This window comes from Eptesicus fuscus, chromosome 1, assembly GCF_027574615.1.
Source record: "Eptesicus fuscus isolate TK198812 chromosome 1, DD_ASM_mEF_20220401, whole genome shotgun sequence".
Classification (NCBI taxonomy): domain Eukaryota; kingdom Metazoa; phylum Chordata; class Mammalia; order Chiroptera; family Vespertilionidae; genus Eptesicus; species Eptesicus fuscus.
This window is the reverse complement of record NC_072473.1, coordinates 70,208,144-70,352,322: the sequence shown is the minus strand read 5'-3', so window position 1 is coordinate 70,352,322 and position 144,179 is coordinate 70,208,144. Positions and strand designations below refer to the sequence as shown.

The 144,179-nt window shown below is 43.1% G+C and overlaps 2 protein-coding genes and 1 long non-coding RNA gene across 5 annotated transcripts; 2 read left to right on the top strand and 1 right to left on the bottom strand.

Moving 5' to 3' along the window:
• The first annotated feature begins 39,807 nt into the window (after window positions 1-39,807).
• NOX1 (NADPH oxidase 1) lies at window positions 39,808-66,204 on the top strand. Of its 3 annotated transcripts, XM_008156545.3 has the most exons (13): window positions 39,808-39,876; window positions 43,040-43,135; window positions 50,509-50,619; window positions 51,179-51,263; window positions 51,615-51,766; window positions 51,870-52,051; window positions 52,138-52,270; window positions 62,966-63,058; window positions 63,565-63,800; window positions 64,053-64,215; window positions 64,642-64,788; window positions 64,980-65,104; window positions 66,078-66,204. In XM_008156545.3, the coding sequence occupies exons 1-13, from the start codon at window positions 39,832-39,834 to the stop codon at window positions 66,202-66,204; spliced, it is 1,695 nt and encodes a 564-aa protein (XP_008154767.2). In that variant the 5' UTR covers window positions 39,808-39,831. The 3 variants fall into 3 exon arrangements, with proteins under 3 accessions (XP_008154767.2, XP_054572744.1, XP_054572751.1); XM_054716769.1 differs by lacking the exon at window positions 50,509-50,619 and having other exon boundaries at window positions 39,832-39,876; XM_054716776.1 differs by lacking the exon at window positions 64,642-64,788 and having other exon boundaries at window positions 39,832-39,876.
• A 7,967-nt stretch (window positions 66,205-74,171) lies between these two features.
• Window positions 74,172-104,384, bottom strand: CSTF2 (cleavage stimulation factor subunit 2). The gene is made up of 16 exons (XM_028132726.2): window positions 104,327-104,384; window positions 103,180-103,258; window positions 102,254-102,423; window positions 101,438-101,574; window positions 100,863-100,982; window positions 100,610-100,747; window positions 96,816-96,939; window positions 93,754-93,819; window positions 92,277-92,339; window positions 89,753-89,812; window positions 88,968-89,109; window positions 88,041-88,216; window positions 87,478-87,755; window positions 83,727-83,837; window positions 82,882-83,007; window positions 74,172-74,391 (listed from the first exon to the last, which is right to left on the bottom strand). The coding sequence occupies exons 1-15, from the start codon at window positions 104,382-104,384 to the stop codon at window positions 82,885-82,887; spliced, it is 1,845 nt and encodes a 614-aa protein (XP_027988527.2). The 3' UTR covers window positions 74,172-74,391; window positions 82,882-82,884.
• A 169-nt stretch (window positions 104,385-104,553) lies between these two features.
• On the top strand, window positions 104,554-134,280 carry LOC114228073 (uncharacterized). The gene is made up of 3 exons (XR_003614157.2): window positions 104,554-104,685; window positions 131,760-131,824; window positions 133,815-134,280. It is a non-coding gene; the product is annotated as an uncharacterized LOC114228073 (long non-coding RNA).
• The last annotated feature ends 9,899 nt before the right edge of the window (window positions 134,281-144,179 follow it).

Below are 144,179 nucleotides of genomic sequence, written 5' to 3'. Positions count from 1 at the left end.
CATGTACTGCATATAACTAACTACAAATGTAAGTCAAATTATGATAGGTGCCCTTAAAGAAAGGGGGCCTGTCATCTATTGAGTGCTTATTAGATACCAAGGTCCATGTTGGATTGTTTATATAATTTCACTTCATTATCACAGTGATTCTCAGAGGTAGATGCTAACTATCTCTATTTCTCATATGATGAAGCTGAATCTGAGAATGAACTGCCAAAGGTCACAAAACTATTAAGGGAAAGAACTTAAATCCTGGTCTTTCTGAGTCCAAAGTTCATATTCTTTACATTCTACCATGTTGCCTCCCATAGTCTGGACTGGGTAGGACTGAAGTCAGTGGGTATTATATACTCATCTTTGGCTTTTTTAATGGGACAGGCCAATTCACACATAACACAGAGGGGAATAAACAAATGGCCCCACCACTAATATTTACCCCCAAAAACCTTTGGCTTAGCGTGTTCTATGGTTCTCTGCTCTCCATGTGCTCATATTCTCGGCTTTGGGCTCCAGTTCCTCCTTGTTTACTTGACCTACTTGGCACTGCTACTGTTGTTTACCACCCTCTGCCTGCCACATTTGATGTGCACTGACCACCAGGGGGCAGACGATCAATGCAGGAGCTGCCCCCTGGTGGTCAATGCACTTCTACAGCCAACCTCCTGCAACCCCTCCCCCCCACCTCGGGCTGACTGGCTAACCTCCCGTGCCCCCCCACCAGCCAACTTCCTATGGCCTCTCCCCCTGGCCAGCCAACCTCTCGTGACCCCTCCCCCCCGGCCCTGCTGGCCAACCTCCCACAGCTGCTCCCCCACTTTGGCCCACCAGCCAACCTCCTGCAGCCCCTTCCCCTGGCTGCGCCCCCTCGATCAGTCTTGATTGGGGGGCTGGCTAGCCAACCTCCTAGGGTCTCTCCCCCAACACCAACCAGTCTCCCCAATAGGCCTTGATTGCCAGCCAGACCAAGGGAATCCACCTGTGCACAAATTGATGCACCAGGCCTCTAGTTATAAATAATGTTCCAGTTTATAGCATCAGACATATCTCATTTTGCATTTTTTTCCAGTATGTCTTTAGGACACATTTTAGGAAGTGAGATTGCTTTACTGTATGCATATGTAATTTTACTAGGTAGCAGCACATTGCTTTCCATAGGCACTATACTATTTTGCATTCCCACCAACATTATATGAGACCTCAGAACTCTTTACATCTCTCCACAGAGCCAGTGTGGATCAATTTGATAACTCTGGACTTCATAGCATGAGAGAATTTGCCTCCGTCACTACTCATCCCCCAAGTATATACCAGAGCTTGCAGCTTATTATCTTTCCTATTACGCTGTGTTAAAAACAAATAGGTTGCTTAGAAGTAATGAGGAATGAAGTAATGTGGCAAGCCTTGGCTTGTTATGAGCCTCGTCTCAAGCTGCCTGTGACTAAGGGAGGTTTCTGAAACATGTTTAACATCCCTGACTGCCTGATTGCAAAAGAGTCCACATTATTGACTATACCAACCATATGATCTTGCCTATCCCCCTGTAAACAGAAGGCATGGCCTAGTACACACAGGGCAGAAAGGAGCATTAGACATGCATCTTTGTATTTCCCTGAAGTAACTGTTTACTGTTTATTATTATTAACTTTGAAATAAACACATTGAAGGCTTCCAAAGACAAACACATCTTTGTTTTTTATCTCCTTTCAAAAAATTTTTATTTTTCAATACAGATTACATTCAATATTATTTTGTATTACTTTCTGTTAACACATCATTGTTTTTTAAAAAATCATTATTTTTCAATTATAGTTCACATACATTATTATACTAGTTTCAGGTGTACACCCCAGTAATTAGACATTACATAACTTAAGTGATCATCTCAATAAGTCTCACACCCATCTGACACCATACATAGTTATTAGAATATTATTGACTATCTTCCCTACGCTGTACTTTACATCCCCATGTCTATTCTGTAACAAACTATTTGTACTTAATCCCTTTACATTTTTTACCCATATCCCCTCCCATCTGACAACTGTGAAAATGCTTTCTGTATCAGGCAAGGCAAAGCTATGAACCAAGGCTGGCTGTGAGTCTGTTTTTGTTCTACTTGTTCATTTACTTTGTTTTTTAATTTAATTGTTCATAGGTATGTATTTATTGCCATTTTATTGTTCATATTTTTCTTTTTTCTTCTTTTTTAACTTTTATTTTTTAATATTTATTGTTGAAAGTATTACATATGGGGCAAAATGGTGGCGGAATAGACAGACGTGTCCCGAGCCTTGTCCCGGAGCAGATAGAAAGAACAGCTGAGAGTCACACGGGGAGTGTTTGTTGGTGAGTTGAGGGACAGCTATACTCCAGGAGACAGTGGGGGACAGCTGGACGGAGTTGCTGTTGGGTTCCCTCCCGGAATGACTGCTGGGTTCCCTCCCGGAATGACTGGCTAGGATGCAGAGACTGCACCATCTTGAAGGAGAAAGTGGATGTTATCGGAAGCCTGAAAATCTACAACTATATCACCCACTGAACAGCTGCGAACCCCAGAACACCGGTCCCCAATTGGCGCAAACATGCGGATTCAGAGGAGCTCTACATTCCACCATGGAAAGGTCATATTTCGCCTGGGATAAGGTGAGGTCTCTGGTCCCAGCAGGAGAGATAAATGCACGCACTGTGGGAGCTGGAGGACTGGGGGAAGTCTGTGCCTAGAAAAATCCGTGGCTGTTGGGGCTGGTGTGATCCGTGAATGTGGAAGGGGGTCCTCAGAGCTGCTCACAGAAGGGAACTCTAAAAAACAACCCATTTTATCTGACGCAAAAGGAAAACCTAAAAATTTTTAAAGTGTGCCCTTGCTTAGACCCAAGGGGGAAAAAAAAGACTGCACAGACTTGCACATAGCCCCAGAGTTCACACACTTACTCTGGCTCTTTTTTTTTTTCTTCTTTTTCCTCTTTAAATCCTTCCTTCTGATTACTAAGCCCAATACAGAAGATCATCCAGTTGGGGACACCCTGGGAGACTGCAGGGGAAAGTTGTTTTTCTGGAACCTGGGGATCAGAGCAGGGAATAACCATCAGAGAACCAGCTCTGGGGCCGCCCACTCCCACAAACCGGTATTGAGTGCCACAGGGAAAGCAGGATCTAAGCACTGGCAAGAGAGGACCTTTAGACCCAGAGGTCAATACAGAAACACTGCCACCCAGGGGTTGAATCACAAATTGACTCTTGTGTAAACACAAACAAAGGAATACAAGAAATTAAGACACACAGCCTGCTTAAAAATCAGGACTGGCTTACAACACTGAGGAGCAGTAGAACACAGGAAACTGAAATACTGTCCTGACTAGGAAACAGGCATGCCAAACAGAACAGTAGAGGAAGTGAATGACTTTCACTACTGCACATTTTTAACTTTTTTTTTTTTACTTTTTTAATCTTTTACTTAAGAAACTAATTTTTTTCTTTTTTCCTCACTTGATTTTACCTTTTTAATTATTACATTTTTATTTTCAATCAGTATTATTATTACTACTATTTACCTTTTTTTAAAAAGAAAGTGTCATTTTATTTTCCCTTTATTTTACTTTGGGATTAGTGTTCTACACTCTATTTTCATCTTTCCTTTACCATCATTTTACTCTATCTCAACTCTACCTTTATGCCATCACTCTCTTCCTAACTTTTCCCCTTTTGTTGTCCTGTTTCTCTTACCCTTTTCCTGCTTTAGATTTTCCCTATTTTTTCTTTATACACCCTGTTAAAATTTCACCCTACTTATATATTTAATTTCCAATTCCCTGCACCAAGACCATACACACCTTTCTCTTCTCTGTCTTCACTATCCAAAAATTGTTTTTCTCTCTGTCCTTTTGTTGTTGTTTGCTTGATTGTTGACTATATCTATTTTTTATGCTTGTTTGTGAGATTGTTTTGCTTAGTCTTTTTTTGTTTTGTTTTGTTTTTGTTCGTTTTTTGCTTCTGTTTTCCCTCACCTTGCTTGATATTAGTTGTTGCTTGTAGTTTGTATTCATTTCCAGATACTATGTTGCTGGCATTTGTTGGGATTAGTGGCTGTTCTATTGGAGTTTTCTCGCCATATATATAGTTTGTTCCCCTCTTCTTTCTTATTCTCTTTCCTTTCTCTCTTACTTTTTTTCCTGTTCCCAATTTCATTTTCACACTCATTTCTTTATTTTCTCTTCTTCTTTCTCTCCTATCCTCTAATTTGCCTTTCTCTGGTGGTCACCTTTATTTGGGGTTATTAATATCATGAATACATTTCTGTTCAGTGCCTTGTGCATTGTACCTGGTTGTGTTGTATTTTGTGCCTTTAAATCAATGCAGGAGAGAGAAAACTACATAACCAGACACCGAAGAAGAAAGACTATGGGGAGACAAAGAAACAGCCCGCATATGAAAGGAAAGCAGGCTTCACCAGAAAAGGAAGTAAATAAAATAGAGGCAAGCAACGTGTCAGTGAAAAAATTCAGAGAAATGGTCATAAAGTGGCTGAAAAGAATAGAAGACAAATTCGACAATATGTGTAAGAACCAAGAGGAAATGAAGAAGAACCAAGAAGAAATGAAAAATGACATTGGTGCTGTAAAGAACTCAATAGAAAGCATCAAGAGTAGACTGGAAGAAGCAGAGGACCGCATAAGTGAGCTAGAAGACAAGATGGGAAAAAATACCCAAGTAGAGCAACTTCTAGGAAAAAAAATTTAAAAAGCAGGAGGAGAGCCTAAGGGGACTTTGGGAAAACATGAAACAAAACAACATCTGCATAATAGGGGTTCCAGAAGGAGAGGAACCTGAGCAAGGAATGGAAAACCTGTTTAAAGAAATAATGAGAGAAAAAAAAAAAAAGGAGAAAATGGCAGCAGAATAGAGACATGTTCTGAGCCTTGTACCGGAGCAGAAAGAAAGAACAGCTGAGGTTCACATGGGGAGTGTTAGTTAGCAAGCTAAGGGATAGCTAAACTCCAGGAGAAGGTGGGGGAGTGCTAGGCGGGACTACCCTAATCCAGGACATCCTTCAGGGCACACCAGCTGGCCCCCACTCCTGCACCAGGCCTCTATCCTATCTAATAAAAGAGTAATATGCAGATTGACCATCACTCCAACACATAATATGGCTTCCCCCATGTGGTCAAAGATCCTGCCCCCATGTGGACACAAGATGGCCAGCAGGGGAGGGCAGTTGGGAGGCACCTGGCCTGAAAGGGAGGGCCATTGGAGGTGATCAACCCTGCAGGGGAGGGCAGTTAGGGGTGACTGGGCCGGCAGAGGAGGGAAGTTGGGGGTAAACAGGCTGGCAGGGGAGCAGTTAGACATCAATCAGGCTGGCAGCAGAGTGGTTAGGGGGTGATCATGCTGGCAGACAGGCGAGCAGTTGGGAGCCAGCAGTCCTGGATTGTGAGAGGGATGTCCGACTGCCCGTTTAGGCCCGATCCCAGGGGTCCCAGATTGGAGAGGGTACAGGCTTGGCTGAGGGACACCCCCCCTCCATGCACGATTTCATGCACCGGGCCTCTAGTATTGTATAACTTTAATGAAAATATAAAGAAAATGCATGCCCATTATAAAAACTTAGAAAATTTGGAAAAGCAAAAAAAATTGTTTTAAATCACAAAGAAACTTACTCCTTATTAATATCCATATTTAATATTTTGCTGTATTTCCTTTCAGGCTTTTTACATGACCAATATTTTTCTGTTACTTTAAAAAATATGGAAGGTACACTTCACAAATTTGTATGTCATCCAATTTTACATAGTTGTGATTATCCTGATATCTTGGCTTTTCTCTCTATTAATGTCAAAGCATATATATTTTCCTGTTATATTATTTTAAATAGCTGTGTAGTGTTCCACTGTGTAGATATACTATAATCAATTTGACTGTTTTCTACTATTGAGCATTTAGATTGTTTTATTTTTTGCCAGTATAGCTAATTCTTCAATGAACATCTTTATTCATAATTTTTCTGTACTTTAAATTATTTCCCTAGTATATGTTCTGTAGAGTGGTACTGAATTGTATGTTCCTAAAATTCATATATTGAGACATTATCCCCTAATGTGGCTGTTTTTGAACTAGGACATATAAGGTTAAGTGAGGTAATAAGGATAAGGCCATATTTCCATAGGGCTAATCTATATATATATACAAGTCTAAGCGACCATTATGACTGAACAACTGGAATGACCGGAACGACCATTCGCTATGATGTGCACTGACCACCAGGGGGCAGACGGTCAATGCAGAAGCTGCCCCCGGCCCACAGGCCCTGATCGCCAGATAGGGCCTGCGGGTCAACCTCCTGGTCTCTCCCCCCAGCCAGCAGGCCCCCATTGCTTGATCGGGGCTGGGCCACAGGCTGGGATGGGGAACTAGAGGTGGGTGTCAATGGATGCAGCCCCTTTCCCAGGGGGACTGAGGCCCGGCTCCTTCCTCGGGGATGGTGGCCAACCTCCTAGTCCCTCCCCTCAGCCAGCAGGCCCTGATCGCCTGATGGGGGCTGGACCCCAGGCTAGGATGGGGAACTGGGGGTGGGTGGCGGCAATCAACCTCCTGTGGCACCCAGGCAGGGGGCTGCAACCTCTTGCCAGCTACCTGGGGGTGGGAGTGACGGTGATGGAGGTGTGGTGAGAATGCAGGTTGTCCACTGAGCTCACTCTCACTCCCCCTGCTACCCTCCACTGGAATGCCAGGGCTTGTGCACTGGGGAAGCCCCTGTGCTCAGGTGATGGGTGCCCAAGAGGAGCCCCTCCCACACCCATGTGGCCTCTTCTGGGTGAGCCAGGCTGCAGCTGCTGGGACCGCATGGGCCAGTTGGGCTTCCCATGGGTTCGCACAGGAGCTGGTCTGTGAGGCCAGACAGGAGAGAGTGTGCTGTCTGCCTGGCTTCCATGCAGTGCTTCTGGGTGGCCCAGAGGCCTATGCTGCACCCCAGCCAGTGGCATCTGGTGGCACTCACTGCATCTCTGTATGGGGACTTGGGCACCGTGACTCAGGTGGATGGGGGCGCGTGGGGGCCCAGTGTCCCAGGTGCTGCCCAGGGCCCAGAGGTCAGCTGGGAATTGCCCTTCCATACCAGACACTCGTGCTTCAATTGCCAGCCAGGCCTAGGGATTGCACAAATTTCATGCACCGGGCCTCTAGTGTCCTTATAAGCAGAGGAGGAAACAAAGGAGGTCTTTCCTCTCTCTCTCTGTCTCCCTTCCTCTGTTTTCCACCCTGTGCACACAGAGGAAAGACCATGTGAGGACAAAGCAGAAGGAAGCTTCTCTGCAAGCCAGGAAGAGAACTCTCACCAGAAACCAATCCTAATGGCACCTTAATCTTGGATTTCTAGCTCCAGAACTGTGAGAAAATAAATTTATGTTGTTTAAGCTACTCAGTCTGTGGTATTTGGTTATGGCAGTACTAACACACATACTTACATTATATCTGAAAGCACCCATGGATGGAAATGTGGACATAAGAAACACCCAAACCTATAAGAATTTTTATGAGTTTATTTGAGCCAAATTGATGATAATTACTGGGAAGCAAAATCTCAACAGAATGAGAAAATGCTCCAGAAAAATGCCAGTTTTGCACCTTATTTTATACACTAGAGGCCCGGTGCACAAAATTTGTGCACGGGGGTGGGGGAAGTCCCTCAGCCCAGCCTGCACCTTCTCCAATCCAGGATCCCTCTCACAATCTGGAACCACTGGCTCCTAACCGCTCATCTGCCTGTCTGCTTGATGACCCTAACTGTTCCCCTGCCGGCCTGATCCCCCTAACTGCTCTCCCCTGCTGGCCTGATCCCCCTAACTGCTCTCCTCTCCTGGCCTGATCCCCCTAACTGCTCTCCCCTCCTGGCCTGATCCTCCTAACTGCCTAACTGCTCTCCCCTCCTGGCCTGATCCCCCTAACTGCCTATCTGCTCTCCCCTCCTGGCCTGATCCCCCTAACTGCCTATCTGCTCTCTCCTCCTGGCCTAATTGCCCTAACTGCCTGTCTGTGCTCCCCTCCTGGCCTGATCCCCCTAACTGCCTATCTGCTCTCCTTTCCTCTCTGCACCCTTGTGGACCGCAGGCACAGGTGTGCTGAGAGCTCTCCTCTGCAGCCCCACCCCCATCCTGATTGGTCATTATGTGGTGGCGTCCTGACCAATTTGCATATTCCCCTATTATTAGCATAGATTAGAATCAGAGAAGATATAAGGTGGTTACATTGGTGGTAGGTTAGGGAGGCAAAAGAAAGCAAAGCAGGGAAAACTCTGGGATTGGATAAAGAGTAAAATGTAGAGGCACATACTTCTTTTACATTGGTGAGTATAGGATAGTTATAAATTAACTTTTATAACACATAGATGGTATGTGGGGAACAAGATAACAATGTGGTCTTTGCTCTGGTGGGAGATTGTATCCTGAGGGGTCTGAAAAATGGAGATTACTCTGCCATTCCAAAGGCATGTTATTGTAGATGCAAAAAGACGGTAGACAGGCTCACTTAAGGTAAAGATAGACTTTTGTCAAGGAAGATACCAGACTAGGACATGACAACCCACCATGACTCACTTTCAGTTAGGAAGTTTTAATTTCAGACCATCCTATGTGGTTACTTTAGGTCTCTGAATTTGTTAGGCCCACCATACAGGCTACCCATGAGCTCGTCAGGTTTAGTATGTGGCCCTTTTTTTGTCCACAAAAACTAGACTTCTGGTCTATAGCGTATGCAGATATCAAATTATAATGTTGTCTACCTGAAACTTATATAACATTATTAATCAACTAGAGGCCCGGTGCATGAAATTCATGCACAGGGTGTGTGAGTCCCTCAGCCCAGCCTAAACCCTCTCCAATCTGGGACCCCTCAAGGGATGCCCGACTGCCCGTTTAGGCCTGATCCTACCAGAATGGGGTCTAAATAGGCAGTCAGATATCCCTCTCACAATCCAGGACTCCTGGCTCCCAACTGCTTGACTGACTGCCTTCCTGATTGCCCCTAACTGCTTCTGCCTGCCAGCCTGATCAGCCCCTAACCACTCCCCTGACAGCCTGATTGATGCCTAACTGCTCCCCTGCCAGCCCGATTGCCCCTAACTGCCCTCCCCTGCCGGCCTGGTCCCCCCAACTGCCCTCCCTTGCTGACCTGGTCACCTCTAACTGCCCTCCCCTGCCAGCCTCATCTCCCCTAACTGCTCTCCCCTGCTGGTCTGGTTCCCCCCCCCAAACTGCCCTCCCCTGCAGGCTTGGGTACCCCAAAACTGCACTCCCCTGCAGGCCTGGTCACTCCTAACTGCCCTTCCCTGCAGGCCTGATTCCCCCCAACTGCCCTCCCCTGTAGGATAGTCCCCCCCAACTCCTCTCCCCTGCAGGCCTGGGTCCCCCCCAACTGACCTTCCCTGCAGGCCTGGTCACCCCAAACTTCCCTCTCCTGCAGGCCTCGTCCCCCCCCAACAGCCCTTTCCTGCAAGCCTGGTCCCCCCCAACTGCTCTCCCCTGCAGGCCTGGGTCTCCCCCCAAATGCCCTTCCCTGCAGGCCCAGTCACCTCCAACTTCCCTCCTCTGCCAGCCTGGTCACCCCTAACTGCCCTCCCCTGCAGGCCATCTTGTGGCAGCCATCTTGTGTCCACATGGGGGCAGCCATCTTTGGCCACATGGGGGCAGCCATCTTGTGTGTTGGAGTGACAGTCAATTTGCATATTACTCTTTTATTAGATAGGATGTTACCTCAATTAAAATTAATAAATAAAGCCTTTATGTAAAAACTTAAGGCCCAGTGCATAAAATTCATGCATGGGGAGGGGGGTGTTCCTCAGCCCAGCCTGCACCCTCTCCAATCTGGGACATCCCTCTCACAATCCAGGACTGCTAGCTCCCAACTGCTCACCTGCCTGCCTTCCTGATTGCCCCTAACTGCTTCTGCCTTCCAGCCTGATCACCCCCTAATCACTCCCCTGCCAGCCTGATTGATGCCTAACTGCTCCCCTGCCAGCCTGTTTGCCCCTAACTGCCCTCCCCTTCAGGCCTGGTCATTCCCAACTGCTCTCCCCTGCAGGCCTGGGTCCCTCCCAATTGCCCTCCCCTGCTGGCCTGATCACCCACAACTGCCCTCCCTTGCAGGCCTGGTCCCTCCCAACTGCCCTTCCCTGCTGGCCATCTTGTGGTGGCCATCTTGTGTCCACATGGATGCAGGATCTTTGACCACATGGGGGCAGCCATCTTGTGTGTTGGAGTGATGGTCAATCTGAATATTAGTCTCTTATTAGATAGGATAGAGGCCTGGTGCACGGGTGGGGGCCAGCTGGTTTGCCCTGAGAGATGTCCCGGATCAGGGTGGGGGTTCCCTTGGGGCATGGGGCGGCCTGGGTGAGGGGCCTGTGGTGGTTTGCAGGCCGGCCATGCCCGCCCCCCTGGCAACCCAAGCAGAGGCCCTGGTATCTAGGGTTTATTTATCTTCTACAATTGAAACTTTGTAGCCCCCCAAAAAAAAAGAAAAGAAAAGGAACTTTGTAGCCTGGAGCGGAGCAAGCCTTCTGCTTGCTCTGTGGCGGCAGCCATTTCTTTTGGGATTTATGTATCTTCTATAATTGAAACTTTGTAGTCTTAAGCAGAAGCCTGGGCCGGCCAGGGTGTGCGGAAAGCTTGGCTTCCTCCATCGTCGGGGGCAACCCTAGCCTTCTGCTCTTTCCAGCTCCGTGGCTGCCACCATTTCTGTTTGGATTTATGTATCTTCTATCATTGATACTTTGTAGCCTTGAGTGGAGGCCTAGGCCGGCAAGGGCAGGCAGAAAGCTTGGCTTCCTCCATTGCCGGGGGAACCCAAGCCTCCCTCCTGTTCTCTGCGGCCGTAGCCATCTTGGTTGGGTTTATTTGCATATTTGCTCCTGATTGGCTTATGGGCGTGGCTTGTGGGTATAGTGGAGTGATGGTTAATTTGCATATTACTCTTTTATTAAATAGGATGTCAATGTCCTTGGGGAAGAGTTACATAAAAGGCTATTGTCAGTTGTTCATGCACTAGTGTGACAATTTTATATGCTGCTTTCTTCTTTACAATGGAGTGAAATACTGGCACCTGTAGGTGGAACTCATTGCAGCTAACAAGGGATTGCAGGGCTTCTGGAAGTCACAAAGGCCTAGCTGTACTGAGTTAATGAATGCCAAAACAAGATGTAATAATTGTTTAGATTTGTAGCTCGAGTTGTATAAATTGCTTATCAATATGAATAAACATTGTCTGTCCTCCTCCTCTTCAAAATATATCATAAATCCACACTTTCTTCCTATCTCCACTGCTTGGACTCTAGAACAAGTCTGATTATGCCCCCTGTGCCCGTAATCTATTCTTTGCACCACTACCGGAGTATATTTATACAAATTGGAAATCAGATTTTGTCTCTTCCCTGCTCAATACTGCTATCATATTTAAAATAAAATTCAAACTTCTTATCAATTTATATTGTACTAGAGGCCCAGTGCATGAAATTCGTGCACTGGGGGTAGGGGGTGTGTCCCTCAGCCTGACCTGTGTCCTCTTGCAGTCCGGGACTCCTTGGGGGATGTCTCCCTGCCAGCTTAGGCCCATTCCCCATGGGAATTAGGCCTAAGCCGGCAGTTGGACATCCCTCTCGCAATCCAGGACCCCTTGCTCCTTACTGCCCACCTGCTCGCTGCTCTTTACTGCTCAGCTCACTGCTCCTTAGTGCTGCTTGTCTTCTGGCTGAGCGGTGCTCCCCCTGTGGGAGCACATTGACCACCAGTGGGCAGCTCCTGCATTGAGCATCTGCCCCCTGGTGGTCAATATGCATCATTAGCAACCACTCGTTCTGGCCATTCTGCCGTTAACAGTCACTTAGGCTTTTATTATATAGACTAGAAGCCCGGTGCACGAAATTCATGCACGGAGGTGGATTGTCCCTCAGCCCAGCCTGTACCCTCTCCAATCTGGGACTCCTGGAGGGATGTCCAACTGCCCATTTAGGCCCGATCCCACCGGGACAATATAAAATAGTGCACATATCCTCTCTAATAAAAGGGTAATATGCAAATTAACCATCACTCCGCTACATAAGCCACGCCCACCAGGATCAGGCCTAAACGGGCAGTTGGTCATCCCTCTCACAATTCAGGACTGCTGGCTCCCAACTGCTTGCCTGCCTGCCTTCCTGATTGCCCCTAACTGCTTCTGCCTGCCAGCCTGATCACCCCCTAACCACTCCGCTGCCAGCCTGGTTGATGCTTAACTGCTCCCCTGCCAGCCTGTTTGCCCCCAACTTCCCTCCTCTGCCAGCCTGGTCACCCCTAACTGCCCTCTCCTGCAGGGTTGATCACCTCCAACTGCCCTCCCTTGCAGGCCTGGTCCCTCTCAACTGCCCTCCCTTGCAGGCCGGGTGCCTCCCAACTGCCCTCTCCTGCTGGCCATCTTGTAGTGGCCATCTTGTGTCCACATGGGGGCAGGATCTTTGACCACATGGGGGCAGACATATTGTGTGTTGGATAAGGTGACCAGATCGTCCCGCTTTTGGCGGGACAGTCCCGATTTTTCAAAAAATAGGGACTTTTTTAAAACGCCGTGGGACGCGGGACAAATTGTTAAAAATCGGGACTGTCCCGCCAAAAGTGGGACAATCTGGTCGCCTTAGTGTTGGAGTGATAGTCAATCTGCATATTACTCTTTTATTAGATAGGATAGAGGCCTGGTGCATGGGTGGGGGCCAGCTGGTTTGCCCTGAAGGGTGTCCCAGATCAGGGTGGGGTTCCCTTGGGGTGTGGGGCGGCCTGAGCAAGGGGCCTGTGGAGGTTTGTAGGCCAGCCACACCCGCTGGCAACACAAGCAGAGGCCCTGGTATCTGGAATTTATTTACCTTCTACAATTGAAACTTTGTAGCCTGGAGTGGAGCCAAGCCTGCTGCTCCCTCCGAGGCTGGCAGCCATTTCTATGGCAGTTAATTCACCTTCTACAATTGAAACTTTGTAGCCTTAAGTGGAGGCCTGGCCGGCTAGGGTGTGCGGAAAGCTTTGCTTCCCCTGTTGCCGCTGGCAACCCTGGCCTGCTCTCTCAAGCTCCGTTCTGCCCCCATTTCTGTTTGAATTTGTTTACCTTCTATAATTGAAACTTTGTAGCTTGAGTGGAGGCTTAGGCCTGCAATGGCTATGGAAAGCTTGGCTTGCTCTGTTACCTGGGAAACCTTGCTCTCTGTGGCTGTAGCCATCTTGGCTGGGGTTAATTTGCATACTCGCCCTGATTGGCTAGTGGGCGTGGCTTATGTAGCGGAGTGATGGTTAATTTGCATATTATCCTTTTATTAGAGAGGATATGTGCACTATTTTATATTGTCTACAATTTACTTCAAAACTTTTCAGTATTGCTATGTAATATACCTTATTTAATCTGTAAGATGTATATTTTTTCACTTTTTATCACCCTTGAAATTGGGGTGAATTTTATCATTAAGGTATGTCATAGTTTGAAAGCAATTTTCTTTTTCTTCGTGCATAAGAGAATGACAGGTCTCACAACCTATGACATCTTGGTTTCATAGAAGCAATGATTTAATGAAATGGTGTATCTGCCTACAAAATGATCTTTTGAAATACTGGTCTAGGGTGTGGGCAGTGGAGGTAGGCAAAAGGGGTGAATTTAGTATATATTTTGTTGTTTTCTTTTTTATTGAATTTATTTGGGTGACACTGGTTAACAAAATTATACGGGTTTCAGGTGTACAATTCCCCAACACATTATCTGTGCACTGTATTGTGTGTTCACCACCCCATGTCAAGTCTCCTTCCATCACCATTTATTCCCCCTATACCCTCCCCCATCACCACACTTCAGTATATATTTTGAAGTGGAGAAGAACCAGGCAATGTTTATTCATATTGATAAACAATTTTACAATTCATTGTAAATTAGTTTTAATCCACACTCTGGGAGTGGTTAGTCAACATTTAAATCATCCTAATCAAGAACATGCACTCAGGAGTGGTTAGTTACTATTTGAAAGACCCTACTCAGGTTTCCATACTCCAACCCCTGGATGTTCACATTTTCCAAAATGAACCTGTGCTAAAGCAGGAGTTCTTAAACTTTCTTTGTGGCATGTGCCTCTTTTGTCAGCTGATGAACTCATTAATCATGTTTTTTTTAAATCAATTTATGTACATTTATGGCTTTATACAATAATAGCAAAGATCGTTTTTGTGTCTGTCAGTACATCAGCATCATCAAGCACTTCTCAGAAAGCATTGGAACTGGAACATGGATCTTCACTGTTACTAAACTCAAGTAGCTGTGCTAGGCTGTGCACCAACGTCAAGGAGGAGGCACTGATTCACACCCGGCATCATAAACCACACTGCGTTTTTACTGAATTATTACTCCCAAACTAAAATCACAAAAGAAACTTCTCATTTAAATGTCAGTTATAAATTAAAACTTCTTAAGAGATGAACATAAAAATTTCAGCATTGGGGATAGGTAACACATATCTAGTGGTTGAAAGTCTAAATTGTATACCTTTGGAGAACTGTTTCCATGTTAAGTGGCCTTCTTGGAATGTTCTATTGACTTGCATATTTTAATTCACTTTAAAAGCCTTTGTGTAAGTTAAGAATTTCTTTGGCCTTTAGCAACCTAAACTATAATTCTGATCAATGTTTTAATATTTTCCAATTACCTGTAACTGACAGACCAAGTTAATTGGCTTTGTGTCCCACTTAAAGCACTGGCATTTTCAAGTCATGTGGATGCCTGAAGTCAGCACAATAAAAGTAACAGGTGAACAAAAATGTTCCTCTTGCCTGCTTGAGAAGGCTCTGATTTCTACATACTTATCCCAAAAACACATTTGCTTTGTTTTGTCTGTGAATTGCATCTCTGTTACCTTGGTTTTTCCTACATGTTTAATAAGAATCCAATGTCCCTGATAGATTTCCTACAGAAGGCCAGCTCTATGGTAAGATTACCACTGTAACTTGTACTATTTTGAAAATTCATTAAACAACCACCTTTCTAACCATCTTCATAGTTGGTCACTCCAAAATATGTCTGGTTTTAGAAACCTTAATTCCCCTTAGTAGTGCCTCCTTCATATAGAACAGAGTACTCATGTTTCTGTTACCACAACTAACACTTCTCCTCCCATGCCATTACACATGAACCTCAGAGACAAATATAGCTAACATTACTATTAACATCTCACTGCTTCATAGCGTGACTTGTAAAAATATATTTCTTCCTCCCAAGTCTGTGTAAATATCTTTTTTTTTCCCTTCAAATGTTTCTTTGTGTTGAATTCTAACATGAATCCTGGCTACAATGAACTCAGGTGAAAGGCACCTTGTCTAATTTGAAAACATTATGTGACCTCTATAATTCTTTTCCTATATGAATCCTGACTTTCTGGAGTAATTAGTGTATCAGTGATTGCACATGATTGCTTTGTGAATTGTGCAAATATCACCTATGCAGCTTGTTTGATTTATTTTTTTCTGGTTTGTACTGTTATTAAATGCATATTGTATTACAGAGTCATGTTTTTAGTGCATAAAGTAAAACACAAAGGATAATAATTAAAACCAATTGTGTTGAAATGCTGTTAGCAGAATAATAGAGATATAATTTTGACATTAATATGTGTGCTTCTTTATTAACCCAGCAAATAACAAGATCTAGCAGCAGGCCTAATAATCACCATAATTTTGAAATAGTGATGAATATAAATGGTCTTTTGAAATATTGGCAACAGTTGAAATGTGAAGTGAAAATATCTTCAATATGTGTTGGTGACAAAATCACAGGTACTTCTAGTAAGACTATGGTGTGTTGACATTCAGTTAGAAATTGATAAAAATATAGGCATAATTTTCTCCCAACAAAGTCCACAGGCTTCCCTGAATTCTCTCTGCAGGACCCAAGTTTAGGAAACCTTACACCATAGACTCCATTAATTAGCATGAGACATAAGAAATAATATTTCATTGGTGAAATGAATTGTGTTCAAAATATGTGGAGTGGCTAGAGATATTGTCTAGATGCCTCTACCCTTGCATGAATAGAATATAAAAATCTGGCAAGCCAGCCCAATAGCTCAGCACTCTTGGGAATGGCATTATAGGCCTCAGACTCTGTGTGGTTCTGTATCCTTAAAGTGGTAGCCAGACTGCTAGATGGTCCCTAGTGATGCGTTCCTTGTGTAGTCCCTTCTCACATTGAATAGGAATGGCCTGTGGAACCAATAGGCTACTATATTATGGAAATGACTGTGTGTGACTCCCAAGACTATGTCTGAAAAATCATTGCAGCTTTTGTTTTGCTCTATCTTGGATCATTGCTGTGATCTTGTTATGAGAACATTCAAGCAGCCCTATCGAGAGGTCTAGGTGGTGGGGAACTGTGATCTCCCTCCAGCAACTAGCACAGTCTTGCTAGATATATGAGCAAACCGCCTTGAAAGTAGATCCCCAGCCCATTCAAACCTTCAGATGGCTGCAGCCCTAGCCAACCACCCAACTAAGCTGCTCCCAGATTTCTGACACACAGAAACTATGTGAAGTAATAAATGTTTGTTTTGAGGCACTAAATTTTGGGATAATCTGTAACACAGCAATAGATATACCACTTAATAGAATATTTTCCTGCTCCACTCAGAAAATAGGCTGATCCTGTTACCATATAATTAAGTCATCTGTTTCAGGTAAATCTTTTATGCAAGGAACTTCCTGGAGTTCCTAAAGTTCAGAGAATATGTACCCAGTTTACAAGATGGGGCTATATGGCTGCTTTGGTCCCTGATGGCTAATAACTGTATGAGCCATATAATTCTTCCTGACAGTTACCTTCACTGTCAAGTTTTATCTAGTAAGGAGGTGGTGGGAGAGGTGACCTATAGCTCTCACCTTCCTTTAATTTTCAGAGGCTCCCTAAGTCTACAAAAAACAATGGGTTTAGGTCTATTTGAAACACATTTGCAAAAGCCTACAGGGACTTAGATAATCAGACTTTTATCTACCTTTCTGAACTAATTTCTTAGTACCTACTCTCACTTCTCTCCAGCAATACTGTCTGTATTTGTTTGCTAGAGGTACTGTAACCAAGTACCAAACACAGAATGGCTTAACCAATAGAAATTTGTTGTCTTATGCTTCTGGAGGCTAGAAGTGGAAATCAAGATGTTGGCAGGATTTGTTCCTTCTGAGAACTGTGAAGAAGAATATATTTCATGCCTATTCCCTGACTTCTGGGGTGTGCTGGCAATTTGGGGTGTTGCTTGGCTTACAGAAAGAAGCATTGCCCTGATCCCTGCCTTCATCTTTGCATGGTTGTTCTCCCCATGTGTGTATCTGTGTTACATTTCCCACTTTTATAAGGACATTGGTCATATTGGATTAGAAGTTCACCCTACTCCAGTCTGACTTTACTTAACCAATTACATACAAATAAGGTCATATTCTGGGGTACTGGGGGTTATGCCTTATGGACTCTGAGAAAGAAGATACCTACTAAGAAGGGCTCCTGTTAACTAGGCTCAAATTAAAAAATCAAAAGCAGAGCCTAACAACCATTTCTACACTGGGGGCCTCTCACACAACTGCACATCAGGGAAAAGCCTACACTCTGCACTAAAATGCCTGTCTGCACTGTGTTTCTGCTATCTGACCCAGCCCTTATGAATGAATTTCTGGAATCCTATTTCTTTATCCAATCAGAGCTGTGCAGCTATATCCCCATCACATCATCACCAGCCAATCAGAGCAGCTCATTTCTGACCAATCTGGACAGTGCCTTTTGGACCAATCAAATTGCAAGTATTTGAAGTCCATACATTGAATGATGATGAACCAATCAAGGACCAGGGGCAGGAGCTTCTGTCTATATAAGCCAGCTCCCCTCTGGCTCTGGAAGTGCATGTTCTCTTTCCAACAAAGACTGGAGACTTCATTTCCCCAGCTGAGCTGAAATATCCAAGGTGTCTCCCTGGAACAGAGTGGAGCAGACCAGTGCAGCACAAAGTAGATTGGCATGGAGCAGAGCAGAGCTGTCTAGCCAGAGAGGGGCCTGGCCTCTGGGCCATCTGGCCCCAGAGCTGGCTCACAGTTGAGCTGTTTTCACAGCTGTACTGTATCACAATTGAACTGTTTTGCACTGAATAAAGATTCCTCTGTCACTGCATCCCAAATTGGGGATTCTTATTGCCATTGAATTGGCACCAATGATTATAGTTTGACAGCCTTCAATGTATGAATTTTTGAGGAGACACAATCCACCACATAACACTGAACTTCTTCTGTTTCTCTAGAACACTGAGCTCATTTCCACCTCATGTCGTTTATACTAGTCCTTCCATCTAATACCTCAAGGAAGCATGACTGTTCTCTTCCCAGCATATAAATGTCATCTCATATGTCACTTTCTCAAAGAGATCTTCCCTGATTTCCCTATCTAAAATAGTCCCTCCACCACATACACATCATTCTCTGCTCCATTACCTGTTTCAATTTTCTTCATAGCTCTCATCACTACTTGAAATAGATTTCTTTTTAACCTGTTTTTATTAGCCCTTCTCACCAGAATATAAGTTCTACAAGGACAGGGAACTTGTCCATTTTATTTATTGCTGCACCATCATCTCCTAACACAGTGCCTATTAGTACATCCTATATAATAAAAGCCTAATATGCTAAATGTCCAGTCGACCGGTCAGCCGTTCAACCAGTCAAAGTGTAATATGCTAAAGAACCAAGATGGCGGCATAGGTAAACACTTATACTTGCTGCCTCTCACAATCACATCAAAATTAGAACTAAAAGGTAGAACAACTACCATCCAGAACTGCGGGAAAGCTGGCTGAGTGGAAGTTCCACAACTACAGAGGTGAAGAAAGCACATTGAGACTGGTAGGAGGTGCGGAGGCGCAGAAAGTGCTGGCACCTGGATGTGCTGCTCTTTTAATTGAGAGGGAGATAAAAGCTCCCCCTTGTTCTGAACTCCAGTTCCAGGTGAGACTCTGGGGACCCAGACACACATGGGAGGAAATTGGACTGTCTGGCATCGGGACAGGAATGCAAGGGCAGCTTCCTCTCAGAGGTGCTTGCAGTGATCATTGTTCCTGCATGGGGGTGTGGGATGCGGAGACCCGGGGACCTCTCTAGTACAGGGCCATTGCTGTTTGCTCCGCCCTGGTGATTTCCAGAGACCCCGCCCCACCCAATTTACAACCCTACCCAAGCTGTGTGCACCAGCTTTTGCATATGAATGGCCTGTCCTTCTTCCACCTAAAACCTGTCAAAGGGGCAGCAGCTGTGTCAGAGAGCCCCAGAGCTTCCAAAAGAAGGCCCAAGGCCCAGCAGCAGCCTGCCTTGCTTCACAGCTGGGCCTCGTCTGGGCACCTCTAAACTCCATACAAAGAGGAGAATCTGCAGATCCCTCTGTAGGTCCTGCTGAGTGGCCCCAGACAGTGGCTGACTTTGCACCTCCTTGGAGATCTAAGAGCCAGTGTACCCAGTGGTCAATGTGAGACCATACTGGATTATAAATCCTCACATCCGTAAGAGACACACTCAAGGGGCAGACTCAGTAAGCCCCACTGAAGCAAGTCCTGCCCCATAAGGGTGTCTCCTACACAACAGATCTTCCAGTATAGACACAGCTGGTCCTCACAGCCAATTGACCTGGAGGTCAATTCCTCCCAGTGATACCAATAGCAATCAGGGGTTAACTGCAACAAGACTGTGCACACGGCCCACAAAGCAGTGCACCAAGAGCGTCCACCTCAGGTGACTGGGAAGACGGAACCACTGGGCCCTATAGGACATCTACCACACAAGGCCACTCTATCAACTCAAGGAGACTTAGCAGCTACCCAGTACATAGAAACAAACACAGGGAAGTAGCCAAAATGTGGAGACAAAGAAACAAGTCACAACTGAAAGAAATGGATGAAAGCAAAATATTGGATATAGAGTTCAAAACCATGGTTATAAGGTTACTCAAGAATCTTCTAGAAACCTCCGAGGAATTTAGTGAGACCCTCAAGGAGATGGAAAAGGACCAGTCAGAAATTAAGCATACACTGACTGAAATAAAGAATAATGTACAGAGATTCAACAGCAGACTAGAGGATTCCGAGAATCAAGTCAAAGATTTGAAATGCGAAGATACAAAAAACACCCAACCAGAAAAGCAAAAAGCAAAAAGAATCCAAAAATATGAAGATAGTGTAAGGAGCCTCTGGGACAACTTCAAGCGTACCAACATCCGAATTATGGGGGTGCCAGAAGAAGAGAGAGAGCAAGATATTGAAAACCTATTTGAAGAAATAATGACAGAAAACTTCCCCTACCTGGTGAAAGAAATAGACTTACAAGTCCAGGAAGTGCAGAGAACCCCAAACAATAGGAATCCAAAGAGGACCACACCAAGACACATCATAATTAAAATGCCAAGGTCAAAAGACAAAGAGAGAATCTTAAAAGCAGCAAGAGAAAAATAGTTAGTTACCTACAAGGGAGTACCCATATGACTATCAGCTGATTTCTCAACAGAAACTATGCAGGTCAGAAGGGAGTGGCAAGAAATATTCAAAGTGATGAATAGCAAGAACCTACAACCAAGATTACTCTACCCAGCAAAGCTATCATTTAGAATTGAAGGTCAGATAAAGAGCTTCACAGATAAGAAAAAGTTAAAGGAGTTCATCACTACCAAACCAGTATTATATGAAATGCTGAAGGGTATTCTTTAAGAAGAGGAAGAAGAAGAAAAAGGGCCGGGCGCCTTGCCATCTTGCAAGGAAAGGAGGATTTTAGTGGAAACCTGACTTTCTGCGACAACTGCAAACACTGAACTGCTGGGAGCACCAGACCACCGGTCCCCTATCAGCGCAAACATTCGGATTCAAAGAAACTCTTCACTGCACCACGGAAAGAGAGAGAAATCTATATAACCAGACATCCGGAGAAGAGAGACCATGAGGAGACAAAGAAACAGCCCCCACAGGAAAGAGAAGCAGACATCACCAGAAAAGGAAGTAAATGATTTAGAGGCAAACAACCTATCAGAGAAAGAATTCAGAGAAATGGTCATAAAGTGGCTGAAAAGGATGGAAGACAAATTCGACAATATGAGTAAGAACCAAGAAGAAATGAAGAAGAACCAAGAAGAAATGAAAAATGACATCGCTGCTGTAAAGAACTCAATAGAAAGCATCAAGAGTAGACTAGATGAAGCAGAGGACCGCATAAGTGAGCTAGAAGACAAGATGGAAAAAAATACCCAATTACAACAGCTTCTAGAAACAAAAATTAGAAAGATTGAGGAGAGCGTAAGGGAACTTCGGGACAATACAAAACAAAACAACATCAGGATAATAGGGGTGCCAGAAGGAAAGGAAACTGAGCAAGGAATAGAAAACCTGTTTGAAGAAATAATAACAGAAAACTTCCCTGATATAGGGAAGAAAAAACCCACACAAATCCAAGAAGCTCACAGAGTTCCAAGCAAAATGAACCCCAAAAGACCGACGCCAAGGCACATTATAGTTAAGTTGGCAAACACCAACGACAAAGTAAGAATCTTACAAGCGGCCAGAGAGAGACAGACAGTTACATACAAAGGAACCCCCATCAGACTAGCAACTGATTTCTCAACAGAAACTCATCAGGCCAGAAGGGAATGGAATGAAATATACCAAGTCATGAAAAGGAAGGGTCTAAATCCAAGAATACTGTACCCAGCAAGGCTATCAATCAAAATTGAAGGTGAAATCAGGAGCTTCACAGACAAAAAAGGACTAAGGGAGTTTATCACCACCAAACCAGCAATGAAAGAAATGCTAAAGGGTCTGCTGTAAAAAAAAAAAAAAAAAAGAAAGAAATAGGAAGCAAAGAAGGTACACAGGGTTATAGAATAAAAATGGCGTCAAATAAGTACCTATCAATAATAACTTTAAATGTAAATGGATTGAATGCCCCAATCAAAAGACACAGGGTAACAGACTGGATAAGAAAACAAAACCCAGATATCTGCTGTCTACAGGAAACCCACCTCAAAAAAAAGGATGCATACAGACTGAGAGTAAAGGGATGGAAAAAGGTTTTCCAGGCAAATGGAAATGAAAAAAAAGCGGGGGTTGCAATACTTATATCTGACAAATTAGATCTCAAAGTGAAGGACATAACAAGAGATAATGAAGGCCACTTCATAATACTAAAGGGAGAAATCCAACAAGAAGAAATAACTCTGGTAAACATATATGCACCCAATACAGGAGCACCAAGATACATTAAAAAACTCCTGGAAGATATCAAAGGAGAGATTGACAGTAATACAATCATAGTAGGAGACTTCAATACCCCACTATCACCATTGGACAAATCCTCTAAACAAAAAATCAGCAAAGAAACATCAATCCTAAATGACTCACTAGAACAGATGGAATTAATCGACATCTTCAGAACATTTCACCCCAAAGCCACAGAATATACATTCTTCTCAAGTGCACATGGGTCATTTTCAAAGATAGACCATATGTTAGGACATAGACAAAGTCTCTCCAAATTCAAGAAGATAGAAATCATATCAAGTATCTTCTCAGATCACAGTGGCATAAAACTGGAAATCAACTACAATAAAAACAACCCAAAGAAATCAAACACTTGGAGACTAAACAGCATGCTATTAAACCATGACTGGGTTACCAAAGACATCAAGGAAGAAATAAAAAACATCATGGCAACAAACGACAATGAAAACACAACAATCCAAAATCTATGGGACACAGCGAAAGCAGTCCTGAGAGGGAAGTTCATAGCTCTACAAGCCTACTGCAAAAAACAAGAAACAATGGTAATAAATTACCTAACCCAACAACTCAAAGAGTTAGAGAGAGAGCAACAAGATAAACCCAGTGTAAGCAGAAGGAAAGAAATAATAAAGATCAGAGCGGAGATAAACGACATAGAGACCAAAGAAACAATACAAAAGATCAACAAAACCAAGAGCTGGTTCTTTGAAAGGATAAACAAGATTGATGGACCTCTAGCCAGGCTCACCAAGAAGCAGAGAGAGAGGACCCAAATAAACAAAATCAGAAATGAAAGAGGTGAAATAACAACAGATCCCGATGAAATGCAAAGGATTGTTACAAAATACTACGAACAACTCTTTTCCAACAAACTGGACAACCTAGAGGAAATCGACATATTCCTAGAAAAATACAACCTTCCAAAACTCAATCAGGAAGATTCTAAACAGCTCAACATGCCAGTAACTATGGAAGAAATTGAATCAGTCATCAAAAAGCTTCCGGCAAACAAAAGCCCGGGGCCAGATGGCCTCACAGGAGAGTTTTATCAAACTTTCAAGGAAGAACTAAAACCTATCCTCCTCAGACTATTCCAAAAAATTCAAGAGGAAGGAACACTTCCAGGCTCCTTCTATGAAGCCAGCATCACCCTAATACCAAAACCAGATAAAGACAACTCAATGAAAGAGAATTACAGGCCAATATCCCTCATGAACATAGATGCCAAAATCCTCAACAAAATTCTAGCAAATCGGCTCCAGCAGTACATCAGAAAGATCATACACCATGACCAAGTAGGATTTATCCTAGGGATGCAAGGATGGTACAATATCCGCAAATCAATAAACGTGATACATCACATAAACAAATTGAGAGATAAAAATCACATAGTCATATCAATAGATGCAGAAAAAGCATTTGACAAAATCCAACACCCTTTCTTGATAAAAACTCTCAACAAGGTGGGAATAGAAGGCTCATACCTCAACATAATAAAAGCTATTTATGACAAACCCACAGCAAACATCATACTCAATGGGCAAAAACTAAAACCATTTCCCCTAAGAACAGGAACAAGACAGGGATGCCCACTCTCACCACTCCTGTTTGACATAGTGCTGGAAGTATTAGCTATCGCAATTAGGCAAGAAGAAGAAATAAGAGGCATCCAAATTGGAAAAGAAGAAGTGAAGCTGTCCTTATTTGCAGATGACATGATATTGTACATAAAAAACCCAAAAGATTCCATCAAAAAACTAATAGACTTAATAAATGAATTCGGCAATGTAGCGGGATACAAAATTAACGCCAAGAAATCTATGGCTTTTCTATACACCAATAATGAACTTACAGAAAGAGAGACTAAAAAAGCAATCCCATTTACCATCGCACCAAAAAAATTAAGATACCTAGGAATAAACTTAACTAAGGAGGTAAAAGACCTATACGCAGAAAACTACAGGACACTGAACAAAGAGATAGAGGATGACGTAAATAGATGGAAGAACATACCATGTTCCTGGATTGGTAGAATCAACATCATTAAAATGTCCATACTACCCAAAGCAATCTACAGATTCAATGCACTCCCCATCAAAATACCAACAGCATATTTCACAGACCTAGAAAGAACTCTCCAAAAATTCATCTGGAATAAAAAAAGACCCCGACTAGCCTCAGCAATCCTCAGAAAGAAGAATAAAGTAGGTGGGATCTCAATACCAGATTTCAAGCTGTATTACAAAGCCACTGTTCTCAAAACAGCCTGGTACTGGCACAAGAACAGACATATTGATCAATGGAACAGAATAGAGAACCCAGATATCGACCCAAACCACTATGCTCAATTAATATTTGACAAAGGAGGCATGAACATACAATGGAGTCAAGACAGTCTCTTCAATAAATGGTGTTGGGAAAACTGGACAGATACATGCAAAAAAATGAAACTAGATCACCAACTTACACCATACACAAAAATAAACTCAAAATGGATACAGGACTTAAACATAAGACGGGAAACCATAAAAATACTAGAGGAATCCACAGGCAACAAAATCTCAGACATATGCCACAAGAACTTCTTCACTGACACTGCCCCTAGGGCAATGGAAGCCAAAGTCCCTAAACAAATGGGACTACATCAAAATAAAAAGCTTTTTTACAGCAAAAGAAACAATCAACAAAACAACAAGAAAGCCCACTGCATGGGAAAACATATTTGCAAATGCTATCACTGATAAAGGTTTAATCTCCAACATCTACAGGCAGCTTATGCAACTTAATAAGAGGAAGATAAATGATCCAATAAAAAAATGGGCAACAGACCTAAACAGAATATTTTCAAAAGAAGACAGAAGGAAGGCCAAGAGACACATGAAAACATGTTCAAAGTCACTTATTATCCGAGAGATGCAAATCAAAACAACAATGAGGTATCATCTCACACCTGTCAGAATGGCTATCATCAACAAATCAACAAACAACAAGTGTTGGCGAGGATGCGGAGAAAAAGGAACCCTCGTGCACTGCTGGTGGGAATGCAGACTGGTGCAGCCACTGTGGAGAACAGTATGGAGTTTCCTCAAAAAACTGAAAATGGAACTCCCATTTGACCCAGTAATCCCACTCCTGGGAATATATCCGAAGAAACTAGAAACACCAATCAGAAAGGATATATGCACCACTATGTTCATAGCAGCGCAATTTACAATAGCTAAGATTTGGAAACAGCCTAGGTGCCCATCAGCAGATGACTGGATCGGAAAACTGTGGTACATCTACACAATGGAATACTATGCTGCCATAAAAAAGAAGAAATTCTCATCATTTGAAGCAACCTGGATGGAATTGGAGAACATTATGCTAAGTGAAATAAGCCAGTCAATGAAAGAACAATACCACATGATCTCACTCATTTAGGGATAGTAAAGAACATTATAAAGTGGTGAACAAAAAGATAGATACAGAGACAGTAAAGCATCAAACAGACTTTCAAATTACAGGGGGAAAGTTTGGGAAAGGTGGGGGAGTTATGAAATCAAACGAAGGACTTGTATGCATGCATATAAGCATAAACAATGGACGCAAAACTCTGGGGGGGAGGGCATGTGTGGGTGTGGGGTGGGGGGTAATAGTAAGATATGTACACATATAATACCTCAATAAAAATAAAAAAATAAAAAGAAAACTGGAAAAAAAAATAAGTTGAACCACTACATGACACCATATAGAAAAATTAATTCAAAATGGGTCATATACCTAAATGTAAACAATAATTGTAAAATATAAGTGTAAGATGTAAATGTAAAATATATATGTTAAATGTAAAAACTAAAGTTATAAAATTTTTAACATAGAACTAAAAAAAAAAAAAAGAAGAAGAAAAAGGTAAAGATAAAAAATTATGAACAACAAAATGACAACAAATACATATCTATCAACAAGTGATTCTAAAAATCAAATGAATAGAAAACCTGATGAACAGAGCAAACTGGTGAATGTAATAGAATCAGGGGCATGGAAAGGGAGCAGACTGACAATTCTCGGGAGGAAGAGGTTGTGGGGGGATGCGGGATGAGATTGAACAAAGAGCTTACACCTATGGGAGAGGTCAGGGGGTCAGGGAGTGTGAAGGCCTGGAGTGGGGAGGGAACTGGGTAGAGAGGAGCTATGGGTGGAAAAAAGAGGAACATCTGTAATAATCTATACTAATAAAAGTGTACTATGAAAATTGGTCATGATACCCTCACAGTAACAACCAAACAGCAGGTTGCGTGGGGCGACAAGGCTGGCAGGAGGGTTAGCAAGGGACGACCAAATGACTGACCAGCAGGCTGCTTGGGGCGACCAGGCCGGCAGGGGGGCCAGTGAGGGGCAACCAGGCTGGCAGAGGGGGGCAGTGGGGGCAACCAGGCCGGCAGGGGGGGCAGTTGGGGGCAACTAGGCCAGCAGGGAGAGGCAGTTGGGGGTGACCAGGCTGGCAGGGGGGACAGTAATGGGTGACCAGGCTGGCAGGGGGGGCAGTGAGGGGCGACCAGGCTGGCGGGGAGGGGCAGTTGGGGGCAACCAGGCTGACAGGAGGGGCAGTTAGGGCAGTCAAAGATGGTCTACCACCTGATCAGGCTGGCAGGCAGAGGTGGTTAAGGGTTATCAGGCTAGCAGTGGGGGGGGGGGGCATAAGGAGCAATCAGGCAGGCAAGCAGGTGAGCAGTTAGGAACCAGCGGTCCTGGATTGTGAGAGGGATGTCCAACTGCCAGCTTCGGCTCAAAACTGGCAGTTGGACATCCCCCAAGCAGTCCCGGATTGGAGAGGGTGCAGGCTGGGCTGAGGGGACCTCCTCCCCCCGTGCATGAATTTCGTGCACCGGGCCTCTAGTCTGAACAATAAATATAAAAATTTTAAAAAAGCGTAATATGCTAATGATATTCTAAGGCCGCTCAACCACTCACTGTGACATGCACTGACCACCAGGGGGCAGACAGTCAACTGGTCACTATGATGTACACTGACCACCAGGGGGCAGATGCTCCAACCAGTAGGTTAGCTTGCTGTTGGGGTCCAGCCTATTGGGACTGAGGGAGATGGGCCGGACACACCCTGGAGCCCTCCCACAGTCCCTCCTGCAGTCCCTCCCCAGCTCCCTCTTGCGGTCTCTCCCGTGTCTCTCCCTGGCCCCAATTGTACACCAGTGGGGTCCCTTGGCCTGTCCTGTGCCCTCTCGCAATCTGGGACCCCTTGGGGATGTCAGAGAGCTGGTTTCGGCCCAATCCCACAGCGGGAGTGCTGCTCAGTCAGAAGCCGGGCTCACAGCTGATGAGCACAGCTGCAGTGGCGGCAGCGCTAAGGATGTCTGACTGTTGGCTCTCTGACATCCTCCAAGGGCTCCCAAACTGCTGATGGGACCCCCCCCCACCCCCGAGTGCACTAATTTTGTGCACCCAGGCCTCTAATATTTAATAAATGTTAGTTAAATGAGCATTAAATGATCAAATGTTCACTTTGTTGATTCTCTAATTTAGTCTCTGGAAAACCTAGTAGAATCAAATTTTCCCTGAGAAAATGGAAGTTATCATAAACTCAAGATATTAATTTCCCTCCTTTGAAATGAACTAATCCTCTTTAAGAGACCAATTATAATTTTAAAATTATATTTTTAAGGTATCCTCTTAAGACAGAGGGATCATGGGAAGGCTTCAGTAACTTTCTTAGATTTATTTAAATTGCTTACAAAGACATTGGCTTATTTAAAGAAAGGGGTTGGCCTTTGTTATTTCAAGATGGCGGGCAGTAACCACATGGCCAGAGGGGCAGGCAAGATGGCGGCTATCTCACAAGCTGCAAATGTTGCTCCTCCTCTAGCTTAATTAAGAATGCAGGCGGCAATTACTTTACATTCTTAAAAATGGCTATTGGCGGGAACTTGCCTCCCAGAATGCTGGGGGAAGGGCGACTACACCTTCCTGCATTAACAAGGGCATAGCCAGTCTTTATCTGGGCTACTTTATTTTTATATTTTTCAACAATTTTGAGTTTCAAATCCAATTACAATTGTTTTAAGGCATTTACTTTGGATAAATTTTGTCTTGAAGACCTTAAGGTTAAATTTTTAATACTTTCTATTAGCATTTTAAAAATTACTTTATGGCCTTTTGGTCAAATCCGCCATTTTTCTTAGGAAAAAAGGTTCTGGGTTTTTCATTTTTGTAGCCTTTTCATGGTTAGAAAAAAGACTTAAACTTTCAGAGCTTCAATTTTTCAGGTAGCAAATCAAATACTTAGCATTTCTCAAATCAGTAATACTTTTACATTTTTAAGGATACATTTCAAATAAAATATAAGGCATATTCAATTAATTAACTTATATCATCTAGACTTCATACTAGGCATACTCAGATCAACATTTCATTATTTTAAATTTCAATACATTTAGATCATTTGAACTTAAAAGTTTTAAATTTCCAGCCAATAGGCTTGGCACAGCCACTAAATTTTTTAAAGAATTTTTCCTGCTGAGGAAGTCAAGAAACAAACCCATAGCTATTCACATGTAAACTTGCTTTCTACTTCCTGGTGGTTACCTGCCTCTGGGCGGGAAATTTCAAGAGAGCCTTGGGAAGCCTGCCTATATCTCTTTCCCCGGTTCATCTCCGCCATTTTTAAGGCCAAAACAGTCTCGGGTTTTTATTCTGTACACAGCAAAAGGTCAAGTTCAGCTCAAAACTATGCACACTCGTTTTTAAACTGGCCTTTTCCCCTTACATGTGCACAGAAATCCCGGATGCATTTATGAATTTGTAAAAGCTTTAAGTCATTAGCTGGAAAATAAATAAAGATGGCGAAGATGAGGCCTTTCAAAGTGGCTTTCTTGGGGAGTGGCGTCCATATTGGATCGCCACGTGTCTCCCTTCCCCCACCTCCTTCTTAGGGGGAAGATTCAGTAATGGTCTGGCATCTTTTTTTATTTTATTTATTTTTCAATTTTTATTTCTTTATTTATTATTAAGGAAAGAAAAAGATTGGCAGTTGCTGATCTTCCGGGGAGAGTTTATCATCTAAGGGGGTCTTTTTAAACCTTTAGGGATTTTCTCTGGGCCAAAAGTCTCATAATAATCCTGAAGGGCGTCGCCCACTCTTTTCCATCGCTTTGAATCGATGGTGCCCTCTAGTGGAAACCAGGGACATGTTTCATGAATAAAAGAGAAGAAATGTCTAAGATCCTTTCTTTTTACCCTTACTCCTCGCGTCCTGAGGGACTCCTTGAGCCCACCGAGGAATTCCTCGTGAGAACTGAGAGAGGTGCCCATGTTGATGTGGGAGCTTCTCAATTTTTTGCCTCCTCCACGTAAGCCTCTGGGACGTATAAACCCCGTGCCAGGTCAGCCCTGAGTTTCCATTGCCTAGGACAGTTGTCTCGTCAACAATCTCTGTTTGCCCAAAGGCCCCTGCTCACATATCATAGGTCGGGATGTATAAGCCCCATGCCAGGTTAGCGACCACTAAGATAAAGTGAGCTCAGGGTTTGCGAGAGACGTGACGAGGAACCGACCAGAGACAAATTACTCCTCAGGGTGATTCAGAGTTCTCACTCAGCCAGATCGCAGTACCCTTAACACTTCCCAGATCGGCGAGACGAGTGCTTATTAGCGGACTGGAGGTTGAATCGAGAAGCTCAAAGTGTAGGAAATCCGTCAAAGGGCACAAAAACTCATTCTCACAAGGAATTCACTCTTAAATCTTGTCTGAAAAAATCATCTGCAAAACTCAACTGCAATCAGATCATACTCACGGACAGGCAGCTCCGCGGCGATCAAGGGACAGAGTCTTCACTCGCGGCGTTCCGCGGCGACTCAAGAGGCGAGTCTTCACTCACGGGAGTTCCGTGGCGACTCAAGAGGCGAGTCTTCACTCACGGGAGTTCCGCGGCGACTCAAGAGGCGAGTCTTCACTCACGGGAGTTCCGCGGCGACTCAAGAGGCGAGTCTTCACTCACGGGAGTTCCGCGGCGTCTCAAGAGGCGAGTCTTCACTCACGGGCGTTCCGCGGCGACTCAAGAGGCGAGTCTTCACTCACGGGAGTTCCGCGGCGACTCAAGAGGCGAGTCTTCACTCACGGGAGTTCCGCGGCGACTCAAGAGGCGAGTCTTCACTCACGGGAGTTCCGCGGCGACTCAAGAGGCGAGTCTTCACTCACGGGAGTTCCGCGGCGACTCAAGAGGCGAGTCTTCACTCACGGGAGTTCCGTGGCGACTCAAGGGTGTCCGGCCGGACCGATGTGCAGATGTTCCCCGGAGAGCCGACTCTCGTGCCCCACGTTGGGCGCCATTATTTCCCCGACCTGCGGGGTCTTCTAACGGGGGTACCGAGGCGGCGCACCTAAGAGAATGAGAAACAGACAAGGGATGCAAAGAATGGAGGCAAGACAAAGGGGATTCTGATCAAGCCTCAAAACTTTATTTTTACAGCGTTCCTTATATGTGATTTCTAGAAGGGTGTGATTTCTATGCCTAGGAGGGGTGGGGGCTGACTTAGATAATCGGCTAAAGTCGTAACTATAGATAAAGGGTGTGGCGGTTGAAGGGCGGCTACAGAAGAAATGCTTTGTCCTCAGGCAAGAGGAAGTGGGCCTAGTTACAGTAACTTACTGAAGGTCAGAGTTAATCCTTTGACCGACTCTTGGCTCCTGACAATATTGCTTCTCTCCCACAGAGTTACCTGTTTTCCCTCTGCTTGTACTACCAGGAAACCACCCAACGATAGCAAACAACCAGAGATCAGAGTGAAGAGAGGTCAGTTCCAAGACAGAGGCACATTTTAATGTTTCCTCAAAGATGGTCTACCACCTGCTCTCTCTCCAACCTGGCTAGTTCTCTTCAGGTACAGTAAGCACACATTAATGTGTGTGGCTGGACTAGTATAAAAACCTTGAGTTAGAGCAATGACTATACTTTGTTATTCAAGGTGTTTTTTAAAAATAAGTGTCCACTTTGAGTTCTAATCTACTTGAAAGTAGAGAGGTGAGCTTATTGACCTTCCACCTGCCTCCCAGCTTGCAGCTGTAGAACAGGTGCAAAGATGAAGTAATATATAAACAATCTTTTGGGGTTTTTTGGTTATTGTTTGTTTTCATATTTCCTTAACCATCAAAAGAGAATTCAAAGCAGAACTTTTAATGTGTATTCACCTAAACTCAGGCTTTTTCCTGTAATAGAAAAGAAGGGATTGTTTGTGGTTTATGAACTGAGAAGATTCAAACAAGGGGGGAAGGGAAGTTTAGTTTTGAAACTATTTTTTGAGGTCAGCTGAATAGTAACCTTAATTCCATCTGAAACCTTAATTCCCCTATGCCATGTAAGGTGACATATTCACAGGTTCCAGGAATTAGAATGTGGTCATCTTTGGGGGCCATTATACTGCCTACCACGCCAATAGTTGACAAATGTTTATTGAGCATCTACTATGCATAGAGAGCTTCATGCTCTGCCTTAGGGAGCCACCTGGGTGAAAGAGGACTTAGTCAGAAAGGGTAAATAAAAATGAAAGGTTTCACAGGCTGCAGGAGAGATAAGAAGATAAGAGGAAATACTGCTATGAAAATTAGAAGAGGGTGTGGTGTGATTGTTGAGGTGTTCAGAGAAGGCTTCCTGGAAGAGTCTGAATTTGCTTAATCAGTCATAAAGAAAGAACAAAACTTAAACATTGTTTTAACAATATTCAAACATTGAACTGAATTCAGGGAGTTAAACAAGTCTTATATACAGTTAAATTAATTAAACAAGGAGGCCATTAGATTGAGGTGGCTTTAAAGCATTGGTGGCCCATGTAAGCAAATCGAAACCTATGTCTGTTAACATCTCAAGGTTAAAAAAACAGAAGCCTAAGGATACCCAATCACAAACAGCCAATTAGGCTTGAAGCTATAATCCATCAAATAATTTCTTGTTTTTGCTGCTGTACCTTCTCTATATAAGTAATTCCCCTAGCAGCTAGCTAGTGTCCCTGGAGTGCCTCTAACCACTTGTGGTTTGGTGCTGCTCAATTCAAATAGATTTTTGCTCAAATAAACTATATGTTTAATATGCCTCAATTTAACTTTTAACAATACCCATTTTGAGTGTGTTAGGTCGGATCAAATAATCGAATCAATATCCCCTCCCCTGGGAAACTGACCTTTAGATAATTTTGCAACCAACATTCCCTTTCACTTAGACCACATTCCATTTGCTAAGACCAGTGACTTCCGCTCCAGACTTGCTCGGGATCTGGATCCACCCAGAGAATTCCCTGCGGAAAAAGCCTGCCTAGAGTCCTTTAAAACCTCTGACTCCCTGGTCCCTCGGGGCTGGAGCCATTTTGTAGTTCAGCCCATCTGGTTTCCAGATGACCTAATAAATTTATAATTCTTTACACCTTTTTTTGGCCATGTGCTTACCTGCTTTGGCAACCCTAACATTGTGTAGCTTTTCAATGTAACAGTTGTAAAATTGAAAACTGGAATGGTGAGCCGAGGGTTTTTTTCCTGGGGTTGTGTCTCGCAATGCCGAAGAATGAGCTCCGTGGACCCGAAGAGTTAAGCAAAAGTGTGGGAAATTTATTACAAGCAGATTCAGATTCCCCTCACGGAGAGGGGGATCCCAATAATAGGCTGCCCCCCTTAAAGCTTTGTAGTCCAGGGGTATATATTTGCTACAAGCCTGCCTCTATATCTATCCGTGTCGTCACCGGATTGATTCCTTGGATTGTTCTTGCCCAGCAGCGGACCTGAACTTTCCCTGTTTCTATGTATTCTTTCTCTGTTCCTATGCTGAACTTTCTGTTGCTGCAGGCCCTCCCTTATTTTCCCCTGCCTTCCACTTTGAGTCCAGAAACATTTTATTATTTCTGCTTGGTTGGTTCCTGCGGTTAGGCTGACTCAAACTGCCACACCTGTCCCTGCCTATGTTCCACCTGCCTTTGTTTTCCACTGGACCCCTGCCCTCTCTGCCTGTGTTTCAAGTTAACCCTCTTAAAACGACAGTACTCACTGCTATACCAGTGACATCTCTATAACACTTATCCACTTCAAAAGCACTGTTATAAGCTCATTTGATACACACCAAAGCCCTGTGAGAGAAGTAAGAAGGGCAGGGAACCACATGAACTTTGTCATCATTAAGTCCTCAGGCCCCTTTCCAGGTGCCTCATGTTCCTTCTTCCTGGTAGCCCAGGGACACAGCCAGTTTTCTCTCCTTCTGGTAGCTGTCTTCCTAAGCCTAGCTGCAGAATGAGACACTGTTTCTCCACCTCCCTGCTTCCTTGCTGCCATTTAAGTCCAGCAAATGGGTTCATTTAATTTAAGGTTTATCTGCTGACTACTTTGGACAAACAGAGGATAAAGCTGACAGATAAAGGAGTGGCAAAGGTTTCACAATCTTACAAAGTTTATATAATGAATGGCCTTTACCCTATAATTTCTGTTCCCTTTTTCAATGGTAAAAGTATTAATTGGGTTCAGGCCCTCAGTTTATATTTTCTTAGAGATTATTATCATCATAGCAGCAAGCAGCCATAGAGTGCATTATTCTAATTGCTTTACATAGTGTCTCATTTAATTTTCACAAAATTTAATTTTATGAATAAATAAAATGAGGCAGACATTAAACCCAGGTAAACTGGCTCTGGATTCTGGATTTCTAACCACTATACAATACTGCCTCACTGCCTTTTCCCTGCTACCATCCACAGTCTGCCTGTCAGTATAGGTTGATACTTGGACATTTTCTCCATGAGAACATTTAGCTCACTAAATTACAGATGAAGAAACTGAGGCCTGGAAAAGGTAGACTTTTCCAAGGCAGCACTGGTAATGAGTGGGGAGCTGGGAATTAAGAATGGCTACTTTGTAAAGTCTGATTCTGATCTAACATAGTGAAAAAAAACCTGATTTTAAATTATTCCACATGCACTAATCCCTCTTATCATTATGGAATATTTCATTTTTGGGTACTGTTCAAAGCAAGATTAATATCTTCAAGGGCTCTAAGCTCTTAAAGGGGAAGGATGTTCTACCAGCACCATCCTCTATGGTCACAAATTAAAAACAATTATAAACAGTAAAATAAACACAACAAAGTATTACTTTTCTTATTTTTCTTTTTGGAATTTTAATGATTAAATACTTCAAATAATTATTAGAAGCATTTATTTTCTGGGTGTCCTAAGCACATGTTTAAACTGTTAAGTAATTTAGCACTGACTGTTACATATTAATTCCTGGAAAAGGTGTATAAGACTTATCATTGTAAAGGTAATTTGGAGATAAATGATGACGAAGACAAGTGATCAGGAAGAAGACAAAACAAGCAAATCAGGGCATGGCTCTGTGATTGCAATTTACAGAAATCCACCTGCCATGCGCAGATTATCAGCTTACGGGAAATCTTTCCAAAAGACTATGGCCTATAGTATAATTGTGGAAGAGGTATTGATGACATTAAAATACTCCCTAGAAGTCTCCAGGAAGTAGTCAACCTTAAACTTACAGTTAATCTATAAACCTGGGAAATGCAAACATTAAAACAGGTCGTGTGAAACAAAGAGGGAGAGGAGGTATTATAATGTCTATAGCAGTGGTTCTCAATGTGGGGCACACACCCCACAGAGGGGCAATTTGATTTTTAAGGGGGCAATTCGAGAATGAGTTATTATTAAGATTGAATTTTTTGCACTTCTTATGGTTCTAGGGGCCTCATATACAGTATGAGGATGATAAGACAACTGTGTCACAATATACCGTATTTTCCGGCGTATAAGACAACTGGGTGCAAAGATTTTCCTGGGTTAAAAAGTCGTCTTATATGCCGGAAAATACGGTATATTGTGACACATTTATGCATTTCAGTTCTCTATTATATGTTTTGAAACTTTATTTGCTATTTTTTTCATATCACTTCATATTTTTTAAACAATTTTTTAAAACAATTTCTTAGTGATTTCTTCCTCAGTACTTCAACTGTCCTTTCATTCTGTTTTTTTTTTTTTTCTCTTTCATGGATGCCATGTTCTTTGGAAGCGTGTTTAGACCACGTTAATGGCCTTTTAGGCTTACTCCATGTGAATAGGAGTTCACTTTTTGAATAATAAGAATTATATGCCATTGGGGGTGGGGGATCAGGATTTTAAATATGCTTAGGTGGGGCATGGCTAAAAAAAAAAAAAAAAAAAAAAAAGGTTGGGAACCACTGGTCTAGAGCCAAAAGAAGGAAAACAATTCTTAGAGAATTTACAAAAAAAAAAGGAGATGGATGGTAAAAATTTAGTGTGTCCAGCATTGCCCAAGGAACAGGGGCCTCAGATTTGGGCCAGAAATATTTTAGTTGGATTAGCTGGTATAATCTTATTTTGAAAGGACCCAACCTATTCTGCTGCTGCAGCTTAATAATAATATTTCATTAAGATCATCCAACTATCTTAGCTCAGGTTTTATGATAATCAACTTATCAACTGACTTCCTTCTACTCTGGTATTGGGAATAGTACCCCTAACCACTGGCTCCATTCAGTATGGCATATATAATCCTTTAGGTAATACACAAATTATCATCTAGGTTATAAATCATTCTCTTGTGAATCCGGATCTCATGGTTGGAGGAGACTTCAAAAACATTTAATTAACTGTCCATCTGGTGCTGAAATTCCTCCTATAAAATAACTGGCAAGTGCTTGTTTATTTTTTCTTGACATGTCAGGTAACAGAAAACGCATTACTTCTTTGAACTCTTCACTTTTTTGAATACCATGTTAGAAAATTCTGCTCTATAAGAACAAAAATGGGTTACTTTAGTGTCTCCAGTCCTAAGTTGTCTCCTTGAGTCTGCATAAAAAAAACAAATTAAACCTTCTACCCCCTACCCACACCCCCCAAAAACATAGGTAAGCTCATGTCCCTTTTTTCTAGGCCAAATTCCCTAAATTCTTTAACACTTCCTAGTATAGGATGGTTTCAAATCATCCTGGTTACCCTCCAATGGACAGGCTTTAGTTTCTTTTTTAAGGTTTAGTCTGAGGCATGGTGAAGTATTTTTGTAAAAGTTGTAAAAGTAAGATATTTTCATTGCAAATGGTTAAGATAACTTTTTCCACTTCTCATTCCCCTCTGTCATATTTCTCCTCACGTCAAGTGATGCTGAAATGGCCATCAGCATTTCTAGATTAAAGTTAAAGGGAAGTTGTGTTAGTGGTGTATTCAGTTAGGGTGTAGGAGAATATGCATTATGTGATTTACTGAAACTTCCATGTATAGTTAACTGATTGTTAGCTGTCTTAGTGTAAGAATGGCTTCCAGGAAGATTCCAACCACTCACCCACTGTGCTAATTTCACTCAGAGTTGTGACATTAAGTTGCAGGTGTATTAGGAAGTTAATGAAAATGTTATGTCATTTTTATGAGTATTGTGATACTGAGAGATTTTTCAGCTTTTTAAAATATAAAATGTGATATGCAGTGAGCTGTACCCTTACAATGGGTAAATTTTATGGCATGTAAATTATACCTCAATAAAGCTATTAAAATGTTACGTGATTTCTTTTCTTACTTTAACTATATATTTATTTTTATGCCCAAAGTAAAGTAAGAGTATATAGCCAGGTTTGTACAAAAAGCTACACCAAACATGATTCTTAAGGGTAAAATGTTGAAAGAATCCCCTTTGAGACTGGGAATTAGACAAGTGGATCACTATTATTACCTTTGTTCAACATTGTATTAGAAGTTCTAGTGAGTACAGTAAGCCAATAAAAAGATATAAAAGGTATAAGAATCAGGAAAGAAGAAATAAAGTTGTCATTATACAAAAACTATGACTGTAGAAAATCTAAAAGACTAAATACAGAAATATTATTAGAATTAATTACTGAGTTTAACAACAGTGCTGAATAAAAAAATTGGTATGTAAAAACCAGTTGCACTTTTATTTAGTTTTTTTTGCACTTTTAAACAATAGCCACAATTAAAATAAAAAGATATAATTTATAATCATATAAAATTATAAAATATTAGCAGTAAATGTAATAAAGGAGGTGCAAGAGGAAGTTGAATCTAAAATTTTCATCAAAGTGCAAAAGTCAAGAATAGCCAAAGTACTCTTGAAGAACAAAGAGTTCTTATCAGATGTTAAGACATATCATAAAAACCATAGGAATTAAGGCTGTGGCATGGAGAGAACTAAATAGAGAGTTCCAGAACAGACCCACATATATATAGAGATTTGTTGTATAATAAAACTGACATTTTAGATCAGTGAAAGAAAGTATACTTTTAAAATATATATTTTTTTATTTCAGAGAGGAAGGGAGAGGGAGAGAGAGATAGAAACATCAATGATAAGCAAGAATCATTGATTGGCTGCCGCCTGCACATCCCCTACTGGGGATTGAGCCTACAACCTGGGCATGTGCCCTTGACTGGAATTGAACCCAGGACCCTTTAGTCCACAGGCCAATGCTCTATCCATTGAGCAAAACCAGTTAGGGCAAGAAAGTATACTTTTCAAAATTGGTGCTCAAACAATTCATTTTCCATATGGAAAAATAATAAATTGGACCCCACCTCACAACATACATGTAAAAAAAAAAGAACACCAGGTGGATTTGAAACATAAATGTGAAAGTCAAAAATATAAAACTTTTAGAAGAAAATATTAGAGAATATCTTAATGATCTCTATCCAGTGAAGGATTTCTAAAAGAAGGCAGAAAATGTATGTCATAAAGGAAAAGACTGGTAAATCAGAGTACATTAAAATTGAGAACTTCTATTTATCAGGAAACACTATTAAGAGAGTGAAAAGACAAGTCATAAATGTAACTAACCAAAGATTAATATCAGATTATAAATAGATATCTAAGAATCTATAAGCCATAGAAAAATAAATCAATAGGAATGTAGGCCAGAAACCAGAATAGGTGCTTCTCAAAAGAGAAACCTCAAATGGCCAATAGCTGAATTACAGGATGCTCAACATCATTAGCAACCAGGGAAATGAAAATTAAAATAAAAATAAAATAGTATTTTACACTCATTAGAATCCTAAAAACAAAAAAGTATGGAAAGTACCAAGTTTTGGCAAGCATGTGGAGGAAGTAGAATGTTCATCCATGGCTCGTTGGAGTATACATTTATGTGAGCACTTTGGGAAAGGGTTTGGCATTACACAGTAGAGTTGAACATATGCAAATCCCAGGACCCAGAAATTCCACTCTGGGGTATAAAACTTAGAGAAACTGTAGCACATGTACATCATTCCATCAACATTATTCCATCATCATATAAAAAAAATAGTAGAATGAATAAATAATGGAATATTATATAGCAGTGCAAATGAACTGAAACTAGATGTATCAACATGTGTTAATCTCAAAACACACCATGTTGAGTAAAAAAGCAAACCACGGGAGCATATATACATACAAACAGCTAAGTTCCATTTATGAAAAAATTCAAAAACAGGAAAAGTTAAATAATATATTGGTTAGGGATGCATTTAGTTAGTAAAACTATAAAAACACACACAGAAATCAATGATTACCACCAATTTGCGGATAGTGGTTACATCTGATGGGGGAGGGGAGAGAGCTAGCAGGGACATGTCATCAGGGAGGGTTCCTCAGAGGGTTTTAAGATACTGGAAACCAATGTTCTATTTTTTTAACTTAGGTGGTGAGTACACAGATATTCATTCCTTAAAATTATTCTTGATATTACATTAATATTTTATATATTTCTTTGTGTATATTTTATCATTTTAAAGTAGAAAAAATCAGTGCCTAGAACTGAACACACAACTCTAGCTAATCAATCATACTAAAAGACAATCAACTCTTTCATTTTGAGTACTTTGACTTTGTTTTGTGAACCCAGGTATACATTTATACTGCTAAATTTTCTATTATTTGATTTGGCCATTCTTTTCACTTGTCCTCCCAGCCATCCAAGCTCTCACCAGAACCAGATCATCTTCTTCAATAATGGTCATCTTCCAGATACTGACATTTCTGAGCCAGCCAGGCTTGAGGTCCAAATCACAGCTGGCAGATGTGACAACTCTTCTGAAAGCCCATCTTAAAGCAGATTCCTTAACATGCTCACAACCTGTTTATCCTGAGGTTATCTGTTTATAGCTCAGCCTAACAAAGGCAATGCCTCACATGAGGTTATGTTGATAAGATGATGAGAGCATATTCTCACTCAAGGAGAATACTATTTCCTGAAGGGATAAAACCCCAACCGGGAAAACCCCTGTAGTTCTCATAGGTAGGGCTGGTCTGGTACCCAAGCTGATAACATAGTTCCGTCCCGAGGAGGAAGGCTGAATGCACTTATTTATTCCTGGAAGCTCTGTGGGTAGGTGTGCATCTTTCATATCTTAAAGACTCACAGAACTTGAGCTGGGAAGAGGTCCCAACCCTGAAGAACCTTTCCAGAATCCAGGCTGCTGAATTTTTCCTGCTGCCTAGAGAGGTTCCAAACCACCTCTTGAGAATGGCAAACTGGTTGCTTAACCATTGGCTCTCAGTTTTGGTTCTGGTAAGTGATGTTTAACTGCCTATTAATTAATCTTAACAGAGTAAGTAGACATTCTGTTTGCTCATATTTGTAAAGCTATTTGAAAGAGAAAGATTACATGCCAATATTGGGCTCATTGAGGCCAGTTATCAGTTAGAATTCCAACTCTATGCTTTATCTACTCTTCTGTGTACAATATATTCACCACTTTAGAGAAGGGAAAAAAATCCAACTCTAGAAATTGATTGGTAAAGAGACAATAATGTGTTCTTAAGCCACAAGTACTTGAAATTTCAACCTGTTTTCATTTCCTGTCTTCTCTTTTTCTCTTCCATCTCACTTTTAACTAGAATGCCATGGAGCATTCTATTCTCTCCACCCTTCCTATAGTGCTTACATCAAAATTTCATAAGGCTCTGGCTGGGTAGCTCAATTGTTTAGAGTGCTGTCCCAATACACCAAGATTGTGGGTTCAATCTCTGGTCAGGGCACATATAAGAAGCAACCACTACATGAATAAATAAGTGAAATAAATAACAAATAAATAACAAATATTTCTCTCTCTCTCTCTCTCTCCTTTCTCTCTCTAAAAGCAATAAAAAAGATTTCATAAAATCATTGAACATTTGAGTTAGAGCTGATCTTAGAGGCTTATAGATAATCAGCACAGCACTGTCTATTAGAAATATAATGTGAGCCACATATGTGATTTTTTAAATTTTCTAACACTTACATTGAAAAAGGTAAAAAGAAAAAGGTGAATTTAATTTAATTTCTAGCAATATATTTGTTAAATCCAATATATCAAAAAGATTATCCTTTCAACATGTAACCAATATTGAAAATATTAATACAATAATTTATATTCTTGTATTTTTACTAAGTCTTTGAAATATGTTGTGTATTTTACACTTACAGCACATCTCAAACAGGACTGGTCGTATTTCAAGTGATTAGTAGCGGGGGTAGAGACTATGGCATTGCATAGTGCATATATATTATATCAGCTCCTTGATTTTACAAGGGAAAATGAGACCCAGAATTGACTGCAGAATCATTATGCAACCCCATTTCTCAGTGTTCAGGCCAGAACCTTCACACACACACACACACACACACACACACACACACACGCCTTTCCTGACTCATTCTTTCGTTTCTGAGTCACCTCTGAGCCTCCGATTCCCTGTGTCCTTTCTCACATACCTGGATCTTCATGTCATTGCTCCTTCTAGGGTTCTCTCTGTCCTCTTGTTTTTTCTTTGGGTCTCTCAGGACTGCCAGGTGCTCCAGGGGAAAAGGTGTGGAGAGCAATCACGTTCCCCTGGAGAGTTGTTTCTTTTCCATTCATAGCAGAGGAAATGATAGTCACCATGGGAAATGGAATTCTTTACTCTCAGATGTTACTGTATTTCATCATTCACCTTACCTACAATTTTTTTTTATTGGGCCTCTCTGTCCCTCTCAGATCCTGAAATATTTCTGCTCCCTCTAAATTAGTTTCTCTCCTCTATCTTCTGAATCTTGAGATATCTGTGGCTTTCATCATCTTTTTCTTTAGGGTCAAAGAGTCTCTGGAAGGCACTCATCTCTGGAAAGGGTCTCTAAGAAAAGGATGCAGGAAGAAATTAATTGGTAAAGACAGTCTGATAACCATGCAACTCTTGTAGCCAACATTTATTGAACTCTTACTATGCACCAATCATTGCATTGATTACTTCACATGAATTATTTCATGTAAGACTCACAGCAGTGCTGTGAGGTAAATATTGTTATTATTCTCATTTTACAGGTGAAGAAACAGAGGTTCAGAGAAGTTAATCACATTTCTGTCTAAGATTACAGAGATAAAAAAAGTAGTGGAGCTAGAATTTGAGCCCACGGAGTTTGACTCCAATATCACCCATTAAATCACTATTCTGCTAGAGGTGTGTGAGCAGTCCAGATCTAGTGAATCTGAATGGGCAATGTCTGAGACTAAAGGCACTTTACTCTGGGCTGAGATGGTTCTGATCCATCCTGGGGCCAGGGATATATACTAGTATTGCAGGCATTCTAGTGCCAGGAGTCCTGATCAATTACAAATTAGCCCCTCCAAGCTTTGGCTAGAGTCCAATTGATAGATCTCCAAGGCAGTGGGCAGTGGGTTCCAAATTTCCCCCTTTGCCAATGCAGAGACAGACCTTGGGATAGACAAAAGCAGTCTTAAGAGCTCAAATGAGTCCAAAGCAATGATATGTTAATTTAAAAAGAGACTCACAATCTAAAAACAGGAAAATGTGTGTCAGGGTGTAATTAAAGAGGTCAGCCCATCTGGAATGGTTTAATCCTTTTCAGATGAGTATTGTTACAGCTGTTAAATTTATTCTTTGTTTCTTTAGAAATTCACTATTCACTGATTGCACTCTTTTAGGTAATATTTTAAATGCTCTAGTTCAGGAGTTGGCAAATGTTTTCTGTAAAGGTCTGGGTAGCACACATTTTAGATTTTGCAGGTCTCTGTCAGAACTACTCAACTTGTTCGCTGTTATCACAAAAGCAGCCATAAACAATATAGAAATAAGTAGGTGTGGCTAAATTCTAATACCACTTTATTTATAGACACTGAAATTTGAATTTCATATAATTTTCATACAATAAAATACCATTCTTCTTTTGATGTTTTTTCAACTACTGGTATTTAAAAATGTGAAAACAAAAAATATAAAAACCTTTCTTAGCTTGTAGACTATACAAAACAGATGGTGAGCCAGATGGACCTTGGTTTGCTGAGCCTGCTCATTAGTGTCTAATGCATGTTTCAAAGTTCTAACTCACTCTGAAAGTAAGTTAGGTACTAGCAAGTCTGTATTCATTTAAAATGTAAACAGACTATCTTGGCTGATGTGGCTCAGTTGGTTGAGTGTCCTCCCATGCACCAAGAGGTCACTGTTTTGATTCCAGGTCTGGGTTCCAGGCTCCATCCCCCGTAGGGGGCATGCAGGAGGCAGCTGAATGATGTTTCTCTATCATCTGTTTCTCTCTCCCTTCTTCTCTCTCTCTAAAATCAGTAAAAATGTATTTAAAAATGAAATTAAAATATTTAAACACAAAATAGCCAAAGGATGACCCTATTTCCTACCCCCTATCTCCTGCTGCCCATACCCAAATTTCACTTTATTCTTTGCTTTTTTCCTTCCTCTAGGTTATTTGGTTGGGGCTGAATGTTTTCTTGTTTGTGCATGCCTTCCTGTCATATGAGAAGGGGGACAAGTACTACTACACAAGAGAAATCCTGGGGGTGAGTATCATAGTTGTAATGAGGAAACTAGGCATTTTTCTTGTCTCTGACCCTGGCTCCTTTGAGACCCAATTTCCTGATTTCCTCTAGGGCTAGGGTTGCCAGAAAAATTACAGGATGCCCAGTTAAATGTGAATTCCAGAAAAATAACAAATATTTTTTTTTGTATAAGTATTCAAAATATTTCATAGGTATACAGTAAGTCCTCAATATCATCATCAATTGATTCTACAACTTCAAGCAAAACAATGTTACCATAGGCTAATTGGTATAAACAAGTGTTAAGTTCCTATGGCAGCTCATCAACATTATAACTAAACTAGAGGCCTGGTGCACAAAATTCCTGCATGAGTAGGGTCCCTAGGCCTGGCCAGCGAGGGGGCCCAATCAGGTTCCCCCACCTCCCTGTCTCCTCCTTCCCTCGCTCCATCAGTGCTCCGCGTCACCGCCATGTTCCGCGCCGCCCCCTGGTGGTCAGCGCACATCATAGCGAGCTATTGAACTTACTGTTGAACTCCAGAGGGGACACTTTGCATATTAGCCATATATATATGGGTCCCCTAGGCTTAGCCTGCCATCAGGGCCATGTCCACCACCCTGCAATGCCTCACAAGCTCCGTGAATGCTGCCAGCACCCCGCAATGCTCTCAGCTTATGCCCTTCCCCCACGTACTGCCTCCTCCTGCTGCCACATGCACCCTCCCCCCCCCCCCCCCGCTTCTCCCCCTGCTGTGGGAGCACCTCCGATCGCCACCTGGGGACCTGCGCCACGCTCCCCGCCCCCTCCCACCTGCCGCCTGCCTTGCTGCGCCCTCTTCGCTGCAAGGCACCCACCCCCAGCCCCGCTCGAGCCCCGCCCCACAAGAGGTGCTCCATGAATCTCCTGGTGATCAGTTGTTTGGTCGTGATGCCGTTACAGTATCATGACCACAGGCCTTTTATGATATAGATAGATGACTTTATTCTAGGATCTGCTGTACTAAAAAAATTATAGGTTTCTCCCACAATCTGAAAGTAGAGCATTCCTATGAAATCTTTTACAAGCCAAAATGGCATAAATCAAAGAAGCAATTACCATTAATTTATATGGAAAACTTTTTGAGCATTTCTAGACCCTCAATATAACCTACCAAATCATACCAAATATGCTTAATTACATCTGGTTTTATGCTAAGTGTAACTCTCTTATGAACTCTGATATTTTAGGACACACCTTGCTAACAGATGCACCTAATGAATCAGGATCAAGCATAGGTGCTCACAGGCGCAGTTTAAAGCTATGGGGGCTTGGTGCTGAGGTAGCCCTTGGGAAGGGGTTTAGCGAGGCCACTCACTGCTCAGGGTGCACACTTGCCTCTATAATAGCTGACTGCAAAACAAATGCTGAACACTATTTTCTCTTTTAACCTTTTTTTTTTTTTAAATCAAAACAATCCTCTTTGGGTTGTTTTTGTTTGTTTTTTGTTTTTCGGTTAGTAGAAAAGGTACTAATGTAGATCTTTTGCAAAAGCTAAGTGGCAAAATGTGAACTTTTGAAAATCAGGGTGATACCTTGTTCCTTTTTTAAATCTGATGTTCAAGTTTATCCGGGTGTTCTGTATTTTTGTTCACTAAATCTAACAGCCCTATCTGGGGCACATTCCCCAGACCCATTAATGAAAACAAACAATAAACTAGTAGGCAGTGGTTTTCAAAGTGGTTTCCACAGAAATAGGTGCTCCTACAGGGTGTGAGGGGAAGGCTCCTGCCTCTGCCCCTACTTCAACCAAAGCAGCTTTATCTGTTTTATGGACTCCTGTTTATGATTTTAAGAGTCTGGTTAAAAATAAATAAACAACTTAAAACTACCGCTGTGGATTATCACACAGAAAAAATAACTTCCATCAAACAGGGATACTAAGAGAGAAGTGTGGGGTTGAGTGGGGCTGCAGAAGTCAAGGCCTTCATAAAGGTGGGGTCAGGTCAGAGTAACAGGATGGAGGAGGCTGGGGAAGTGGCAGATTAAGAATAGAAGATGTAGTACATTTGTACAAGAGAATACTATTCAGCCATAAGATGAAGTATTGCCATTTGTAACAACATGGATGGATCTTGACAGTATTATGGTAAGTGAACTAAATCAGACAGAAAAGGACAAATGCTATGTGGTTTCACTCATATGTGGTATATAAAACAACAAACAAAACAAAACAAAAGCCCTAGCTGGTTTGGCTCAGTGGATAGAGCGTTGGCCAGTGGACTACTGAAGGGTCCTGGGTTCGATTCTGTTCAAGGGCCCCTGCCTGGGCTGCAGGTTCAATCCCCAGTAGGGGGCATGCAGGAAACAGCTGATCAATGATTCTCATCATTGATGTTTCTATCTCTATCTCCCTCTCTGAAATCAATAAAAATATATTTTTAAAAACCCCACAAAGAAACAAAGAAATAACCCCACAAATCCATAGATAAAGACAACAGAATGGTGGTTATCAGTGGGAAAGGGGAGTGGGGGAGGATGGAAGATGAAGTGGGTAAAGGGGGTCAAATACATGATGACAGAAGACTGACTTCGGGTGGTGAGCACACAAGAGTATCCAGTTGTCATATTATAAAGTTGTACACTTGAAAGGGGATGGGTAGTGCACATTGGTGTGGAAGTTTTCAGGGGAAAGCATGAAGGTGAGAATGGCTCTCTCACAGGCTCATCAATCTGACCACTACCTGATTAGAGAAGGAAATGTGACTGCTACTTATGGTCTGTTATTCAATAATAACAGGTGAGGGGGTTGGTTAAATCACTTTCATCTTAACAGTGCCTTTTTCTTTGTTTTTAATCCTCACCCGAGGATATGTTTTTAATTGATTTTAGAGAGAGAGAGGAAGGGGGAGAGAGAGAGAGAGAGAGAGAGAGAGAGAGAGAGAGAGAGAGAGAGAGAGAGAGAGAAATAGATTTGAGAGAGAAACATCAATCGGTTGCCTCCCGTATGCACCCTGACTGGGTGGGGATCAAACCCACAATCTGGCCCTGACTGGGAATCAAACTGGAGGCCCTTCAGTGCAAGGGAAGATGCTTCAATCACTGGAGCCACACTCGCCAGGGCTTGACATTGCCTTTTCCACTAGCTTTTCACAAAGACCCACCCAATGTACATGTTTAAAGATAGTTTATCTTTTAAAAAAATCCTTCTTTTCTCTCCATAATCAAAGGATCCATGTTGAGATCACAATTAATTTGAATGTTCTGTTCACAGTTTCTTTTACCCTGCTGTTTTCCATTTTAAATGTTGGTTCTTGATCCTTCTTTGGAAACTATAACTCCAAAGGAAGTGTTAATTTGTTTTAAAAATAGCTTTTTATTAAGAGAATGATGCAATAAATGGGACTAGTTATTAAGAGCTGAATTGCTTTATGATCAAAAAGTCAGCAACAGAAAAATGAATCATGATGATTTCCTGTGGGTATTTCATTTTTAAAGGTCTTCTCTATTAAAAAATCAATTATAAAAAATGCTTCATGAGATCAAATGACAGAAAAGTGTATAAATGTGAAAATTACCCTTCTATCGCATTCCCCAAATATAACCATTTATTTATTAATAATTTGGTGTGTGTGTAGTGTGAATAAATACACTGAGATGTTCACAAATGCATCAGACATATGGGTTTTGTTTTGTTTTTGAGGAAGATTGCTCTTTTTGGTATACCATTCTATGAGTTTTGATAAACACATAAGTAGGACACATCATTTAAAAAAATTTTTTAACCAAAAAAGGATCACGTTGTAGTTATTGGCTGGAAATTTCTTCCCTCACTTAGTGTATTGCAGATATTTTTCCATGCCGCTATGTGACAGGTGAAGTGCTGGAAGCAGTTTATACCAGCTTGCAGTAGCCAATTGTGTACATCTCTTACCCAGCATTCAGTGGCGTTTAATGACATCAAGTTGGTATTTTGAAATCTGCCATAGTGGGAGTATTTATACCATGGCAAATGCTGGAAATAAAGACCCTTGTCTCCCCCGAAGGCTGATTATTAAAAACATTTACTACACCTATAGCACTGAATATAGCTCTCATCCTTTTAAGAACCATAACACTCCATGGCATTGATGTGCCATAATTTATTTAATCATTCCATAGGATATTTCTTAAACTTGTGCTCCCTCTAGGAAAATGCAGAGTTATTTGATTCAGTATGAAGTAGAGCAAATTCGTAGCAGAGGAAGGAGTTTAAATCCATAGTCAATGAGGCATTAAAGGCAGCAGCAGTTTAATTAGAATATCGGTTAGTGTTGATGATGAAAAGTGAACATAATTTGGGATATTTCAGTGTGCTGCAATGGGAAAAAAGATTTATTCTAGCCCTGGCTTGTGTGGTTCAGTGGTTGGAGTGTCAGCCCACGCACCAAAAGGTCGTGGGTTCGATTCCCAGTCAAGGGCATGTACCTGGGTCACAGGTTCGATTCTCAGCCCTGGGGGGCGGGGGGAGGGGGGAAAGAGACATTTGGTAGGCAACCAATCAACGTGTCTCTCTTGCACCAATGTTTCTCTCTCTCTCTCTCTCTCCCCCTCCCTTCCACCCTAAAAATCAATGGAAAAAATATCCTCAGGTGAGGATTAACAACAACATCAAAGCGATTTATTCTAAAAAGGATTTATCCTATACAAATGGCCCTCACAAAATATGGAGCTTTGAAATTGAAGTCCTGTATTTTTAATTCACTTGCCAATTTTAGCCTTAAGAAACCTCTGTGACTTAAATAAGCAAGATGTGGGAACCAATGTGGAAATGTAGGATCTTTGAGATGAGCAGAGAAAATTTACTTAGAAGTGGAACTAACTGTTTCTATCAAAAACAGTCAGAGTGTGATTCAGCTGAGGGAGAAACACAGGTCATATGAAGGAGCCAGAAATGGAAAAGAGTAGGGCAGCTCTTGTTCATTGCACTGCCTGACATTGTAAACTATTATGGATGTGAGGGAGATCTTGTCTGGCTTTACACATGTAGCATTACTCGAGGTTTAGGTTGTATGGAAAAATAGCTTTTGAGCCAAAAAGATTACTAAAAAAAAAAAAAAAAGGCTGAGAAATTGTTAACTCTAACCCATATTCTTCCTTTTAGTAAGTCATTGACAGGCACACATGTAAGGCCAGCCAGTCAGCTGAACTGCAACAGTAATTGCCTGGCTGCTCTGAGATGGTCATACTCCATAGCCTGCAGTTTCAAGTACATGGAACCGACTCAAAAACCAGTTGTACAGAGTTGAGATAAATTGGATTTAGCTACCATGGAGTTGAGCATACTCTTTCCAGTATATACCTAATCAAGCCTGTTTCTGGGCTAAATACTTCTTTGAATAACTGATTCCTTGTCTCCTTTTCTAGCAGCTTCTACTGCTGGATCAGATTGATCTTGATGTCTGTTGCCTGGTCACCCAAGGAAATCAGTTTGAAATTCTATTCTAAGAAGTTGTCCCTTCTCAAATCTCTACCTAAGTTTAACATTTTTGCTTTAAGAGATTCACTAGTTTTGCCTAGGCTTTATTCAATTATTAAAGACATTTTAATATAAGAGGTTATATTTTAATTGTTTTATTATATGAATACTAGGGGCCCAGTGTACGAATTCACGCACCTTGAAAGGAACTGTGGGCCGCAAGGCTGTAGTGGGCACAGGGGCAGGTCTTGGCCCATCCTCTGTGCCACGGCCCAGCCCCTCCCGCCGCAACCCCTGGTCCCCTGTCTGCCAGCTGCCCAGCTCCCACTGCCACCATTGTTCCCATGTGCTAATGGCGCAGGCCCCACTTGCACCCGCTGACAACGCAGAGCTGGCGTTGGCACTGGGTGTGAGCAGCAGCTCTGGCACCGGCAGCGGGTGTGAGCAGGGCTGTCACTGGCAGTGGGTATGAGAGACGAACCCTGATCACCCCTCAGGAGCAGGGGGAGGTGGAGAAGCCCTGAAGGGTGATTGGGGCTGGCACCAGGTGCCAGCAGCAGGTGCGAGCGGCGGCTCTGGCACTGACAACAGGTGTGAGTGCCAGGCGGGATGGCAGTGCACAGGAGCAAAGAATTTTCAGTAACCACCAGATGACAGCGACCGGTGCCCCGCCTTGGTCTGGCACCCCCGCTCGCCTCCACCATCCCCCTACGGCCGATACCTGCCATGTTTCGTGCTCTGCCGCCTGCTGCCAACGCCTGGTGTGTTCCGTGCGCGCCCTCCTGGTGGTCAGCACACATCATAGTGACCGGTTGTTTGGTTGTTCAGTTGTTCCACTATTCGGTCTATTTGCATATTAGGGTTTTAATATATTTTATTGATTTTTTACAGAGAGGAAGGGAGAGGGATAGAGAGTTAGAAACATCGATGAGAGAGAAACATCGATCAGCTGCCTCCTGCACACTCCCCACTGGGGATGTGCCCGCAACCAAGGTACATGCCCTTGACCGGAATCGAACCTGGGACCTTTCAGTCCGCAGGCCGACGCTCTATCCACTGAGCCAAAATAGTTTCGGCTATATTAGGGTTTTATATATATAGATTACATGATTATAATTGCTACATTAGAAAATACAGAAAAGAGAAAAAACAGTCACCATCTTCAATTATATCTCTAAATCAGTGGTTCTCAACCTTTCTAACACCACGACCCTTTAATACAGCTCCTCATGTTGTGGTGACCCCCAACCATAAAATTATTTTCGTTGCTACTTCATAACTGTAATTTTGCTACTGTTAATGAATTGTAATGTAAATGTCTGTGTTTTCCTGTGGTCTTAGGCGACCCTGCTAGCGGTTCTCAACCTGTGGGTCAAGACCATCGGAAAACACAGATATTTATATTACGATTCATTAACAGTAGCAAAATTACAGTTATGAAGTAGCAACGAAAATAATTTTATGGTTGGGGTCACCACAACATGTGGAGCTGTATTAAAGGGTCGCGGCATTAGAAAGGTTGAGAACCACTGCTCTAAATGTATAAGCTTTATTTAAAATGAAATAAGAGTGTATATGATCCTCAAGATTGTTTTACAAATGAAAACAACAAAATAATAATAGAGTGTATTAAGCAATATACTAGTTGCAAAGTATTACATCCATAGAATGTGTTTGTTTACATGGAATCATTAAATCCTGTTATCTTTCATATTGATAAGTGTACAGTCAAACATTTCCAAATCACTGTCACAGAAATTTCTCAATTCAATATTAAGTTTAGCAAATTGTCGGTCATTTGCAAACAGAGAGCCTGGCCTGATTGTCCTAGCTACTGAGAAAGGGGGAGGAAGCTGCAGCCTGCCCATTTCCAGGTCTCAGACAAATGGACTGGACTCATACTTCCCTAATAAATTCTGAGATGAAGCAGCTGATGGTATCTTCTTTCCTCTGCTCTAGACGGCATTGGCCTGGGCCAGAGCTTCTGCTCGCTGCCTGAATTTTAACAGCATGCTGATCCTGTTTCCCATGTGTCGGAATCTGCTGTCCTTCCTGAGGGGCACCTGCTCAGTGAGTCCCAACCACTCATAGGTCAACTTTTACATTAAAGAAGGTGACTTAGAACACTGAAATGGGGCAAAAAAGTGAATTAGGGTAAAATGTCAAAGAACAATAGTTTTTTTTTCTGAATAGCAGTACATCTTGTATTTCCTTTAGGGCATTCTTCTGAACATCAGTTTATAAAGTTTTTCAATTAAACTAAATCTATAGGGAAAAAAGCAAACACATCACAGGGTTTTTAGGGAAAGAAATGAGAAATAGGATGGGAAATGACTATAGTGTAAAATGTAACTTTCTCTTAATTTTCACAACCACTCTGAAGTATGCATCATTTATGATTTGTAAATAAAGACTTACAGATAAAAAAAAAAAAGACCCTGGACTCCTTAGTCTGACAGCAAACACCCAGGCCCTAGGAATGGAAGCCAGAGGTCTCCTTTGGTAGCCAAGGGGATAGACAAGGGTGGGTGAGTATTAGCATCTCTGTGTAAGACATGTTGATTATGGGTTGGTGAATTTCATAAAGCTGCCTGGGAGAAATCTGACCTCCATCACTTTATATTTGTAGTTTTGCAGGCGTACTCTGAGAAAGCAACTGGATCACAACCTCACCTTCCATAAACTGGTGGCATATATGATCTGCCTACACACAGGTAACTGAGGCAAACCAAGAAACTATAGGCTTCCGGGCATTCAGAGTTAAGTCTCCTACATCCATGCATATACTAGTAGTCATTCAAAAAATATGTATATTACACCCGGCATTATTTGCCAGGCACTGTTTTAGGCCTATTTTCATGGAACTCACATTCTATTCTTTTGGGAATAGAGGGAGTATGAATAAAAAGGTCTTGGGTCTCTCTACAATAAAGGTTTATTGGGCACCTTTTGTGGACTTGGCATTCTGCTAGACACTATATACAGTATTCTCCTTTTCTAGTGGGGTATGCCTGCCATGATGCTCCTGGGACACTTCTCACAATCCTTTTCATCTTTCCATTTAGCTATTCACATCATTGCACACCTGTTTAACTTTGAACGATATGGCAGAAGCCGACAGGCCACAGATGGATCCCTTGCTTCTGTTCTCTCCAGCCTATCTCATCAGGAAAAAGAGGGGGATTCTTGGCTAAATCCCATGCAGTCCGCAAACATGGTGAGTTGACTCAATGGCAAAGCATCTGGGCTTTGGTCACAAACAGGAAAAGCATGGTATCCTTGGTGGATATTGTGTCAGGCTGACATTTCTCCTTTCATAGACAGTGATATATATGACATTCACCAGCATTCCTGGTTTCACTGGAGTGATCATCACAATAGTTCTGGTTCTCATGGTGACTTCATCTATGGAGTTTATCCGGAGGAGTTATTTTGAGGTCTTCTGGTATACACATCATATTTTTATCATTTACTTCATCGGCTTAGGAATTCACGGCATTGGGTAAGGTCCTCAGACTCCTTTCTCATGCTCTAGCCCCTGACCTTGCATAATTCATTGCCTAAACTGTCCTTCTTCATCTATTTTAGTGGAATTGTCCGGGGTCAAACAGAAGAAAGCATAAAGGAGAGTCATCCTCATAGATGTGCAGAGTTTTTCGAGAAGTGGGATGATCATGATTTCCCTTGCAAGAGTCCCCAATTTGAAGGGAACTCCGCTGAGGTAAAAATCCTATGGACAGGGATAGACTCTTGTTAGGAGCTGTTATTTGTATTGTTATTATTACCATTATTAGTTCAACCAATATATCCACAAAATTCCTACTATCAAGAAACTCCAGTATCGCTGGCAACAGACTAGGGGATTAGCATTAGCAGAGCACCCTGAAGAGGAATGACTAATGGTTAGTGCACGTTGTGAAACCCTCTCCAAAGGCAATAATGATAGCCCATGTTATGAATAGTGTTTACCATGGGCCAGGTTTGCTGTGTAATATGGATGGATGATCCCATTTATGCATAGCAATAACATATGAAGTAAGTATTTCTTCTGTCTCCATTTTGAGACAAAAGGACTAGGATTCATGGAGATGAAGTAAACTGTAAAGCTCTCACAGTAAGTAACCAGTGGAGCTGGAATTCAAGTCCAGGCATTTCAGACTCCAAAGATTGTGTTCTTAACAACTATACTGTCCCAAAACTTAGCTGTAAAATCCTAGTCAATGTTTTTTGGGGGCAGGAAAAAGCATTATTTTTTTAAAGCTTTATTGAAATACTAGAAGCCTGGTGTACAAATTTGTGCATGGGTGGGGTCCGGCTGGCCCACCCTGATGGGGGCCCATTGGCCGGACCGGCAGGGCGGAGGGCGGTGGACAGTTGGCCGACTGGACCCACCCCTGATCAGGGTGGGGGGGGGCAACTGGGGGGAGCAGCCAGGGGGAGGGGCTGCAGACAGTTGATCGGCTGGCCCCGCCCCCGATCAGGGGTATTGGGGACTGATTGGGGGCTGGTGGGGGGGTGGGCGCGATCGGCGCCCAGATCAGGCTGGTTGGCTGCTGCAGTGTGTGTCATAGCCACCGGTCATTCTGGTAATTCCGCCATTCGTGTTGCTGGGCTTTTATATATATACTAGAGGCCCGGTGCACGAAATTCGTGCATGGAGGGGGGTTGTCCCTCAGCCCAGCCTGTACCCTCTCCAATCTGGGACCCCTCAAGGGATGTCCGACTGCCCATTTAGGCCCGATCCCACTGGACATCCCTTTCACAATCCAGGACTGCTGGCTCCCGACTGCTTGCCTGCCTGCCTTCCTGATTGCCCCTAACCGCTTCTGCCTGCCAGCCTGATCACCCCCTAACCACTCTGCTGCCAGCCTGTTTGTCCCCAACTTCCCTCCTCTGCCGGCCTGGTTACCCCTAACTGCCCTCTCCTGCAGGGTTGATCACCTCCAACTGCCCTCCCTTGCAGGCCGGGTGCCTCCCAACTGCCCTCTCCTGCTGGCCATCTTGTGGTGGCCATCTTGTGTCCACATGGGGGCAGGATCTTTGACCACATGGGGGCAGCTATATTGTGTGTTGCAGTGATGATCAATCTGCATAGTACTCTTTTATTAGGATAGAGGCCTGGTACAGGGGTGGGGGCCAGCTGGTTTGCCCTGAAGGGTGTCCCTTATCAGGGTGGGGTTCCCTTGGGGTGTGGGACGGCCTGAGTGAGGGCCCTGTGGTGGTTTGAAGGCCGGCCACGCCCCCTGGCAACGCAAGCAGAGGCCCTGGTATCTGGAATTTATTTTCCTTCTACAATTGAAACTTTGTAGCCTGGAGCAGAGCCAAGCCTGGTGCTCCTTCCGAGGCCCAAAGCCATTTGTGTTGGGGTTATAATTGAAACTTTGTTGCCTTAAGCGGGTGGGCCCGGCCAGAGTGTGTGGAAAGCTTTGCTTCCCCTGTTGCCAGTGGCAACCCTGGCCTGCTCTCTCAAGCTCCATTCTGCCGCCATTTGTTTGAATTTGTTTACCTTCTATAATTGAAACTTTGTAGCTTGAGTGGAGGCTTAGGCCTGCAACGGCTGGCAAAAAGCTTGGCTTCCACTGTTACCTAGGAAACCTTGCTCTCTGTGGCTGTAGCCATCTTGGTTTGGGTTAATTTGCATACTCGCTCTGATTGGATGGTGGGCGTGGCTTGTGGGTGTGTCGGAGGTATGGTCAATTTGCATATTTGTCTATTATTAGATAGGGCTAGGGACCCGTTGCAGGAATATTCCTGCAAGACTTCTGGTGGGCTTCCCTCCCACCATGGCCACCTCTCCCACCCCCCCCAACTCTCCTGCTGTGGCGGGTGGGGCAGGGCGGGGTGGGCGGGATGGGCGGGGTGCCCCCCGCCCACCCAACCCAGCCCGCGGCCACCTCCGCTTCTGCGGCAGCACAGGAGACACAGCCGCTGCCGCTGCATGCCTTGCCCCGCACTCCCGACCCTCTGCACCCACTGACGCAGCTGCCATTGTGGCCATGTGCTGCCACTGCTTATGAGCATCTTGACCCACCACGCACGCTGCCGCCGCCTCCTCAGCCGCACGCGCTGCAGCTGTGAGCCCCATTCCACCCACCCGCCCTGCCCCGCCCGCAGACACCACCACCTCCGAGGCCCTCGTGGCCTCGCACACTGCCCGCCACTCCCCGCCCACCGCCTCCGCTGTGCGCCCCGCCCACCGCCACTGCCACTGCCACCGCCAACGCTGTGGCCGCACGCAGTCGCCATTTTTCACACTGCACACCACCGCCTCTGAGGCCGCTGCGGCCGCACACACCACCCGCCATGCCCCGCCCACTGCCACCACCGCCTCAGAAGCTACCATGGCCATGTGCTCCACAGCCGCGCCACCAACTGCCCACGCAGCCACCTTGCTTTCTGCTTTCTTCACTCCTCCCTCCCTCAGCCTATGCAAATTAACCACCATCTTGTTCGCTCTGATTGGCTGTGGGCATAGCAAAGGTACGGTCAATTTGCATATTACTCTTTTATTAGTGTAGATAGATAATTGACAAATAAAATTATATATATTCAAAGTGTACAATGTGGATGAATGTTATACATATACTTTGTGAAATGATTACCGCAATGAGGTTAATTAACACATCCATCACTTCACATAGTTACAATTATTTTGTGGTGAGAATGCTTAAGATCTACTCTCAGTAAATTTCAAGTACACTATACAGTATTATTAACTATAGTCACCATAATGTACATTAGATCCCCAGAACTTATTCATTTTATAACTAAAGGTTTGTATCCTTTGACCAACATTCCCCATTCCAGACCCCTCACTCCCACCACTAGACCCTGGTTAACCACTTTCCTACTCTCTTTCTATGAGTTCAATGTTTTTAAAAAAGCATTCTTAAGGTTGGATTTCATTAGTGTTATAAGAATATGCTTAGAAATTATTGTTAGATGGTGATGATCAAGAAATTGGGTTCCAGGGAACTCAAGGTGTGCCTCAGTGTAATTATGTGGATATAATAGCTTACTTTTGTTTGCTCATAAAATATCTTAGATTGAAAAAATAAATGGAAGGGAAAGGTTAATTTGTGATGCCTCAAAGTGCTCTGAGGATGATTAAAGCTTTTAAATCAGATGCAGAATGAAGAGCAATAGCTCAGTCCTCATCTAGAAAGGGAAAAATACCTAAAGAAATTCCCTAAAGTTGGCATTTAAAATCAATGTGAAAAAGATAAAAGTGTTCAATATATTTTTAGGTTAATAGGATAGTCATCTAGGGTGAAAAAGCTGTATCTTAATTCCACACTTTACATTAAAATATGGATCAAGGATGCATGGATCAATAATGTAAATGTTAAAAAAAGAAATCATAAAGCACCCTAAGGCCACATGGAAAATTTTTTTCTAATACTGGAATATTAATAAAGATATTCTCTGAATAAGATTTACAAAAAGCTCAGAGCCAGAAAAGGAAACATAATAAATTTGAAATTTATTATCCTTTATATACACTATAATAGAGGCCCAGCGCGCAATTGAAATTGCGTGAGGAGGTGCCCTGCCTCCCGTGAGGAGGCACCCCACGGGCCGCCGTGGGAGTCAGGCCTGACTGGTGTTGCGGGCGGCCAGGACCTGCGTCTGACTTCTGTCCCAGGCCCCCCTAGCCCCCCTGCCTATATCCACTCTGGGGCTGCCTGAGCCAGTGCGGCAGCTTGGCCAGCCCCAGGCCCCCCCCCCCCGGCCCCCCTACCTGTGTCTGCTCCGGGCCACTGGAGCTGCTGCACCGGCTTGGGCAGGCTCCCCGTCTCTGTCTCCATCTCTGCTCTGGGCCTCAACTGCGTGCTCAACCTCCTACTGTCCTGTCGTGACCCGTTATGGTGTCCTGGCCTAATTTGCATATTACCTCATATATATAGATATAGATATAGATATAGATATAGATATAGATATAGATATAGATATATAGATATAGATAGATATAGATATATACACACACATAATTTTCTGTAGCCAAAAAAACCCATTATAAATAATAAAGACAGGTAACAAATTACTAAGTAGGAAAAGTATTTACAACTTACAGACCATAAACTAATTTCCTAATTAATAAATGACTCCTAAAAATTAATGAGAAAAAGCCTAACAACCTGATAAAAAAGATATAGAAGATAGAAGAAATGACGATATGTGTTAATCTTAAATATATTAAATTATGGTAAATGTTTTTTCATAGTGGAAGAAATGAATTACACTAAGATACTTTTTTTAAACAAACAGATCAGCAAAGACATAAAAGTCTGCTCATATGCTGTGTTAGCAATGCTCCCACACATTGCTGGTGAGCGTGTGCACCTATACAACTGTTTGTAAGGGTGATTTGGCAGTATTTATCAAATTTTAAAATTCTACTTCCAGGAGTTTTTTTTCTAAAAATATTCTTGCATATGTGTTAACATGTATTAGGTTATTCATTGTAGCAGTGCTGGATAGAACAAAATACTGGAAATAAATGCCCATCAATAGAGGACTAGTTAAATCATGGGACTTTCCTATAATTATGGGAGTTTTCAGCAGCCATTAAAGAGAAAGAAGCAGCTCTATAGGTACTAATATGGAGCAGTCTCTAAGATGTTAAATGAACCCTGGATGCTGTATTTATCCAGGTTGCGGGTATATACAGGTTGCCCAAGATGCGGGTTTGATCCCCAGTGCATACCGGAGGTAACTCATAGATGTTTCTGTCTCACATTGATGTTTCTCTCTCTCCCCCTCTCACTTCCTTTCTTTCTAAAATCAAATACACACACACACACACACACACACAGACACACACACACACACACACACACTCTCTCTCTCTCTCTCTCTTTTTCTCTCTCTCTCTCTCTCTCACACACACACACACACACACACACACACACAAACACACACACTCAGGTGAGGACTGAAAAATTTAAAAAATGTAAAGATGTGAAATGAAAACAACATCAGGGCAGTGTGTACAGTCTGCTACCATTTGCATTTTAATGTAATATTATCACTTAAATGCATATTCTCCAGAAGGATTTACAAAATAATAACATTGATTGTCTGCTTCTGGAGAGCTGGGGAGCAGGGATGGAAGGGAGATTTGTACTTTTGAATTTTGTGCAGTGTACATGTTACTTACATGTATTATTTATTAAAATAATTTTAAAAGGACATCCCTGGCATATGTTAACAGCACACTTAATTTCAAAAGTCATAGGAACTTGGAAGTAACCAGAGACCTTCTGTATTATTTGATAAGAAGCCCTTAAAAACAGAAACCTATAAAGCTTGATCAGCCACTTACTAGTTAAGGCAGTTAATCCCTGGTTTCACATTGCACATCAACATCTATCTTTTCCCCATATATTACCTGAGATAAGGTATATTTGGCCTATTTGTAGGGATACTTAAAACTCAAGCGTTGCTTGATTGGTTACATAATACCCCAAGGGAAAGAATACCAGTTTTGCTATCTAGTTGAATATACCAGTTTGTTTCTTCCATAAACATTAAAAAAATACTCTCTTCACATTCTTCCCATTTAAAAATTATAAAAAGAAGTCATGTTTGGAGAGGAACCAAGATGGCGGCATAGTTAAACAACTAATCTGCTGCCTCACACAACAATTTCAAAAACACAACTAAAAGACAAAAACGTCTACCACCCAGAACCACGGGAAAGCTGGCTCAGTGGAAGATTTACAGCTGAGAAGAGAAAGGAGCACAATCGCTGAAAAGCTGAGGTACGGAGGCACGCGAAGGGCCGGCGGCGGGCGGCTGGGTGCGCGGCTTTTCTTCAACCCGCAGGGAGACAAGCTCCCGATCACTCTGAAATCCAGTTTCTGGGGACACTCGGGGGACCCAGACGCCTACGGGGAGAAGCTGGACTCTCGGCCATCGGGTCGGAAAGTGAGAGTGACTTTTTTGCAGAGGTGCGCCCAGCAATCATTGTTTACTGCGCTGGTGCGCGGGGCGCAGGGACTTGGAAACGGGAAAGGCAAAGACGGCTGACGGCAGCCATCGCCGTTGGCCACGCCCCAGCCTAGTGACGCCCTGAGACCCCGCCCCGCCCTGAGGCCCCGCCCCGCACATTCTACAAACCCGCCCAGGCTCCACACAGCGGCTTTTGCATATAAATGGCCTGTTCTGTGGCAGCTTAACCAACTACAGCTCCAGACTGCTCCAAAACCGCCCAAGCAAAGGAGGAGAAAACTAGCCCTTGCTGTAGCTCCTGCTGGGGAACACACAGTACACAAGGGTACACCAAGAGTGTCCACCTCAAGTAACTGGGAGGCTGACCCGTTGAACCAATAGGACACCTAGTAGACAAAACTACCCTACCAACTCAGGGAAGCAGAGAATATGAGAAGGCAAGGAAACAGATCACAAACCAAAGAAATGGAGGAGAATAAGCGACTGGACATAGAGTTCAAAACCACGGTTATAAGGTTTTTCAAGAATTTCATGGAAAAGGCCGATAAATTCAATGAGACCCTTGAGGATATGAAAAAGGACCAACTAGAAATTAAACATACACTGACTGAGATAAAAAATATTATACAGAGACCCAAAAGCAGACTAGAGGATTGCAAGAATCAACTCAAAGATTTGGAATACAAAGAGGCCAAGGACACTCCTCCAGAGAAGCATGAAGAGAAGAGAATTCAGAAAGTTGAAGATAGTGTAAGAAGTCTCTGGGACAACTTCAAGCGAACCAACATCAGAATTATGGGGGTACCAGAAGAAGAGAGAGAGCAAGATGCTGAAAACCTATTTGAAGAAATAATGAACGAAAACTTCCCCCACCTGATGAAAGAAATAGACTTACGAGTCCAGGAAGCGCACAGAACCCCAAACAAAAGGGATCCAAAGAGGACCACACCAAGACACATCATAATTAAAATGCCAAGAGCAAAAGACAAAGAGAGAATCTTACGAGCAGCAAGAGAAAAACAGTTAGTTACCTACAAGGGAGCCCCCATACGATTATCAGCTAATTTCTCAACAGAAACCATGCAGGCCAGACGGGAGTGGCAAGAAATATTCAAAGTGATGAATAGCAAGAACCTACAACCAAGACTACTCTACCCAGCAAAGTTATCATTCAGAATTGAAGGGCAGATAAAGAGCTTCACAGATAAGAAAAAGCTAAAGGAGTTCATCACCACCAAACCAGCATTATATGAAATGCTGAAAGGTATTCTTTAAAAAGAGGAAAAAGAAGAAGAAAGATAAAAATTATGAACAACAAATACATATATATCAACAAGTGAATCTAAAAGTCAAGTGAATTAAAAATCTGAGGAACAGAATAAACTGGTGAACTTAATAGAATCAGAGGCATAGAATGGGAGTGGATTGATAATTCTCAGGGGGAAAGGGGTGTCTGTGTGGGGAGTATGGGAAGAGACTGGACAAAAATCATACACCTATGGATAAGGACAGCAGGGGGGGAGGTAAGGGCAGAGGGGGGGTGGGAACTGGGTGGTGGGGAGATATGTGGGGGAAAAGGAGAAACAATTGTAATCTGAACAATAAAGATTCATTAAAATAAAAAAAAAAAGAAGTCATGTTTATTGTAGAAAGTTTGGAAAATGTAAAAACATATTTACAGAAAAATAAAAATTTCATAGAGTTCTACCACTTAGATGTAATAATTTTTTCCCTTCATCTATATCATTGGAGGTTTTCCTCTGTTGTCAAATATTCTTTTGAAACATCAGTTTTTAAAAAGTTGTACAGTATACCATTTTTCTATTTTTTCTAGATGGTCATTTTTAATGACCTTGAGGGCATTATGCTTATTGAAATAAGTTAGACAAAGGTAAATACCATGTGATCTCACTTATATGTGGAACCTAATTTAAAAAAAACCTGAGCTCATAGATACAGAGGAGAGATTGAAGGTTGCCAGACACAGGGGATGAACGGTGGGCAAAATGTGTGAAAGTGATTAGCAGGTACAAACTTCTAGTTAGAAATAAATAAGTCCTGGGAATGTAATGTACAGCATGGTAACTAAAGTTAATAATAATGTATTGCATGTTTCCAAGTTGCTAATAGAGCAGATCTTAAAAGTCCTCATCATAAAAAAACCACACACAACTTTTGTAACTATGTAAGGTGATGGATGTTAACTAGACTTACTGTGATAATCGTTTTGCAATATATACAAATATGGAATCATTATGTTGTACACCTAAAATTAACATAATATATGTCAATCGTATTTCAATACAAAGAGAAATTAAAAAGACAGTTTGGTATTGATAAAAAATCTGTATGGTATACCATTATTGTTATTTTTTTCTTAGTAAATACTGTGGCCATTACTATACTTGTATATTTATGCACACTTTAATTATTTCTTCATGCTCCATTTCCTAGAAGTGAAATTCTTGGGTAAAAGAGAAGGCATGCTTTCCAGGATGTTGAGATGTATTGCCAAATTGCTCCCTGGGAAGATGCTATTAATTTTCACCAGCTGCACATGTGAATGTGTCCATTTCTCTGCATCCCAGTTAATGGTGGGCATTATTGTTTAAAGCAGTTTTCAATTTGAGGGGCTCAAATGCTATTTAGTTTTGTTATTCATTTCTCTGATTAGTTCTCAGGTCAAAACAATTTTCCACATTGTTGATAGTCATTTCTTAATTTTTTTTTCAGTTTTTCTGAATTCAGTTGGGAATTTTTCCCAAATAAGAAGTAGCATCAAATTGTATAATGCCCACTTTCAGGTTCACTAGCTCCATCTCTGCCCATTTTCTCCCCAGAGAGACCTAAGGAAGTTATTTACCTGAAACAGCATGAGAAACCTCATTGCACACAGTTCTGATGTATTACGCTTGAACAATTGTGCAAGAAAGGACATGACTTAGCATTACTAGAAAATACATTTTTGGTAGCTCCTATGCATATGGAAGCAACTTGCTACGTTTAAAACGATTTCAGGGATAAAAAGGCTGCTTTAAAAACAAACAAACATGTAGACAAGATAAAAAGTATAATACCAGCCCTGCTGGTTTTGCTCTGTGGTTAGAGCGTTGGCCCAGAGACCAAAGGGTCACGGGTTCAATTCCCGGTCAAGGGCATGTACCTTGGTGGCAGTTCCATCCCGGACCCTGGACAGGATGTGTGCGGCAACCAATTGATGTGTCTCTCATATTGATGCTTCTCTCTCTCCTCCACCTTCTCCCTCCCTTCCATTCTCTCTAAAAATCAATGGAAAAAATATCCTCTGGTGATGATTAAAAAAGAAAAAAGTATATTACCATGTTAGGTGTTTTGAGCACCTGAGAAAAGAGGTGATGGATAAGTATCAAGTTTTATACATTGTTACCAATAGTGTCAGCCACTTACTTTCCCTTTTGTGTTAGTTTTCTGTTGTTGTTGTTGTTAAACCTCTCCAGAGGATATTTTTTTTTCCATTGACTTTGAGAGAGAGAGAGAGAGAGAGAGAGAGAGAGAGAGAGAGAGAGAGAGAGAGATTGACTGGTTGCCTCCTGCATGAGCTCCAACTGGAGCCGGGGATTGAATCTGCAACCCAGGTATGTGCCCTTAACTGGGGAATTGAACCTGTGACCCTTTGGTGCGTGGGGCCAACGCTCTAACCACTGAGCTTATCTGCCAGGGCAGTTTTTTTTTTGTTGTTATTAATCCTCACCCGAGGATATTTTTCCACTGATTTTTAGAGAGAGTAGAAGGGAGGAGAGACATACAGAGAGAAACATTAATGTGAGAGAGACACACTGATTGGTTGCCTCCCACTGGAGTATGTGCCCTTGACCAGAATCAAACCCAGGATTCTTCATTCTGCAGGCCGACACTCTATTCACTGAGTCAAACTGGCTAGGGCTTGTTTTGTTTTTAATCATCTGCTTCAATTTCACATCTACCTTCTCTGTTGGTTTTTCAGATTGGGCAAGCTATCCTGGAAAACAGTCTTAGATTCTGAAAATTAAGTTACATATAAATAGTGTCCCCCAAAATGTATACACACTTTAAGAGCTGACAACTCAATTTCCTTTTAACTGTTGAAAATGAACTGTATGTTAATAAACACTGACTTTATAAATGTATAAAAATATATACGCCTTGGGGGGACACCCTGTATTTACCATATACTAGCACTTTCTGTGCTTTTCTTTTGCTTCCTGGTGAGACCTGTAAAATTTCAGGAAGTGATCTGTTTTATGAGTAACAGATTAGCAAAAAAACTTGTAGTTTATTCCATTCCATTTGTGTCCTCAAGGTTTGGTGAAATTAGTGGCTTAATAATGATACACAGCAGAGAACTCAATAAATATTTATTGAGTGAAGGAATGGACTGCTACACAAATAAATACTAAAGAAGAGATTAATGTGTAACCTTATTCTGTACTCTGTTTTTTTGAAGTCTTGGAAGTGGATCCTTGCACCAGGTGTTCTTTATATCTTTGAAAGGATCCTCCGATTTTATCGCTCCCAGCAACAGGTTATGATTACCAAGGTAAAACATATGCACTTTCATCTTCCCGATTATAGGAATAAATTGCCATGTTGTTAAACAATCTTGGGGGTAACATACTTCAGTTCCTCCAGTGCTGGACAGAACTATGGGAAGAGGGGTTTAGCAGAAATCATCAACATGGGTCTATGTCGGAGGCTGAAAACAGGCAACCTGTGCCAGATGTAGCCCACAGACATGTTTTGTTTGACCCACACACTCATTGTTTAAAATTTGAATTAGTTGCTAACACTTAAAAATCTGGATGGAGGCTTTTACATTAAAACTTACATTTCTGGCTTCTCTTGAAGAATCAGGCAATCTCATAACGCTGTCAGTTCCATAGTATAACCATTGCCTGAACTAAGTAACTGCTATTCCCCTTAGAAAGCATTTGTGCTAACAGTTCACCACTGTCACCAGCCCTTCAGCTTTATTAATTTACTTTATCTACCCGTTCCTGTCACCATTTGAAGTTGCCTCCTTTGGTCTCTGTGCCTCATTCATAGGTTGTCATGCACCCATCCAAAGTTTTGGAATTGCAGATGATCAAGCGTGGCTTCAGCATGGAAGTGGGACAGTATATTTTTGTTAACTGCCCCTCAATCTCCTACCTGGAGTGGCATCCCTTTACTCTGACCTCTGCTCCGGAGGAAGACTTCTTCTCCATTCATATCCGAGCAGCAGGGGACTGGACAGAAAATCTCATAAAGGCTTTTGAACAACAGCACTCACCAATTCCCAGGTAGGTCCTAGAGAGCTGCAGAAACCCAGACCAGGATGCAGACAGGCAAATATGAGAACACAATTCCTCACTGAACCTTATGTTTGTTACAATAGAAAATAATAATAATAATAATAATAATAATAATAATAATAATAATGAAACAAAACAGGCTGAAATCAGCCATGGGAGCTGCTATGTCTCTGGGAGGGTGTTTGAGGTTGGGGGTGGAGGTGAGACTTCACTTGCCTATTGCCTTGTGTCTTCTGCCAGGATTGAGGTGGATGGTCCCTTTGGCACTGTCAGTGAGGATGTTTTTCAGTATGAAGTGGCTATGTTGATTGGAGCAGGAATTGGGGTCACCCCCTTTGCTTCCATTTTGAAGTCCATCTGGTACAAATTCCGGCATGCAGATCACAACCTCAAAACACAAACGGTACACTCTCTCATATCACCTTTCATCTGGCCTGGGCCTGACAGGTCCATTGCTTTCATGGGCTAAGCTCTTTACAATTGATGAGAGAGCACCCCTCCCTGGAGTTATGAGAGCAAGTGATCACTTCTCTCAGCCAAGGCATCTGCTTCTACAGATTGACCATAAGAATAGGGTCTTCATTTTCAATTTGGAGTTTAAAATTACCTTGAAACAAAAATGACATTGGCGGGTGGTCTTTCTCCATAAGGGAAGTTGTTAGGACTCTGGACATTTGAGCTGCCTAAGGTCTGCTGTTCTGTAGAGGTGATTTCTCAGGTCACCCTAAACTTGATCAACAAAGATACAGTATATCTACCTAATCATGTCACCACAATGCACATTGTAAAGGGCATTTAATAAGGCTATATTCTCTCTTGGTGATTCCAGATATATTTCTACTGGATCTGCAGGGAGACAGGTGCCTTTGCCTGGTTCAATGACCTATTGGCTTCCCTGGAACAGGAGATGGAGGAATTAGGCAAAGTTGGGTTTCTAAACTTCCGTCTCTTCCTCACCGGATGGGACAGCAACATTGTGAGTTCAAACACACTAATTCCCATGTTGTATGCAAGCTGAATGTCAGACAAAAGAAGCATGTGCTGATTGGAAATAATTTTTTGTGTGTCCTACCTGTTCTAACCCTCACATTCAAGTTTAAAAGTGGCTGAAGGAAGAGACAGCTATCAGGACCTTCTTTTTCTAACTTTTTATTTCTCTGACTCCAGGCTGGTCATGCAGCATTAAACTTTGACAAAGCCACAGACATCTTGACAGGTCTGAAACACAAAACTTTCTTTGGGAGACCTATGTGGGATAAAGAGTTTTCTACAATAGCTACCATCCACCCCAAGTAAGTGTATTCTCCTCCCATTAGTTGAGTTTACAGACTTAGAGTTTAGGAAAGGCATTATGGTATGTTGAATACTCTTGGGAAAAGACCTCTGGGGCAGAAACTATTTGCACCATTCCTAGATTCTTGCTTAAAACTGAGGAAATTCCTTCTGGGGTTTCAGCCAAATAAGGGTCATGATCTAGTAATTGATGAGAATATGTTTGCTGCACCACAACCCCCCATTCAAATAGTGAGGCAAGGAGACTCAGTTCTGATTTGTATTACCAAATGAAATAGAACTGGAACAGTTCAAATGCATTGCTTTTGGCTTAGTGACCTCAAAGTAGCAAGGATTTGGGGTGTATTATCTAGTTAGCTGATGACCTGACATCAGTCTTTCTGGAGGTGTTTAAACATGCTAGAGCATACAGGAAAACCTGGTGCACTGAGGTCAGACATTCTGATGAAGAGATTAAGCTGATTGTGTTAGATAAATTCCAGGAACAGTTGGCAGGTGAAGGTCATTTCCACAAATGGCTTTAATGGCAGCTATGTTTTTCATTTAAACCTTAAAACAATCCTATAAGGTGGGTACTATATTTATCACCATTTTATAGGGTGGGGGCAAATACTGAAACACAGAGAGGTTAAGAAACTTACCTAAAGTCAAAGTCACATAGCTGGACAAGTGTCAGAGTTGGGATTTTAACCCAGGCAGTCTGGCTCACTAGTCTAGCTAGCACTTAACTACAGGGCACTACAGCTGAACATCTTGTGAATAGAATAGGCAAGGCTGAGTACCTAGTGTGATAAGGGCTGAAAGCTCATTTGGAGCTTATAAGAAAAAGTGAGAAAACTACTATGAAGGTGAGAAGGGTGTCAACAACTGAATTTCTATGCAGAGTTGTCAGTAGCAGAGACCTCCTCATTTCTCCATTCTAACAACATTGCAGCCTTTACTACAGTCTAGCCAACTATTCTTTTCTTGCAGGTCTGTGGTGGGAGTCTTTTTATGTGGTCCTCAGGCTTTGGAAAAGTGCCTGCGTAAATGTTGTCACCAATACTCCAGTCTGGATCCTAGGAAGGCTCAATTCTACTTCAACAAAGAAAATTTCTGACTTATAGAAATAAGGACCATAATCCGCAATTAGTCTCTCCTTTGTATCTTCAACAACTTACTTGGTCTGGGCAGACATTTAAGGACAAGAACGTGCTTCTCAAGACTTGACTTTCTGGCATTCTTTTTCTGGTTGGATTCAGTTTTTTTTTCTGAACTTAACAAGTGCTGGCGAAGATGTGCAGAAAAGGGAACCCTAGTTGACTGCTGGTGGGAATGCAGACTGGTATAGCCACTATGGAAACAGTATGGAGTTTCCTCAAAAAATTAAATATGGAACTGCCATTTCACCCACTTCTGGGAATATATCCCAAGAATCCTGAATCACCAATCAGAAAGAATGCATGCACCCCTATGTTCATAAGCAGCACTATTTACAATAGCTAAGATCTGGAAACAGCCCAAGTGCTCGGTAGATGAGTGGATAAAGAAACTGTGGTACATTTACACAATGGAATACTATGCACCTATAAAAAATATCTTACCCTTTGAGACAGCATGGAGGGACCTGGAGAGTATTATCCTAAGTGAAATAAGCCAGACAGAGAAAGACAAATATCACATGATCCCACTTATATGTGGAATCTAATGAACAAAATAAACTGACAAACAAAATAGATCTAGAGGCATGGAAGCATCGAAAAGACTGACAAATCTCAGAGGGAAGTGGGTGGTAAGAGATTAACTAAAGCACTTATATGCATATATGCCTTGTCCTTGGACACAGACAATAGTACTATGAAGGCCTGAGGGTGGGGTTGGGCGGGGGGCAGAAACAGAGTGGAAGAGGTCAATGGGGGAAGGGAACTTTTGTAATACTTTTAATAAAGATAATTTTTTTTTAAATTTCTTTATTGATTAAGGTGTCACATATTTGTCCTCATCCCCCCATTCCCATCCCACCCCTCTCCCCACGCATGCCCCAATCCCCTGTTGAACTTAACCGTTGGATAGGCTTATATGCATGCATACAGGTCCTTTGGTTGAACTCTCCCCCTCCCCCCACCCTCCCCCTCCCCTCCCCTATCCTCCCTCTGAGGCCCGATAGTCCGATCGATGCCTCCTTGCTTCTGGTTCTGTTCTTGTTCCTCAGTCTATGTTGTTCATCATTTCCTCTAGATGAACGAGATCATATGTCACTAGATATATACTAATAAGAACTGAATGTGAGACGAGCAATAATATTTATGCTGACAGGCAAATGAATCAATCTGTAGCGAGCTTCCCCCTGGACCAACAGTTCTTTTGAGACCCAATTTCGATGTCCAGTAGTTCCTTATGTGTACATGTCAGCACTGACTCCTCAGCTCTGGATGGTGGACAAATGGTGGTAACGGAGGTCCGACTCCCTCTGGTTTGGTCTCGGCCGAACCCAGGGGCACGGCGTCACCCAGACTAAGGGGCACGTGGCCTCACCCATACCCAAAGGGCGCGTGGTATCACCCGGGCCTGGGACCCAGCCTCACCCGGATGGATCCAGGGGCGCATGGCCTCACCCGGACCCAGGATCTGGCTTCACCCGTACCCAGGGACGCTTGGCCTCTCCCAGACCCAGGGGCACGTGGCCTCACCCGGGCTTAGTTGCACAAGGCCTCACCTGGATCCAGGGACACATGGTCTCTCCCGGACCCAGGGACGCTTGGCCTCTCCCAGACCCAGGGCCACTTGGGCTCACCCGGGCCTAGGTGCACGAGGCCTCATCCGGATCCAGGGACGCATGGTCTCACCCAGACCCAGGGACGCTTGGCCTCTCCCAGACCCAGGGGCACGTGGCCTCACCCGGGCCTAGGTTCACGAGGCCTCACCCGGATCCAGGGACACATGGTCTCACCCAGACCCAGGAACGTTTGGCCACTCCCAGACCCAGGGCCACTTGGGCTCACCCGGGCCTAGGTGCACGAGGCCTCACCCAGATCCAGGGACACATGGTCTCACCCGGACCCAGGGACGCTTAGCCTCTCCCAGACCCAGGGGCACGTGGCCTCACCCGGGCCTAGGTGCACGAGGCCTCATCCGGATCCAGGGACACATGGTCTCACCCGGACCCAGGGACGCTTGGCCTCTCCCAGACCCAGGGCCACTTGGGCTCACCCGGGCCTAGGTGCACGAGGCCTCATCCGGATCCAGGGACGCATGGTCTCACCCGGACCCAGGGACGCTTGGCCTCTCCCAGACCCAGGGCCACTTGGGCTCACCCGGGCCTAGGTGCACGAGGCCTCATCCGGATCCAGGGACGCATGGTCTCACCCGGACCCAGGGACGCTTGGCCTCTCCCAGACCCAGGGCCACTTGGGCTCACCCGGGCCTAGGTGCACGAGGCCTCACCCGGATCCAGGGACGCATGGTCTCACCCGGACCCAGGGACGCTTGGCCTCTCCCAGACCCAGGGGTACGTGGCCTCACCCGTGCCTAGGTGCACGAGGCCTCACCCGGATCCAGGGATACATGGTCTCACCCGGACCCAGGGACGCTTGGCCTCTCCCAGACCCAGGGCCACTTGGGCTCACCCGGGCCTAGGTGCACGCGGCCTCACCTGGATCCAGGGACACATGGTCTCGCCTGGACCCAGGGGTGTGTGGGCTCTCCCAGACCCAGGGGCGCTTGGCCTCGCCCGGGCATGGGATCCAGCGTCATCCGGGTCCAGGGGCACTTGGCCTCACCCGGACCCGGAGTCCGGCCTCACCTGGACCCAGGGGCATGTGGCCTCACCTAGACCCAGGGACTTGAGGCCTCACTTATACCCAGAGGCGTGTGACCACACCCGAGCCCAGAGGCGCGCAACCCCGCCCGCACCCGGGTCTCAGCGGGGCCCCGTCTTCCCGATCCCAATTCCTGCCGGTCAATCCCCCCTCAGCAATTCCCCTGGCCATCCTTCCAGAGCTCCAGTATGGCTGCTGCAGAACTCGTCGGGCGGCGGCTCGCCGAAGCTCCGGTGCACCCGGTGCATGGCGGTGGGCCAGTCTGGCGTCGCTGCGTCGGCCCTTGGGTCTGCATCGGTGGCCGGTCGCCGAGCATGCGCACCTGGCTGCTTCCGGGGCGTTGAGATTCTTGACGGACTCAGAGGTCAGCAAGCGCGGAGTCTCCCACCCCATGTCTCATAGGGGCTCGTCTGTCCGTGCTTGGCTGCCAGTGGAGCCGTCCCCTCAGCCGGAGACCGCCGGGGGAACTGCGCCGAGCACGTTCCAGGCCGCTGTTGTATCGCCTGAGCCATAGTTCTTTTGTGTCGCCTGAGCCGTAGTTCTTAAAGTGTGGTCTTTGGGTCACCGGCATCAGCATCATCCCACATACCCCTCTTTTATTCTAGTTGTAGAGCATCTACTCAGCCAGCCCTATGGTGGTCTTGGATGGTGTCTGCTCTGCTCTCTTGTCGTAGTCTCAAAGTTGTTGTAGTAGGCAACAATCAGGCTTCCGCCCTATGCCTCCATCTTGGTCCTCCTTTGTATAGTTAAGTCTTGATTGTTGTTGGTGTCACTGGGGGGGCTCTCTTTGTCTATAAAGGAAGAGTTGCTGTGCAGGAGACACGTTTATGGGCCGGGTCTTGGTGCAGCAAAGCTTTGGCGCTCACTGAATATTCCCGTTGAATGTGTCCCTTATGCACGTGGTTGAAATCTGGTGTCATCTCCCACAGACCACTAGATGCCCTCGTTTCTGGGTCTCCAATGGGGTGTAGATCAGCTACTGCCTTAGGCACTCAGCAAGGATTACAGCAAAAACTGTAGTTTCTTCCTCCTGTCTGAGTGGCCCTGGAGCAGTCCGACTAGAACAGCAAATCATCTGGTCCGCTGCCAGAGGGCAGGCCACCCACATGCATAAGCCGTTGCTTGGGGCGCAGGTGTGCCTGCAAGACTTGCGGGGCAGGTCTTCAAAACGTGCGGGGCGGGTCCCAGGGCGGGGCGGGGTCTCAGGGCGCCAACAGGCCATGGTGCGGCGAGCCGCGATGGCTGTGAGTCTGGTCCTTCTGCCTTCCACGTATCTAAGTGCCCTCGTTCCGCACTCCAGCGCAGCAAACACTGATTGCTGGGCGCACCTCCGCAAAAGTCCCGCCTCTCCCCGCAGGCATCTGGGTCTCCCGGGGTTCGCCAGAAGATGGGTTTCAGGGTGATGGAGAGCTAACCTCCCTTAGGTTTGGAACAAAAGCCCCTTTCCCCCGCCACCAGCCAGACCCACGCACCTCCACACCTCATCCCCTCCGATTTCGCTGGGTGCGAGGCAACAGAACAGTCTTTAACCTCCGCCGCCATCTTTTTCAAACTTCTCAATTTGTACTTCTTAATCCCTTCATTTCAGTCAACTCTACTGAAGTCTAGCGCCGCCGGGAGGTGCACGGAAAGGGCGCCCGGGCCTCCGTCCAGTGCGCGGTGCGCGCGTCCCGCGGAACCAGGCGCGCGAGGGCCGCGCGGCTGGGACGGGCGCTGGGCGGCCACCGAGCTCCAGGCACCGCCATCGCCGCGTTCCGGATGTCGCCGCCGCGGCGTCCCCCAATTTATACTTCTTAATCCCTTGAATTCAGTCAACTCTACTGAAGTCTAGCGCCGCCGGGAGGTGCACGGAGAGGGCGCCCGGGCCTCCGTCCGGTGTGCGGGGCGCGCGGCCCGCGGCACCAGGCGCGCGGGGGGCTGCGCGGCGGGGACGGGTGCTGGGAGGCCGCCGGGCTCCGGGCGCCGCTGCTGCGGCGGCGTCCCCAGCGTCCCGGGCCGGGCGGCCTGCGGGGGCGGCGGAGTTGCGAAAGTGAGTGAGTTTCCCAGGGTTTCGCCCGGAATGGGGTTCAGTGCAATCGGAGCCGGCGCTCAGCGCACTCCGGAGCCTTTATCTCCTTCCTGCCAGTGAACTCCGGCCAGGTCATAGCCGCCCCCTCCTCTCCGGTTCCATCCTCCCCGCAGGCGCATGTGCTCGTGTCTCCGCCCGTTTCTCCATACCTCAGGCTTTTATGGCTTCCCCGACTGTCCCCGTGGCCTTCTCCTTCCCCCCAGCTGTGGGCATTTCAGTCCGCCAGCTTTCCTGTGGTTCTGGACGATGTCCGTTCTGACCTCAGTTGTATTTTTGAAATTGTTGTGCCCGGCTGCAGGTTAGGTGTTTAACCTATGCCGCCATCTTGGTTTCTCATTTTTTAAAAGGAAACTAAGAACTTCAGAAGTCACAATAATTGCAAAGTCCATGGAGCCTTTCTTCAGAAAATAACCATAAATCATTTTAGAATGCTATGACTACAGCAAGGCCTGATAGCAGAGGTAGAAGACAATTGAACCCCAGCTGATTTTGTTGATTGCAAGTGTTACTTTCGCCTGGACTTTGGGTCATATTCTCCCCTCCCTCCCACCATAAAAAAAAATTCGAAGTAGGGTGCTTTTTTAAAATAAAATTTTATTTAAGAATTAATGACAAAACACAATAAGCATAAATAAAACATAAAATTACCAAGAACCCCATTTCTATATACATTATGAACATTCTTACTGTTATTTTTAAACATGGTCTTATCCAGTGTGAATAGCTATTTATGCTATACTTATTTTTGCTTGTCAAAAAAAAAAAAGGCTTTTCTTCTTTGCTTAATGAATATCTTTTGTTACTTTATCTGGGCTCTCCATTTGGGAAAGAAAATCTTGAAAGTATGCTAATCATAACTGAAATTGTATAACTGAGAGTCAGCTAGAGTCATTAGCTTGCATTGCTCTGTTGGAAATAATTGCAAAAACTTGAATTTGACCTTAGGACAATTTAGTCAACAGGGGCTCTTTATCGCCATTTTTATTAAGGGGGTTTATTAATCTCTAGTTTTAAGAAAAGATAATTTAGAATTTTGATAACATTTTTTTTCTTTTGCTCCTACATACTTACTCATTAGGGAATCATTCCCATAATGACATAAGCCAAATACCTTTTTTTCTCCTGTCAAAATGCTTTTTATTTCTTTCATCCTCCTGGCTCTGGGATGTTAGTAGTCACAGTGAATCAGTAGAAGGAAAGACCAGGGCCCTTAAAAGAGGGAAAAACCTCACAGTTCATTGTGCCCAAAGACAATTCAATCCATCAGATTTAAAAGACTGTTTCTACTGAATTAGTATTATAGCACCTATTTCTTTCTCTTCTTTTAAGTGACCAAAATGAATAAATAATTATTTCTAATTATCCAGAAACCTGTATAACTTATAACTTGAAGTATTAGTAAGACCAATTTTCAGTCACTAGTCTGAACAAAATAAAGGTAAATCCAGAACTCAGGGTAGTGAATTATGTTTTATGTATTAATTGGACATTAGTAAAAAGTACTAATGGATGTCTTTATAGGAATAGATTGGGGTACCCTTACTGTTGCCAACTTCCTGGATTTCAGCTGTCTAAATTTAATAAGGCTTTAGAAACATGCACAATGGAACCTTGACAATATGGTTGTTATTAGATAGCTGCTGACCAAACGATAATTTGGTTTTCATCAATGAGTTTGGTTTGGAACCTTAGTACTCCTTGAATATCTTATGAGGTCCTAATGAGAGGCTTTACTCTTGATCTCAATGTTTAAATTGTATTGACACTTCCAAGATATGACTGCTGCTAAAATCAACATATCAAGGTCTAACAGCGGTCACCAACCCGTGGTCCGCGGACCACTGGTGGTCCATGAGGTCCGAAAGGTTGGCGACTGCTGGTCTAGAATATTCATGAAAGTAGGCAGAAAAGGTAATGATAATAATAAGTCCTACATATAATCAACATCCAAGCCCAATTTGGGGCTGTGCAGGACACCTAGAAATCCCCTAAGCTGTTTTGAGCAAGTTTTTCTTCTTAGGTTGTAATATGAAGTATCTTATTCAGCAAACTCTTGTAGTAAATGTTTATATATCAGAGTAGAAAATCCCTCAGTTTCAATGTCTCTCATAAAGTTGATTATCTTTGCATTTTTTTGCTTGATATATAAGCAATATGCTATTACATTCTCTAAGCCTATTGCAGGCTTTAATTCATTTGACCATAATCCTAATCTGGGGGTAGGATTCTGAGAATATAAATAGGCTCGAGTAGTTCCAGTGGAACTTTACTAATTATTAAGGCACCTCATAACCTCTTGAGGGTGGCCTGATGGAGAGAAATCATGTTCCTCTTTAATGCTACTACAAGAGAAGGAACAGTAGGCTGAAAGAGCCATAAGTCAGAGCTAGGGCAATAATTATGTTCATATCCATCTGCAAGGAAGCAGGCAGGGGAGACAACCATATCTATCTGCTTGCACTCTACATTTGGTCCTCTTAAAAAAATAAATAGGAATGTAAAAGTTTTAAGATTTTGTTTTAATTTCCCAGAATAAATCTGGTTACAGCATAGGCCTATAGGTTAGTGACTATCTAAAATGTAGGATGAAATACATTTTGTGCATTTGATTGCTGTTCAGTTTTTATTTTATCTTGAACATGTGAAAAATTAGTGGATTTTGTAACTTTTACGGTTGACTACCTAGACTGAAGGGTTTTAGAACAGACAAGGAAATGTCCACAGTCTCGTGTGTTGACACACTAGAACCAGTGGCTAGTACATTTTTGTCTTAACTCTGAACTATGCATGTGAATAGACCTACTATTGACAAAAAATGCATTTTGATACTTGGATTTTTATAAACTAAATATACTACTCTGCTAGGCTCTCTGCTTTGTTGGCTTTTTAATCATTTTATAACTCTAAGCACATGTTATTTTCTTCCTGTAGACTCAGAAGTTCTAGCAAGTTCTCAAAGGGAAAATCTTATTATTCCCACAGGAAGCAGACTAAGTAGAAACTAAGTTTTGGAAAACTTTGTTTCCGAGAAATTCTCAAATAGAATAAAGAAGAATAAATGGTTAACTTAAGAAGAAAAACAGAGCTATGGCAATATAACATTGAAGTACAATATTGCAGTAAGGGTAGAAAATACATTTAAGGTTTCACCCTTGGTATTCAGCTTTTTAAAGCAAAAAGTTCATGTGTATCAATTTGCAGTATACTAAAACTGTGCTCAAAGTTTATTTCAAGTCACAGAAAATATACAAACTAAGACAACAGAATGATCTAGTTTTGTTCTGAGAGAGGTGATGGGAATCCTCCACCTGGCACCAATTTGAGTCATTCAAGGGTTAGGATGTAGAAGTCATCTTTTTGCAACATTTCAACAAAGTTATGGAATTATTTTCCATATTTGTTGCCAGGTATTTTTGAAAACCTGTAAGGAAAAGTTGGGAGAAAGCCATTAGAATTGGAGACAAATTCTCTTCTCCAAACACCAGGAAAAAAAAATTAAAAAGTTGGGGAGGGAGACTATGCACAAGAGCAAAACATCAGGAGCAGATTCCTAAGGTGTCTGCCTCTTGCCTCTCAAAAGTAATCATCCTTTACAGCAGGGCTTCTCAACCTCAGCAATACTGACATTAGGGCCCATATAAGTCTTTGTTATGGGGAGATGTCCTGCACATTACAGGATGTTTAGAAGCAACTCTGGTTTCTACCAGTGAATGCCAGTAGCATCATCCCTCTAAAGCTGTGACAACCAAATATGTCTCCAGACATTTCAAAATGTCCTGTAGGTGGCAAAAATGCCTGTGGTTGAGAAATGATGTTCTAATGGCAATGGTATATAAGCAGTCAGTGACAGCAGGGATGGATCACAGATAGAGAGGTACACAATGGAGGGAGAGCCAATACTTTGGCTACAGCACGCATAAATACCAGCAAATAAACATTAAAACCTTGCCTTTGTAAACTGCACAGAAAAAGATTAAAAATGGCGGCAGAGTAGGAGGATGCTGCATGGACATGCTCCTAGGAACAAGCTAGAATTACAACTGAAATATGGAAAGGCTTCCTGAATAATCAACAGAAAACTCACAGGAGAGAACCCTGATACCCAAGGACCGAAGGTGGAGACCGCATAGAGACTGGTAGGAGGAGCGGAGCCGCAAAAGGGCTGGCTGGGCACCCACAGACAGCAACTGAAGTCCTGGAGAGATATCTAAGCTGTGGAGGGTTGCCACTGAGAACTCTGGGATCTGATCCTGAAGCTGGGCTCCCCAGCAGAGAGCACCAAACTGAGGAGGGTACCCATATAACCTCTAGTTGTGAAATAAAGCAGTGGGGTGCTATCTGCCAGGGAGTGGCAGCTGAAAGTTCGGGAACCCTCTTAAAGGGCCAACACACAAAAATTCCCTGTGGAGCCACCCACCTTGTGCTCTGGAAGAGGGAGAGTGAAGTGGACAGGAGCTATGAGAGTAGAACCCAGGACTGGGGACTTGGGGGAAAGAGCTCAGAAGGCAGACACCCCAAGTTTCCTGGGCTGCATCATTCCCTCACACAGCGGAGGACAACCTTCACACATAGACATCTGCCTTGCCCGGGGGAAAGACAGTTGACACAACCTATTGGAAACACCTTGCCCTGAGGCCACTTAAGAGATTAAAAATAACAACTGGCCTCCAGGCAGAAACAATTGCCCCACACTGTTGAAAAAAAAAAAAACTCTCACCACACCTCAGGATGATTGCCTGGGGCAATTCAAGTTGGAATCCTATTAGTCTGTAGACCAGTAGGTCTCAACAGGCTTTGAGTCTTTCCCTGATCCAATTAGTCAGAAACAGCCTTTAACACTGCCCTGCACTAGAGATTGAGAGGTGTAGAGGATCTACCTAATACATAGTCACAAACTGAAACAGACAACCAAAATGAAGAAACAAAGAAACAACCCCCAAATGAAAGAACTAGCGAATTCTCCAGAAGAAGAGATAAATGAAGCAACGATAAGAAATTTATCTGAAACAGAGTTCAGAGTAATGATGTTAAAAATACTCAACATTATGAAAGAAGATATAGTAACTATGAAAAAAACAGTCTGAGATAAAAAATGACATAACACAAATAAAGAACACATTGGTAGGAATACACAGCAGATTAGGGGAAGCTAAGGATCGAATCAGTGAATTAGAAGACAGAGTTGAAAATATCACTTAGAGAACCAAAAAGAAAAAACAATTAAAAAACAGGACAGCTTAAGGGAGCTGTGGGACAATGTGAAACATAACGATATTATAATAGTAGGTGTGCCAGAAGAGGCAGAAAGGGAGAAAGGAATAGAGAAGGTGTTTGAAGAAATAATGGTAGAAAACTTCCCTAACCTGCTAAAGGAAAAAGTGGCACCAGTTCAGGAGGCACAGAGAACCCCAAACAAGAAGAACCCAAACAGACCCACACCCAGACACATTATAATTAAAATGCCAAAAATTAAAGACAACGAGAGAATCTTAAAGGCAGCAAGAGAAAAGAAAACTGTTACCTACAAAGGAGTTCCCATAAGGCTGACACCTGATTTATCATCAGAAACTCTACAGGCCAGAAGGGAATGGCATGAAGTACACAAGGTCAAATGGAAAGCAAGGAACTGAGACTAAGATTATTATATCCAGCAAGGCTACCATTCAAAATAGACGGTCAAATAAAGAGCTTCCCAGACAAAAAAAGGCAAAAGGAGTTCATCACCACGAAGCCAGGATTATAAGAAATGCTAAAGGGAATGCTGTAAGGGATTGCTGAGAAGAAGAAACAGAGAGAGAAACCTAGCCATACAGAATTAAAATGGCTATATATAAGTACCTCTCAACAATAACCCTAAATGTAAATGGATTAAATGATCCAATCAAAAGGTGTAGGGTAGCTGAATAGATATAAAAACATGACCCAACTATATACTGTCTACAAGAGACACACCTCAAAACAAAAGACACACACATGATGAGAGTGAAGGGATGGAAAAAATATTTCCATGCAAATGGAAAAGGAAAGAAAAAAAAGCTGGAGTAGCAAAACTCACATCCAACAAAGTAGACTCTAAAAGCATCATGCTAAGTGAAATAAGCCCATCGGAGAAAGATAAATATCATATGATCTCACTCATTTGTGGAATATAATGAACAACATAAACTAATGAACCAAAATAGAGCCAGAGGGGAGAAAATATTCTAGAATATATTAGAAGTAATCCTGTTATTTGCAGGTATTTAATATTTCCTACAACTTTTATGATATCATACTATGTTAGTACAGTTTTGGTAATATTATTATACTTAAAATCCTTTTATTCTTAAAATATTAATGTTTATTGCAGGTAATATTATTTTATGTAAGGTCATTTTTCTTGGTGTTTATTGCATGTAACATTGTCATATTTAAAACAGTTTTTCTAGAGATATTAATGTTTATTGCATATAACATTATATTTAAGATCGTTTTTCCGGAAATATTAAGGTTTATTGCATGTAACATTATTATATTTAAAATTCTTCTTGAAATAAAAAAACTGAAAAAAATAATAAAAGGTGTTTGGGGAGATGTGGAGAAATTGGAATCCTATGCACACTGCTAGCAGGATGTAAAATGGTACACCGCTATGGAAAGCCATCTGGCATTTTCTCAGAAGGTTAAGTGTAGAGTTCCTATATGACTCAGAAATGCCTCTCCTAGGTATAAACCCAAGATAAATGAAAACATATGCTCACTTGTGCATAAATGTTCTCATACACAAATGTTTTTAGTATCATTATTCATAATAGCCAAAAAGTAGAACTCAATGTCGATCAACTGATGAATGACTGACTAAAATGTAGTATACCCATACAATGGATCATCATCTGACAATAAAAATAAGTACTGATATGTGCTACAAGATGGATAAACCTTGAAACATTATACAAGTGACAGAAGCCAGTCATAAAAGACAACATATTGTATGATTCCATTTATATGAAATGTCCATAGTAAGCAAATCTATAGTAACAGAAAATGGATTAGTGGTTGATTATAGTTGGGGGAAGAAATATCTGGGTACAGGGGGTGATAACTAAAGAGTATGGACTTTCTTCTTGGGGTAATGAAAAGTCTTAAAATTGATTGTGGTAACGATTGCAATTCTATGACTATACTAAAAACCATTGAATTTTCAGCTTTAAATAGGTAATTTGTATGATATGTGAATTATATCTCAGTAAAATATATATAACCTGTGGTCTCCCTGGATTGAGTATCAGGGGAGCATGTGTAAAGGAAAAGAGGAAACAGGATCAATTGGCTAAGATTTGATCATGTTGAAGCTGGTACCTGGAAGTTTATTATTCTAGTCTCCCTACTTTTGTATATGTTTAAATTTTATATATGTAAAATAAATTTAAATAAATAAATAAAGCAATAAGACAAAAATAATAAATTGCATAGAATTATATGCATACAACACACACATATACACAAATCAACATAGGTTTTAAAAAATGGTAAAATTGAGTAAGGTCTATAGTCTAGTTAGCAGTAATGTGCCAATGTTGACTTCTTGGTTTTGTACTATTGACCAAAAAGCTGGAAGGATACATAAGGTACTATTTTTCTAACTTCCTGTATATTTACAATTATCTTACCTAATAATAGAGAAACATGTAAATTGACCGTACCTCCACTACTCCCACAGCCAATCAGAGTGAGTATGCAAATTAACCCAACAAAGATGGAGGTTAATTTGCATACATACCTGGGTTCCGGGAACCTGCTCAGCACCCAGGTCACTCTCAGCCGGCCATCAGAGGGAGGGGCTGAGCCTGCAATTGGAGGGGTGGGTGGGTGGAGGGCGGGGCGTGCTTCCCAAGCCTAAAGCCTGGGGCTTGGGAAGGGGCCGAGCCTGTGACCAAACGCAGACCATCTGGAAGTCAGAGCTGGGTTGCCCAGCTGCAGCCTGGCGACCCAACACTGACTGCTCAGGTGGTTGAGACCCAGAAAGTGAGTCAGGGTCTGATCTGCAGCCTCAGTGGAAGCTGTTGATCAGTGTACTTACCTCTTTCTCTCCCTCTTTCTTTCTGATGTTTGCCAGCAGCCAGGCTTTTCTTTCTCTCCCGGCCTCCACGGGGGCTGCTGTTAAGCCCCGCCTCTTTGATCAGGCCCAGAGATAGGCCTGGAGATGCTGACTGGCATAGGAACCAACCAATCAGAACCAAAGGTGGGTGCTGTGGGGAACCAATGGCTGCCTAGGAGGCGGAGCTTCTGACGCTGACTAGCATAGGAACTGACCAATGAGAACCAAAGGTGGGTGCTGTGGGGAGCCAATGGCTGCATAGGAGGTGGAGCTTCTGACGCTGACTGGCATAGGAAATGACCAATGAGAAACGAAGGTGGGTGCTGAGGGGAGCCAATGGCTGTCTAGGAGGTGGAGCTTCTGACGCTGACTAGCATAGGAACTGACCAATGAGAACCAAAGATGGGTGCTGTGGGGAGCCAATGGCTGCCTAGGAGGTGGAGCTCTGATGCTGACTGGCATAGGAAATGACCAATGAGAAACAAAGGTGGGAGCTGAGAGGAGCCAATGGCTGTCTAGGAGGCGGAGCTTTTGACGCTGACTGGCATAGGAACCGACCAATGAGAACCAAAGCTGGGTGCTGTGGGGAGTCAATGGCTGCCTAGGAGGTGGAACTTTTGACACTGACTGGCATTGAAACCGACCAATGAGAACCAAATCTGGGTGCTGTGGGGAGCCAATGGCTGTCTAGGAGGCAGAGCTTTTGACACTGACTGGCATAGGAACTGAACAATGAGAACCAAATCTGGGTGCTGTGGGGAGCCAATGGCTGCCTAGGAGGTGAAGTTTTTGACGCTGGCATAGGAACCGACCAATCAAAACCAAATTGGCCAGGAGAGGAGGGCCATTGGGGGCAACACCAGGCCTGTAGGAGAGGGCAGTTAGGGGTGATCAGGCTGGCAGGAAGAAGCAGTTAGGGGCGATCAGACAGGCAGGTGAGCAGTTAGGAGCCAGTGGTCCCAGATTGTGAAAGGGATGTCTGACTGCTGGTTTAGGCCCGATCCCTGTGATTAGGCCTAAAATGGCAGTCAGACATCCCGCAAGGGGTCCCCAATTGGAGAGGGTGCAGGCTGAGTTGAGGGAATCCCCCCTCTATGCACGAATTTCGTGCACCGGGCCTCTAGTCTCTATAATAAAGAGCCAGGGTGTAATGACCGATCATGACCAAAGGTTGACCATCTGGAAGTCTACTGCAGCTGCAGGCCTGGTGAACCAGCAGTGACTGCTGAGGGGGCTTTGAATCAGGCCTGGAAAGAGACCTGAAGAGAGAAGCAGGGGCTGATCTGTAGCGTCTGAGGCAGCTTTTGACAGCACTTGCCTCTCTCTTTCCCTCCGAGCCTGGCCAGCAGCCCTGCCTCCATTTCTCTTCAAGCCTCCACTGGGGCTGCTGATCAGCCCTGCCTTTATGATCAGGCCCTGTTGATAGGCCCAGAGACGCTAGAAACTGGCTAATCAGAACCAAATCTGGGTCAACTGTGAGAAGCCAGTAGCTGCCTAGGAAACAGCTTTTTATGCTGACTGGCATAGAAACTGGCCAATCAGAACCAAATCTGGGTCAACTGTGAGGTGCCAATAGCTGCCTAGGAGGTGGAGCTTTTGACACTGACTGGCATAGAAACTGACCAATTAGAACCAAATTGGCCAGCAGAGGAGGGCAGTTGGGGGCAACCAGGCTGGCAGGGGAGGGCAGTTGGGGGTGAGATCAGGCCAGCAGGAGAGGGCAGTTGGGGGCGAGATCAGGTCAGCAAGGGAGGGCAGTTAGGGGCGATCAGGCAGGCAGGCAGGTGAGCGGTTAGGAGCCAGCGGTCCTAGATTGCAAGAGGGATGTCCGAATGCCGGTTTAGGCAGTCGGACATCCCCCAAGGGGTCCCTGATTAGAGAGGGTGCAGGCTGGGCTGAGGAAACCGCCCCCCCCCCCGGTGCACAAATTTCGTGCACCGGGCCGCTAGTCCTATATAATAAAAGCCCAATATGCAAATCGATTGAACAGCAGAATGACCGTTCATCGGGGGCTGGAGAGAAGGTGGTGCCTGGCCAGCCAAAGCATGTGCCAGTGGGCAGAAGGAGGGGACGGCGATCGGTGGGTGGCAGTGACTGGTGGTGGAGGGGGCAGAGCTGGCCGTTTTGCCACCAGCGCTGTCCCCCGATCTGCTCGCTGGTTGCCTTCCGCAGGCCTAAGCTGTCAGTCGGACATCCCTCAAGGGCTCCTGGACTGCAAGAGGGCACAGGCCGGGCTGAGGGACCCCCCCCCCAAGTGCACGAATTTTCGTGCACCGGGCCGCTAGTTTAAAAATAAAAGGTAAAACAACAAAAAACCTTGTCCTGTGGTTTATGTGCAAGGCTTTGAATTGAGATATCTCATAAGAAAAAATACATAATGAAAGAATTTTCAGAAACATATCTACCTCCATTACCCCAAAATAATAATTTCCTCACATTATAGGGAATGCCTTCTCTGGCATAAATAAATTAAGAAAAGTAAAAGAGGGGAAGTTCTTTTTATCTGTTCCTCTGAATACAATAGATACTCTATACTTTTACTGGAAAAAAAAAAACACACACACAAAAAACACCAGAATGTCTTGGGTATATGAACTACAAAATTAAAGTACTACCCTGGCCAGTGTGTGCTCAGTGCTTAGAGTGTCATCTCTGGAACCAAAGGTCACTGGTTCCATACCCAGTTAAGGGCATGTATCTGAATTGCAGGTTCGATCCCCAGCCTCAAATGCGGCATATGCAGGAGGCAATCAATTGATGTGTGTTTCTCGCTCACATCGATGTTTTTTTCTCTCTCTCTTCCTTCTACTGTAAAAATTAATAGAAAACTAGTTTTGGATGAGGATTAACAAAAAAAAAGTAAAATAAAAAATTAAAAAAAAAAGTAAGTACTGGTCATACCAAAAGTCTAGCTATATGATGTTTATTTCCAGTCCAGATGTTTTAATGACATTACAAATATGGATTAAAATACAACGTATTTAGCAAAGCCTGCTAATTAGTGTAAATGAGTTCACTATTATATGATTACACATGAATGGAAATTATAATATGAAGGGGGTAAAAAGTGGAAATTCAAACTGTGATATCCCAGCTGATATTGGGATGTGAATTTTAAACTTTTTAGAAAACAGAATTAGTTATGAAATAGAAGTTGTTGGGGAAAATTTTTTTAAAGAAAACACCAATACATGTAATCAAGTTAGGTCACATGGTTATGATCCCTTTTACCTGACTGATGAGCAAGAAAAATAAGGGCAGCAATGTACAGCCATCTCTCAAATGTATAGGGACTGATGGTGACGGTGGACATTCACTACCTTAATTATGTGCTGTAACAGTTCAATCTCTAAATATTTAATACAAATACTGGAAACTAAAACATTTATACATTTTACTGAAATGCCTTGTATTTTTCCCATTTTGATGGGACAGTTTGGAATAAAATAACACAACTGATTCTGCAAGGATATATACCAAACTATATTTAAAGGTTATGCCTGGAAATCGAGATTAAGGAAGCAGAGCTTTTTATCCTGAATTTTTAATATTTCCGTATTTGATTAATTTGGTTAAATTGATTGCATGTTACTTTTGGCATTAGGAAAGAAAGGTTAAAAAAGATTACAACTAAATCAATAGCTGAACAAATGCCCTGTAGCTTTCTGTTATCCTGATAGGGGCTGACCTATTGAAGGGTGGAGAGAATCTTGCCAAGAGGAGTGCAGGCTGCAGAGAATCTTGAGATCAGGAGAGTCTTGTTGCTTAGGGTTGCAGTATATACCCCAAATGCACAAGGATTTTGCCCAACTCAGGCCAGGTAAGTCTGCTCACCTTTCAAGGTGCTCCAGTGGACTTCTGTATTTGTTCCTTTAAGATCAGGATACTCTGCCTCTGTTCAGGAGGCAGCATGGCAATCTGGTCTGCAGTCAGTTGAAGAACCTGCATGATCAAAGCTGCCTGTGAAGAGAAAAAGAAAGGTAGTGAGTTTTAATGATGGCAGTTAAAAAACACCACAAAACACCACCCACTTTGGTAAAAAAAAGAAAGGATATTTCACACACAGAAAACAGCCCTCCACAAATCAACCCAAACCAAATAAACAAACAAAAAAATAACAGCAGCTGGTGAGAAAAAGCATAATGAAAAGCACAAGCACAACAATATCTAAGATTAGAAGACTCAAAACAGACATCTTTGGAACCCAAGGTTCTTGCAGACTAAAGTGGTATCTGTGAGCCCTAGGAAGTTTTCAGTTTTTCATCATTTTGAACGTCTCCCCTTTTCTCAAGTTTAGCCATTCCAGCAGACATGAGCTCCCCACAATGGTCAAATATAGAAACAGAAAGATACTTGTATGGAATCTGCTACTGTTTTTTAGGGAGAAGGTAGAAAGGGGGAGAAGAAAGAGATCTGGGTTTTCAGGTCCATCTGGCCTGCACAAAAAAACTGCTATTGGCAGATGAGTCTGAAACGTAAGATAAGCTTTCATTTATATACATCCATTTAAGGATTTTAGGACTGGCCCACAAATTTTCAGGTTAACAAGATCATAAAGAGTTCCAAGAGTAAACACCACTTCCAAAGGGACTCTGAAAATCCAGGACTTGCATACGGTAACTAAAAAAAGGAGTCAAAAGAATTTGTACACACGGAGACAGTCAGGCAGCATTGTTTACCTTCTCATGGTCCTGTGGAGTGACTTGGTTCTGGCCAGGACTAAAGCCACCAGGCTGGCCTCCACCTTGGATATTGGCTCCTTGCATGCCTGCCCCCTGCATGACTGGGACCTACGTGCACAAAGAGAGATGAGGAAAGAGATTTTTGGAATGTCTCAAATAGGCAGACAAAATCCAGTAACAGCAATGCGTAAAAATATGATCTGAGTATGGATATGAGTAAGAAAAGCAAATTAATGATTCTGAAGATCATTTCCTATTACTAGCATGGCAGAGGCAGGGTTTAGGCAGAGATCAATTAGCATGTTAGACACAATTTGCTTACAACAGCTCCACCATCAACAAATATGACATAGCACAACTTGATACCATCAAATCAAGCAAAATTCAGCCACATAAGCACAGAGAAAACAGCATCCTGGAAAGTAGTGTTCAGTGGAAACAGAAATGAAAGCTGACAGATTTTAGAGATAATGGATGCTGGTCCACTGGGGAAGCTTACATTCACAGGGATACCGCCTACCTCTAGTTCAATCAGACATAGGTTGTTCATCCCAAAGGGCCCTATCCCACAAGTAAGGCAGAGACGATCCTAATGGCAGAGGCAGAAAGGAGATGGGAAGGCCTCTGGGGAGAAGACTGATATTAGCCCAACATTTGTGGGTTTTTTGGTAACTTTCCAGAGAGAATATGCAGCAGATGCTAAGTGCATACCAAGAAATATGACTGACCCAAATTAAAAGAACAAAGTGCAGTTATAACATACTTGTTGATATTTAAGATCTTTGGTGAGTTCAATCTTTGAAGACTACCAGAACCCAGGAATAGGCCTCAGAGCACCTAGAATAACTGTTACATAATCCCTATGCTGAAGTTATGTTCACATTCAGGCATTCACCCAGAGCTTAGGTACTCTTATTAAACATAAATTGTTAACAAACTTGTTACCTGCTTCCCCAGCAGATTAGAAGCAGCCAAGCATAAAAGAAATGAGGATAGACCGTTAGGAGCAGATACTATGACAGCAATATGAGGAGCCAGGTGACAGCCTGACGGTGAAGGAAACTAGAAACCAAACAGGAAATAACTCTGCTTTCTATTGCAGCATGTACAATAATGGATACATTTAATGGTGACCTTGAGTAGTCAAAATGATTAAAATAAGTTTTTGTATTTTGTTTAAGAAAGGAAGGAAGCATAATACACATAAAGTTACTTTTCATTTGACTAAAAATTTGGTAGAATAGTTCTATTATCTACAACATTCATTTATATACCTTAACTCACTAGACACTACAGAGATGAAGCATTAGTATGACTTTATACAGCTTGCTAAAATATTACCACTTCCTGGTCTTTATATATACTGAATCCGCAGATGGGTCTGAATTTTCATCATCTGTTATGGACCTGAAACATCTCTAAGAAAAACCTTTTTGAAGCTTCAGTCAATATTAATTTGAAGTACTGTAATGTGATCTAATCATTCACTAATTGCCATTTAAAGTTTCCAGGAGCACCTATTCCAGGCAGACAAGTAATAATATGGGTGACTACACATCTAGGTTTGCCTAAGACAGTCCCTGTTTATGCTTCTGTCAGAGTAAATACTAACAGCACTCTCACTCTCAAATGTGTCCCTGTTTGATGAGAAGTTATATAATCCCTCTAGCAATAATAATCCTTTTTACCGATGAGTTTCCAACTTATGTGTAACGGAGGTAATTAAAATGCTCAATTAAGGATATACTGTTAAGTAAAAAACCAAGGAACAGAACAGCGAAAGGAAAAAATATATATGTATATTCATATTTGAAAAAAATAAGAATATATATTATTTGCTAGAAAGATACATTAAAAATCTAATAAAAGCAATTATCTATAGGAGATGGGGGTCACAGTACAGGGGAAGAAGTGAGGTTCTTATTGTATATCTATTATATATGAGTGAATGTATTTTATATATTTAATTATACGTGTACACATTGACTCAAACATTTTTTAAAAAGTCAGAACATAAATTTTTTATTTTCTCTACCTCAGATCTAATTAGCTTTATAGAATCTACTAATGGGAACTATATAAGCTTAATATTACAGAATAATGATTTCAACCACTAGCAGAGATAAAGGAGCAAGATATCATCTAGAAATAGTCTTCCAACCACTATTTTCAGTGTCTCCACAGAATTATCGACAGAAATATCTAAACACATCATGTAGTTATTTGCTGTCTGTCTCCCCAACTAGAATGTAAGCCCATAAGGGATTTCTTTTTTTCTCACTGCTATATCCTTATTACCTATAGTTCTCTTTGGTACAGAGTAGGTGCTCAATCAATATTTATTGAATGACTGAATGAACACATAAAACCATTTTTATTATGAGGCTACTGACCACAGAGGGCACAATAAACATCGAGGTCCATGAACACATTTTAAAAATATACAACTTGAAAAACAACAGATTACAGTTTTCTTCTACACATACCAGAAACAACACACTCATATTTCATTTTAAAGAGGGGGGTAGACACACATATACACATACACAACATGCAGGTAACAGGATAGAGTGGTAGAGTGGTAAAAATAGGGGATCCTATTCTTTGCTCTGCCACTTTTTAGCTGTGTGAATTTAGACAAGTCACCTGAATTCTTGAGTTTCAGTTTCCAAACCTACAAAATGAGAGAACTGGATGATTGACATGTTCCATTTCAGCTCTGACATTCTCTCTCTCCGTCTCTCTCTCTCATACACACACTTACACAGGAGGGGAGGAAGGCACAGAAGCATATGAAAGGGAAAAGAGAGATAGAACTACATAGAGAAAGGAGGAAGGCACATATAGGAAAAAGAAGGGGTAGGGGCTAGAGAGAGATGAAGGTTCTAGCATATAAAAACTCAGGGAAGAAAAACACCACACAACCAACTGGGGTGAAGAGGGAGGAGATGACAACACACAGACAATCAAAGACAAACACATACTCTCATAGCTGCAGAGAGACAAAAAGAAAGCAGAGGTAAAAATTCAGTTCCACAGGTTTTAAGTTGAGCATTAGTAAACTGCCTTTCATACTGTTCACTTAGGCTATGCAATGAAAGAAAATTAAAATAGGTTTCTGCAAACTGAAGATTATCTAAATGACCACTAAGAACTCTTCATATACTCTAGTGCAGTAGCTCTCAGGGTTGTACATTAGAATCGTTTGGGAGAAGTTTTTCAAATGACCCATGTCTAGATTCGACAGATATGATCTTTAAATTTTTTTTTTAATTTAAAGATTTTTAGGAAGGGAGAGAGGGAGAGGAAAAGGGGGAGGGGGAGGGGGAGGGAGAGGGAAAGGAGGAGAGAGAGGGAGATTTGTTGTTCCACTTATTATACATTCATTGGTTGATTCTTCTATGTGCCCTGACTGGAGAGTAAACCCTCAACCTTGGCGTATTGGGACAATGTTCTAATCAACTGAGCTACCTGGCCTGGTCCCAGATATACTCTTTATCTCTGCTCTGAATGGAAAAGCTCCTGAAATTGTGAGACAAGGTTGCTCTTTCGGACTATAATCCTGTTAATCAGAAATCACTATCCTAAGGGACTGAGAAACTATAGGAAGTGTGATTCTAATCTTCCCTTTCTAACAAGCTGAGAAATAGCCCAAATCAAATAAAGCAGTAATAACAAGGCTCAATAATCAGTTCCAGAATAGATCAATATTTCACATAGAAGCCAGAAGTGAATGTGTCATACATACCTGCCTGGATCCCTGGGGGCCAACTGCCCCAATGTTAATTGGATTTGGACCCTGGATTCCACTAGGTATAGGGCCTCTAGGGCCAGGCACTGGGCCCCTTGGATCCATGCTTCTGGCCTCCATCACTCTGACTTCCATTGCACGGGCCTCCATTGCACGGGCCTCCATCGCACGTGCTTCCATTGCACGGGCCTCCAATCCTCTGGCATCTAATCCTCTTGCCTCCATGGCTCGTGCCTCCATCCCCCGAGCGTCCATGCCTCGGGGATCTCTTCCACCTATAAAGTAAGGTCCAAGGAAACCACTGTGTAGCTATTCACCTTTACTGCAAGAAGAATCAACAACGTAAGAAAGACAGAAATCAATTCCTCTAGCCACATTTTCCCCTCAGCTAGAGGAGACTGCTTTCTCCTCCCCAATTTCTCAGATTTACAGATAAAACTTAAAAATGTCTGCCAACCTTATCACCCCAGCATACTTTATCCAAGATTAGAGCCTAAGACCGCTGGGTTTATCATCAACCCACAACTACCAGTCAGTGTTGTGGTGTGGTCTGCCCTTACCTCTGCCATCCAAGGGTGGACCTCTCTGATCTAGCATGGGTCCTCTTGGCTCTGCCATTAGAGGTCTGGGCTCGGCTAATGGCCCTCCCCTCATCTCATGTGGGGGCGGGCCACGGCTGTCATGGCCAGGGACATGGTGCATGGGTGGACCCTGATGAGGTGGTCCCAGGTAACTTCTACAGATGGAAAAAATTATTATATTTTAAAACAGAACCCAAAAATAAGACAAAAGTATCAACCTGAAGATCAGTAAATAAAAATCAGACAAAGAACTGATATAAACACCAGTCTATGAATGCTTTTATAGGTTGAAGAGAAGTTAGAGATATAAATCAACATATTCTAGAATTTCATATTTGGTCAGGGTACTCATAACTAAGGAGGACTTCAAATGGATATCCATTATATATAATGCGTATGAAGTATAGTGCTTAAGAACATTGTTATCATATGGGTTCAAATCTAGGCTCTATCACTTATTAGCTGTGTGATCTCGGGCCCATTTACTTAACTTCTCTATGCCTTAGTTTCTTCATCTGTAAAATGGGACTGATATATCAATCTCACAGGTTTGTGTGGATTATTGAGATGATCCAAATAAAGTACTCAGAGCAGAGTCAGAGGCATAATCCCCATTAATGTAAGTTATTTTAGTATGTTTATTATTGCCATTATTAATATTACTATTACTAAGAAGCAATATAAGTTTTTTCAGTCTGGGTATGTATGCTAGAATTTCTAATTTCTGAAGATGGGAGTAGCCACGGTTAGTTCAAAATGACATACTCAAGTACACAGTTCTGTCCAAGGAGAAGTGCTTAGTCTTGAACAGCAGCCAACAGGCACAACTGGTATGGAAAGACTTTATTCTCAAAACAAGGGAAAATTCTGATTCCTCTAAGCTTTTCCTTCTGTGTCATTGCTTACCTAGGCTCTACCTCTCCAGTTACAGAAAGTAAAGTGCCCCCACGTGGGTCATTTGGAGCATCTCCTAACAGACCTCGAGGAGTTGGGACGTTGGCAGGCAAGGGCCCACGCTGCATAGCTGCTCTGGGGTCTTGCATCGGCACTGACAGGGAAACAAATGGGGAGTTACTGCTGTGAAGTACACAAGGAAACAAGAAATGACTCTATACACCACTGACAACATAATTTAGACACCTTAGAGCGGGTGAAACCTCACCACAGCAGACTCCTCTTGCAGTTCAAGAACAGAAGCAGGGTGTAGGCAGAATCTGTGCCATGTCAGAGGTATGGATGGAATTATATAAAGAGCAAACTGGGGAGCAACCTGCTAAGGACTAGCACTGCAACCTGAAGAAATGTATACTCCCGGTTTTCCTTATAATCAACCTTAGTTCAAGGACCAGAGTCACAAAAGAGGTAGGGTCTCGGAATATGTGAACACTGCCATGGCTCTGCAAGAACCTGCTGTCTCCTTATAGACTGCTATTCCATCCAAGCCTCCTGACACCAGTAAGGAGGGAGTACAGCCTCGGACAGATGCCCATATCATCCATGTTCTCTGCTCTGTGTGAAGAGGTCAGTCAATCTCAGGCTTGTGGCCCCAACAGGAAAAAATTTAAAAACAAAAACCCAAAACACTACCCTTTTGGGTCTGAATGTGAGGATGACTGCCAAGCAGCCCTCGTCCTCTCAATGTCCCACCCTGAAAACACAAGCAAAAGGAAACCCACAGATACAATGGGTACCTTGAACTCGCTCAATTGATGCAGGCCCGGCGGGTCCCACGGGCGAGTGCTGTAGGGTTCCTAGGTAAGCAGTTAAGTTGAAAAGGAGAAAGAGCAGACACTTAAAATAGCTTGCACATGCATGCAGAGACATACACATACAGACACTGGAGATTTATATGTGTAAGTTAAAAAGTCAAGAGTTCATTAGTTTGCCTAGGCCAGTGGTCGGCAAACTGCGGCTTACGAGTCACATGCGGCTCTTTGGCCCCTTGAGTGTGGCTCTTCCACAAAATACATATGGGCGCGCACGTACAGTGCGACTGAAACTTCGTGGCCCATGTGCAGAAGTTGGTTTAAGGCTCTCAAAAGAAATTTCAATCGTCGTACTGTTCATATTTGGCTCTGTTGACTAATGAGTTTGCCGACCACTGGCCTAGGCTATAAAATCTTCCTAAACTATGTTAGCATCTTTGGTTCTGCTTTGATCAGACTGCTTCCAAAGACAATATCTGTGGGACACTGATTTTACTGGAGCAGGAATAACCAGCCACTTTCCATTTTCACCTCTGCTACTATGATTCCCCCTAAATCTCCTTATGATAGCATTAGAAAAGAAAATATAAAAAGGATGGTTCTGAATTTCTATTTAGGTAAAGAGCATAAACATATTTCATAAGTAAAAAACAAAATAACTTATACTGAATGTGGAAGGTAAGATTGATTCTGGAGAGGGCCATAACAGAAGTACCAAGTGGGGAAATACAGTGAATGAACTTTAGACAAGGAAAGAGAGTATCATTCCTCAAGAAATACTCTGTCACTGCAAGTCTTTGATTATAAACAAACACCATGACAACAGCAAACAAAGACTAATGAGATGACAAAAGCACTAACACTAAACAAAGGGGGCAGAAGGCAAGAGGAAGTATCTTCTTAAACATCTCACTGTCTCCTTTCATCATTATAAATGTGCCAAAGAAACAGGAAAAGAAAGACAAACTAGGTATAAATGGAAACATTCTTGCTTCCTCTGCTGGGTACTGAAGGAAAACCATGAAAGGAAACTCATCTCACTTTGTCTCTTCATGAAGACAGCCTTGAGATGCCTTCAAAACTCGAGCCTTTCCTTTGTTAACTTTTGATGAGAAAAATGAAGATAACTATAGCAGGAAGGAAGATGTCTTGTGGAAGTATATATTAAAAAGCTATAGCTTGAATTATGGCTTGGGGGAAGTAAAAGTATGACTGAAACCCTAATTCCTTTGAACTACTACAAAAATACTTAAGGCTTATACACAATCTACTGATTAGCTGTGGGGCGTGGGGCACAATTGCACAAAAGCATGGGATGCTCAGATGAAGTATTTAGCCAAGAGCTTGTCCTACTATCAACCATCTGACAAGTTTACTAGTTGTCACTTCAGTAACCAACCCCAGTGTATATAGACAAGGAGTAAGTATATAGTCCTAATTCTTAATATTTTGCTTAAAAATAGGTTTTGCTTATAGGCCATATGCTAAGAAGAAGTAACTTAAGCTTCTTTATGCTTGTCCAAAGAAAACATTTTGGAAGTTAATAGAGGTGGTGTGGATTGACAAAAAGATGATTCTAGAATCAGAGACTTCAGAATCTTAGCTCTGTCACTTACTAGCTGGAAGAGAAGATGAGTGCCCCAAGTACAGTCCATGTGACTCAGATATCGGTATTTACTTGCCATGTCCCCTTCAGTAAGTAATTCAAAACTCTGAGCTTCCATCTCTTACCTGAAAACTGAAGTGCTGCTCCCTAACTCACAAGGTTGTTTATGAAAATTAAAGTGCCTGACCTATAGTATGCACTCAATTTTATTGTTAGCTCCCTCTGTTTTCTCACTCGCTCTCCTCCTAATGTTGTTTTTAACTGAACCACTGCATTTTCTTTTCCTTCAAACTCTAGTAACATAGAGAATGTGGAGATTTTGTAGTGCTACTGCTGTGGTATCCAGTGTTACTGCCATCAGGTAGATTTCATAGACCTTTGGTCCTCTCCCAGTATTCTCTGGGGTTTCAATTTAGTTTTCTACATACTCAGCCACACATTATATGCTCATTATTAAAATTCCTTACTCAATCAACAGATATCCATAGAGGAAAAGCGAACATGTCAGTAGAATCATTATAGACTATCAGGAAAAGGTGATATGAATTAAATGGCAACAAAGAATTCTTTGCTTCATCATCAATTCTTGTAGAGCTGGGTTCTGAATCACTAAATGGAAAGTACAGACCAGAGGTGTCAAATTGAATTTTCTGCAATGATAAAAATTATCTATATCTGTAATATCCAGTAGTGTATCCACCATCCCCATGTGGCCATTTACAGTTGTAATATGGAACTGAATTTTAGATTTTACATAATTTCAATTTAATTTAATTTAAATTACTTTAACATTCAAATATGTTAAAGTATATACAGGTGATGGCTGCCACATTGTCATCTTAGTGCAGATATAGAACATTTCCAAGTCCAGTCCACATTAATCAGGTATTACTACCTATTTACCTTGTGCTCGTTCCATGGGCACTGGTCCACTTCCTGGCATTCCAACCTGGGCCGGCATCCCTCCTAGAACATAAAGGGCAAGAAAGAAAACACAAATTAGAACAGTGGCGAAACAATTAGCATGGTGGCTGAGTTAACAAATATCCTTTTTCTGCCTCACAGACAGAAACCTCCAAAGGGAGATAACTACCACCAAACAATGCAGTTATATAGAAGATGGGAATCTGTTAAGCTTCAGTGACAGAAAAGTGAATTAAATCTCCAGTAGGAGGCATGCAGCAGGCAGCCAATTAATGGTTATCTCTCTCTCCTTCTCCCTTCCTCTCGAAAATCAATAAAAAATATTTTTTTAAAGAAGATTTACCCTGGCATGCGTGTGCAAGAGGCAACCAATTGATGTGTCTCTCTCACATCGATGCTTCTCTTTCTTTCTCTCTCTCTCCTTCCCTCTCCTTCCCTCCCTCCCTCCCTCCAACTCTTTCTAAAAAAAAAAAAAAAATCAATGGAAAAAATATCCTCAGGTGAAAATTAACAAATCAAAACCAACAAAAGATTTATCCTGTCTTGCAAAACTGTTGCAAAACTGTCAAATGTCTCGAACATTCACACAAATGAAAATCTGTTTATGGTCATCAGAACTCAAAACCCAAGTCTGTTTTATTTGTAAACAAAAAGGTCCTTTGCCCTGTTTATATGTTTGTGCTATATCTTCCAGAAATTCAGAAATGAAGTTACTGAGTAAATTATGGGCACTGTATTTTGTTTTGTTAAGAACGTTACCAAGAGCCCTGGCCTGGTGGCTCAGTTGGTTGGAGCATAGTCCTATGCACTGAAGGGTCTCAGGTTTGATTCCTGGTCAGGGCACCTACCTGGGTTGCAGGTTCGATCCCCTGATCAGGGTGCGTATGGGAGGCAACCTATCAATATTTCTCTCTCACACCAATGATTTTTCTCTCACTCCTTAAAGTTAATAAAAACATATTCTCGGGTGAGGATTAAAGACAAACAAACAAACAAACAAACAAACAAAACTTTACCAAGAGTTTCTCCATTTCAGAAAATCACATCACTGATGTCAACAGTACTTGTGGTATTTGAATTGTCAGAATGACATACCTGTATCTGTCTACATTTGTAGCTTTGACATTCATGATATAGGTGCAAGCATTTGACTACTACCTTTTGTTTTCTAGTATAGTTTTGCCTGAATAATTGTATATTAAAAATATTTTGTTATAAATTAATATATTTTAATGTATCCTTTATGTTATGGTTAGGACATTATACTGATTTTTTTTGAAATCATGTTAGGTACGCTTTATGATCTTTACATTTCATTTCAGGATACCAAAGAGTCACTGCAATGTATCTATTAGGAAGAGGGGCCAAAGGGTCTAATAGAATTGAGAACCACTGGCCTATTCTAACCAGTATGATTAACAGTATGGTAACTGCTATACAAAAAATAATCATCTACCACAAGTCCTTGTGTGGTCCTTTCCACATAGAAATTCTTCTCTTTTCCTCAAAAGAACAACATATGCTGCAAGTGGAGAAAATAGACAAGCTGAACTATTTTCAGTCATTAGTACTTATCTAAAATATCAAGTACACTTCACATTCTCTTATTCCATTTAACATACCAGGTATCAAAGAGCCATGGATAAAAAACCTGAACCGGTGCTAGGCCAAGCCCTGCTACTAAGTGTGATTTTGAACAAGTTATTTGATGAAATTAATGTATTTCCAGGCTTCCTCATATATAATGTGAAGGAGTTGGCCTAAACCAATGTGGTTCTTAGAATAAAGTACTCAGACAAGTACCATCAGCATCACCAGGGACTTGTCAGAACTGCAAATAAATATTCAGGGCCCTACCTCGGACCTGCTGAATTAGAGTCTGGGGGTGGTGGGGACCAGCGATTTGTGTTTTAATAAGCTCTTTTGGGATTCTACTTCATACTAAGTTTGAGAATCACAGGTCAAATTTATTTCAGAGCTGTCTTACAGCCCTAACATTTTATGATTTATTCAGACCACTCACCAAAATGATACAAAGATAACTACCTGAAGAAAGTGGTGGCAGAAAGAATTATGGGCATCATTTCTCATGTTATAAATTATCACATAACAGCATTTTTATTGTATGCACTTGCTTCCCAGAAGTGGAATCGGTGGGTCAAAGTGTATATGAATCTTTAATGTAAGACTTTCTTAAAAGGTGGAAAAACTTCACATTTTCAACAGCAATGTAATTAATGATACCACATTCCCCATCAAGAGTGTCATCTCTCTTTGAAACTTTTGCTGGTTGGATGGGTTTAAGTAAAGCAAAATCCTGCTATTTAATTTGCAATCCCCTGACTATAAATGAATTTGTTCTTACTGCCATTTGGATTTGCTCTTCTATGAAGTGCCTAGTCATTTTCTTTGCCTACTTTCCTAGTACGTTATTCTTCCTTCTCATGAACTGTCAAAGAGCTTTGTAAGGGTACCTCAAAAATCTTAATAGAGTTTTAAGTTTTAATAACTTCACAAGTATAAATGCTATACCCTCACCAAAAATATCACTTGAAAATTCATTTACTCTTAACATCAACTTTTATATTTATTAATTCCCTCTTCTTGATACCTTTTTTAAAAAATTATTTTTCTAATTCTTTAAAACTAGGACTTAGGATTCATTTATTCTTCAATAATATAAGTATTTAAGGATATTCATTTCCTTTAAGTACCACTTTTATTATTTCTCATATTTATATGAAGTATACTTCTTTTTGTTGTCTTTTAGATAATTTATAAATTTCTACTTTTTTCTTTAATTCAAGAATTATCTAGAGTATGTTCAGTAAAAGTTTTTTTCAGTCACAATTTAATTACTTATTTCTAGTTTTATTGGCTTATAATCAGAGAAAACAGCCTGTAAAATCTCTGTATTTTAAAATTTGTTTTTATTTTATGGCTAAGTACATGGCCAAGTTTTTTTCTTTACTGTGCCATGGTCATTTGGGGGTGGGGGTTGTGTGCATTCTCCAGTCAAAAGATATAAGGCACCCTCTATATATTATATCAAGCTTATTGATTCCACTGTTTTATTCCTTAACATCCTTACTTGTTTTTTGTCCACTAACACAATGCTACTCAAAGTGTGGTCCACAGACAATGCCGATCCACATTCTGTGTTTACAGTTCATGACATTGTACAGTAAGTACAGAAATGGAGAGTAGTCACTTAGAAACCTTTATAGCAATTTGACATTGCTGTGACATCTGAGTGCATGGTCATCACACTTGGCTCAGGGTATTTGGAGGATTTTCAACTCATGTAATGAGCTGCATATGTCATAGCTTGCATACTTGTCAGGTGTAGTAGGACCATATTACAACTATTTTAAGTAAATTATGCACCTACAATTCATAAATATATAAAATACAGGATCTATTTTTTTTCACTGAAAGATAATTTAAATTTAACTATAACATTACAGGATAAATGAAAATTGTGGGTTGTTGAAATTTCTTTAAAAATCCCTTCTTCTATTCTTTGTCCACTTGTCTCTGTACAAAACAGAACAATTTTGATTCAAATTATCCTCCATGCAGTCGATCTATCCCAGATTAGATAAATAAGAAGATTGCTTTAAAAAAACTTTCAATATTGATATACATTATGTGTTCATACAGGTTTTTCATATGGGAAATCTCTATTTCATGCATACCTTTAGTTACAATTACTGAATGATGAAAAGCTACGAGTGTAACAGCAATATTCTATTAATTCCTATATATGTGTACACTTTTAATGAACAAATGAAGTTTTTAAAATTCTTTTTTCCTTTTGTTCTTTGGTCTGACTATATTTATTTATTAATTTTAGAAAGAGAGGAGATAGACAGACTGAGAAACATCAATTTGCTGTTCTATTTACCTATGCATTCATTATTTGATTCTGGTATGTGCCCTGCCAGAGATGGAACGCACAACCTGTACCAGGAGGATGCACTAAACAACTGAGCTACCCTGCCACGGCCTGGTCTGATTATATTTAATGAAATAAAATTTTATGTCTGTTAAATAAGAAGAAATATGTCCATGTATTCTGTGTCTGTTTTTTTCCCCATATGTTTTTACCCTAATCTAACAGTCTCTGATTTCTAATGGAAGAATTCAATCCATTCACATTTAGTAGAATAATGACTATACAAGATTTTATTCCTTCCCCCTTACTCTACTTTTATTATTACTTACTTCACAATATCATTTTATTTTTCTCTGTATTTGTTGGCTTGCTCTAGTTTCCATTCATTCCAATTTTCCTCTCATTAATTTGGAAGTTTTACTGTACCTTCCCACTTTACTGCCCTTTTTCCAGCTCTCATAATCAAACATATAGGATTTGTATATAAGAAATCAATTATTTCTTCCACCTTGGATACATATTTCCTAGTTGTATATTAATTTTATATCAAGATCTATCCCATTTGCAATAAAAAACTTTAGCAAAATACCAAAATGGTGAAGACTCTAAATGCAACATACCGCCGGGAGCTAAGGCACCAGGGCCAGGTCCTGTTACAGCAGTTGGTATTTGTCCTGGTGCTGGAACTCCAGCCTGCATAGAAGCTTGCATCAAAGGAGGTGCACCATTAACATGCATGCCACCCTGACCAGGAGAAAAATCAAAGTATATAGACATCTCAGTGGAGACTCAACACACAAAGTCTATGACTTTAAAGAACTCTTCAAGCTGACAACCCAAATATTCTACCAAATGTCCTTTTTGTATAGCATGTATCATGCAAACTATGAATACAAGATGCAATACAGATGAAAAGCCTGGTTATAACACAGTTAAGATGGACCATATTCTAAAAGCTAAGATTGACAAGTCTTATTTGTGTGGTGAGGCTACTTGTAGCACCTATTGTTGACTTCATGACTGGGGCCTAGCAATAAGAAAAAATGCCAAGGAGAAAAAGAGGAGACTAGGACATTTTTATAAAGAAATTGCTGGCAGTCTGCATTTTTAAGATGAAATTTTAAAAATCTAATTTTTCTCATCCCTGTCCTGAGATATAATTCTGGTTTGGGGGGAATGTTAATTTTTTTAATGCTACATTAAAGCTCCTAGAGGGAAAGGGATTGTTTTAATCTATATATTCTCCAGAGAAAGCAGTCCCTTGGAATAGAAAGAGCTTAATAAAAGAAAGAGTAAAAACTAAGTTATATTTTTAAAAATCACATAATAATGTCAGAGAACACAAATAAAACTCTCAAACAGAACACTGTATTAAAACAGGTTATGAGGTCAAACAGAACCAGGTTTAGATCCTGGATATGCCACTTACAATTATGCTACTTTTGGACCAGGTAACCTCTCTGCATCTTAATTAATTTCATTGCATTTCTGAAAAAAATGTTTAATTACAGCAGGGGTTAGCAAGCTATGGCCCATGAGCCAAATCTGGCTTACTGCCTCATTTCATAAATAAAGTTTTATTGGAACACAACCACACACATTTCTTTACGTATTGTCTGTGGCTGATTTCACATTCCAATGGCAGAGTTGAGTAGTTAGGAAAGATTCCATGGCCTGCAAAGCCAAAAATATTTACTATTGGGCCATTTACAGATGTTTGCCGACTCCCGCCTTAAACCTTTGTATGATCTACCTAAGTGGTTTGCCTCTGCCAATGTGATAGGTAAAAAATGTTAGATTTTTGTACTTTCTGTTTACATTTATCTTTTTTTGAGGTTGAACACTTTCACATCCTATCTAATAAAGAGGGAATATGCTAATTGACCATCACTCCATCACAAAGATGGCTGTACCCACAGCTGAGGCCAAGTTCCCATAAGGAGCCTTAACGAGCAATCAGCAGAGACCTGAGGCTACACCCTGCCCCGCCCCCATGGGGCTTGACAGGGGACCTCAGGCTTCACCCCCCACCAGGCAGGGCTTGACAGGGGACCTCAGGCTGCGCGCCCCCAACCGGCAGGGCTTGACAAGGGACCTCAGGCCGCACCCCCAACCCCAGTGCCAGGCCAGGGGACCTGAGGCCATGCCCAGAGCACCTCAATGTGTGCTTCCCATCCTGGTGCTAAGCTAGGGGACCTCAGGCTGCTCCCCCCGCCCCAGCGCCAGGCTGGGGGATCTCAGGCCGCGCTTCCCACCAGGTGGGGCTTGACAGGGGACTTCAGGCCACGCCCCCCACCCAGCAGGGCTTGACGGGGGACCTCAAGGTGCACCCCCAGTGCTGGGTCGGGGGAACTCAGGCTGCGCTCCTGCCCAGCAGGGCTTGATAGGGGACTTGAGGCTGCGCCCGCCCCCTCCTGGTGGGGCTTGACGAGGGACCTCAGGCCATGCCCCCCACCCAGCGGGGCTTGACAGGGGATCTCAGGCCGTGTCCCCCACCTGGCAGGGCTTGACAGGGGACCTCAAGGCACGTCCTCTGCCCCGGTCTGGGCTGGGGGACCTCAAGCCACGCCCCCCCCCCCCCCCCCGTCCTGGAACCAGGCTAGGGGACCTGAGGCTATGACCCCTGCCTGGCGGGGCTTGACAAGGGTGGGACTGGCCGGGTCTGGATCTAGCCCAATGTGGGTGGGGGGGGGGGGCGCGGCAGCCGGGTCTGGGTCTCACGTGATTTTGAGGTGCATGTGGGTGGGAAGGGACTTGACTCTGGGTCCCGTGGTATGCCCCAGACTCTGACAGGATGAAGGTTTTCATATATATTTTACTCATTTTCTTTCATCTCTGACACTTCTATTATAGAGAAAGCGCAAATAGCAATATTAAATTATTTCCTCTAATTAATCCCCTTTTAATGTGCACAAATTTTGTGCACCGGGCCACTAGTATCATAATAAAAGGCTAATATGTAAATGGTCATCACGCTGTGACACCGTAACGCCCGATCAGCAGGGACTTGTGGTTGTGTGGCGCCGGGCTGGGACCAGGGGACCTGAGGCTGTGCCCCCAGCCCCGGGACATGAGGCTGCGTCCCCTGCCTGGTGGGGCTTGACAGGGGTGGGGCCAGATGGGTCTTGGTGTCGCCCAATGGGGGTGGGACTGGCTGGACACTTCTATTACAGAGAAAGGGCAAATAGCAATATTAAAATATTTCCTATAATTAATTCCCTTTTAATGTGCATGAATTTCGTGCACCGGGCCACGAGTATTTAATACATATTTGTATTTCCACTTTTGTGAACTGTTTATATCCATTGCAAACTTTTCTACTGAGTCATTGGTAATGTAATTACTAACTTTAGGTTTTTGCATATCATGAAAAATTCCGGATAAATTATATGGAAAACAAAATTAACCACACAGCTTAGGAAATAAATTATATGCCCAAATGAAATCTCCCATATGGTCTTCCTTAACTGCACCCTGTATCCCTTAGACAGCCACTTAAGAATTCTTATTGGTGTTCTGAAATTTTATGTAAATCATTATATACTGAACATAGTCTTTATAACTCACTCAACATATATTTGGGATATATGCAGAGATATATATCCCATATTTTGGGAATGCTTCCACATTCACTTATTTCCACTTTGGTATGGTATTATGTTTTTAATTTATCTGTGTTGATACCATGTATAGTAGTTCATCTTAACTGCTATATAGAACTGTTTTTGAAAGTCATTCATCGTGACAAATGTAGTTTATTTAACTGTTGTAGAATATACCATATTTTCTTCATTCTTTCACTGACGTACATTTAGGATGTTTCTAATTGTTCACTATTATAGTGTGGCAATAAACATGATTAAAGATGATTAAGGGCTCTTAAATAATAACCCTGTTGTCCACATATGTGGCAAATACTTTTCCCAATTTGTCATCTGTCTTTGGTGTTTATGTCTTTTTCTCCACAAAGAAATTTTTCAGTTTTCAAATGTACTGATTTTCTATGGCTTCAGGGTTTTGTGTAATACTTAGAAAGCTAAGTTTTTACTTTTTTCATTGGTAAGAATGGAGATAATAAGAGTGCCACCTCATATAATCACTGTAATAAATAAAGTATTAAATTATACAGTGTATATAAAATAACAAAGTGCCAACCACAGTGCTACACATGCATAGACACACAAAATTAGCTTATAAAAATTGTGTATAGGAAGGACTTCTTTGTTTTACAAACTTGGCATAAAACCTATATTCATTCAGATGCCACATAGTCTGCAACCTGGAAACTACCTTTATGCCTGAAAATTGAAATTACCATCTCTGGCTCTTGTCCATTCTTCTTTCAATATATTCTCCTAAAAAGAAAATGACATTATAAGACAGATAAAAGAAATGTTAAAGAGTAAAGCCATACCATAGGCTGGGCCCCAGGGGCCTGAGGATTCTGCTGATTCATTGGTACACCGGCTCCTGAGGGAGGTCCAGCATTGTGGACTGGCTGAGGATTGCCTGACATCAGTGTTGGGATATTTGTCTGGCGATGCAGAATTTTCTAAAAAGTAAAAAGAAAAATCTATGAGCTGTCTGTTTAACAAAGCAATCAAGTAGTTCCTACCCCTACTCAAGGTTTACCTCAGTATTTCCATAAAAGAACCAGTAGCACTCACCAAGGCGATCTCTGGATCCACAATTCTCATCACTACCTGTGCTTGTAGCAAAGCATAAGCCAGTTGAGGGTTTTGGAGCAACATGTTCCGTGCTTCCTGGGGACTATTCTGGACACAAAGCTGAGAAGATACACGGAATCATCATCAGGTTCAATACTTATTGCTTAGAAATCAATAGTGACTTAGAACTATTTACATCAGAGAAATGCAATGATTTTTGCATAGCACACAAAATTCTGTCACAGCAGGCAAGAGAAGGAAGAGGCATTTCAAATACCATAATATAATCATTAAGGAAAAAATTCACATTTTAATATCTACATCTGTTATCAATGGGCCACAAAAACCCAGCCAGATTATGTTGGTGTGGTTTGTGTACAAAAATGGAAAGCTCTTTGCACAAAATATACTGTGCACATATGGAATAGTAAAGGTGCAAGTAATAGTAAAAGTGCAAGGTGGTCAACAGGCACACCTTCTACTTGAGCTCATGGAATCATTTCCATTTACTTCATCAATAACTCTTGAAAATTTGATGTGACTGGATTTATTCATAATTTAATGCCTCCTCCCACCTTCATCTGTTTCATTAACTCAAACATCTGCTCTGGTGGAAGACTGGCAACTGCTTTGCTAATGGACTCAGGAGCATCCTCAGGACTGATGGTCTCTCCATAAGGTGACTCAATGACAGGGGCACCAGTGCCAAGGCCTGATCGGGAAGAAAGTACAAAAAAGTTAAAAAGAGGCAAAATAAAGAGGCAAATCATTTCAAATATCTACTTTCCAGGGCTTGTAAGGATCCGATGATAACTTTAAATTCTCTGGAGCTGAGAAATAAGTGATTTGCTAGTTTCTTATTTCTGTGGAAGAAAGTGACAGAGTGTATTTTTTGCTCTTAGAGTAAAGCTGGGACTAGGGTCATATAGGTGGACAATGTTAACCTAAATTAGGGATTAAGCATATCAATTTCCTTTGACAAGTAATTTCCGAAGCAAAAGGTTTAAACAAAAAAAAGATGCTAATTTTACAATGGAATTTCTGGATCTACCATCTCATAAAAAAAGCCAAAAGAATGCCTTAGTGTCTCCACCAGCTACAGATCTGGCAACATAGTTACTGGCATGGCAAACACCAAGGACATATTTAGTACTACTAATCACTTAGTGAGCCTGAATTCATCTTCAAATGGAATTAACTCCTTAGCAACCGAAGGACTTCTAAAGTCAATGTTACCTTGTTTCTCAAAGATATACACTTTCCCAGTGCAGGTACCTCAGGTGGGTCAAGTAAAGAAGCTTGTGTGGATAACCATTTAAGCAGATGCTAAAACATACCATAAATGGAAAATCTTCATTGTTACATCTCTACTAACTTGGGTTTATACTCACTCTTCAGTTCTTCTTTGTTCTTTTCACTGGCAGCATTATCCACTCGAAGTGCTCTTCCACTGAATTCACGCCCATTCAGGTTTCTCATGGCACTAAGTGCTGTCTCTTGGTCTTGGTATTCACAGAAGCCATAACCCTTTGGCTTTCCTGTCTCCCTATCATATACCAACCTGAAGAGCAGAACCAAGTATCAGGCATAAATGTTACATACACACAGGGATCCTGCAAACATTGCCATGTTCAAATTTGGTGAACTGTAAGGCAAATAACTATCAGCCTGACTGCCTCACTGAAATATGTTTTAAACAATGAAAATTTTTATTTTAAAATTATAATTGACATTCATAAACATTTTTAAAAATGAATCCCTCTCTCATCTCAGTTGACAAGATAGGACAGGTCAAAAGGATCAATAGTGAGGGGGCTTGCTCAATTTGGTGTGGTAGAAAAAGTCCACACCCAGTCAGTAGAAGTGACAATCACAGGGGTGGTTGGGTAGGGAATGCTCACAACTCCACTAGCTTGAGGTTGTAGTCATTGTTAGAGAAGGCACATTTTTTGCTTGACTGTGTGTATGTGCAGCAGATTCTGGAGAAAACTCAAAACCAGTTACACATACCTGGCTGATGCTAAAGCTGAACATATGTGCATATGAAACATAGAAGGGGCTCAGGAGAGAGTAAACCCTGGGCATACTTGAAAATGGCATAAACTTTGAATGCTGCCTACATTCCCAAAAATGTATCTTTTAGTAAAAATGAATGTGAATTGTATGGTCTGTGAATTACATCTCAATAAAGCTGTTACAAACAAAAAAAAGAAGAATGTGTGTACAAAATCATCAGTAAATCTTGCCATTATTTCTAAGGGCCAAATTTGTGGTAATTTTTAAGAAACTCCTACCAAATAGCAAAAGAGAATCATACCTGAAACTAACAACAGGTCCAACCTCAGAAAAGATGTCCTTTAATTGCTCTTCAGTAGCTTCATATGGAATGTTCCCCACTAAGGAAGAAAATAGATAACATTAAAATTCTGAGTTTGTAAACTAGATCTTTAGTAAGAAAATAAACAGTATTTTCTTATATCATGGAAAATGTAACAACTGGCTCAAAATACAGTGCTCCTCCAATCCCAGTTCCATGGTACTCCCTTAGACAGGATTACAATTTTTGCTGACTTTAATTGCAAGAGAAATAAACCACTGAGAGTAAATACAAAAGGTGTAGACACGCCTAAATGTCAGTTCACAGACTGATTAGACAAGAGTTAGATTTTACTTAACTTTGGTGAAAATACTACCTGAAGGTGTGCAAGTCTTATCAATAACTACTAAAAGAATCTATACTGTAATTTTTAAAACCGACTCATATGTCCATATTTACACACACACCACAAAGGAGAATGACCATGGATGTAGTGGAAGATGTTTAAAATGATTCTGTACTGTTTTGTGGCCCTTCCAAACAGTGCTTTAAAATCACCACACATACTTAAAAACAACTTATTTCGGCAGGTTACTTAGAATAGACTCGATCCTCCTTAAGATTTCTTTGAGGAAGTCTTACTCGTTCATACATTCATTTATTTACTATCCACCTTAAGACGCCAGGTGGCCCCTACCACTATCGACAAACTAAAAATGTAAGGGGCTTTAAGCACAGAATGAAAAGTCCTGATAAGAGGGTGGGAAGTGGACTCAAACATCTATAACCTCAGCACAATATGTTCTAAAATAGATTAAAAGTAGTATGGGACAGTTGCTAAGCGCCCTCGCTTCTAGAAAACAATTGAAGCTAGAAAATCAATGAAAGGAGAAACACATAGAAGCTGAACGCTAGTTTAACTTCCTTAATCACATCGTGGAAAGGATGCTAAACCTCGGGAGAAGGGGAACATCATTTTACCCACGAGTCCATCAGCTTGGCAGCCCCACAAGAAAGGCAGGTAGAGCTGTACCCCTGACCTATCACAGGTTCCCAAAGCGATTCAAGAGGTGCAGGGGGCGTTCCTCGCAGCTCCCTGCTTCTTTCTGTCCCTCCCTGATGCTTGGCAACACCTCACTCCTCTTACCGAACACCGAACGTAGAGAACGATCTACCGCAGGGTCTCTCACATTCAAACCCGCCATCGCTCTCTTCCTGTGGCTTCCGGTTGCCCGGGCACACTTCCCTACTGCGCGTGAGCCTAACGACCAACAGGCTTCCGTCCAGCGCGTGAACCGGAAACGCCTGAGCCGGGCTGACGCTGGGCACCTCCCCTGGCGTCATTGCGTCACGGGAGGCGTGCCTTACGTCTTCCTTAGCGTAACCTCTTCTGAGCCGATTCAGGTGTTTCTGGGAGAATAGAATCTTTAATTATTTATTTTTTTTCGTAGGCTAATACAAGTAATTGTGGACCACAATAAGGATTGCAGCAACGGCGTTACCAAGGTAACAGGGAAGTCATTTCCTAACAAGGGTGGCACTTTGGTTTTAATTAAGCCCTCTTAGGGGAGGGAAGTGATTGGTCCCGCCCTAGGGCGTGCAGAAGATTGTCTTGTAAAAACAGTGAGTGTAAGGAGGAAGGGAGAGTGGAGGCAGCCTAGGAGAATGAGAGAATGAGGGGCATTCAACGTCAGAGCCTTAACACTTAGCTGGGGAGGTAAAGGGAGTACAGACCCCTGTTTACTCTTGTCTAGCCCTTGGGCTCCGTGTGCTGTATGGTGGTGATGGGGCGGAGTGGCTGAAAGCATTAGTGTTGCAGAAGACCAAGAAGACCAAGGACGCTTCTGAGGAAGTTGGAGGGACACTGTTTAATAACGCCAGCGGACTCAGGGAACAGCCTTCCAAATCTGAGTGAAGGAACACGCTTGGGGCCCTCCCTTATATCTCCCTCCCTGTGCTCTTTGTCCCAAAAGCATGGGTCATGCTTCCGGTCCTTTTCGCGGGCCTTGCAAGAAGGCCCCCAGGTGTTGGGGGTCTCCAGGCCATATCTGGTGGTTAGGAGCCCTCCCTCTGGGCAGAGTTAGGAGCCCTCCCTCTGGGCAGTGTACTGTCCACAGTCCAATGGCCTCTGTAACCGGTTCTGCAAGACCAGTGTCTGGGAAAGAGGTAGTGACTTTATAGGTTATCAGGAATGTACACTGAGCTTACTGGCCTGGATTCAGATCACTAGCCCCAAATATCAGGGCTACATTGGAATTAGCCCTTTTTGCCTCTTCATTCGCCCCCCCCCCCCTTGTCCCACAAGCTTCTCTTAGCCTTGTGGTACAACGACTACGGGATGTTATGGGGAACATGGGTGACGACCACTCTTAACTACTTCCAGCTGAAAATGACGATGAAAAGGGGGTTAGCATCCCGTGTAGGGAATTCTGAAGTTTAAAGGCATTCCCATCCAGTTTGCAAGCAGTGGTTCCACACACGTAGAATGTTCCTGCAGAGGAGCACTGTGGGTAGGTGGTTTCAGCCTTGAGGATAGAGTTGCATAGTTCATCTGGGTGGCGACCTGTTGGATGTTGGCCTTGGGTACTGCTGAAACAAATAGGAGCAACATTAATTAGCTGCACATTGGCTGTGATAGGTCCTATCATTTTTTCCATCCAATACAATTTCCCCTCCCCCCCACGTGCATTTGGTAGTGGAGTCATAACATGCTGCAGGCTGATAAGTATAGCTAGCAAAAATCTGGCTTGATGGAGCTTTCCCATAGGCTACCCGGTCTAGCATATTTGGGTAGTGAGTTTCTAAGCAAGGACACGTGGCAGTGGTTCCTATGGGAGGCAAGTATGTGCTAGCTAATATTATTAGTGGGAACATGTTATTCCCTCTATTTCTGTTCAGTGGGGTCCAAAACAGTGAACCGCTAGGACAAAGAGCAGTATTATGGCTATTTCTGCAAGGCAGATGTAGCCAAGGATAGCATGACAAGGTGCAGTCCAGCAATCCATGATGAGGCCTTTGTTTCCTTGCTGTATGGCAAGCAGTAATTTTATGGTGCTTCTGTGTTCCAGCAAGAACAGATGAGTTCCCCTCCAGGTACTAGTCTCGGGTTCCTGCGGCACTCATAAAAAGACAAAATGAGAATTATTAGAAAGATAAAACCAATGATTATCCAGAAATACCAGAGCATATTACCTTTAGGAGGAGATAAAGAAAGATTAGTGTTAGGGAGAATTCAGCAGGGCGTTTCTAAATTCCTTGGAGCAGGTTGATCGGCCAGGTCCGCTGTCTTCTTGAGGGTGATCCGCAGGGGGTGTTTCTGGTCAGAGGTCACCTTCCACTCAGGCTGGACATCACTCGGCTGGTGGTCTGCCTTCACCCGGGAGTGGTGGATCCAGGTATTCAGTCCTGCAACCTTAAGAGCTGTGGGGGTGGTTAATATGACTGGATAGAATCCCTTCCAGATAGGTGTGAGGGGCTCCTTTTTCCAGTCCTTTACCCAAACCTGGTCTCCAGGTTTATAAGGATGTACTGCTGTTCCTAAAGAGATGGGTAGTCGGTCAGTAACCCATCTGTGTACCTCAAAGACAGTTTTTCCAAGTCCTTGTAGTTGTTTCTGGATTTCTAAGTTCCCTATTTCCCCCAAATCTCCCTTTGGCCGAATTAAGGGAGGGGGTCTACCATATAGAATTTCAAAGGGAGAGAAACCTACCCTGGCCCTTGGGGCACAGCGTACCCTCAGAAGTACAAGAGGCAAGATATCTGTCCAGGGTAAGGTTGTCTCTTGGCATAGCTTAGCCATAGTCTGCTTTAGAGTTGGGTTCATGCGTTCTACTTTCCCTGAACTCTGAGGCCTGTAGGCTGTATGTAGGTTCCATTTAATTCCTAAAGCCTTAGCTACCTGTTGTACTATTTCTGCTACAAAGGCTGGGCCATTATCAGACCCTATGGTCAGAGGCATTCCATACCGTGGAATTATATCCTTCAGCAATGCCTTAGTGACTTCTCTCGCCTTTTCAGTGCGAGTGGGATATGCCTCGACCCAGCCTGAAAAGGTGCAAACAAAAACTAGCAGGTATTTATTCCCTCTGCGAGGCCCTATTTCTGTAAAATCTACTTCTAAGTCCTCAAAAGGAGCTTGCCCACAGCGCTGAACTCCTATCGGTCCCACAGGACCCTGTTTAGCATTGTTCTGAGCACAGAGGAGGCAACGCTGAGAGACTGAGGCACACAAGGAGGGAAGACGGGCAATTAGGTAGTACCTGCCTAACAAAGCTTCTAGGGCAGCCTTTCCTAAATGAGTGAGTTCATGCTGCTGGAGGACTACCTTATGGGCTAACTGTTCTGGGACATAGACCCTATGATCTGGGAGTATCCACCAGCCTTCCTTCGTTCTCTTGCCCCCTTCTTGCTGGGCCCATTCCTCTTCCTGAGGAGTGTATTTTGGAGGTTCAGGTAATTCGGGGCCAACATGATCCGTGATGGTGCCACTTGTTCTTTAGCAGCCAGCTTGGCTGTGGCATCAACACATTGGTTTCCTTCTGACACTGAGTCTTTCCCTTTCTGGTGACCTTTGCAATGGATGACGGCTATTTCCTTGGGCTCCCAGACTGCTTCTAGTAACTTTAAAATCTCATTCTGATTTTTGATTCCTTTTCCTCCAGCTGTCAAGAGCCCTCTTTCCTTATATATGGCCCCATGGATATGCTGGGTAGCAAAGGCATAGAGCGAGTCAGTATAGATGTTGGCACGCTTATCTTTACTGAGCTCTAAGGCTCTGGCAAGGGCCCAAAGTTCTGACCATCCTTCAGGCAGGGCCTGTGCCTCAATTGTCTCAAAATTTGATACTACTGCATATCTGGCTCATCTTTTTCCTTCATCTAAGAAGCTGCTGCCATCTGTGAACAATACCAAGTCCGGGTTTGGCAGGGGCCTGTCTGTTAGATCTGGCCGGCTGGAGTAAACCTCCTTTAGGACTTCCAGGCAATCATGCTCAGGGGCCCCCTCAGCAACAGGTAGAAAGGTGGCAGGATTAAGAGTTCTCACTGCTTCTAATCTTACCCGAGGATTCTTGCTTAACAGGCCTTGGTATTGAGTCATTCGAGCATGAGTCAGCCAGTGCTGCCCCTTAGCTTCCATCAGGGTGACCACAGCATGAGGTACTTTTACATTTAAGTTTTGTCCTAAAGTAAGCTTATCTGCTTCCTTGACTAACAATGCAGTGGCTGCAAGGGCCCTGAGACATGGGGGCCACCCGGAGGCTACTGGGTCAATCTGCTTGGAGAGATAGGCTACTGGTCTTTGCCAGGGTCCAAACTCCTGGGTTAGAACTCCTAGGGCTACCCCGCTGTTCTCGTGAACAAAAAGATGAAAGTCTCGTGTCACATCTGGTAGCCCTAAAGCTGGGGCCTCAGTGAGCTTTGCCTTTATGGTGATGAAGGCTTTCTCCTGTTCAGGACCCCAGTCGATGGGTGCCTTCTCTTCTACTTTTAAAGCTTCATAGAGAGGTTTAGCCAAGTCTGAAAACCCTGGGATCCAGATTCGACAGAACCCTGCCGCTCCCAGGAATTCCCGAATCTGTCGCCCGGTGCTAGGGACTGGGATGGCACATACTGCCTGCTTTCTTTCAGTTCCTAGTCTTCGTTTCCCTTGGGTGATTCGAAAGCCTAGATACTTGACTTCTTTCTGACAAATCTGTGCTTTTTTCTTAGACACCCAATAACCTGTTTCAGTTAACAGTCTCAGAAGGGCTTGTGTTCCCTCCCAGCACTGAGCTCGTGTGGAGCTGGCCAGTAGGAGGTCGTCTACATATTGGAGTAGAACACACCCCAAGTCCTGTCCTGGGAACTTAGATCAGATGCTAGTGCTCCACTAAAAAGAGTAGGGGGGTTCTTGAACCCTTGTGGCAGTCTGGTCCAGGTGAACTGCTCCTTGGCCCCTGTAGTTGGGTTTTCCCATTCAAAAGCGAAAAGAGGCTGGCTGGAAGGAGCTAATCTAAGGCAGAAAAAGGCATCTTTCAGATTTAGGCATGTAAACCATTCCGCCTCTGATGGGATCAGTCCCAGAAGAGTGTAGGGGTTCAGCAGTGCTGAATGCAGGGTTATAACAGCCTCATTAACAGCCCGTAGATCCTGGACAGGGCGGTAGTCATTAGTCCCAGGCTTTTTGACAGGCAAGAGAGGCGTGTTCCATGGAGATCTGCATGGTTTAACAGTCCCCACTGAAGCAGCCGGTCTAAGTGGACCTGGATTCCTAGGCGTGCTTCTCTCGGAATTGGATATTGGCAGAATTTAACAGGCTGTGCCCCAGGCTTTAAGTCAATCAGCACTGGGGTATGGTCCTTAGCCAGGCCCAGAGGATTTCCTTCAGCCCAGACCAGTGGGAATTCTTTTTCTAATTCCGGTTCTAATGGTGAGGCCTTTGACTGGGGGGCATAAAGTCTCCATTCTTCCTCCCTTCGCACTGCTAGAGACAGGATCATTGGGGAGGTCTCCTCACCTAGGCGAAGCTGTGCTGAGCCATTTGGAGCAAAAGTGATTTCTGCACCCATTTTGGCTAAAAGGTCTCTACCCATTAGAGGCACCGGGCAGTCTGGCAAGTACAAGAATTCATGAATTACTTGATGACCACCAAGTTGGCATCGGCGAGGGCGGCAGAATGGTCTACGAGTCTGATCCCCAGTAGCTCCAATAATGGTGACCTCCTTTCCTGAGAGAGGTGCTATTTTCTGTGTGACTACTGAGTGCTCAGCTCCTGTATCAACCATAAAGTCCACAGTCTGGCCCCCAATTTTCATTTTGACCTTGGGCTCGTGGGGGCCTAGCTGAAAAGAGCCCGGTCTGTCCTAGTCAGAATCAGCCATTGCTAGCCCAATGAGATCTGCTTAGGTGGCTCTGGCTGATATCGACTGGGTGGAAAAGGGGGTCCAGTTTTCTTACTTTGTCGTTTGGGACATTCATTCTTCCAGTGTCCTGTCTCCTTACAATAGGCACACTGGTCTCGTCTCAGGCTCGGTCTTCCTTTTCCCCCTGGTGTGTATTCTTGCTTCCCTTTCTGATCTGTCTGGGAGCCTGAGCCTCTAAAAGCTGCTGCTATTATATTGGCCCTTCTTTGTATTCTCTTTTCTTCCTCCCTCCTTGCCACACTGTCTCGGTTGATGAAAACCTTGTTGGCTATCTCCAGCAGTTCGGTGGCATTCTTTCCCGCAAACCCTTCCAGCTTCTGTAATTTTCTCCTGATATCAGGCTGGGCTTGGCCTACAAAAGCGGCATTTACCATGGTCTGATTTTCCAGGGCCTCAGGGTTAAAGGGAGTGTAGATTCGGTATGCCTCACATAGTCTCTCATAGAAAGCTGCTGGACTTTCGTCAGGCTTCTGGAAAACTTCAGAGATTTTAGCCATATTGGTGGGCTTCTTGGCTCCAGCCCTGATCCCCTGGAGGAAGGCCAGCTGATATCTTTCTAGCCTGGCCCTTCTATCTTCTGAGTTCGGGCTCCAATCAGGTTCCTCATCTGGGAAGGCCTCCCTTGCCCATCTGTCTGTATCTAATATTCCTGCCGGGGCCTGGGTCTGGAGCCACTTCCGAGCCTCGGATACTACTCTCATGCGCTCCTCGGTGTTAAAGAACATGAAAAGGAGCTGCTTGCAATCCACCCAGGTGGGCTTCTGGGTCTGGAAGATCGTTTCTAGGAGGTCTACCATGGCCTGAGGTTTTTCAGAATAAGCTGGGGTGTGATGTTTCCAATTCAGGATGTCACTGGTGGTAAAGGGCTGATAATAATAGACTGGCCTTCCCTCCTGCAAGGTCCCATCTTCACCAAGCACTTGGGCACCCCGAATCTCCCTGAGAGGCATCTGACGTGCCGGTTGTGGCTTGGGCCCTTGATCGGCTGAATGCAAGCACCGCCCAACTGGCTCTGGAGAGCCCTGTTGAGGAGAGATGGAGGGAGGCGGTGTTTCTAGACTTTCCAGACCTTCCAGACCAGCGGGGGGAGCACTTGGTGCTGCCTGTGGCACATATGGAGGTGGTAACACTGGCGGGACTTCCTCAGGAGGTCCTGGCAGAACAGAGGGTTGGGTTCCCTTCTGAGGGAACTGTTTCTTTTCTCCTGCCTGCTTCTCTTCTACTTTCTCCTCTCCTGCCTGCCTCTCCTTAGTCTGCACCTGCCCTGCCTCTTCACTTCTGCTATTAAAACCTTACTCTGTCCTTTGTTACACACGCAGAACCGGACCCAAGGCGGCAAGATTTGAGCAATTTCTAACCAGCTGTCTATGTAGGGAAACTGATCTGGGTGTCCAGGATCTCCTGTCACTACATTCCACACCGCCCTGACCAGCCCCTTATCTAAGGAGCCTTCCGAGGGCCAGCCGACCCTGAAGGCTGGCCATTCTACTTCACATAATTTCTTCAGTGTTCTGGGGTTCATTTTAATACCATAGTCTCCACTGAAACCCTTTTCAAAATTTTTCAACATGCAGTTGAGAACAGTGGGTTTACTTTGTCCCGACCCCATGATGATCGGTGGCGCGAGACAGACAAGGGAGGGGGTGACCTGTTTTCACAGATCCTCACTCAGATGCCCGCCTGGCCGCGTCCCTTGGGAGCTTAGATTTGTCTTAGCTAAGGTGCACCCGTATAAACCCCGGGCCTGGTCACCTCCATGTGGGGGTGAGTCACCGTTATGCCGTATGACAAATCGTGGAACCGCAGGTTGGGGCCCACTCGGACTCCGTAACCGAGGTCGTGGAGCCACACAAAGGATAAGAGAGGGCAGGCCCTCTCCCTCCACACTCACACACTTTCACCAGACATTCACTCAGAGTTTAAAAAAACATTCCACCCGATTCCTGATTCCTGATGAAGTCCTATGACTTCCGGGGAGGTGATCAAGCTCCCCCTTCCACTCACTGGAGTGGGCTGAACTGATGGGGCCCCTACCTTACAGATTCTGTCGACAGGTCCAGAAGTGTCCGTCCACTTTCTCCAGATGCCGGCCGGGTCCTGGGCTGAGGTCCGGGAGCGCCAGGAGTCCCCCGGTTCAATTCTGCTAAAATCAGCAGGGCGCGCCTTCCAGAGGCCTGTCCCGCGCCCCCAGGCCCTAAGGCCTGTCCCCTCACCGGAGGCAAAAAAAAATGCCAAGTTCGGTTGATTTCTCGGTCAGGGAACCAGCTGTTGCAGAAGACCAAGAAGACCAAGGACGCTTCTGAGGAAGTTGGAGGGACACTGTTTAATAACGCCAGCGGACTCAGGGAACAGCCTTCCAAATCTGAGTGAAGGAACACGCTTGGGGCCCTCCCTTATATCTCCCTCCCTGTGATCTTTGTCCCAAAAGCATGGGTCATGCTTCCGGTCCTTTTCGCGGGCCTTGCAAGAAGGCCCCCAGGTGTTGGGGGTCTCCAGGCCATATCTGGTGGTCTGGCCTGGCGTCAGAGTTAGGAGCCCTCCCTCTGGGCAGTGTACTGTCCACAGTCCAATGGCCTTTGTAACCGGTTCTGCAAGACCAGTGTCTGGGAAAGAGGTAGTGACTTAATTATAGGTTATCAGGAATGTACACTGAGCTTACTGGCCTGGATTCAGATCACTAGCCCCAAATATCAGGGCTACATTGGAATTAGCCCTTTTTGCCTCTTCATTAGAACAGGAAACTGGTGGTACACAACAAGCAGCTAAGGCATAGTTTGAACTAAGGTTGCTTTGACTCCAGAGACCGAATGCTTACTGCCTCCCACTATTACTGAGAAAATGTGGATGGTTTAACATATTTTATTACCATTTTGAGGGAAAAGAACTTAAGAGTATATGACCTCGTGATGGTGGATCAATGACTCACAATAATGAACCACCCAGGAATAGATAGGTTGAGGCACTTAGCCAGGGATTGTTCCATTGCAGTTACTCTGTGGAAAATGGATGTTGGTTCTATCACTTCATCAACCATCCCTACTCTACTGTTATAAAAGAGGAGGTGGGTGCAAGGCATATTTTCTAAACTTTTGCCTTTTTATAGAGTTTCACTTATAGGCCATGTGTTAATGACCTCAGTGTCTGCTGTCCAGGAGAGTCTTTTTCCATTTACTGGGACACTTCCAGAGTGACAGACACATTTCTTTTGACTCCCAGTTATAGCAAAATGAAGACAAGATGGGATGACACTGTTGTAGGTGTTATGACTGAGCCTCAGTTAACACAATGATGTAGGTGCACAATGAAGAGGTAGGGGGAAAACTAGGAAAGGTGCATTTCTACACAAATGGGACTCAATATATGGGATAGGTGTTATTTGGGACCTTTAAGCAGAAGAGAAAGGGTGCATAGTGGAGAATCAAAGAATTTGGGAAACCGCAGTCAAGGTTTGTGGATCATTGGCAGAAAGTTTTGTGGATAAGTTCTGAGTTTGTATCCAATTGTGTTGATGATGCTAAGAATCTTAGATAACATAAAATCGAAGGAAGCAAAGACATTCAAGAGTGTGAGGGCACAGAGACCTAGGTTCTTTCTCCTGGCCATAAAAGGTCAGACTTCTAAGATTGGGGTCAGTACTACTTTATTCTTGACCCACATTTAAAGCTCCTCAAAGAATCAATGGGATGAAATCCCTCATTGATCCTCCAGGGAGTACCTGGAAAGGCAGCAACTTCTGGACAGATATTATTGCATGAAAAAGATCCCAGAAGGCACTGTAGCATTACCAATGTTAGGAGAAATACTCAGTGATCAGCGCCTAACGAAACTTGGGGCCCCCAGAGAACACATGAATGCTTACAGAGACCCTGGTCAGTATCTGGATGAAACAATTGGCTTGCTTTCCCAAAAGAAACAACATTCCTAAGTTTTATACTACTGTGTTATCACACTAGTACTATAGCAATACTGTACTTTCTGGTAATATTTAAGGGTTCAGCTCTGAAGCTACTCTACAGAGAGTTGTCCAATCCATCAAAACTGGTAATTCTGGTTTTCAATTTTAGCATTTTCATTTTTTATTTCTTACCTAACTACTTTTCTTCTCAATTCATACTCAGTGAATACATTTCCTGTATTCCTTTCCCAGAAGGTTCAGGATTCTTCACCAGCTTAAAGGTTGCCTTGTGAGATATGTTGCTTGGGAGCAGGGAAAGGACTTAGGTGGTCAACTTAATTAGAGGAAGATTTCCCTTGATCTTGGTAATGGCATGGCGACCTCTTGTTGCTGATGAGGACTGCTTCCAAGCCAAGCATTGGGGAAAATTGAGTAAGGAAAGGAAGTCTGATTCTTTTCCTTAGAACCCACCAGGCTTGCCTGTCTAAAACTTTTGTCTATTTGGGTGCATGTTCTGTTTCAGAACCAGAACTCTGGGAGGCTATTGCTTTGGCATGTGCAATCTAGGGTTTAGAAAAATAAAGGTGGATATCACTGGACAGCAGTTAAACTCCAGAAGTGTGCTGCTGGGCTGGATAGAGAATGAGAATAATAGTATCAGGTTGGGGTAAACAGAAGGACAAGGATCAAAAGGCTAATATTTGTGAAGGGCCAAATAGATTACAAAGCTTTTCTATATAGATCTTACTTGACTCTCACAATTCCTGGGAGATAGCTTTAGTATGGTACTTTTTTTATTCTAGTAAAATATCCATAAAACAAAATTGACCATTTTAACACTTTTAAGTGTATAATATAGCAATTAATTATATTCACATTGTGCAACCATCATCACTATCCATCTCCAGAATTTTTTTTATTTTTCCAAACTGAAATTCCATACATATTGAATACTAATTCCCCATTTTCCCCTATACCCATCCCCTGGCATTCACCATTCTATTTTCTGTCTGTTATGAACTTGACTACTATAGATACCTCATGTAAGTGGAATCATAACACTATTTTTCCTCTTGTGACTGGTTTATTTCACTTTAGCATAATGTCTTCAAGGTTCATCCATGTTGTAGTGTGTGTCAGAATTGTCTTCCTTTTTAAGGCTGAATAATAAATATACCATTGTAGGTATATACCACATTATGTTTATTCACCCATTGAGGGACACTTGGGTTCCTTCTACCTTTTGGCTATTGTGAATAATGCTGCTATGAACATGGCTGTAAAAATATTGATTTGAGTCCCTGCTTTCAGTTCTTTTAGGTATATACCAAGAAGTGGAATTGCTATATCACATGGCAATTCTATATTTAACTTTGAGGAAACCTCCATACCATTTATGATAGCTACAGCACCATTTTTCATTCCTGTCAGTGATGCCAAGGGTTCTCACTCATTTAATCCTCACCACTATTTGTTATTTTCTGTGTTTTTTTTTTTTTTTTAATAATAGCCACCCTAAATGGGTGTGAAGTGGTTCATTTGGCTTTGATTTGAATTTCCCTACTATATTGGAAAAAATCTACCATTCTCCTCTTCTGTGTCTCCTTTACTTTCATGCAGAACACTTCACTTCTGGCAATTCTGGTGACCAAATGTGGGTTGTTTTTCCCCACAACAAGCATTTCTCTACAACACCAAATGGCTGTCCTATAATTTAACTCAATTCTGGTACTATCTAGAGTCAGATCCCACAGGTTAAGGGCTCAGTCCTACAAGACTGCACCCATTTCTCTTCAGATGCCAGTCCCAAATTCAGGTTGCCACGTGTGTAAATCAGTTTCCAATGACCCTCTCCTCAGGTTCAATTAATTTGCTAGAGTGGCTCACAGAATTCAGGAAAACAGTTACTTACATTTACCAGTTTATTAAAGTACTAGTGGCCCGGTGCACGAAATTTGTGCACATTAAAAGGGAATTAATTAGAGGAAATACTTTATTGCTATTTGCCCTTTATAATAGAAGTGTCAAGATGAAAGAAAATCAGTAAAATGTATATGAAAATCTTCCTCCTGTCAGTGTCTAGGGCACGCCGCGGGACTCAGAGTAAAGTCCCCACCCACCCGTGTGCGCCTCAAAATCGCGCAAGATCCAGACCCGGCTGGCACCACCCCCGTCAAGCCCCGCCGGGCAAGGGGGTGCAGCCTCAGGTCCCCTGGCCTGGCACCAAGCGGGGGGCACAGCCTCAGGTCTCCCGGCAAGCTCTGTTGGGTGGGAGGGCGCAGCCTCAGGGCCCCCATCAAGCTCCGCCGGGTGGGGGTTGCAGCCTGAGGTCCCTTGTCAAGCCCCGCCAGACGGGGGGCGTGGCATGAGTTCCCCCAGCCCAGTACCACGCAGCCTCAGGTCCCTGCTGATCGCTTGGTATGGCTCATTACGGGAACCCCTGCCTCCACTGTGGGCACAACCATCTTGTGTTATGGGAACCCAGCCTCCGCAGTGCATGCCGCCATCTTGTGATGGCGTTACGGAGTGAGGGTTAATTTGCATATCACCTCTTTATTATATAGGATATGATGAAGGATACAGATGAACACTGAAATGAAGACATATATAGGGTGAGGTCAGGAGGGTCCTGACTGCAGGTGCTTCTGTCCCCATGGAGTTGGGGACCTTCCTGATAGGTGGATGTGTTCACGCACCTGAAAGTTTTTTGAACCCCCCCTACTTTTGGGACAGTTATGGAGGCTCTATCAGGTAGGCATCATTAATCATTAACTTTATTTCTAGCCCCTCTTTCCTCTCTGGAGAACGGGGGTTGGGCTGAAAATTCCAAGCTTCTAATCATGGCCTGGTCATTCTGGTGACTAGCTCCCAGCCAAGAGCTCACCCAGAGTTGCCTCAGTGCAACAAAAAGTGCTCCTAATGCTCTTATCACTTAGGAACTTACAAGGGTTTTAGGAACCCTGAGTCAGAGATGGGGTCAAAGACCAAATATCAGAACAAGAGATGGTCCTAGTGCAGTGATGGCGAACCTATGACACGCGTGTCAGCACTGACACGCATAGCCATTTCTGATGACACGTGGCCGCTGAGGCAGCCGTATGCCGAGGATGAAACATTTGCTGCTCCTGAGGATGAAACATTTGCGACTAGAGTCTTGCTCCTGAGTTATGCTCAGTTTTTTGGTGAAGTTTGACACACCAAGCTCAAAAGGTTGCCCATCACTGTCCTAGTGTTTTTATCACTAAGGAAATTACAAGTGTTTTAGGATCTCTGTACCAGGAACTGGGGGCAGAGACCAATATACATATTTCTGTTATCCCACACCTAATGATTAATGAGGTTGAACATTTTTTTATGGCTTATTGCCCATTTGTATATCTTCTTTGGAGAAATGTCTATTTAAGTCCTTTTCACATTTTTAAATCAGGCTGTTTTTTGTTGTTGAGATGTAGGACTTATTAGATATATGATTTGCAAATATTTTGCCCCACTCTGAGACTTGCTCTTTTACTCTGATAGTGTCCTTTGATGCATAAAAGTTTTTAAATTTTGATGAAGTCCAACTTATTTATTCTTTTATTTGCTACTTGTGCATCTGGTGTTGTATCTAAGAAATTTTTTGTCAAATGCAGTGTTATGAAACTTTTCCCTTACGTTTTCTTCTGAGTTTTGTAGGTATAGCTCTTACATTTAGTTCTTGGATCCAGTATGAGTTCATTTTTTTTTTTAAATATATTTTATTGATTTTTTACAGAGAGGAAGGGAGAGGGATAGAGAGTTAGAAACGTCGATGAGAGAGAAACATCGACCAGCTGCCTCTTGCACATCCCCCACTGGGGACGTGCCCGCAACCAATGTACATGCCCTTGACCGGAATCGAACCTGGGACCCCTCAGTCCGCAGGCTGACGCTCTATCCACTGAGCCAAACCGGTTTTGGCACATTTTTGTATATGATTTAAGGTAAAGGTCCAAGTTCTTCCCTTTGCATGTGGATATCCAGTTTTCCCAGCACAGTTTGTTGAAAAGACTGTCTTTTCCCTCATTGAGTGGTTTTGGCAAGCTTACTGAAAATCATTTGACCATATATATGAAGGTTTAGTTTTGGGTTTTCTGTTCTATTCCACTGATCTATATGTCTTTCTTTACTGCAGTATCACACCGTTTAGGTTATCATAGTTTTGTAGTAAGTTTTGAAATCAGGAAATGTGAGATCTCCAGCTTTGTAATTTTTCAAGATTGTGTGACTATTCAGAATCACTTGATATTTCATATGAATTTTAGGATGGATTTTTCTACTTCTGCAAAAATGTCATTAGGATTTTAATAGGGATTGCTTTCAATTTTTATATCACTTTTGGTGGTACTGATATCCTAACAATATTGAACCTTCCAACTCATGAACGGGATGTCCTTCTATTTATTTGTGTATTCCTTAGTTTCAGCAAACTCTTGTAGTTTTCAGTATAAAAGCCTTTCACCTCCTTGGTTTACTGTATTCCTGAGTATTTTATTCATTGTAAGTTAGATAGATAGACCTCCTTGGTTTACTTTATTCCTGAGTATTTTATTCTTTTTAGGATAGATAGATAGACATATATTAGTTTCAAGTGTACAAAGTAATAATTCGATATTTTTATAGATTGCAAATGATCACCAGAATAAGTTTAGTACCATCCATTACCATACATAATTACAACTTTTTTCTTGTGATGAGAATTTTTAAGATCAACTCTCTGAGTAACTTTTAAGTATACTATATAGTATTATTAACTACTAGACTCCCCATGCATGAAAATTCATGCAAGAGTAGGCCTTCGTTCCCCTGGCTGCTGGCACCGACTTCCCTCTGGCACCCGGGACCTGGGCAGCTTCCCTCCAGCCGTCAGCAGGCACCTGGGACCCGGGCAGCTTCCCTCCGGCCACAGGCAAGCACCCGGGACCCGGGCTTCACTCCAGACCCAGCTTCATCTGGTCTAATTAACATATTACCCTTTTATTATTATAAATAGTCACCATGTTGTACATTACATTCCCAGGACTTACTTATTTTAGAACTGAAGTTTGTACCTATGACCACCTTCAATCATTTTATTCACTCCCCACTCCCTGCCTCTGGCAACCACCAATTTTTCTCTGCATGAATTTTTTTTCTTCAGATTCCACATATAAGTGAGATCATATAGTATCCGTCTTTCTCTGTCTGACTTATTTCAGTTAGCATAATGCTCTCAAGGTCTATCCATGTTGTCACAAATGATAAGATTTCATTATTTTTTATGGCTGAATAATTTTGCATTGTATGTGTATACCACGTTTTACTTATCCACTAGAGGACCGATGCATGAAAATTCATGCACGAATAGGGCTTCCTTCCCCTGGCTGCCGGCAACACCTTTGCTCAGGCCAGAGCTGCCTTTCGGCCTCTTGCCTTGTGTCAATTTGCATATTTCCTCCTTATTGGCTGTTGGCGCTGCCATCTTCGTCGTAGAGTTATGGTCAATTTGCATATTCCGTCTTTATTAGATAGATTGCTTCCATATCTTGGATATTGTAAATGATGCAGCAATGAACATACTGCATCTTTTCAAGTTAGTGTTTTTGTTTCCTTTGGATAAATACCCAGAGGTGGGATTGCTGAGTCATATGGTAGTTCTGTTTTTAATTTTTTTAGGAATCTCCATACTGATTTCTGTTGTGGCTACACCAATTTACATTTTCATCATCTTGAATGAGGGTTCCCTTTTCTCCTCATCCTTCCAACTGCTTGTTATTTCTTGGCTTTTTTATAATAATCATTTAATAGGTGTGAAGTGATATCTCATTCTGGTTTTGATTTGCATTTCCTAGATGATTAGTAATTTTGAACACCTTTTCAAGTATCTGTTGGTCATCTGTATGTCTTTTAGATACTTTGCTAATTTGTTTTATTTTTTTATTGTTTAAAATATTACACATAATAGTACATATATCTCCTTCCCCCTCCCCCCATTAACCTTCCCGCAGCCTCCTCTACCCTCTGTCGCGTGCAGTCATCCCCCCCCCCCCCCAGTGTCTTGTGTCCATTGGTTGCGCTTATATGCATGCATACAAGTCCTTCGGTTGATCTCTTTCCTCCCCTCACCAACACTCCCCAGCCTTCCCGGTGTAATTTGACAGTCTGTTCGATGCTTTACTGCCTCTGTATCTATTTTTTTGTTCATCAGGTTATAAGGTTCTTTATTTTCCATAAATGAGTGAGATCATGTGGTATTTTTCTTTCATTGCCTGACTTATTTCACTTATCATAATGCTCTCCAGTTCCATCCATGCTGCTGCAAATGTTAAGAATTCCTTCTTTTTTATAGCAGCGTAGTATTCCATTGTGTAGATGTACCATAGTTTTCTAATTCACTCATCTGCTGATGGACATTTAGGCTGTTTCCAAATCTTAGCTATTGTAAATTGTGCTGCTATAAACATAGGGGTGCATATATCCTTTCTGATTGGTGTTTCTGTTTTCTTGGGATATATTCCTAGAAGTGCTATTACTGAGTCAAATGGCAGTTCCATTTTTAAATTTTTGAGGAATCGCCATACTGTTTTCCACAATGGCTGCACCAGTCTGCATTCCCACCAGCAGTGAAGAAGGGTTCTTTTTTCTCCACTTCCTCTCCAGTACTTGTCATTTGTTGATTTGTTGATGATAGCCATTCTGACAGGTGTTTTGATTTGCATTTTTGTTTTCATTTGCATCTCTCGGATGATTAGTGACTTTGAGCATATTTTCATGTGTCTCTTGGCTTTCTGTATGTCCTCTTTCTTAAAGTGTCTATTTAGGTCCTTTGCCCATTTTTTGATTTGGTTATTTATCTTCCTTTTGTTAAGTTGTATGAGTTCCCTGTAAATTTTGCAGATTAAACCCTTATCAGAGATAACATTGGCAAATATGTTCTCCCATGCAGTGGGCTTTCTTGTTGTTTTGATGATAGTTTCTTTATTTTCTCCTTAGTTTCCATTGCCCTAGAGCTGTGTCGTTAAACATATTCCTATGACAAATGTCTGCTATTTTGCTGTCTACGGCTTCTTCTAAGATTTTTTATGGTTTCCCATCTTATGTTTAAGTCCTGTATCCATTTTGAGTTTATTTTTGTGTATGGTGTAAGTTGGTGGTCTAGTTTCATTTTTTTGCATGTATCTGTCCAATTTTCCCAACACCATTTATTGAAGAGACTGTCTTGACTCCATTGTATGTTCATGCCTCCTTTGTCAAGTATTAATTGAGCATAGTGGTTTGGGTTGATATCTGGGTTCGCTATTTTATTCCATTATTTTATATGTCTGTTCTTGTGCCAGTACCATGCTGTTTTGAGAACAGTGGCTTTGTAATACAGCTTGATATCTGGTATTGAGATTCCACCAGCTTTGTTCTTCTTTCTCAGGATTGCTATTCAGGGTCTTTTTTTATTCCAGATGAATTTTTGGAGAGTTTTTTCTAAGTCTGTGAAATATGCCTTTGGTATTTCAATGGGGAGTGAATTGTATCCATAGATTGCTTAGGGTAGAAAGGACATTTTTTCATTTTTTATTAAGGTATTATATGTGTACATATCTTACCATTGCCCCACCCCACCCCACTCCCATACATGCCCACACCCCCCAGAGTTTTGTGTCCATTGGTTATGCTTATATGCTTGCATACAAGTCGTTCGGTTGATCTCTTATCTCCCCCACCTCTCCCTAACCTTCCTGCTATAATTTGACCTTCTGTTTGATGCTTTACTGTCTTTTTATCTATCTTTTTGTTCAACAGCTTATAATTTTCTTTATTATCCATAGATGAGTGAGATCATGTGGTATTTTTCTTTCATGGACTGGCTTATTTCACTTAGCATGATGTTCTCCAATTCCATCAAGGTTTCTGCAAATGGTAGGAATTCCTTCTTTTTATGGCAGCATAGTATTCCATTGTGTAGAGGTACCATAGTTTTCTGATCCAGTCATCTGCTGACGGGCACCTAGGCTGTTTCCAAATCGTTGCTATTGTAAATTGTGCTGCTATGAACATAGGGGTGCATATATCCTTTCTTACTGGTGTTTCCAGTTTCTTAGGATATATTCCTAGGAGTGGGATTACTGGATCAAATGGGAGTTCCATTTTCAGTTTTTTGAGGAAACTCCATACTGTTCTCCACAGTGGCTGCACCAGTCTACATTCCCACCAGCAGTGCACTAGTGTTCCTTTTTCTCCGCATCCTCACCAACACTTGTCATTTGTTGATTTGTTGATGATAGCCATTCTGACCGGTGTGAGATAGCACCGCATTGTCGTTTTGATTTGCATCTCTCGGATAATTAGTGACTTTGAGCATGTTTTCATGTGTCTCTTGGCCTTTCTTCTGTCTTCTGTGGAAAAGATTCTATTTAAGTCCATTGCCCATTTTTTTATTGGATCACTTATCTTCCTTTTATTAAGTTGTATAAGCTGCCTGTAGATGTTGGAGATTAAACCTTTATCAGTGATAACATTTGCAAATATGTTCTCCCATATAGTGGGATTTCTTATTGTTTTGCTGATAGTTTCTTCTGCTGTAAAAAAGCATTTTATTTTGATGTAGTCCCATTTGTTTATTTTCTCTTTAGCTTCCATTGCCCTAGGAGCATTATCAGTGAAGAAGTTCTTTTGGCATATGTCTGAGATTTTGCTGCCTGTGGATTCCTCTTGTATTGTTATGGTTTCCCGTCTTATGTTTAAGTCCTGTATCCATTTTGAGTTTATTTTTGTGTATGGTGTAAGTTGGTGATCTAGTTTCATTTTTTTGAATGTATCTGTCCAAATTTCCCAACACCACTTATTGAAGAGACTGTCTTAACTCCATTGTATGTTCATGCCTCCTTTGTCAAATATTAATTGAGCATATTGGTTTGGGTTGATATCTGGATTCTCTATTCTGTTCCATTGATCTATATGTCTGTTCTTGTGCCAGTACCAGGCTGTTTTGAGAAAAGTGGCTTTGTAATACAGCTTGAGGTCTGGTATTGAGATCCCTCTTACTTTATTCTTCTTTCTCAGGATTGCTGTGGCTATTCGGGGTCTTTTTTTATTCCAGATAAATTTTTGGAGAGTTTTTTCTAAATCTGTGAAATATGCCGTTGGTATTTTAATGGGGAGTGCATTGAATCTATAGATTGCTTTGGATAGTATGGACATTTTAATGATGTTGATTCTACCAATCCATGAACATGGTATGTTCTTCCATCTGTTTATGTCTTCCTCTATCTCTTTTTTCAATGTCCTGCAGTTTTTTGCATATAGGTCTTTTACCTCCTTAGTTAAGTTTATTCCTATGTATCTTAACTTTTTGGTGCAATGGTAAATGGGATTGCTTTTTTAGTCTCTCTTTCTATAAGTTCACTATTGGTGTATAGAAAGGCCATAGATTTCTTGGCGTTAATTTTGTATCCTGCTACATTGCCAAATTCATTTATTAAGTCTATTAATTTTTTGATGGAATCTTTTGGTTTTTTTATGTACAGTATCATGTCATCTGCAAATAAGGATAGCTTTACTTCTTCTTTTCCAATTTGGATGCCTTTTATTTCTTCTTCTTGTCTGATCGCAATGGCTAATATTTCTATGTCAAACAGGTGTGGTGAGAGTGGGCATCCCTGTCTTGTTCCTGTTCTTAGGGAAAATGGTTTTAGTTTTTGCCCATTGAGTATGATGTTGGCTGTGGGTTTATCATATATAGCTTTTATTATGTTGAAGTATTATCCTTCTATTCCCACCTTGTTGAGAGTTTTTATCAAGAAAGGGTGTTGGGTTTTGTCAAATGCTTTTTCTGCATCAATTGATATGACTGTGTGATTTTTGTCTCTCAGTTTGTTGATGAGATGTATCACGTTTATTGATTTGCGGATATTGTACCATCCTTTCATCCCGGGGATAAATCCTACTTGGTCATGATGTATAATCCTTCTGATGTACTGCTGGATCTGATTTGCTAGAATTTTGTTGAGGATTTTGGCATCTATGTTCATGAGGGATATTGGCCTGTAATTCTCTTTCATTGTGTTGTCTTTATCTGGTTTTGTTATTAGGGTGATGCTGGCTTCATAGAAGGAGCTTGGAAGTGTTCCTTCCTCTTGAATTTTTTGGAATAGTCTGAGGAGGATAGGTTTTAGTTCCTTCTTGAATGTTTGGTAAAACTCTCCTATGAAGCCGTCTGGCCCTGGGCTTTTGTTTGCTGGAAGCTTTTTGATGACTGCTTCAGTTTCCTCCATAGTTACTGGGCTATTGAGCTGTTTAGATTCTTTCTGATTGAGTTTTGGAAGGTTATATTTTTCTAGGAATATGTCCATTTCCTCCAGGTTGTCCAGTTTATTGGAATAGACTTGTTCATAGTATTTTGAAGCAATCCTTTGTATTTCAGCAGGGTCTGTTGTTATTTCGCCTCTTTCATTTCTGATTTTGTTTATTTGGGTCCTCTCTCTTTGTTTCTTGGTGAATCTGGCTAAAGGTTCGTCAATCTTATTTATCCTTTCAAAGAACCAGCTCTTGGTTTTTTTGATCTTTTGTATTGTTTCTTTGGTCTCTATGTTGTTTATCTCTAATCTGATCTTTATTATTTCCTTCCTTCTGCTTACACTGGGCTTTTCTTGTTGCTCTCTTTCTAACACTTTGAGTTGTAGGGTTAGGTAATTTATTACCATTGTTTCTTGTTTTTTGCAGTAGGCTTGCAGAGCTATGAACTTCCCTCTCAAGACTGCTTTCGCTGTGTCCCATAGATTTTGAATTGTTGTGTTTTCATTGTTATTTGCTGGCATGAAGTTTTTTATTTCTTCCTTGATATCTCTGGTAACCCAGTCATTGTTTAATAGCATGCTGTTTAGTCTCCATGTGTTTGATTTCTTTGAATTGTATTTATTGTAGTTGATTTCCAGTTTTATGCCACAGTGATCTGAGAAGATGCTTGATATGATATCTATCTTTTTGAATTTGGAGAGACTTTGCCTATGTCCTAACATATGATCTATCTTTGAAAATTACCCATGTGCACTTGAGAAGAATGTATATTCTGTGGCTTTGGGGTGAAATGTTCTGAAGATGTCAATTAATGCCATCTGGTCTAGTGAGTCACATAGCATCAATGTTTGCTGATTTTTTGTTTAGAGGATTTTTCCAGTGCTGATAGTGGGGTATTAAAGTCTACTGCTATGATTGATTGTATTGCTATCAATCTCTCCCTGGGTATCCTCCAGAAGTTTTTTTTAGTATTTGGGTGCTTCTGTATTGGGTGCATATATGTTTACCAGAGTTATTTCTTCTTGATGGATTGCTCCTTTTAATATTATGAAGTAGCTTCCTTATCTCTTGTTATGTCCTTCACTTTGAGATCTAATTTGTCAGGTATAAGTATTGCTACCTCAGCTTTTTTTTTTTTTTCATTTCCATTTGCCTGAAAAACCTTTTTCCATCCCTTCACCATCAGTCTGTATACGTCTTTTTTTCTGAGGTGGATTTCCTGTAGACACTAGATATATGGGTCATGTGTTCTTATCCATTCAGTTCCCCTATGTCTTTTGATTGGGGCATTTAATCCATTTACATTTAAAGTTATTATTGATAGGTAATTGTTTGTCGCCATTTTAATTCTTTACCCATGTGTTCCTTCTTATCTTCCTATTTCTTCCTTTTACATCAGACCCTTTAGCATTTCTTGCATTGCTGGTTTGGTGGTAATAAATTTCCTTAGTCCTTTTTTGTCTGTGAAGCTCTTGATTTCACCCTCAATTTTGATTGATAGCCTTGCTGGGTACAGTATTCTTGGATTGAGACCCTTCCTTTGCATGACTTTATATATTTCATTCCCTTCCCTTCTTGCCTGATGTGTTTCTGTTGAGAAATCAGTTGCTAGTATGATGGCGGATCCTTTGTAGGTAACTTTCGTCTCTCTCTGGCTGCTTTTAAGTTTTTGACTTTGTCGTTGGTGTTTGCCAATTTAATTATAATGTGCCTTGGCGTCGGTCTTTTGGGGTTCATTTTGTTTGGGACTCTGTGAGCTTCTTGGATTTGTGTGATTTTTTCTTCCCCATATCAGGGAAGGTTTCTGTCATTATTTCTTCAAACAGGTTTTCTATTCCTTGCTCAGTTTCCTCTCCTTCTGGGGCCCTTATTATGCGGATGTTGTTTTCTTTCGTGTTGTCCCAATGTTCCCTTAGGCTCTCCTCCTGCTCTTTATTTTTTTTTCCCTAGAAGCTGCTCTAATTGGATATTTTTTCCCACCTTGTCTTCTAGCTCACTGATGCGGTCCTCTCCTTCTTCTAGTCTACTCTTGATGCTTTCTATTGAGTTCTTTATAGCAGCGATGTCATTTTTCATTTCTTCTTGGTTCTTCTTCATTTCCTCTTGTTTCTTACATATAGTGTTGAATTTGTCTTCCATTCTTTTCATCCATGTTATGACTATTTCTCTGAATTCTTTCTCTGACAGGTTGCTTGCCTCCATTTTGTTTACTTCCTTTTCTGGTGATGCCTCTTTTTCTTTCATATGCGGCTGTTTCTTTGTCTCCCCATGATCTCTCTTCTCTGGGTGTCTGGTTATGTAGTTTTTCTCTCCCTATCCTAGGCGAAATCTGACCTTTCCATGAGGAGGTGCAGAGCTCCTCTGAATCTGCGTGTTCGCACTGCTTGGGGACCAGTGTTGCTGGGTTCGCAGCTGTTCTCTGGGTGGTGGTGTTGTAGATTCCTGGGATTTTTAGTCTTCCGATAACATCCGCTCTCCCCTCCAAGATGGTGCAGTCTCCATGTCAGAGCCAGTTGCTCCGGGAGGGATTTCAGGAGCAATGGAGGCAGCCCGGTTAGGGGAACGGCGTCTGGCAATCCCCTACAGTCCTTTGGAGTATAGCTGTCCTCAAGTCACAAATAAACACTCCCCATGCGAACACACACACTCCTTTCGTTCTCTCACTCATGCACTATCTTGCAGTCTGCCTTCCCATCAACAGTCATCTTCTGTCAGTCGACTCCTCTGCTAATTTTTAATTATATTTGCCTTTTGTTATTGTGTTGTATGAGTTATTTATATATTTTGGATATTAAACCCTTATCAGATATATGATTTGTAAATATTTACTCCTTTTTGATAGATTGCCTTTTCATGTTCTTGATTGTTTCTTTTGCTGTGCAGAAGGCTTTTAGTTTGATGTAGTCCTCCTTGCTTATTTTTGCTTTTTTTGCCTTTGCTTTTATTGTATCTATTATAAATATAATTGTTTTCTTAATTTCCTTTACACAATGTTCATTGTTAGTATGCAGAAATGCAACCAATTCTTGTTGATTTTGTATACCACAATTTTGCTCAATTCATTTATTAGTTCTAGTGGGTTTGGGGGTGAATATTAGTGTATTCTACATATGAGTTCATATCACCTGTATACTGAGGTAATTTTAACCCTTTCATTCCAATTTGGATACCTTCAATTTATATATTTTTTTACCTAATTGCTGTGACTGAAATCTCCTTTGTGATGTTAAATAATGTTTATCTGAGAATGTTTTAATTTCACCTTCATTTTTGAAGGACTGTTTTGCCAGATATAGAATTCTCAGTTGACGTTATCTTTCTTTCAGCTCTATAAATATACTAGAGGCCCGGTGCACGAATTTGTGCATGGGTGGGGTCCTCGGGGTTTCCTGCAGGGATTGGGCCGAAACCGGGTCCAGTGCCACCTGCCACTCTTGCCTGCTGCTCCTGCTCATACTGGCCCAACTGTGTCTGCTGCGGGCTCACACCCAATCAGTCCTGATCGGGAGAGGCACATGCCATCATAGCAGCGCTCGCCAAGTGTGAGCCCTGCATCTGGCACCCATCCCGAGGGGGGCAAGTGGGGCAGGACGCAGTCGGCACTCTGGGTGTGTCGGCAGTGGGATGCCCTGCCCTTGCCAGCCCAGGATCCAGATCCATCCTGCTGATGTTCGTGCTGGTTTGGGAGCCACCTGGTGAACGATTTTATATTATTTCTTCCTTGCAGAGTGTCTAGGGCAGTGATGGGCAACCTTTTGAGCTTGGTGTGTCAAACTTCGCCAAAAAACTGAGCATAACTCGGGTAGTGTGTCACTTTGAGGGAAAAACATTATTTCGCAAATGTTCCATCCTCAGGAGCAACAAATGTTTCATCCTCAGCATGCGGCCACTGCGTGTCATCAGAAATGGCTACGCGTGTCAGTGCTGACACATGTGTCATAGGTTCGCCATCACTGGTCTAGGGAGATGAAGCGATTGCAGTCCCCGAGGCTGACTTCCGGGATACCAGCGGTGCTGTTGGGATTGTGCCGGCGTTGCTGGTCTATCGGTGCCTGGCCTGTTCTCCGGAGATTGGACTTGCAGGACCACTGAGGGATTGAGTGGCTGCATCTAGGCTGGTGGGCTACTGGGATGGGTTGGTCAGCTGAGTGGCACTCATGCTGTGGAAGCACACTGACCACCAAAGGGCATCTCCTGCATTGAGCATTTGCATCCTGGTGGTCAGTGCGCATCATATCGACCAGTCGACCGGTCATTCAGTCGTCAGTCGCTTAGGCTTTTATATATATAGATTATCTCATTCCTTCTGGTCTTTGAGACTTCCACTGAGAATTTCACTGAGAATTTTATTGAGGATCCTTGTACATAAAGAGTTGCTTTTTTTCTTGCTTCTTTCAAGATTCTCACTTTGGTTGTTGAGAGTCTGATAATAATGTATCTTGGTGTAGGCTTCTTTGGGTTTATCTTACTTAGAGTTCATTATGATTCTTGGACTTGTAAATCCATGGTTTTCCCCAAATTTGGGAAGCTTTCAAATAACCTCTTTGCCCCTTTCTCCTTCCTTTCTCTTTTAACCTTCTGGAACTCTCATAATGCATATATTGCTTGATGATGTTCCATAACTTTCTTAATCTCTGTCCACTTTTTTCTTCATTCTATTGTGTATGTTTTTTTCTCCTGAGGCTCCATAATTTCAAATGATCTGTTTTTAACTTCACTGATTCTTCCTGTTTGCATGTACTGTTGAACCCCTCTAATGAACATTTCAATTCAATTATTATATTTTCAACTCTAGAATTTCTGTTTGGTTCATTTTTATATTTTTATCTCTTTGATGTTATTCTACATTTTAAAATACATTATTTTCCTTATTCTTTCAGTTCTTTGTGTTTTCCTTTGGCTCAGAGCATATTTAAAACAGTTGTTTTAGTCTTTGTCTCATAATTCTGATGCCTGTGTTTTTTTCAGGGACAGTTTCTGCCACTTTACTTTCTTCCTTTGAATGTGGCATATTTTCTTGTTTCCTTGTATGCTTTGTGATGTTTGTTTGTTTTCTGAAAATTTGGCATTAAAAAATAGTTTTCAGATAGGCTCTGTGCTGAGGAAAACATTTACTAATTAACAAGGATAGCTGTGTGCCTTGTGATAAGCCTTATGTGGCATCTTAAAGTCTCCTTAGGCCTTTTGTAGGCATACATCTTTTATAGGCCTGTTTTGTGCTTCTTCCAATTTCCCTAAGTAAACACTTTAAAAAGTGTCTTAGTTTCCTAAAGAGTTTCACCTTTGCTTTCTTTCTGGGGAGTTTTGATGTTCTATTGTGTTTTCTAACCTAATATCTGACCCAGGTGTTGTGAAGCTGTGGTACTTCTGCAGCTTTCACAGAAATGTCCACTATTTCCTGTGGCTTTTCCTAGCCTGACATCCAAGCTATGCCACTTTTCTCTGTCTGAACTCTAAGTTAAGTAAAACAGAGATCAGTACCTCAGGTAGCCCCCAGGCAGATTAGAATATTGCAAAATGGGTCCACCTTCCTTTCTCCAGTTAGAGGGATGGCATTGGCAGCTAGGCCACTTCTCCCCCTAAATGGTGCTGTGGACACTGTGGGAGAAGGAGGGGTGGAGTACAGTTAAGTAAAAACTATGGTATTTCCTGCCATTTTTCTAAGTAGCTTTTTCTTGATTAAGCATTTGTTTGGTTGCTGTAGACTGTTTTTCAGAGCTCCTATAAAGTTATTTTAGCCAGTCCCTAGTTGCTTGTTAAAATGTTAATATGGGTAGCAGGAGGAGGGCCTGCAGCTTCCCAGTCTGCCAAGTTGCAGATGTCACTTAAAAAGTAATATTCTATTTTATAAACAAGGATACCAAAGCTCAGAAAGTGACTTGCACAGGATTACACAGTTAATAAGAGTCAAAGCTGGGATTTAACTCTATTTCTTCTCCTAAGTTCTGTGATTATTTAAAATAAACTTTGTATTTTGGAATAATTTTAGATTTACCAAAAAGTTACAAAAATAGTACAGAGAATTCCATATCCACCTACTCCCTGCCTTGCACACAGTTATTCCTTTTATCAACATGTTAGATTAGTATGGTTCCTTTATCACAATTAATGAACCAAACTGATTATTATTATTATTACCTAAAGTCCATATTTTATTCAGATATCCTTAGTTTTTGCCTAGTGTATTTTTCTGTTCTAGGATCCCATCTAGGATACCACATTACATTGTTATCATGTCTCCTGTGGGTCCAATTGACCATGACAATTTCTCAGAATTACTTTGTTTTGATTACCTTGATAGTAATGAGGAGAATGACAGGTATTTTGTAGTCTGTGCCTCATTTGGGATGTGTCTTATGCTTTCCTCATGATTAGACTAGGGTTATGGGTGTTTGGGAAGACCACTCAGATAAAATGTCATTCTCATCATCTATATATATATAAAAGCCTAAGTGACTGAAGGACCAAACGACCAGTCGACTGGTTGCTATGATGCGCACTGACCACCAGACGCTCAGCGCTGCCCCCTGGTGGTCAGTTCGCTCCCATAGCCAACCTCCCATGGCCAGCCAAACTCCCATGGTCCCTCCCCCCAGCTGGCCAGCCCCACCCCCCCGGTTGTCTCCAATGGGGTGGAGCCGGCCGGCCAACCTCTCAAGGTACCTCGCCCCCTGCTGGCCAACCTCCTGCAGTCCCTCCACCGGCCGGCCAACCTCCCTCACTCCCCCTGGCTGGCCAACCTCCTGCAGCCCCTCCCCCTAGCCAGCCAGCCCCCCCCCCCCAGATCAGCCCCGATGGGGAGGGGACTGGCCTGCCCCCCCCCCCCGATTGACCCAAACACCAAGGAACCCCATCTGTGTACCAATTCGTGCACCAGGCCTCTAGTCTATAATAATAAAAGTGTAATATGCTAATTAGAATGGATAGCTGAATGACCTTCCTGATGTTATTCTGGACATCCTTCCAGATGAAGCCGTGGTGGCGGGGGCTGAGGCAGAAGCAGTTAGGGGCGATCAGGCAGGCAGGCAAGCAGTTAGGGGCGATCAGGCAGGCAGGCAGGCAGAGTGGTTAGAGACAATCAGGCAGGTGAGTGGTTAGTGGCGATCAGGCAGGCAGTCGAGCAGTTAGGGGTGATCAGGCAAGCAATTAGGGGCATCAGGCAGGCAGTCGAGCAGTTAGGAGTGATGAGGCAGGCAGGCAGGCGAGCAGTTAGAGGCAATCAGGCAGGCAAATGAGTGGTTAGGGGTGATGAGGCAGGCAGGCATAGTGGTTAGGAACCAGCGGTCCTGGATTGAGAGAGGAATGTCTGACTGCTGGTTTAGGCCCAATTGTGAGAGGGTGCAGGCTGGGCTGAGGGACCTCTGCCCCCCCCCCCATGCATGAATTTCATTTACTGGGCCTCTAGTATCATATGAAGGCCTTGATCAATTGGCCATAGTAGTATTTGCCAGGTAAAGTCACATTTCCTACTGTCTATACTCTATTTTTTATATTTTTTAGAAGGAAGTCACTAAGTCCAGCCCATACTGAAGAAGAGTTGAAGATAAAGCTCCACGTACTAGAGGGTGAGAATCTACACAAGTTATTTAGCATTCTTCTATAAGGAAGAATGATTTGGTTTCTCAAATTGTTACAGATTTGTCCTTTGGAAGGTATTTCACTTAGGTTCCTGTGCCTCTTTGGCATGCTCCCATTGTTTTGGTTTTTGAGTACTTACTTTTTTAAAAAATATATATTTTATTGATTCTCCACAGAGAGGAAGGGAGAGGGATAGAGAGTTAGAAACATAGGTGAGAGAGAAACATCGATCAGCTGCCTCCTGCACACCTCCTACTGGGGATGTACCCGCAACCAAGGTACACTCCTTTGACCGAAATCGAACCTGGGACTCTTGAGTCCGCAGGCCAACACTCTATCCACTGAGCCAAACCGGTTAGGGCCATTTTTGAGTACTTTCTTACTTTCTGGCACCATGGGATACTCATTTTGCATGTTCTCTGGCACAGCCATCACAGTCAGCCATTTCTCCAAAAAACCTTGGTTCCTTTTAGTAAATCAAAATATCTTCCACAATAGGAAAGATCTAGTAGATTGTAGTAGCACCAATTAAACCCATTTAGAGGGGTGTGTAGGAAGTGGTTTCAGGTGCAAAGGAGAAAGCTGGAAGAGTCATAATCTGATTCTCTCCTGAATGATAGTATATTATACATTTGGTGGCAATTTAAGAGTACAAACTAAGAGTCAGGTACTGTGGGTTTCAATGCCAGCTCTAGCTGTTTCTGTGAACCTCAATTTCCTCAATTATAATGAGTACTAGAGGCCCACTGCATGAAATTTGTGCACGGAGGGGGGGTATCCCTCATCCTGGCCTGCACCTTCTCCAATCTGGGACCCCTTGGGGGATGTCTGTCTGCTGGTTTAGGCCCAATCCCACAGTTGGACATCCCTCTCACAATCTGGGACCACTGGCTCCTAACCGCTTGCCTGCCTGCCTGCCTGATTGCCCCTAACCGCTTCTGCCTGCCAGCCTGATCACCCCCTAACCACTCCCCTGCCGGCCTGATTGACGCCTAACTGCTCCCCTGCTGGCCCAATCGCCCCCAACTGCCCAGCCCTGCAGGCCTAGTCACCCCAACTGCCCTCCCCTGCTGGCCTGATCTCTCCCCCAACTGCCCCCCCCTGCCGGCCTGATCTCGCCCCCAACTGCCCTCCCCTGCAGGCCTGATCTCTCCCCCAACTGCCCCCCCCCCCCGCCGGCCTGATCTTGCCCCCAATGGCCCTCCCCTGCAGGCCTGATCTCATCCCCAACTGCCCTCCCCTGCAGGCCTGGTCGCCCCCAACTGCCCTCCCCTGATAGCCTGGTTGCCCCCACCTGCCCTCCCCTGGTGGCCCCCAATTGCCCTTCCTTGCCGGCCTAGTCGCCCCCAACTGCCCTTCCTTGGCCTGGTCGCCCCCAGCTGCCCTCCCCTGCAGGCCTGGTCACCCTTAACTGCACTCCCCTGCTGGCCTGGTTGCCCCCATCTGTCCTCCCCTGCAGGCCTGGTCCCCCCAACTGCCCTCCCCGGCAGGCCTGGTTGACGCCAACTGCCCTCCCCTGCTGGCCCAGTTGCCCCCAACTGCCCTCCCCTGCTGACCTTTTTGCCCCCAACTGCCCTCCCCTGCCAGCCTGATTGACCACAACTGCCCTCCCCTGACAACCATCTTATGGTGGCATCTTGTGATGGCAATCTTGTGGTGGCTGTCTTGTGGTGGCCATCTTTGTGATGACGTGGGGCAGCCATCTTGTGATGATGTGAGGGCCACCTAGGCTTTTATTAGTATAGATAATAACCTAATGAGGCTATTGGGATGGTGATTAAATGATAAAGAACACATGCTTTGCACAGCACCTGCCACATTGTAAGCATTCATAATGTTAACCATTATTAGTTTCAATTGTTTACTTGTCTAAATTAGCTACAATAATGTCATGAACAATTGTGAGCCCTTGCTCTTTTTTTTTTTGTCTGATGCCTATATTATTCATTTTTCCTCTTGTTATATTTCTTTCCCTAGGGATAGTTTTGATTTGACCCAGTACATATTTTCCTTTGAGATCATCACCAAGAAGCTGCAAGTGCCATCACTGACCCATGCTGTACAAACACTAGTGGGTCTCTGTGAAGGTGACAGTTTTTGAGACCATTTCCTTGAAGTAGCTGCCTCTTCCCCAGAACCCTGTCCAGGTTAAGTCCACTCTTGAGGTTTTTTCCCCCCGTTCTCTGTATGCTTTTAAAAAAATGTTTATTGTTGAAATTATTACATATTTCCCTTTTCCCCCTATTGACCCTTCTAGCCTGCCCCCGGCTCACTGTGCCCCAGTCCTTCACCACCCTATTGTCTGTGTCTTTGGATTATGCATATATGCATACAAGTCACTCTTGAGTTTTTATCAAGGCGGGAAAGATAAAGCTCCACTCCCTGGAGGGTGAGAAAATTGTGTTGTTTGATATTATATGTTCATATTAAATTGCACTGAGCACCATATCTCTTTTTGTTAATAGAATAGCAATTCTTTATTTCTTCCTAGAAAATTTAGTGTCCCCTTGTCAGGTTAGCTCTTAAAAGGGATTCCTTTGAGAAGAAATTGTCTTCCTTTTGATCATGTGATTCTCCTCCTAGAGGCCCCTCCTATTTCACTTGGATGAAATCTAAAATCTCCCTCCTGAGTGTCTGCACCCCCTATTAGATTACCACATTTTTTATACCTATGAGCCTTCTCCCATGACGCCCATTCCTGACATGTGTTTTTTTTTTTCCATAATTTCCTTCTCTAGCCTATCATTCAAACAATAACTTTCAGAACTCCACCTGGAATAATTTAAGGAGTGCTAAAACCTCCCTGTCTACCATCTTTTGAACACTAAACATTCAATTATTCCCTAGAATGAACTTGCCCTTGATATATGTATGGTTTTGTGTCTTTTAAATATTTCTATTAATGTTGTGTTCTCCTTAAAGAACATGTAAGTACCCCAGTCACGACAGTACTACTAGTAAGTATCTGCTTATTGAAGACTAGAGGCCCAGAGGGGAGGTCCCCTCAGCCCAGCCTGCACCCTCTCCAATCCAGGACCACTGGCTCCTAACTGCTCACCTGCTTGCCTGACTGATTGCCCCTAACTGCCCCCCCTGCTGGTGTAGTCGCCCACAACAGCACCCCCCCCCCCGTGGCCTGGTTACCCCTTACTCACCCCCCCTCCCCGCCGGCCAGGTCACCCCTTACTGCTCTACCGGCCAGCCTGGTTTCCCTCAACTGCCCCCCCACCCATCATCCTGGCCGCCACTAACTGCCCTCCTGTCAGCCTGGTCATCCCTTACTGCTCCCCTGCTGGCATGGTTGCCTCCAATTGCCTGCCCTGCCAGTCTGGTCACCCCTCATTGCCCCCACTGCTGGCCTGGTCACCCCCAACTGCCCCCTCCTGCAGGCCTGGTCGCCCCACACAGCCTGCTGCTCAGTCGTTTGGTCGCGCCTCACTAACCCCCCTGCCAGCCTGGTAGCCCACGCAGCCTGTTGCTCAGTCGTTTGGTCATCCCTCACTAACCCCCCTGCCATCCTAATTGCCCCACACAGCCTGTTCGGTTGTCCGTTCAGTTGTTTTGGATGCAACGTTCGCTTAGACTTGTGTATATATATATAGACTAGAGGCCCGGTGCATGAAATTCGTGCACGGGGGGTGTGTGTCCCTCAGCTCAGCCTGCACCCTCTCCAACCTGGGACCCCTCGAGGAATGTCCGACTGCCCGTTTAGGCCCGATCCTGGGATCAGGCCTAAACGGGCAGTCGGACATCCTTCTCACAATCCAGGACTGCTGGCTCCCAACCACTCGCCTGCCTTCCTGATTGCCCCTAACCGCTTCTGCCTGCCAGCCAGATCACCCCCTTACCACTCCCTTGCCAGCCTGATTGATGCCTAACTGCTCCCCTGCCGGCCTGATTGCCCCCAACTGCCCTCCCCTGCTGGCCTGGTCACACATAACTGCCCTCCCCTGCATGCCTGGTCGCCCCTAACTGCCCTCCTCTGCCAGCCTGGTGACCCCCACCTGCCCTCCCCTGCAGGCCTGGTCACCCCTAAAAGCCCTCATCTGCTGGCCTGGTCGCCTACACATGCTCTCTCCTGCAGGCCTGGTTCCCCCCAACTGCCCTCCCCTGCAGACCTAGTTGCCTCCAACTGCCCTCCCCTGTCGGCCTGGTCGCCCCCATCTGCCCTCTCCTGCAGGCCTGGTCCCCCAACTGCCCTCTCCGGCAGGCCCGGTCGACCACTACTGCCCTCCCCTGCTGGCCCGGTCGCCCCCAACTGCCCTCCCCTGCTGGCTCGATCGCCCCCAACTGCCCTCCCCTGCTGACCTGTTTGCCCAGAACTGCCCTCCCCTGCTGGTCCGGTCACTGCTAACTGCCCTCCCCCGCCAGCCTGGTTCCCCCAAACTGCCCTCCCCTGCAGTCCTGGTACCCCCAACTGCCCTTCCCTGCAGTCCTGGCCCCCCCAACTGCCCTCCCCTGCAGGCCTGGGTTCCCCCCCCCCCCAATGGCCCTCCCTTGCAGGCCTGGTCCCTCCCAACTGCCCTCCCTTGCTGGCCTGATTGCCCACAACTGTCCTCCCCTGCAGGCCTGGTACCCCCAACTTCCCTTCCCTGCAGTTCTGGTCCCCCCAACTGCCCTCCCCTGCAGGCCTGGGTCCCCCCCAACTGCCCTCCCCTGCAGGCCTGGGTCCCCCCCAATGGCCCTCCCTTGCAGGCCTGGTCCCCACTAACTGCCCTCCCCTGCAGGCCTGGTCCCACCAACTGCCCTCCCCGGCAGGCCTGGTCGACTCCAACTGCCCTCCCCTGCAGACCTGTTTGCCCACAACTGCCCTGCCCTGCTGGCCCGGTCACTGCTAATTGCCCTCCCCTGCCAGCATGGTTCCCCCAAACTGCCCTCCCCTGCAGGCCTGGGTGCCCCCCAACTGTCCTCCCCTGCAGTCCTGGTCCCCCCAACTGCCCTCCCCTGCAGGCCTGGGTCCCCCCCAATGGTCCTCCCTTGCAGGCCTGGTCCCTCCCAACTGCCCTCCCCTGCTGGCCTGGGTGCCCCCCAACTGTCCTCCCCTGCAGGCCTGGGTCCCCCCCAATGGCCCTCCCTTGCAGGCCTGGTCCCCACTAACTGCCCTCCCCTGCAGGCCTGGTCCCACCAACTGCCCTCCCCGGCAGGCCTGGTCGACTCCAACTGCCCTCCCCTGCAGACCTGTTTGCCCACAACTGCCCTGCCCTGCTGGCCCGGTCACTGCTAATTGCCCTCCCCTGCCAGCATGGTTCCCCCAAACTGCCCTCCCCTGCAGGCCTGGGTGCCCCCCAACTGTCCTCCCCTGCAGTCCTGGTCCCCCCAACTGCCCTCCCCTGCAGGCCTGGGTCCCCCCCAATGGTCCTCCCTTGCAGGCCTGGTCCCTCCCAACTGCCCTCCCCTGCTGGCCTGGGTGCCCCCCAACTGTCCTCCCCTGCAGTCCTGGTCCCCCCAAGTGCCCTCCCCTGCAGGCCTGGGTCCCCCCCAATGGTCCTCCCTTGCAGGCCTGGTCCCTCCCAACTGCCCTCCCCTGTTGGCCTGGGTTCCCCCCAGCTGTCCTTCCCTGCAGGCCTGGTACCCCCCAAGTGCCCTCCCCTGCAGGCCTGGGTCCCCCCCAATGGCCTTCCCTTGCAGGCCTGGTCCCCCCCAACTTCCCTCCCCTGCAGGCCTGGGTGCCCCCCAACTGTCCTCCCCTGCAGGCCTGGTACCCCCCAAGTGCCCTCCCCTGCAGGCCTGAGTTCCTCCCAATGGCCCTCCCTTGCAGGCCTGCTCCCTCCCAACTGCCCTCCCATGCAGGCCTGGGTGCCCCCCAACTGTCCTCCTCTGCAAGCCTGGTACGCCCCAAGTGCCCTCCCCTGCAGGCCTGGGTCCCCCCCAATGGCCCTCCCTTGGAGTCCTGGTCCCTCCCAACTGCCATTTCCTGCAGTCCTGATTTCCCCCAACTGTCCTCCCTTGCAGGCCTGGTCCCTCCCAACTGCCCTCCCCTGCTGGCCTGATCGCCCACAACTGCCCTCCCCTGCTGGCCATCTTGTGTCCATATGGGGCAGCCATCTTGTGTGTTGAAGTGATGGTCAATTTGCATATTATTCTTTTATTAGATAGGATGAGTATGAAGATAAAGACACTCTTAATAGGTCTAGAGCATTGGTCGGCAAACTCATTAGTCAACAGAGCCAAATATCAACAGTATAACGATTGAAATTTCTTTTGAGAGCCAGATTTTTTAAACTTAAACTTCTTCTAATGCCACTTCTTCAAAATAGACTCTCCCAGGCCATGGTATTTTGTGGAAGAGCACACTCAAGGGACCAAAGAGCCACATGTGGCTCGGGAGCCGCAGTTTGCCGACCACGGGTCTAGAGTATACTTATCTACAAATTTGAATAAGGGGACTTCTTTTTTGTTTGTTTAATACATCTGAAAAAAATGCATATACAAAAAACTGAGACATGAGAAAGCATTGGTTCAACATTAATGAGTCTACAAGAATTAGGATTTTGGGAAAGTGGAGAAGATTACCTAAACATTTTTAAAGATTGGAAACTGCACCCAAAATAAGCTGCTAAAATCCTTATTAAATCTTATGAGTTTTCATAAGATTCTCTCCATGATTTCTATTAAACCAGAGAGCCTCAATTGACTGCTCTAAGCATCCTCCTGCAAAACAGAAATATGAGTATTTTTTTGACTTGTCTGAATAAGAGGACTCTTACATCTGATGTTGTCAGTTTCACTGTGCCTTCTTTACTCTCTTGGCTATGATTATAGGACATTAACTCCCAACTCAGTCGAAAGCTTGATGTTCTCTCAAAGAGATTGCTATTTCTGAGTCTCAGAACTTAGAACCTTTATTTATGGTTGGCCACTTGGAGCTCGTGATCTCAAGCAATGTCTAATCTTTCTGTAGGAATTGACTATTTTACATTGTCATTTCTAGTTCATGCTGGTGTGGCCTTCATCCATGCCTGTGATTTGAATCTTCATTGCTGTAGCTGCTCTGAGACAAAAATCTAGATATAAATGGAGTAGCAGATGGGTGCCAATTATACTTTGAGGATAACAGGAAAGTGTGTGCAGGGGAAATATATCTTTTGACAATTCAGAGTGACTTTCCACATATATTACCACGCAGTGACTTTCAGAAAATATCCAATTCTCCACAAACAAAACATGACCAACTGTATTGCTTGCCTTCATCACTTTACTATACAAAGTTCCGTTCTCACATTGAATGATTTTACTTAGAGAGTTTGCGTGATACAATGTAGAAAGTTAATTGCATGTTATTGGGTCAGAGAAGGGAATAAGTAAGCAGCCAAGATCTGGAACCAGTAAGGTAATAAAGTGCCTGAAATCAAACCATGGTACTTTATTTATTTATTTTTAATTTTTTAATTGATTTCAGAAAGGTAGGGAGAGGGAGAAAGAGCTAGAAACATCTATGATGAGAGAGAATCACTGATTGGCTGCCTCCTGCATGACCCCAGTGGTCGAGCCCACAACCCGGGCATGTGTCCTGACCAGGAATCGAAGTGTGACCTCCTGGTTCATAGGTTGATGCTCAACCACTAAGCCATGCCGACTGGGCACTGTGGGACTTTAGAATTTTAATGTTGTTTAAAGATGTGGATTGCCTGCTCTAAAAGTAATTGGAGAAAAAAAAAACACAATGGGAGAAATGTTAAGTTGGAGTCAAAACTCATGAAAGATTAGTCATCCTCATTTCCTACAGAACAAGGTAGAGAAGAACTTTTTCTTCTTTTCAAAATACACAATTGGAAAAGAGAATTGGGAAAATCTATATAATAATTTTCCTTCCTGCTATGCTATGGCTATGTCCCATTTGATAGTACCATTGTTCCTCATTTCATTTTCTTTACAGGTCTTATAACTGAAACTTTTGCACATCTCTGATAGTGTAATTTTGGGACTCATCCTTTGCTCTGAAGAGAGCTGGTTCATTTCCTGTCAAATGTTTTATTAGGACACTAGAGTATTTCCTGAGGAAGAATCTTTAGCATCTTGGAAGCAGGAAATAGAGAAAAAGCACTGTCATTATCCTCAGCAAATTATCAGTGACTATCTACACTAATAAAAGAGAGATATGCAAATTGACCATACCTCTGTGACGCCCACCAGCCAATCAGTAGTGAGTATACAGATTAACCCAACAAATATGGCGGTTTAATTTGCATACATAGGCATGGAGCAAAGACTGAAGGCTCTGGCCCGAGTGAAGACTGAAGACTGAAGAAGACTGAAGAGGCTTGGTTTCTCTGCAGCTGCCGGAGCAGAGAAGCCTTGAGGCTTGGCTTCTCCGCTGCGGCAGGAGCAGAGAAGCCTCGAGGCAGCGGCTGGAGTGAAGGCCTGGGTCCCAGGTGCTGGAGGAAAACTGGTGCCAGCAGCCAGGGGAAGGAAGGCCTGGCTTCTAGTTGGAAATATAAAGCTGCCAGGGTTTCTGTGACAGAAAGCCAGAGTGGCAAAGGTGGGTTCAGTCTGTAGAAACTGGCATTGCCATTCTTCATAAGCAACTGCACAGTAAACCATGGAGTACACAGATCATGCATATTCAGCCAGTAAGATCCTATGCTGTCCATGTGGATTACATGGCTGTGGATCTGAACTGTTGCCCCTGTCATCTAGTTGACTAGAGCAGGTGAATCCTGGCGCACAAGGGTTCCAGTTGTTATTGCTCTTGCCTTCTAGTGAACTGTTTTAATTTTTTATAGAAGACAACTTTCTTGCTGAAACCGGTTTGGCTCAGTGGATAGAGCGTCGGTCTGCGGACTGGAAGGTCCCAGGTTCGATTCCGGTCAAGGGCATGTATATTGGTTGCGGGCACATCCCCCGGTGGGGGTGTGCAGGAGGCAGCTGGTCGATGTCTCTCTCTCATCGATGTTTCTAGCTCTCTATCCCTCTCCCTTCCTCTCTGTGAAAAATCAATAAAATATATTTAAAAAAAAAGAAAACAGCTTTCTTGTGATGTTAATTCACATTTAAAGTATATAATTCAGTGGTTTTTAATATATACACAGAATTGTGTAACCATCACCCCAATCACTTTTAGAATATTTTCATTACCTCAAAAAGAAACCCTGTAACCTTTAGCTATAACCATCTTAATCCTCCATTCCCTCAAGCCCTGGGCAACCATTAATGTATATTTTGTCCCTATATATTTTTCCTATTATGGACATTTCATATATTGTAAATGGAATCATAATATGTGGTCTTTTGTGACTGGTTGTTTTTACTTAGCATAATGTTTTTAAGGTTCATTTATGTTATAGCATATTAGTACTTCATTTCATATACAGCAGTGTCCCCAAAAATGTATACACACTTTAACAGCTGTTAACTCAATTGATGTTTCTTTCTTTTCAGATTTAACCCATTGGAATTAATAATGTATAATAAGTGTGTGTACATTTGGGGGACACCCTGTATGCTTGTGTGTGTGTGTGTGTGTGTGTGTGTGTGTGTGTGTGTGTATGTGTGTATATCAGCTATATTGAGATATTCATGTAACATACAAGTCATGCATTTAAAGTGAATGATTCAATGGTATTTAGTATAACCACAGAGGCATGCAATTATTAGTCATTTTAGAACACCTGTTTTCAATTCTCTTGGGCCTATACCTAGGAGTGGAATTGGTGGATCATATGGTAATTCTGTTTAACTTTTTGAGAAAGTGCCAAACTTTACATAGTTGCTGCACTATTTTATAGTCCTACCATCAATGTACAAAGGTTCCAATTTCTCCACATCTTCACCAACACTTGTTAGTTTCTGTTTTCTTGATGATGGCCAGCATAGCAGGTAGAAAGTGATATCTCCTTATGGTTTTATTTTGTATTTCTCAATGCTGTTGAACAACTTTTCGTGTGTTTGTTGGACATTTGTATAACTTCTTTGGAAAATGTCTATTCAAGCCTTTTGTTTATTTTTAATTGGACTGTTTGCCATTTTGTTGTTGAATTGTAAGAACCTTTTATATGTTCTGGATAATTAAACCCTTATAAGGTATATGGTTTGCAAATATTTTCTTCCATTCTGTAAGTTGTCTTCTCTTTTGAAGACTATTTTTTTTAGAGTAGGTGTAGCTTCACAGCAAATTTGAGAGAATGGTACAGAGATTTCCCATAAACCCCCTGCCTCTACACACTTAGAGCCTCCCCCCATTTTCTATATTCTCCACCAGAGTGGTACTTTTGTTACAGTTGATGAACCTATGTTGATACAACATGATCTCCCAAAGTTCATAGTTTACCTTAAAGTTCACTGTTGATGTACATTCTGTGGGCTTGGACAAATGTATGATGACATGTTTCCATGATTGTAGTACTACAGAGAGCACTGCTCTAAAAATCCTTTGTGCGCAGTCCCCTTATATCCCACAATGCCTGGCTACCACTGATCTTTTTTGCTGTTTCCATAGTTTTGCTTTCTCCAGAATGTTATTTAGTTAGAATCATACAGTATGTAGCCTTTTCACATTGGCTGTTTTCACGTAGTTGTAAGCATTTAAGGTTCCTCCATATCTTTTCATGGCTTGATATGTCATTTCTTTGTAGTACTGAATACTATTCCATTGTCTAGCTGTACTAAGTTTATTTGTCCATTCACCTACTGAAGGACATCTTGGTTGCTTCCAAAGTTTTGGAAATTATGAATAAAGCTGCTATAAATATTTGTGTGTAGATTGTTGTGTGGACATAAGTTTTCATCTTTTTTAGGTAAATACCAAGGAGTATGATTGCTGGGTTGTATGGTAACAATAAGTTCAGTTTTGTAATAAACCAGCAAACTGTCTTTCAAAGTGCCTATACCATTTTGTATTCCCACTAGCAATGAATTAGAGAATTCCTGTCACTCCACATTCTTGTCAGCATTTGGTGTGGTCTGTGCTCTGGGTTTTGGCCATTCTAATAGGTGTGTAGTGATATCTCCTTGTTGTTTTAATTTGCGATTTCCTGAAGACATATAATGTGGATTTTCTTTTCATGTGCTTACTTGCTATCTATATATCTTCTTTGGTGAACTGTTTGGTAAGGTTTTTGGCCTGTTTTTTAGATGAGTGTTTGCTTTGTTATTGTTTATTTTTAAAACTTCTTTGTATATTTTGGATAACAGTCCCTTATTAGATGTATCTTCTGCAAACATTTTTATAAAGATATATATGACATGTAATATTACATTACTTTTAGGTGTACAACATAATCCTATCTAATAAAAGAGTAATATGCAAATTGACTGTACCTCCGCTACACCCACAAGCCATGCCCACCATCCAATCAGGAGCGACTATGCAAATAAACCCAACCAAGATGTCTGCGGCTACGGAGAGCAGGAGGGAGGCTTGGGTTTGCCCAGAGATGGAGTAAGCCAAGCTTTCTGCCTGCCCTTGCCGGCCCAAGCCTCCACTCAATGCTACAAAGTTTCAGTGATAGAAGATAAATAAATCCCAACAAACATGACAGCAGCCACGGAGCTGGAGAGAGCAGGAGGCTTGAGTTGACCCCGGAGATGGAGGAAGCCAAGCTGTCCACACACGCTGGCGGGCCCAGGCCTCCACTCAAGGCTACAAAGTTTCAATTATAGAAGATAAATAGATCCAATACCAGGGCCTCCACTTGTGTCGCTGGGGGGCATAGCTGGCCTGCAAACCACCACAGGCCCCTCGCCCAGGCCGCCCCACGTCCCAAGGGAACCCCCACCCTGATCCGGGACACCCTTCAGGGCAAACCAGCTGGCCCCCACCCGTGCAAGGGCTCTATCCTATCTAATAAAAGAGTAATATGCAAATTGACCTTCAGTGCAACACACAAGATGACTGCCCACATGTGGTCAAAGATGGCTGCCCCCATGTGGACACAAGATGGCCAGCAAGGGAGGGCAGTTGAGAGCGACCAGGCCTGCAAGGGAGGGCAGTTGGGGGTGATCAAGCCTGCAGGGGAGGGCAATTAGGGGCAAACAGGCTGGCAGGGGAGCAGTTAGGCATCAATCAGGCTGGCAGGGGAGTGGTTAGGGGTGATCAGACTGGCAGGCAGAAGCGGTTAGGGGCAATCAGGAAGGCAGGCAGGCGAGCAGTTGGGAGCCAGCAGTCCTGGATTGTGAGAGGGATGTCCAACTGCCCGTTTAGGCCTGAATCTACCGAGATAGGGCCTAAACGGGCAGTTGGACATCCCTCGAGGGTCCCAGATTGGAGAGGGTGCAGGCTGGGCTTAGGGACACCCCCCCATGCACGAATTTCGTGCACCAGGCCTCTAGTGATTTTTGTACATATTGCAAAATATCACCACAGTAAGTTAGTTAACAACCATGACCACACATGGTTATAATTTT

What these genes read in the sequence shown, in the direction of transcription:
- NOX1 (XM_008156545.3), top strand. Translation starts at nt 39,832, where the DNA reads ATGGCAAACTGGTTGCTTAACCATTGGCTCTCAGTTTTGGTTCTG. An exon ending in CAGCACTCACCAATTCCCAG is followed by an intron (nt 63,801 to 64,052) that starts GTAGGTCCTAGA and finishes GTCTTCTGCCAG; the next exon opens with GATTGAGGTGGATGGTCCCT. An exon ending in ACAACCTCAAAACACAAACG is followed by an intron (nt 64,216 to 64,641) that starts GTACACTCTCTC and finishes TGGTGATTCCAG; the next exon opens with ATATATTTCTACTGGATCTG.
- CSTF2 (XM_028132726.2), bottom strand. Translation starts at nt 104,384, where the DNA reads ATGGCGGGTTTGAATGTGAGAGACCCTGCGGTAGATCGTTCTCTACGT. An exon ending in GAACAAAGAAGAACTGAAGA is followed by an intron (nt 101,575 to 102,253) that starts GTGAGTATAAAC and finishes CTTCCCGATCAG; the next exon opens with GCCTTGGCACTGGTGCCCCT. An exon ending in CCCCTGGGGCCCAGCCTATG is followed by an intron (nt 96,940 to 100,609) that starts GTATGGCTTTAC and finishes TCTCCTGGTCAG; the next exon opens with GGTGGCATGCATGTTAATGG.